We start from the raw sequence: 144,179 nt of genomic DNA, 5'->3' as shown, positions 1-144,179 counted from the left end.
TACATCGTAATACACACTAGACGAATGTGTAAGGCATGAGCATAACTACAGTAGCAAAGACTGGATACATCGAGCCATCTATGCCACGAGTTTTAGGCTGCTATATTATCGGGGGTTAATGTCCGAGACAGAAAGATTGTCCAAACAACGAACAGTTAACCAAGTGGTAAAGCAATTATGAAACACGCGCGCATTACTGTGGAAAAGACAGTCATAGTCATGGCATGATTGCTGACAAATAAAGGCAGCTGTACTGTGACTCGATCAGAATACTTAAGAACTAAACCTACGGCGTTCTTTCTTTGTTTTTAGTTGTCAAAAAAAGAAAGAAAGAAAGAAAGAAAGAAAGAAAGAAAGAAAGAAAGAAAGAAAGAAAGAAAGAAAGAAAGAAAGAAAGAAAGAAAGAAAGAAAGAAAGAAAGAAAGAAAGAGCGACGCATATAAAATCGGACGACTGTATGATCCGATTTTATATCAATAACAGCGGCGGAAATTACACTGAGCTTATCATCATTCACAGTAGGTGTGCCGATTGAAAAGCACGAACGCCCAAAAGACAACTTGAGCGCTGACAATTACTTTGTCAGACCATCTTACTTTTAAGATAAAGACGTACTTCAGCCCTAACAATGATACTGCGACGTTTTCCCTGTTGTGCCTTGACTTCTTCCAAGTTGTTTAATTTCTTTATCAAGAAGGTAATTCTACTTGAGAAACTTTACCGTACTACGCGCATGAAATCAGTCTCCCCAGTTTATCGATGTAGAGCTCGTCCGTTGACGGTTCAAGTTGCTGAACAGGGTTCAATACACGCCACTCAATATTGAAGTTCAGGCCCTGACAGAGCAAGACTGTGATTTCTACTCATAATGCAATTACTGTACATTTTGTACACGTTGACAATTCCATCGGCAAAATGTGAGCATTCTTTCAACAGACTGAACCGACTTAAAGGCGACCTTGCTCAAAGACATTCATTACAAGAAACAAATTAGCTTCAGTTCGGCCATCGCCTCAATCTAATATATTTTTGGCAGAGTCTTTGCAGACTCAGTGAATTACGCATTCGAGCGTACGCATTACGTATAAATGATATAAGTACCAATCAACTCAACAACAACTTTATTGTCGCATTTTCTTGATTTTCAAAGTTTTCAAATTGTTATATATTAGATACTTTACATGAGTATTCAGCCAATATCTCCTCCAGTCTTCGAACAGGCCCTCTATTCGCTTAGAGATTAAACTATCCTCACAAAGAGATTTTCTCTCAATCGTAGGCCAGGAGTTTATCAGTCAATTGACGAGTAAAAAGCGGCTGGCACAGGAACCTATTATCCTGTACTGCTGCATTCTGGTCTGTGAACAAAAAAATTAAAATATTTTCAAACTCTTTAGACATTTTATCTCGTATCATATTTTTGATCGCAGGTTTTTGTTTTTGTTTTTACCTAGGTACAAATTGCTTGTCGCTGTTAAGATCAGGCCATACTCAGAACGGAGTGTACTCTGTGAACCCAGACGGTAAAGGATCCTTCAATGTTTATTGTGACATGCGTACTGACGGTGGAGGATGGACTGTGTTTCAAAGAAGACAAGATGGCTCGGTTGACTTCTATCGTGGCTGGAACGATTACAAAACAGGCTTTGGTCAGCTGACGGCTGAGTTCTGGTTAGGAAACGACAAGATCCACAGGCTGACGGCCTCTAGACCCAGCTCTCTACGAGTGGAGCTGGAGGACTGGAGAGGTGTTAGAGCATATGCTAAATACGGCAGGTTCAGCATTGGTGATGAGCAGGGGAAGTATCGAATTGATGTGGGTTCATATTCAGGGACGGCGGGAGATTCGTTAACATATCACAATAACATGGCGTTTAGCACAAAAGACAGAAACAGTAGAAACTGTGCGACGCGATGGACTGCCGCCTGGTGGTACAACAGTTGCCACTACTCCCATCTAAATGGAAAATACTTGAGGCAACAAAGTACTTGGCAAGGCGTCATCTGGCATGGCTTTAGGTCAACACTTTCACTCAAATTCAGTGAGATGAAAATGAGACCGTCTCCGTAGAAAGACAGACCAGAATACCAGCTATTTTGGAAAATTGTTGCTTTTAACTAACATTATTCGGCCAACCCATATCATATCCTTCGAATTCACAGTCTTCTTTTAAAGGATAATTTACAAGTAACGATTTATCACCCAATTTCCTTGTTTGTTTATATAGTGTGGAGAGAAAATCGGACAGATAAAAAAACAAGTAGCACACTCATCCTCTATGAAAAAAAAAAGGGCCAAATTGACCCGATTAATCGCTATGTATAAATTAGTCTTAAGATTTTTTTGTCTCTCTCTTCATAATACGGCCACTGGAAACATATTGAACTGAAAATTGTTTCCTGGCAATATTGCTGATGATTGACAAGAAAGTTTTGGTGTAAAAAATCAACAGTTCTTTTTGGAGTTACAAAAGTTCGAAATCTTCGCTGGCACTTTGTGGTCATATCTTCAGCTGACTAGGATTAAGCCGGTATGGCGAACAGAAAATCACGTTTTTGTTATTTTGTATTCAACTGAATTTTGTATCGAAGTGAGGTTTTTTTTTTTTTTTAGGCAAAACTAAGTATCTACGCCTACCGTCTACCGCCTACAATAAAACCACAGCTATCTTCTGCCGGAAATCGTGGATAAGTGTTAATCAGCTTTCTAATAGTAAGGCCCTACATAACAGCTTGAATATGGCCCTAGATCCAGTATTTTCTTCCCAGGGACACTTTCTTAGGTCCCCACTATGACGGTGCTCATGATCGGTGTCCTTATCATTAACTGTCTTTCACAGCGCGTTCGTTCGTAAGTAAATCAAAGACGATGTTAAACTTTGCCTACTTTTTTTTAAGTTTTCTGTAAACTTCGAATGTTGAACGATAAATGTTGAACGATAGTATCGGATAAAATATAATTTCCCGTATAGTTACTTTGGGTTAGATGTTGTTCCTATCTTTCTCGTTAATCTCTGATTCATTAGGACTGTGTCAGTTTTACAAATGAAAATTCCAAGTATATGAAATTGTCCTTTTTGTACGCCAGTTACCACTGTCAATTTTTTACTATGATTTTACGTATAGTCAGCTCCCTTTTTGTAGACACCCTCGGGACTTCGAGTTAGTGTCCTTAATAGCGAGAGTCCGTATCAACAGGAATTTATTTCAATCAAACGTCTGGGCCCAGTTGTTCAAAGCCCGATTAAGCTAATCCTTGGTTGACGCAAACTTTGACTCCAGTTTAATTGCTAATCAACAAAGATTCTTCTAAAAGAATTTCGGCCCCCAGTTTTGACTTAGACTTTTTTTTTTTACCTTTAGCTTGAAATTAGCCTTTAAACCCATTTTAATGACGACGCTAAAACCTCGATTATAACTTTTAATCGTGGATTAGACTTAATCAGCTATCGAACAACCCGGCCCTGGAATTTATTTTTGTCGGAGATTTAGTAGCCAGACGGTCCAGGTCGTTCGCAGCGATTGATTGAGAGTGCGTGACAATCGCCGCGAACGACTTGGACCGTCTGAGAATCAGGCTAGAGATTTAGCTGCTGTCCGTATTATCGGGGTGCCCGTGATAGCGAGGTGTCCGCAAGGCGAGAATGTATTTCAGTTTATCGTGAAAAAAATGTATTAAAATATTAAGTGGTATCATTGTTGTAGTGCATGCATAACCACATGTATTGGATAGGTTTTTCAGTTGACAGTCAAAAGTAATATCGCGGTTGCTTTGGTCAGTTAGGACACTTTTAGATTAGGAGTTTAGTTTCTAAAGAAACTGTGGTGCTGCTTTGGTGAGGAGTAGAAACGAATGTTTGGTTTTATCAACAGAGTTGATAAGGTAATCTGGCCACCGTAAAGAGATTTGAGTAACGTTTCGAGCGTTAGTCCTTCGTCTGAGTGATTCAAGGAATTATGGGTTGTGTGTAGTTTATACACTCGATTGCAAAAACGTTGACCCCCAAAAAGCATAAACCATGAACGATGAGACCCAACGGATTTGTAGGTAGTGTTTAAAAATTGGCCCTTGTTGGCCAACTTGACAGTTTAAGGAAAGCTTAAACAGTTTCCATCATTCACCACATGCAACTAATTTTGGTTATCAACCGTCGCACGAGAATAGAATATTATGCAAATAAATTTAGTACACTTATACCCATAAAGCCATTGGGTCTCACCGTTCACGGTTTACGTTTTTTAGGTGTCAACGTTTTTGCAATAGCGTGTACGATACGATACGTATAGGGATATGTATAGGGAGCAGTGGAGCTAGGCTAATGGTGGTAAGCTGGTAACAATAGAAAAACAATTAACAGTAAATTAGAGTGATGTGTCATCCAGTTGGTGACACATAAACATACTCAGAAAAAATTGAATCCGGTAAATTAGTCGAATGGTTTTACTTAACGGCGCTCTGCGATCGGTTTGGCAAGTTCGCGCCATTATCTCGAATAGCGGGAAATTAAATCCCCGCCGGTCACATGTATTTGCTTTGAATTCTGATTGGTTCATTGCACAGTTTGCAAATGTCGTAATTGGCCAAAGTAGTTACATTGGTTTTGGTCTTTGGTTTCGAAACTCAATTGGAAACCGTCTATAACCCAAACATGATAAAAGCTAAAGGGCCGTTTAAGTCTTAAACCTTTGGCCCACGTATCTGTTTATAAGAAGTAGTAGTTTGCGTCAGGCCCTGAAATTGTTTAAAGAAATATGTTTCTAGTAAGTAGTGATTAGTACTGATCGCTTCTTGACGTTGTTCACATGTGAGAAAACATTTAGCTTCTCGGGTTTGCCAGATTGAAATCGGTGTAGACAATGATTTCGTTAAATAACCGAAATCCTGTAGTTTTGTTAAGTATCTGTGTTAAGTAAAACGGTTGCTGTTTTTGTCGTTGTTGTTTTGTGTCTTATATCAACAATTATATCGCCTAGTAATTCTAGTTTTCACTGTAGAAACTGGGAGAATCAAAATATGTTGTTAACGATTGCAAAACTGCCATTCATTTACCACTAAACGCCGTTAAAATACTAGCCTGCGAAACGAGCGTTCGGTCGTGGAGTTTTCTGCACTAAAAAGCCAATTTTCGTATTTTGGATGCTCATGAAATGAGGCGAGAGCAAACAGCGACCTCGACATTATAAAATGTCTGTTCTGGCTAACCATAATTAAACAAACACTTGCAAAGTCTTCAGTAATCTTACTCCATGTAGTTTGCCTCAAAGTGAGGACTCCCAAGGGAAGGCGGAGGCGAATACTGACTGTCTTTGATTCCAGTTTAAATACTAAACAACAAAGATTTTACAAAATGATTTTTGTCCCTCAGTTTTGGCGTTGACTTTTGTTTACAATGAGCTTAAAATAAGATTTAAAAACATTTCTGACATGCGAGCTGAAAACCTCGGTTAACGTTTTTAAACTCGTGCATTAATTAGCATTAATTAGCATTAGTTAGCCTTAATCGGCTTTCGGACAACCGGCGCGGGTCCTGGTTCCTATGCATGGGGGACTGGTGAATATCAGCCGAGTTGTAGTTTGAAGAGCAGAGATTCGCGGAAATGGCGTTACGTTCCCTCATGACAGAAATATCACGAACCCCTTGAAATGCGTCACGCCAGATTTTATACGAAACTGCAAGCAGTAGGTACAACGGTCTCATTGCTTTAGAACCATCTGAACCCCTTGCCTTCAATTTGATTTGACGTCGGCATTTATGATACATTTCGATAAATGACGCAGGTGATCTCCTGTTTTACCAAATTTACACCTTGCATCTATCCTGATGTCCAAACGTTTTGTAAAACCGCATGCTCAGTGATCCAACAAACATATTCCAAAAGCCCGTTGTCTGATTAAAATTAGCGTTGGGTTTTACTGTTAACATTCGAGAGATAAAATGACGACGTTGAGTTTTACCAGAAAGCTGATCCCAGAGAAGAACGAAGGTATAATGCGTTTGGTAATCTTCTCTTCTTATTACTCCTCGCTAGATTTTCTCCTCGATGGCAAAATTGTCTTTACTTTGTTTGATCTGGGCACGTCTGTATCCGGTTATGTTATGGTCCCGAAGGAAATGGTTAGCTTTGTGTACAAGGCGTCTCAATTATATGTTTCCCGAGACGAAGTTGAGGAAAAGTCGAGACAGTGCGAGGAAAACAAAACTATTTCCCTAGAGAACAGACATTTTTCCATTTTTTCGAAGGGTAGCCTGCCGTAGCAAGTGTTTCCGATAGGATATTGTGCATTTCTCGCTCTTTGACCGCGCGGATATTGGGACGAGAACGAAATAAATGGAGGAGGGGAGGGGAGGGGAGAGGAGAGAGAGAGAGAGGAAACGCTTTCGTGCGATTTCGAAACGATTTCGTGCGCGTCCGTGCTGATCGGACGTGTAAATCGTTCGTCCGCTCGAAAAAGTTACTAAAGTTGAATTTAACTTGTATAATGACTGCCAAACAGTTAAAGAAAGAGAATGATTCTCTTAAAGCACAGCTGGAAGTATTGACCAAAGAAATTTCAATGCTAAAAGCGACAATTAGTAATGCTGAATCAGCAAATGACACTCGTGCAAATGACCGAAGCCGCCATGATGGAGAGAATCGATGCAGTAGTTCCGCTAAAGCCGACGCAGAGAAAGAAGAGCGCGAGCATGGCCTTCAATTCCTGAGCAATGAGTACGACGATCTCTCAAGTTTTCGCCGTGAAGCCATCAACAAAATAAATCTTATAGAGGACAAATTGAAAAAGCTTGGAGATCGAGTCGAAGAGCTAGCAAACGCCGTTGACTCGGCTGAGCTTTACAGTTACCAATACAACTTGAAAATTGTTGGATTGCCTCACGCAGCGGAGTACGAATCTTCGGAAGCGACCGCAGCTTTATGTCTAAAGCTATTTGAAACCATGGGAGCTGATGGAATCAACATTAACGACATAGACATTGCTCATCGTGTTCCATCACGAAGAAGATCGAACGAAGGGGCATCGAATGGTAACAGGCCAGACCCAGTTATCTGCAAATTTACCCGCCGCCTTGCAAGAGATAAGGTCTTAAGCAAAAGACAAGAAGTTAGAAAGGTGGAGTATTCAGACCTTGGTCTTACTTCCGTCTAATTACTTACGTCTAATTTATTTCCGCAATAACAGAGAGCATGCCATCCCGTTATTCGTATGTTCTAATATCCTTCCAGTTGACATGCTTTATTTCAAATCTATAGCCAGTCTTATGCATGATATCAATAACCAAAGTGCTCCCCTGAACCTAATAAATCTTTTTGATCGAGTAGATTCTGTGCACTCGTATAGAACCAGGTCTGCATCCACGGGCAAATTTCATATAAAATGCTCAAAGCTGACACAACTGAGCCACTCATTTTCGAGATTAGGTTGTAAAATCTGGAATGAATTACCGGAATCTTTCCGTGCAAAAACTAAAGCCTCCTTTAAGAAATGCCTTCAGACCAGATTACTAAAACTTCTTGATCAAGAGGATATTTATGTTGACGTCAACACTCTGATTAAAAACTTCAAATATCAGTGGTATGATTAGCTAATATAAAACTTTCTTAATTTTAATTTAGACAGTCATTATTTTTTACTTAACTTATTACACATTAATTATTGGTATATCTTTAAATTATATTCTGTAAATATATACTAATCAACTGCACTACCCGCCTAGATTAGCCTATGCTATTTGCGGGCTAGTGCATTCTTGCCTTACCTTCGTGAAAAATGTGCTTTAATAAATTGAATTGAATTGAATTAAAAAAAAAAAAAAAAAACGCTTGCCGCCATTTACACGATTTTGAATAGCCCCGTTCGCTCACGAACAAGGTTTCTACAATCGTGGACAATTCTCGTTAAGAAATCTGAACGCGGCCTACCAAAAACAATTATTTCCTATTCCTCCCCTCGAATTTCTACAAGTTCCTTCTCCCTCCCCCCCTCCCCCTATACAATGTTGATTTGGGAAATGCTGATTGCCGTGAAACTGTTCGTGACCCACCAAACAACATTGAGTTGGGGGGAGGGGGGCGGGGAAAATATGGTCGTTCGATTGTTTACTTGTCAAAACGCTTGGAAGGGTACGTTTTCTTAACCGTTTTGTCCACGATTGTGTCAGCCAATTTTTTTCCATTTCCTCAGAACTCAAAAAGTTTGAACTTCCCGGGTGCCGTGGATAGACACACCGGTCGGTGTTCTCTAAGTTACGCGTACGTTAACGTCAGTGTTTTATTTAGCAGAGATGTAACAAGCCAAAAATTGATCGTGCCGGTCGTGATATAAACAACTCGCGTGTCGTTCTGGCCACTTGTTTTGCCATTGTTCAGTGAAATTAGTAACCACCAACACTATGGATCTTTTGAAAAGCTATGAAAGTGATGAATCTAGTTCAGAGGAGCCGGGTAAATCGTTATCCGAAGATTCTCTCCTTAGAAGTGACCTACGCAGTGTTTATTTGGTGACATATAGCCAGGCAGATATTACTAAATTTCCAACCCGGGAAAATTTCGCCTCAGCAGTTGTGTACGCATTTTCTCAATTGCAAGGCAAAGGGAGAGTTGTTCAGTGGTGTTGCTGTCGGCAGAAACATAAGAACGGTGGTGAACATTATCATCTCGCGCTGAAACTGGATCGTAATGAACGCTGGTTATCGGCGAAGGAATTTTTATTGAAGGAATTTGGGATTTCAGTTCACTTTTCCAACAAGCATCACAACTATTTCAGCGCGCACCAAAAACTCATTTTGCAAAGGATATTTCCCTGACTGCTGATACTCCAATCTTCTGCACAGGAAAGCGTCCGCTCATGTATATTAAAAATGGCTTAGTAGATGAACGTGAAACGGAAATGATGAATGTGCGTTGGAGAATTTTTTATTTCAATTTTCAAATCCCGCGGGAGCAGCAAAGAGAAATCCCGCCATGTGCACGATGTTTTGTAAGCCGGCTTATTTGTGGCGAGCCAGACCTAGAATTCGGCATGTAACGATTAACTTGACAGTTTCAAGGCAATGGTGAAATAAAACAACGATTAACACAGGTTTTCAACGGTTAACACCGAATGCTCTTGAAAAGAATAGATAGTCATTTCTTTTAATACAAAACTGCTGTTAATCGTTGTTAATCGTTGAAAGTGCTAAATATCTTCTTGTTAATCGTATGCAATTAAAGTATCTTGCGTTATTAAGAGTTATATGTAAACAAACGGAAGAAAGGTAGATGTTACGGCAAGAAATGGACACATTTTCTCTTGTAGAATGTATTTGTTGACGTTTGTGACATGCCTGTCACGCACGCTGTACTATGTAACACAATAAAATACTAGCGTGACGTAATCTTCTGATTATTACTTGGTCAGAAAAGACTGCTTTCGTGTCCTGAGTTGCAAGAATAATAAATGTATATTGAATACAAGTATTAATACTTAGTGCGTTGTCCTTTTCCAGTAATAATGGCATCCATACGGCCACCCATAGTGTCTATAATCTTGTCGATTACCTCTGATGGAAAGTTGTACATTGTTCTAATTACACGTGATGAAAATTCATCGAATGTCTCACGCGTAATGTTTAATTCTACAGCCTGTTTTCTCAGCTTTTTTTAAACAAGATTAAAGAAATTCTCGATAGCATCTATGTCACGGCTGCGAGGCGGAATACATAATTGTTTTGCCCTTTTTATTTTAAGTACTCTTCTAACAAGAGCAGAATTCTGGTTCGGTGCGTTGAGTTGTACAAACATGCGAGAACCATTCTTGTCTGCTCTTGCAAACATAGAATCAAATTTTCCATTAACAAAAGAGGCAAATGAACGGCTGTCCAGATTATCATGTGCATGACACTCAATTACTCCTTTACCGTAACTAATGGCCACCATTAATCTTAAAACGCGACCTCCACTCCCCTCTTTGCATCCTTTAGCTGTGCATCCCTGAATAAGCCCTTCGCACGCTCTCCTCCATACTCTCCCTTGTGGCGTTCTAGCTTGATCCGCCAGATTTCTTTTATAATAGAAACTGACACCATCCAAGTAGAAAGCAACCGTATTGCACCAAATATCCCGAGAGTGGTTATTTTTTATGTTCTTTGCAAAGTGAACACGTTGACGCATGTCATCCTCGGACATCAAGCCTTTTTTACGCGCCTGCAGGTAGTGGTAGCCTTCCTTGTGCAGAAAACGCCAAACCGTCCTGCTGCTTACTTCATTAGGCTTTAGACCAGCCCGCTCCTTAATCCTACTGGAAGAAAAATGTCCTTCCTCTTTTCGTAGCGCTCGCAAACAGCGAATAATTTTTCTCTGGTCACGCGCGCACAACTTGCTCGGAGGTCCTCCTGCGCGTATAAACGGGACCGGTCTGTTTCACGGATATGAACTCGTCTCGAATTCTGTATACCGATGCAAGTGAAATGTTGCATTGTTTCAGTATCTCTACGGCTGGTAATATCTTCTGCCGCGCCAAATATGCAATATACGCCTTTCTTTGCGAGTCAATGGCGCCCGTAAAAACCATTGTATAACTGGCGAGGTGATGAGATAATGCATCTCTTTGCGTTACAAATTAATTACAACCATTATCTCCGCGAATTAGAACCAATTAATGGCAATATTCCTGGACGTTAATTAGTACCCAATGTCCAATTACATATCACCCGACTGGGTTTCTGTGCAGGGTTAGATCTCTGTTTTTAAACAATTTGTCTGTTTTACAATCGTACACCTTTGATTGACATTCACAAATCAAAGTGTCTGGTGTCGCTTATTGCGAAAATTCGGGAGAGATTAATACATTTGTGCGCCATAGTTGCATCGTTTAAAATAAGTTTCTCTCTAATATGGGAAGCCATTCAGTGATCGCAGCCCATCCGAAATATGGTCATATTTTCTTAGTCCCAGAATAATTCGTCCAGCGAAATTTTGGACTTTTTGTGACTTGCTAATATTGCTGTTGCTGTTAGTACTCCAAACAGCTAAACAATACAGAAGTTTACTAAACACGGAGGAATTTATCACTAACTAAAGCGTTTTCCTTTCCAGGAGATGCTTAATTCTGTTAATTTGTTTCAATTTAAGAAAACAATTCGAAGCAGTCTTAGTGATATGTTCGTTGTAACCGAGGCATGTGTCGAGAAGAACACCTAAGTCTTTAACAATTGCAACAGGCACAGGTGTTAATTCTTTGTCAAACAGTGTTATACTGAATGATGGCAATTTCTGCAAAAGTTGTGGTACTCCAACAGTTAGAATCTTAGTTTTGTCCGGATTGATCAAGAGGGAGTTTTTACAGCACCATTGAGATATTCTTATAAGATCTTCTTTCAAGGCAGGAATAGACGTAGTTAATTCGGCAGGTGAGAAGGACAAATACAGTTTCAAGTCATTGACATAGGAGGCAGATAGACAACGTTTAGGAACAGAAATTTAAATTTTTAAAATTTATTGAAAGTAAACACTCTGATGTTATCTTTTACTTGTGTACTAGTATTGACCAACTCTCAGAAATATATACGCCTGTTCTGAAAATCGTATAAAAGTACGTTTCTTACCTTGTTGTACACTGATGTTTCAGTTTCCTTCGGCTTTTTAGCGTTATCCAAGGAAAATTGAATTGTTTCCTCCGCCCATTAACCTTCCCACTTCCTCGTTTATAGCGAGCTCGCGAGCGCGCCGTAGGCGCGCGCGGCGGAGCCCCATAGCTAAGAGATTTTGGTAATTATTGGGTTTACTACCAGTTACAAACACAAAACAAAATACTGAGTTGTAGTAAGGGTAAATTCCAGCTACGACACAAAGTGTGGGGTTTGTTTGTTGTTCATACAAAACAAACTTCCACAAAAAAATTAGATTTTGAAAACATTAAAAAGGCCATTTTGGGGCATTCTGGAAGACTATTTTCTGTCATTAAAACACTAAAAGGTATTTTCTATAATAATTCCTTAATTTCCTTCTGCAAGAATTTTTTTTCTTCTGTCTCGGCTTGCAAGAATTTTTTTTTCGGGCATTTTGGTTTGCACGAATTTTTTTTTTGTATTTTCCCTACCCCCCCCCCCCCCCATCACTTTTCTAATGGTCCGTCCCTAAATTAAACTTCTGCCCGATTTTGTCCCAACAGTTGGCCTTTTTGTTCTTGTCTTTAACTGAATCTTTGCTGCTGCGATTGTAAACACATTTATAACGAGCAACTTCCTCCATAAATTCCTCGAAATGACAAGGAAATGATTGTTGCTACGTAGACCGTTCCTACAATCGAACACACGAGCGTTGAATCGTGGGAGAGAACCCGCCGAAATATTATGGGATGCGTTTTGATTGCGGATCGCAAAACTTTGGTTTTCATATGATCGCACAATCGCAATTAATCGCAGGGGATCGCAGACGATCACAGGAGATAGAACATGGTTCTATCTTCTGCGATCGTCTGCGATCACGATCGCAGGATCGCAGACGATCGCAGAAGTATGTTTCCATATGATCGCAGACGATCGCAGACCTTATTGCAATCTGCGATCTGCGATCCGCGATCATATGGAAACCAGCCTTTATGTTCTATATTCTGCGATCGTCTGCGATCGTGATCGCAGACGATCGCATATGGAAACCAGCCTTAACTCGAAGTCCGACTCGAAGTCTAACTCGAACTCTAACTCGAACCCGAACTCGAATCCAAATTCGATGAATCCTTATTCCCGTGGCCTAGTAGCCTTATTTATTGTAGGCCTCGCCGATTTTTTAACCTATCCTCCCTTCGCGATTAACTTAATCGTTTTAGTCAGAAAGAATGCGTGATATTGCGTTGCGCAACTTGAAATTTTGCCGCCAAAAAATATTTCCCGCCAGAAAATGTCTTCAGCTGAAAGAAGCACTCTTATTAACTGAAAAGCTCACTGCCAATCATAACTTTTTGCATACATGAAAACAGTATTACATCAAGTAGATTAATTTGCTAAAAAAAACTAGTTTTGCTGTTTGTTTTCACGCGAAAGCGGAACGTGTCAAGTCACGCATCAGTGACGCCGTAAACAAAATTATGCAAATTCCTGGTGAAAAGAACACTTTTAGATCTTGTCAGCTTTCATAGAGGTTTCAAATGCCAATCCTGCTGTCACTTTTTTTTTTTTACAAGGAATGTATTTTTGGTATGAAGCAAGACTAGTTTCTTCCGATGGATATGAAATAGTAAATATCTATTTGAGAAACACTTAAATAAGGTAGGATGTTGCCCGCCTTCATTCCAAATTCCAATCAAAAGCTGTTTTTAAACTGTTTCAAAATACAATAGCTAACAATTATCAACAACAGACTAACTCCAATACTTAATATAGTATCAGGGAAGAGCTTATTGTTACCAAGTTTAAAATGCAAACGTGAAAAGAAGCGAGAAATGTGTTCTGTTTATGATCACGTTTGGCAATTGTCAATTACCGTCAAATCGAGTGTGAGCTAACACCAATTTGATGTTATTCCTGCCCAAAGCGTCACTCATTTAAATCCTCCAGGAAAGCTCTACCTTGGAGAGTTAGGATAGTTTCATCGAGCTTATCCAAAAACAAAAAATAAAAAGAAAAAAAAAAGAAAACAAAAAGAAGAAGAAGATGAAATAAAGATAAACCCGTTTTGGAACTTTATTAGCAAAAATACCGAGTCATCTTTGCCTTCGAGCGTGGCTCAGGCAAATGCATTTAAATAGCTCAAGTTAGAGTAGAGAACAGATCTTTGGCTCAAAAAATATCTTGAAATTTTCGGAAAGGAACGCCGCACCTCTGAGAAAAACAGTTTCGAAATTGCCTCACATTTGGCCCAAGACATTTTCGCGATCGCAAGGAAATTGCAAAAGTCTCTAAAAAAAAATTAAGTTTTATGTTAAGTCGGGATGTTTTCCTTTAACAACGTTTTCTAGACGGTAAACAACACAAGCAATCGATACGAGGCCCTCAGAAATGACGCGAAATATATTTTATTGAGCTTCAAATTCTGCATATATTTTGCGTAACATCAGGGTCACTGAGAATCAAAACCGGGGGGGGGGGGGGTGGTCAAACTACGAAACGCTAAATAGCATTATTCATTATCATTTCGGACAGACATTAAATGGTGAAAGTTTGAAGGAAATCGGCTGACTCCCATCTTTCACCTCTGCCTGGTTTTCTCAGACAATGACTCTTAAATGCATATTGAGTGGACTTATCAGTATCAGTATCAAAGGAATTGCTCTCGAGATAAATAGTATTCTAACACGCACAACCATTAATTTAATTTCCACAAAGAGAAGCTTTATCTTAAGGTTGATGCAAGATGTCTGACGAGTACCGTCCCCCGTTGCAATAGAACAAGTTGGTAAAAATACAATTTGAAGCAGAAATAAAGTCAATAAGGTATCAGTTTCCATCAAATGGTCCAACACCAAGTATTAAATGCATATTGAGTGGACTTATCAGTATCAGTATCAAAGAAAATGCTCTCGAGATAAATTTCATTTCAACACGCACTACCATTGATGTAATATCCACAAAGAGAAACTTTATCTTAAGGTTGAGCAAGATGTCTGACGAGTACCATCTCCCGTTGCAGTTTTGCCTCATTCTATTCACCCTGGTGCTGTTTGTGCAAAGCACTGAAGGAACTTGTAATCAATTTGCGTCTCATTTTGTTTTATGATATTGATAATTGTTTTTTCGAATCGTTGCAACTTGGCCTACTACAAAATTTTTCGGGGTGAGGAGCACATGTCCAAGAAACGGTAACTAAATATATCAAATAATTAAATCCATTTCAGCCTAGGTCTAAAAAAAAATTATGATTTACAATACTATTTACAAGGCTAAAAAGTTAAAACGATATTAAAAACCAAACGTTTTCGACTAATCAAATCATCTTCATGGTAAAACGGACCGTCCGCTACATGCATATTTTATATGCTTTAGGTGATTCCTGATGGGAACGGTTTCGCTACGTAAGAATGGATGTGTTTGTTCAGACTGGAGCTCCATTGTTGGACCATTAAGCCTTCAATGATTCTGCTCTTGTGAAAAGATTGGGCCGTTTTCGCCAACTAAAAGAATGGGTCAGATTCTCGTGCAGGTGACGGGCAGGTTCAAAATCATGAGAGGGATCGAATGTTCATCGAATCGCACCTCCACATTTTCCCTGTTTTTTCGCGATGTAATCAAAACCGCAAGAACAGCCGTCTTTGTAGACCATATGTGATCTGTGAGTGTTTTTGACCTTAAAGTTGAAAACAACCTCGTTCCCAGGGTCTCTCTTCTTCCCGCCTTAGCGAGAGAGAGACCCTGGGTGAAGCTGGTCACGTGGCACCCAAAATCTGGGTGCTTGACACAATTTGTCGTTAGGGAGGGGTAGTAAGGTATGCAGTTGTCGCTTTCTCAGAAGGACGGAGAAGCCAGCTACGAACTTTACGACAACAAGGGGTTTTACAACCAAGCATTTCTACATCACACACTCACTTGAGACCTGGAAGAGGTTCACGTTTCTTCCACTCAGGTAGAGTGTTGTTAATCCAAAACAATTATTTTAAAAACAGTCGTTTCGGGACGCCAGAGGGAAACCGACAGACGATGGGGGACGCTTGAGTCAAAACCTAAACAGGCATGGTGATTAGAGCAGAAGTATCGCTGGCTTTACGCCTTTTAACAGAGCTCCAAATGGGGTGAAATGCAAAAGAAGATCAATTTTAGTATTGCCAAATGGAATACCAAGAATTTTTGGCAATAGAATGTAAGCAGGCGAAGTGTTCAGAAATGCCAACGGACTGAAACAAGCCGCGTATGAATATAATTCAAAGGTACTTTTCATCTTAGTTTGTTCCCTATGTCCTTGACTTTAAGACGTAGTTAAACGAAAAAAAAAATGAGCCCAGAGCGCTGATTGTGATCGAAAACAATGTATTTATTCACAGGAAATCGGTGACCAAATAGATATTCAATATTGTGCTTCGCGAATTACATCGGTAAATAAACAGATTACTATTAACAAGAAGAATGTATTTGTATTCTCTTGTGAGTGATGAATTATAATGCCGTTACTGAAAGAATTTTTTATGAACTACATTTCATTTTATAGAGCAAAAGATGTACTTATTACCGCAGTTTAAGCTTGAATAAATGCTTTTTCTGGTAGAATTCATGGAATCAGTTCCAACTCAGTAGTGTAGATAAATTACTCCGATTCAAGTTGTAGAATTTATGATCAACCTCTGCTTCATTGACCGTTTGAAATTCCCTAGATTGTACTTAATATACGATTTTTGCAGAAGACACGAAACTGCGCCAAATCTCTCGCATTTCGCTTGCTTATAAAATCGCACCCGCTTGAAAATTTTTGATCGGCTCTTGCGAATAAACTAATTGAGTGAGTGTACCCGTACTGGGGAGAAGTTTGTCGTGTGCTGTCACGTGACCAGCTTCAGCCAGGGTCTCTCTCTCTCTCGCTAAGGCGGGAAGAAAAGAGACCCTGGGAACGAGGTTGAGTTGAAAAGACCTTTGATTTGTCTTCTTTGCCAGAGGACGATGAAAATGTGTTTGAAACTCGTGAAATTGTTTAGCTTAGAGATAAAAGTTTTAATAAGTTTTTCATTCCTTTGGCATTAAGGGAGCTCGATGAAAATCTTTTTACGCTCTTCAAAAACAAAACTTGCCTTTTTATAATAAATGGTCCCTGGCTACAGTGAATTTGGCTTTTAATTTTCAGCTGGTCAGTTAGACACTGATTTGGGCTTGGGATCATTCAGATTAATAGCGGAAACTAGACTTGAATAATTGAGCAAAAATATTACTGATGGGAATTTCAGCGAGAGACAAAAGTTTCACGAATTTGCTTGTCAACCTTGCGCGGGGGCCATGCTAATCTTCTCTAAAATACGAGCAATGTGCATAATGTCCGCGCGTATTATTTGTAAAACCATCGAATGATGAATTGCAAAAAGAGTTTGTTATTTTTGGCTTCTCTTTTCTGTTAAGAGTGTCGAAATACACCCAGCATTGTCTGTTCATCACTAGCTCGTGCAAATGACGTAAACAATACAGAAAGCTAGTGAAACGTCTTTGTACGTTTTCGCTCTATTGTAAACTGGTTAAAGAGGGACACTACAGTTTATTACGGTCTTATATTTTGCGCGTTTTGTTTTACCTTATTTTGGTGGTATGACATAAAATAATAATAATAATAATAATAATAATAATAATAATAATAATAATAATAATAATAATAATAATAATAATAATAATCCCTATTCCGCCAGAAACAGGCGCGATGTGAAATATCTGAGATCAAAATGTTTGTTGTGCCATGATCTCAATCGTTTCCTCCACGACAAAGATTTCAAGACTTCTCTGTCTCCGCATCTAGCTTGCAAAAAAATGGCTCCCATCGCCCTACCTACGGCACAGTATTTTCACCATACAATTGTCTAATACCCAGCATCCCGCCTCTGTTCATTTCACTCTATCCCGAATTCCACCCTCGCCAAACTAGGGGTTAATCATTGTTGTGAGTAAGCAGACTTCCTTTGTTTTCACGACCTTGAGCAATGAGACAACAGAACAAGTAGGTAAAAAATACAATTTGAAACAGAAATAAAGTCAACAAGGCATCAGTTTCCATCAAATGGTCCAACATCAAGTATTAAATACATATTGAGTGGACTGATCAGTATCAGTATCGGAGAAAATGCTCTGGAGATAGATATCATTCCAACACGCACTACCATTAATTTAATATTCACAAAGAGAAGCTTTATCTTCAGTTGATGCAAGATGTCTGACGAGTACCATCTCCCGTTGCAGCTGTGCCTCATTCTATTCACCCTTGTGCTGTTTCTGCAAAGCACGGAAGGTACCTGCAATCAATTTGCGTCTTATTTTGTTCTGTGATATTGATAATTGGTTTTTCAATTTGTTGTCAACTTGCCCTTTAACAAAATTTTGGGTGTGAGGCGCACATGTCCAACAAACAGCAAATAACAATATAAAATAATTCCATCCATTTCGACTTAGGTCTAAAAAACTGTGTGATTTAACATATTATTTACAAGGCTAAAAAGTTTAAAAAAAAGATATAAACCAAAGTTTTCGACTAATCAAGTCATCCTCAGGGTAAAAAGAACCATCCACTACATGCATATTTTTTTGCTTTAGGTGATTCACGATGGACTAACGGCTAACGGAAATTCAGGCTGCCGTCCGCCGCCCGAAAATGCCCGCATTGCAGGGCATTGTTAAAGTATCAAGCCTTGAATTCACCGAAGCCTCAAATATCAATTAGGCGCTTTTCAAACCGCGGGATTTGAGGGCAAGGGTTTCCTTCCCGTCCCCTTCCCCCTTCTTTTTTCTTTGTTTGTTTGTTTTGCTTTTTTTTTTTTGTTTTTTCCTCCGCTCTCGTCCCAGTTTACGCGCGTTCAAATAGCAAAAAAAAAAAAAAAAAAAAAAAAAAAGGGAAAAAAAAAACGCAAACCCCGACCACGGAAAGGCTTGCTCAGCTGGCTATCCGAACGGTAGTTGTTCTCACCTTAGTAAAGAACAATGGAAATAACTGAGATGCAAATAAGCAACATTATAAAAAATCAGCAAGATCGGCATTTTACGAAATTTATACATAATTGGAAGCCGTTACCTAGAGAAGAGAGGGAGAGATGGCAGGAGAAGGAAAGAGAAGGCTGGCTCGTTCAGTATGCATCTCATGTTCTGTCGGCGTCGACTACGGTGGCTGGGACACGTGCACCGTATGGTGGACGGTCGCCTCTTGTACGGTCAGCTAGCCTCGCGATGCCGCACTATAGGCCGCCCAGCTCTCAGCTATAAGGACGTCTGCAAGCGGGACCAGAAACTGACGAACATGAACCCAGACAGCTTGGAAAAGATGGCAGACGACAGAGACGGCTAGCATCTTGCCGTGATGGTGTCAGGAGTGGAGAGGAGAAGAGGAACCTCCAGCTGGAGAACAAACCGACACAACGTAGAGAGAGACAGCAAACCGCGGACACAAACCAGCCATCTAACTTTGCGTGTAAAAATGGTGGCAGAGACTGACATGCTAGGATTGGACTGCTGAGCCACATCCGGCCCTTTTCTCATATAAGAAACACTCACCCAACAGGGCGCACACCATTGTCTCCCAAGATTGAAGGATGCCTACTACAAGCCAATTCCGTGTAACTTAAGCTGGTTATCTTGTTTCGTCCTTCACCGAGTTATTTGTTGCTCTAAAGCTTCCGCCAGATAATCTGTTCCAGTTGAATATAATGAGCTTAGATTCTGTCTTCACTGATTAAAAACGCACGTGCCTCGATACGCGATACAAGCGCCCTTTTTATTTCCATGCATGCGATGGCATTTTTTTTATTTTCTCTCGGCTTTCTTTCTCTCGCTTTTTTAATCGGATGTTTTAGATTATTTGAATCATACAGAGTATTTAATCGAACAATTGCGCTACTCCTGGTTGCTGTATATCAAATATTTTTTTATCAACACATCACTCGACCTATATCAGAATACATCCACAATTTAGTGAAACTGGCGACTCGATTATTTCTGGTCTCACGCCATTATCATTACTTTTTTTGGATCAGTTACTGTACAATGCGAGTTTTTTTTTTTCTTTTTGTGGCAGCCACTGTCTATATTGCAAAGGCTTCTAAATTATACAGCCAATCCTACTGCTAATATCAACTAGTTTCCGATAAAACGAGTCTCGACTGTTAAATCCTTAAGTGTACACATTGATAAAAATCTAACTTGGGAGTGTCATATCAATAAGCTTTCTAAAAAGATTGCTTCTGGTATGGGCGCTTTTGAACGGTAGGTATTCGGTCCCATATTAGACTTTACTTTCCATTTAAAATTCATTAGTCCAACCTCATCTCGATTACTGCAGTTCGGTGTGGGGATCATGTTCTAAGAGTCTTTCTCAAAAGTTTCAAAAATTACAAAATCGCGTAGCACGCATCTTAACATTTTCAAATTACGATCGTAGTACTGATGAATTGCTGCGGATCGTAAACTGGGTTAAAAATAAGGGTATAATCTTAGAAGAACTCTCTTAAATGGATAAGCTTTTAGAAATTTGGGATAAAAAGGATGACTTTTTATTACTCATTCAGTTATTAATTACAGCTAAACAACACATCTATGATTGTCGTAGAAATACTATTCGACCATCCTTTGGAATGTTCTGTAACAAGCTAACTTACGTCTATCAATTAGAATTACAAGTTGTTAAATCGAACAGCAAAGACTCCAGTCATATTCTTAAATAGAGAAAATATATTGATAGCTTAAATCTCGCGTAAGAACACCCTAGCCTTTAAGTTCCCTTTGTGATTCTTGCAGAGTAAACAACACGTAAGCAATACAATATTTACAATATTTACGAGCTTTCGTCTTAAGTGTTTTAAGATTAAAAAATAACAGTCACGTTCCTACTGGCGAACACGCTAACCGTGACAGCTAAAAAGGCACGTAACTCGTATGACCTCCCCCCCCCCACCCCCTTATATTATTCCCTATTCCGCCAGAAACAGGTGCGATGTGAAATATCTGAGATCAAAATATTTGTTGCGCCATGATCTCAATCCTTTTCTCGACGATATAAGATTGCAAGACTTCTCCGTCTCTGCATCCAGCTTGCAAAACAATGGCTCCCATCGCCCTTCCAAAGGCACAGTATTTCCTCCATACAAATGCCTAATACCCTGCACCCCGCCTCTGTCCATTTTACCCTATCCACACCTCGCCAAACTAAAGGTTAACCATTGTTGTGAGTAAGAAGACCACCTGTGTTTTCACGGCCTTGAGCAATGAGACAATAGAACAGCTTGGTACAAAATACAATTTGAAACAGAAATAAAGTCAACAAGGCATCAGTTTCCATCAAATGGTCCAACATCAAGAATTAAATGCAAATTGAGTGGACTTATCAGTATCAGTATCAGAGAAAAAATGCTCTCAAGATAGATATCATTCCAACACGTACTACCAGTGATGTAATATTCACAAAGAGAAGCTTTATCTTCAGTTAATGCAAGATTTCTGACGAGTACCATCTCCCGTTGCGGTTTTGTCTCATTCTATTCACCCTTGTGCTATTTGTGCAAAGCACTGAAGGTGCCTGCAATCAATTGGGGTCTTATTTTGTTCTATATATGATAGGACATTTTGTTTTATTGAGGCCTGCAGCTGGTTTTCAATTCGTCGTCAACTTGCCCTTTAACAAAATTTTGGGGGTGACGCGCACATGTCCAACAAACAGTAAATAATTATATAAAATAATTACGTCCAATTCAACCAATTTAAATATAATTTATGATTTACAATTATATTTACAAGGCTAAAAAAACCAAACGTTTTTCACTAATACCAGTCGTTCTCAGGGTAAAAAGGACCGTCCGCTACGTGCATACTTTATATGCTTTAGGTGATTAACGTTGGGAACAGTTTCGCTACGTAAGAATGGACTTGTTTATTCAGACTGGGGCTCCATTGCTGGATCATTAAGCCTTCAATGATTCTGCGTTTGTGAAAAGATTGGGCCGTACAAAGTATTCGCCAACTAAAAGAATGGGTCGGATTCTTGCGTTTAACTGACGGGCAGACTCACAGTCATAAGAGGGATTCGAATGTTCCCATGATTCGCATCTCCACATTTCTCCTGGTTTCGCTGATGTAATCAACACCGCAAAAACAGTCGCCTTTGTAGACCACACGCGATCTGTGAGTGGTTTTGTCCTTAAAGTTGAAAAAGACCTTTGATTTGCCTTGTTTGCCAGAGGACGATGAAAATGTGTTTGAAACCCGTGACATTTTTCAGCTTTGAAACAAAAGTTTTGCTAAGTTTTTCATTTCTTTGGCAGTAAGGGAGCTTGATGAAAATCTTCTTACGCTCTTCAAAAAGAAAACTTGCCTTTTTACAATAATTGATCGCTGGCTACAGCGTATTTGGCCTTTAATTTTCAGCTGGTCAGTTAAATAAAGATTTAGGCTTGAGATGCAGATTAATGGCGGTAACTAGACTTGAAGATGGTGAGAAACAAAATACCAAACAGAAAGAGACATTAGCGAACTCGTTTCCTTTCCTTTCTTTATTCACAGCGGCTAAATTCAAGATAGGAAAAATCAACGTGACAACAGCCAATCCAGGACTATTTGCTTGCCAGAAGGTCTCTTTCGCGCAGCCTTTTGGCGGAAGGGAAGTTAAGGTGTTCGCTTCATTTGAACATTCAGTCAAAAACCCATCCCGTGGTTATGGTGCTGCAATTTGGGTGGAATCAGAGGATACAAGTCAATTCACAACCTGTATTTCCGAATACGGTGACGGTTCCAATGGAGCTGCGGAAGTGAACTGGATCGCGGTTCAATCTGTTCCTTCTGGCGCTCAAGTAGGAACTGCCGCCTTGAACTCTTGGACCACTGGAACGGAGTGCAAAAAGATTGACTTCCCACAGGTCAGTCTAAGTTTCTGATGAATTTTCAGTTTCCAGAGATAAGCGCGTGTAAAGTAACAGTGTTTTCTTGTCACCTGTTCAACACAGGAGGGGGGGGGGGGGGGGGGGGGGGCTACAAATCGAAATTTTTGGTGGGGTGGGTGGCTCGGGTGTCCAAACCCTGAAACTATCTCAGACCGAAATATGTAATTTTTTGGTACCCTTTTTCAAATTTAGACCTATTTTCAGATCTGTTCTTTCGAATCCATACCCATTTTTCACTTTTAGACCAAATGGTTTGAAAACCATACCCCTTTGGCACCGCAGGTAACTATATGACTTATATAGGGGAGCACCTTTTTCCACGGGGGAGGGAGGGTTGAGCAATCGCCAAACATTTTCTACCAGTCTTAGAGAAAACTTAAAAGGCTTTTTTTAAAAAAAGCAGTGCATCAATTTCCAACTTTATTCACCAAAGTTAATTATCCGTTACAGGATGTCAACCAAGCTCTTGAAACACTCATCGTCAACATTTGGTTTTCGCTGGCAATCTGCAACAGGATCTTTTCCTAACTGGTCTGAAAAGCTGCATTTTTGAGCTCATGTCTTAAACACCCGCAAGGCAGGGTAGGATAGAAAGGGAGGATAGAAAGGCTATGACCAACAGGTCTGCCCCCTACCAGTTGGGACTTTTAGCCGCAAATGTTATTTCAGTTTGTATATTTATTTCACTGATTTATAGTGTCGCCAATTAGTCTGCAGTACTTAATACTTCAATGCTTAAAGGTGTATTAGCGACGGGCACGTGTAGATGAGGCCAAGTTGATAGGATAAAATTAAACTTGACCCATACGCTAATGTTTCAAAGTCAAAAAGGTCTTCGCATCTCTCCCCTATCCCTCTCCCCCTTATCAGCATATAATGGGTGCCAAAAGTTGTTTTGTGGTGGAAGAGAAACCGGGGAGGGGGATTTCTTCCCTATATTTACCTATATTTACGTTTACCTTTACCTTTACCTTTACCTAAAAAAGGGTATTTTGGTCTGGAGCAGGGTCATGGTTTGAAGAACCAGGTCACACACCCCCACCAAAAATTCCGAGGAGTAACCCCCCCCCCCCCCCCCACTCCTCGGGAAAAGAGAAAATAATGTATGAAACATGACCTATCATCCCAAATGCCAATAGGTAAAGCATCAATTTTCTCAAAATCTTACTCAAAACCTGGTCTCAGTGACAGTCATAGTGTCCGAAACAGCTCAACACAAGCCACGTACGATTTCTGTAGCTAGGAATTTAGAATCAAATTCATATGGCGTTTTGTCAAAATTGTAATAATTATTAAAATTTTGACAAAACGCAAGTGAAATTATTTCCTATCTTCATTTTTATATCATGGGAAACAAGTGACGCTATGTGTGCCCCTCCCCCCTCCCCCCTCCCCCCACCCCTCCCCCAAATAAAATATCCTCAATCGCATATAATCATACACTCATGTGCCATTTATGCAACTGGTGGTTCTTTATTTATATTATCCTTAGCTGCTTATACCTCACCCTACATTTGTGTAGTTTCAAGCCAGTTAATTTCATTAATGTTTGATTTCCCAGCGATTTTTGTCTGCGCCAACTATTCTTGCAACCACAAGTCACCTGTCTCCGGGGAAACCTCAAGATGCTATGGCTGTGTGGATTAACAATCAGAGTGAGGAAAGTTTTACGCTATGTCTCAGAGAAACCAGGATTTTTGATGGCCTACACCAAAACATCAAAATTGTGAGTAACTTATTTACTGTTGTTTCCTGCGTAAGATATTGCTAACTCGTCTCAACTCCAGGCGAGATAATCTATAAGCGAGCGGAATTTCACATAGATCTACCGACTATCATTGCGTTTACACCACCTCCCCCCCTGCTAGCAGAGCGGATGAAACTACACGAGCGTTGCGATTCGAACGCACTCACAAAGCCAAAATGTAGAACTAATCGGACGTTTTACGATAAGTTTTTTCCGACCATGTATTTATAAATTATAATTACAACCTTTAAGTTTAATATTTACATTTTTTATTCCCAGTTGTAAACACACTATTGTAACCCAGTACCAAATTTAAGAGAAAATATTTTTGGACTTTTGAGCATTTGTAAATTTACCGCAATTCACTTTTTTTTTTCAGTTCAATGGTATTTTTCGTTAATAAATTATTACTATTGTTGTTCTAAGATATAATTAAAATCTAATTTTGCTTTTGAACACACATGCTTAATCCAAAAATATTAATTTCACTGACTCAATCTACTGAGTCAAATCTTTCACTTATAAAGAAATGACCCCGTTCTGGTTTTAGGTCAAGGGAAGAAACACAAGTCAAAATGACAACGACAATAAACGTAAACAAAAATATATACAACTAAGCGCTTGCCTGTCTCATTTGATGTTAGATAGGCAAATTAAACTTGACAAAAGGGCCTTAAAACAAATGGAAGTAGGAAAAAAGGTCATAGTCCGGAAAACAATAGTTGACTTTCCTATTTGGTCATCTTTATGGTTGCCTTGCAGAACTGGTTAGCATTTACCAACCTGAGTCTCGAGAACTTTACCTTGACTGGCAGCTTACTGTTTGCGAAAAATAACTCTCTTCTTCAACAAGAAAGCTTCGCCTTCTGTAAGGTAAGAAGTGGTCAGTAGAAAAAGTATCATTATTTATTCATTCATTTCTGATTTGTTTGTTTGTTTCGTTGATTAAGACGAGATCAGAGTACTGAAGTTCTCAGTAACCTAATCCAATCTACTGCATGACCTCAGCCCAATTGGCAGACTTGTTCCTTTTAAATATGATCTGAACCATTATAAAAGTAAATACTTGTTCTTGTGTCTGAAAAAAGCTATATTTTTTTGTTACAGAAAATCAACTTCACAGAACCATTCTTTGCTCCTCCTGTGGCAGTAGTGACGCCAAAACGCATTTACAACAACAAGAGTTCGGGGCTGTCTACAGGGTCAGGATGTGACGCAATTACCGCCTGGGTTGAGGTAAGGTGTTTTTGTTGTTGTGGTTTTTTTTAGTTTAACCATTTCATCAAGGGTAAAAAAAAAGTAATGTTTGGAGCAACTGGGTCAGCTTTGCTTATATCTCTATGATTTGCACAAGCAAGTCACCAATCTATCGTTTCATGCACTACTTTATTTACTTACGTGAATTTAATAAGAAGCATGTTATCCTTACATAAATGGAAGACGTCCACGCTCAGGAAAAAAACTGTTAACTCTGAGCGCTTTAGAAGTCTAAGCACTTTTGACGAGGGAAAGGTTGATTGTGCGTCCCTTAGCTGAGCACCCTCTCATTAATTCAATGACACCTGGAGGGTTGTTCTTTCCCTCTTCAAATTGACATGAAATCAAAACCAACAATTAGTCACTCACTCACTCATGCCCATATGCCGGCTTGGCATGTAGGGCAGCAACAAAATTAAGCCACTCCTGTCTGTCCCTGGCCAGCCTCTGAATGGTTCCCCAGGTATGATGTAAGGTCTTCAGTTCTGCTTCCACAGTCCGACGCTAGGTGATCTTGGGTCGTCCTCGCCTGCATCCCCCCTCCGGTGTCCAGTGAAGGGCTGTGCGAGTGATGTTGTCTTGCTCCCGTCGCATGAGATGTCCGATCCATTTCCATCGTCTTCGCATAATGATGGTTCCCATGCTGTCCTGGTTGCAGCGAGCAAGAAGTTCTTGGTTGGAGATGGTTTCAGGCCAGAATATACGTAGGATTCTTCTGAGGTTTTTCGTGTGGAAGGTGGACAGCTTGTTGAGGTCGCTCTCTGTCATCTTCCAACATTCCGAGCCGTACAGTAGGGTGGAGTTTACACAGCTCTGGTACAGTCTTAGTTTGGTCTTGGTGCTGTACTGGGATGACTTCCAAACGTTGTTCATCATTCTAAACGCATTTCTGGCCTTACTGAGGCGGTTCTTGATGACGCTGCCTGCCCCACCGTCATGTCTGACAGTGCTCCCAAGGTATGTAAATTCTTCGGTCGTTGGTAGATCTTCTCCATTTACTGTGACAGGTGATGGGTTTGATACGTTCAGCATCATTCCTCCGTCTTCTTCTGGCTGATCTTCAAGCCTACTTGCTGTGCAAAGGTATTTAGACGGGACGTCTTCTCCTGCATGTGCTGGTGGGTATGCGACATAAGTGCTAGATCGTCAGCAAAGTCCAAATCTTCAAGTTGTGTCAAGAGGGTCCATCTGATACCTCGCGCTTGGCCTGCTGTTGTCTGCCTCATCAACCATTCGATTGTCAAGTTGAAGAGCATCGCAGACATACAACAGCCTTGTCTAACACCTGTCTTCACGCTGAAGCTGGTCTCGCTGCTTCCTACCCTGAATGTGAAGTTGTTGTAGAAACTCTTGATGACAAGAACAATCTCCTGCGGTATTCCATATGCCCTGACAATGCGCTATAATCTCTCTCGATGGATGCTATCAAAGGCCTTTTCAAAGTCTACGAAGTTGATGTACAACTGTCTCTGCCATTCTGTGCACTGTTCGATGATGTTTCGCAGAGTAAATATTTGGTCTGTGCACCCTCTTCCTGGTCGAAAACCGGCCTGCTCCTTTCGGAGTTGCTGGTCCACTGCCTCTTCAATTCGCTTGATGATGATTTTTGCGAGGATCTTGCCTGGAACAGACAGGAGGGTGATTCCTCTCCAGTTGTTACAATTGCTCAAGGCTCCCTTTTTCGGGATCTTTACTATGACGCCTTCTGTCCAATCCTCTGGTAGTTGTTTCTCGTCCCAGATGGCTGTAAAGAGTGGCTGAAGAACTTGCGCTGCAAGCTTGAAGAGTTCTGCATTGAGGCTGTCTTGACCAGGGGCCTTTCCGTTTTTGAGGGATCTGATGGCTGCCACAATTTCTTGTTTCTCAGGTGGCGTTGTGTTTACATCCGGGTCTTTAGCCGGGTCCTGTACATCCGCTGGAGCGGTTGGTGGTGGTCTGTTTAGAACTTCGCTGAAATGTTCTGCCCATCTCGCCTCTTGTTCCGCTTCTGTTGTTAGTGTCCGTCCCTGTTTATCTGCGATGGGTGTGTCTGTGGATCCCCGGTACTTGCCGCTGAGGAGCTTAGTGATTTTGTACACTCGTACTTGTTCTCCTCTGGCCGCGGCCTCTTCTGCTTCCCTTGCAAGGCCTTCCATGTAGGCCCGCTTGTTGGCCCTAGCCATTCTTTTCACTGTTTGATCAGTTTCCCTGTACTGTTGTTTGTACCTCTCTTCCAGCCTTTCTGACTTGGTCTCCAACACTCTCTTCTTAAGGGTTCGCCTGTTCTCAATGGCTTTCCAGGTATCCGTTGTTATCCACTCTTTCCTCCTCTTTCGTCCTCTTCCTAAGCAAGCTTCACTGGTTTGTGTGTAGGCTGATCTTACTTGCTTCCACGCGGTGTCGATTCCTTCTGACTCTGTCTGGGTGTAGTTTTCAGCATCTGCCAAAGCTTGGAACTTGTTCTTCAGCTTAAGGATGAAGGCATTCTTTGCTTTGGGGTCGCGCAGCTTCTCCACATCAAACTGTTGTTGTCTTGGTTTCACAGGTCCATTCTTTCTCAGTTTCACTTTCAGAGTTGCAGTTGCAAGGTGGTGATCACTGCCAACATCTGCTCTTCTCCTCACTCTAACGTCTTGTAGCGATCTCCTCCACATCCCGTTGATCATCAGGTGGTCGATCTGATTCTTGTCTCTGCCGTTGGGGGGGACACCAGGTAAGTTTGTGGATGTCTGGGTGTGGAAAGAGAGTCCCGCCAATGACAAGGTCGTATGTCCCGCAGCATTCCAGCAGTCTCTCTCCATTGTTGTTCATGCTTCCACATCCTTCCTTACCCATGGCTCTCTCGTAGTTAGTGTTATCACTTCCAGCTTTGGCATTCAAGTCGCCCATCAGTATCTTCATTTCATGTCCTGGTGTGTTCTCCGGTTCAGCCTGCAACTGTTCATAGAAAGCCTCCTTGCACTCTTCCTCACTGTCGTTGGTTGGTGCGTAGCACTGGATGATGGTGGTATTGATGTGCTTCCCTCTCAATCTGATCTTCATCAGCCTGCTGTTCATAGGCTTCCACTCCATCAAGCACTTTTCCATTCCCTTTTTAAGGATGATTGCGACTCCTTCGTGGTGCTGATCGTCATCTCTATCACTGTAGAGCACTTTCTCTCCCGTGTTGGTTCCGTATCTACCGGATCTTGTCCATCGGCTCTCGCTGACTCCAAGAATGTGTAGATTGTAGCGCCTCATCTCTGCTGTAACTTGGGCTAGCTTCCCGGTCTCATACATGGTTTTTACATTCCAGAAACCAATTCTGGTTCTGGTTTTGGCGCTTAAGACTTCCATCCTCCTGTCAGTGGCTTCCATTGTCACACCTAGAAGTGTTCTTTTCCTTTGTTGCTGTTTCCGTAACAAGACTTTTTTTACAGAACAGGGTTGTTAGCCCTGTGTCTAACCCCCGGCCTGGAGGGAGGGGTGATTTCACTTGGAGTTTCCTTCTCTTAGATGATAGCCGACCATAGCTCACGAGTTCCATCTACCCGGGTTTGAGATCAGAGTTTTCTTCTCCTAGACGATTGCCTGCCAAGGCTAACGAACCCCATCTGTCCGGGTTTGTAATCAGAGTATTCTGTCTCCTAGATGAACTGCCTGCGAAGGCTAACGAGCTCAACCTGCCCGGTTTTGGAATCAGAGTTTTGCTTCTCCTAGGCTATGTTGGTCCGCGGCACCCTATTCCGTATTATTCAGATGCAACCCCCCAAAGGGAGGGCTCCCCCATTCACCAACCGGGGGACGCGCCCCAGTACGCCGTATAGCCCCAGCGCAATAACATCGTCAGTGAAGAACTGGAAAAATAAAAACGATGTTTACAGTGGCATGTATGATTATTATGTACAAAACAGTCACTGAAGTTTGTAGCGTCTGTTTGCAGATTAGGAAAATTAAAAAAAAAATTATTGAAATGATACAAAAGGAACAGATGTTTTAAATAAGCGCGGGCACTTTCCTTCAATCACCCGCCCTAGCTTTTACTTGTCACATTGTGTTGGAAGCTATATCAAGCAAAATTTAACAGATATGTTCAATTTTAGCACACATCTACGAAAGAGATGGAGATTTGTGTGAAAACCTATGACAGAGACTTTAGTAAAGACACCATTGAAGTTGATTACCTGGTTATTGGAGGTACGTAAAAAGTGGCAAGTGAAGAACAAATACGAGTTAACTTCTTCTGTTCTATACACTAAATATTTGTCTTTTAAATTCGTTCTCCAGCTTGCCAGTCACACATGACACATATGATACTATTACACTTCTTAAAAATGACGTAGGAAGCGAAAAGAAAAACAGCCTTTACAGTTAATTTTGTCGGCGTCTGACATCTGCAAAAGTTCTACACTAGCTACAGGGCCTTTTAATTAGGTTCTTTGTGGTTGCCAATCATGAATCACGAGTCTGTTTTTCCTCAAATCACGAATCACAAGTATAGCGATGTTTACTGTTGAAAAACATTTTGTTTTTGTCAATCAAATGCGCCCATTCAGATTCAACTGTTTCTTTCAATGGCCAATAGGCCTCTCATTGCTAGTAGAACAATATTGAGCAGGAAATCTAAGAAACCTTTCTAGGCTTATCTAGAAGAGCCTTCCTAACTTGCTTACAAAAGACAGTACTCATTCGATGATTGAAATTACAGCATTCTACAGATTTATGATTGGGCTACCAAGACAGTTTTCATCTAGCCAGGATAACTAACTATACACGAAAGAATAAGTAAATCGTATGGAAAGAAAACATTTAATCGATCTATGTTGAATTTTTACCTGAGCTTAAACGTTGGTTTACAGTGAAGTTGTTTGAGATCACTAGAGTAACTATTAAATACATCTACCCCATTATATTTTTGACCATTTCATGAATTGTATATTTTAATCTATTTTGTGTTGGAACCTGGAGGTCGCCGATTAGTTGATTTTCATTTAATTTCAGTTCAATACATTGTATGTCCAAGATGTCGATTTTTTCCTAGACGTATGCACCAGGGTTGACAAGACCTTTCACGGTACAAAAGGTGCCGTTTAAAATTACGCAGTCCCTTAAGATATTCATCTGGGTGGGTTAAGTTTCCATTTCCGGTAAATTTGTTGGCTGTAATTTTGGCCGGGCTGTGTTTCTAGGTACGTTAAAACATAGAACCTATTTCCATAATTCTCACTGCTCGATGCCAATGTTAGTGTACTTCGGGTTTTCTGAGCTAGCTTAATTTTGCTCCAATCAGACGTCGCGTGTAACCGCTTTGTCGCCCTGTTACTGCAGCCTCAAGTCTTGCCCCCATTCCCCCTCCCCTCCGATCAAAAGGTACTTTTTTCTACTTGACGAATAACTACAGTAACTTTTTTCTTTCTCTTGAACACTTTTTCTAGATTTGGATCCGTGTTTAGATGTCAGTTGCGACTACCACTGTTTGTGTAAGGCTTTTGGACCTCATGATGCTCGTTGTGTAAGCGTTGACAGTTGTCCATCCTTCCAAGAACCAATCTGCTCTTCAAACGGAACTACATATGACAACAACTGCCTATTTGAACAACAAATGTGTCTGCTGCAATTGAATTTTACAGTGCAACATCCTGGTAGTTGTGAAGGTACGTTGATTTACAAGTACGTTTAAGGACGATGCCTCCTGATACAGAAGTATTTTTGCACAGTTTATGACTATGCGGGAAAAGCAGATCTTGGCATGGGATACTGGAATCCAGAAAGAAAATTGGGGACAGCGGGGCAGCATTAAAATACAAAGCAATGTATGGCGGGGTTTTTTTTTCCTTTTTGTTTTTTTCTTTTTCTTTTTCTTTTCAAATTGAAGCTTAAATATCTCTGAGAAAAGCATGGTTACACCCAATTTTCTTCTTGAGTGCAAAGAGCACTTGCTAAGATCTGCTTTCTTCTTATAGTTTTGAACCGCCCAAAAATATCTCTGTATTAGTAAGCACCACCCATAGGAAACCCGAGTATCTCGAGATGCGCAGAACGTAACCGGTATGCGCAGCAACAAAAGTAGCCACCATCCTTAATTCCACTTATGTCTTCAAAACACATTGGGCACAGAAAGATGTTTCAAACGAAACAAACAAACATTGATCCAAATAACAACAGGCAAAACGGGCCAAGAGAGTATCGTTGCTGTGATATAACATTCGTAGTTTTAGACGCAGCATCATGTCATGAGGATGTGCTGTACTTTCAGCTATCAGGCTAAGCCATTTCTCACCTATGTTACACATGACAGCTCAGTTAACTTTTCGCTCAAACGTGTTTTCTGCGGTTATGTATCGTATTGACGGTATGTCCCTCTCGTTTACCGAACTGCGCCGACTATCATCCGAAGCGTTCCGAAGAAAGTTCGAGTGATTCCGATTTCTTTCGAGACACTACAAACACTGCTTTACCATACAAGAAAAAACTTGTGAGGAGCTCCAGGACATCTTCGTTAGCATAGCAGCTTATTCTCTTCACATTTATTGGCAAGTGATTACAAGTAATATTCACACTACATACGCAGGCAAAGATTAGCCATCTCAGCAGACTCAGATAAGACTTTTCGTAATGTTTCTCAGCTATCAGTTAAAAAAATTGACATTTTTCAGCTATCAATTGTATTAACCCCATGGAGACTTTTTGTGTGGTACATTGTTTGGTAAGATAAAACAACTTCACTCAGGAGCTCGTATGTTAATACAACGGGCTGCATGCCGTTGAAAAAACTTCAAAAATTTTGCAAAGGTGTATTCTCACACACTTCAAACTACAAGTAACTTTCGTTTTTTCTTTTCCAAAACGTACTTTCTACCGATAAGAGTACATGAGTTTGTAACTTTTACAGTTACTCGATCGAAAGCGAAGAGATAAGTAAAATACACATGGCTTGATAACTTAATACAATTAAATTGAAGAGTCGAACTTATCTCGTAGTTGTTGTTAGCTTTATTTAATTAATTGTTTCTTTGTGTGTATCACATATTTTATGTCCACTCGTAAAAGCCGGTCTATGCCTTTTTTACAGGATTTCCATTTCAACGCGGTCGCCGACACATGCCTCACATTCCATCTCTGGGGTACTCCCACTGCGAAGTAATTCGTTTCCAACCTTACGTTTTCTATCCTGACAAACCCATTGAAGTGCAGATTACTGTCAATCACATTGGTACCTCTGACAAGTCCTATGTCCATGATGCCAGCGTTTCTTGGGTTGAACATGTAAATTATCATCAATTCACTGCGTGTGTGATGGCGGCTGGATTTAACGAACGTCAATCCAAAGCTAACGTGACAGTAGATTGGATGGGCTACCAGGGTGCTCCAGTGGGTGGTATTAGTGGAGAGACGCGCGTATCACAGTGGTGGACTGGGACGACTTGTGAGACCGTGAACTTTCCTTCGGTAAGTTATTTGTTTTAATGGTTGTTGAGCGGGATTTTACAATAACTACATTAATGAACAGTGGTAACGGACAAAATGGCACTCCTCGATATTAATGGATTTCTGTTGAGTTGCAACTATTGAGGAGTTATAGAAACCAGCTTGAACAGCATAAATGCTGGACAGTATTGATTTAATCTTTTTCATTGACTTAAAATACCACGTTCCACTTAATCAAAGCTTGGAAGGTATTTCATTAGGACTTTTTTCTCAGTTTCAAAAGTTACAATAATGTTAAAATTTTCACTCCTGACCACTTTTTAATGTAACCCCTATTAGACACGTATCACCTTGAGTGCAAGTCTCCTAATCTAACCTAAGTATTAAGGCAGCAGTGAAAACACTAACCATTTCAAAACTGATGCAAAGAGTTTCCTAAACTGCGATTCCAAATAAGTCATCTTTAGTTAAGTGCATTAGACGCCGTCATGACACCTTTATCAAGTGATGTGGAAGCGTGTCCTACAATAAACGACGTCGCGTGACAAAATGTCTCGGAAAAAGAGCTTGACCTTCGAAACCTCTCGGTTGAACGTCAGTGCGTGACACTGAATTTCATTTATATTCCCTCATTCTTCTTTTAAGAAATTTGTGCCCCCCCCCCCCCCCCCTCTACTGCAAAATAATTAAATTACTGTAAAGGTAGCATTTTTAACAACTTGACCTTACACTTATTGTTCTACCATCTTATTTTTTTTCCCACAGGGGACGTTTTCAAAGAAACCTTCGGTGTTTATTACTGCAGCTCACCACCACGCCGGACTGAAGAGAGACGCTGCAAGTGTTTGGTTGGAAGACATCACGCGATCTTCTCTAAAAATATGTTTGAGGGAACTGCAAAATTATGCAGGCTCTCACGAAGACATTTACGTTGTAAGTATTCCAGATCTTTTTTATGGTCTTTGTTTAAATGTTTTGAATTCACCTAAAAGGATTTTTTTGTTATGGTGTCATTGCACTACTTCCAGGATCCTGCAGCTTTTTGTTTTTTTGTGCTTATTAGAGCTTTTGTTATTTACTCCCCAATCGGGTTCCACAATTTGAATTTCCAGGTAAACGAATTGAATTCGCTTCACTTTCTAAGTGTCCGTCGTTGGACGTAGGCCTTCCCCATTGACCTCCACTGGACCACGTTTTGCGCGACACGGTGCCAGTCCTTTAGGAAACTATCTAAGTCGTCCCTCCATCTCGTCCTTGGTCTTTCTCGGTTCCTTGTGTGTTCCCGGGGCGTCCAGAGCGTAATGCGGGTTGTTCAACGGTTATCTATTCTTCTCGCCACACGACCAGCCCAGTTCCATTTGAGTTTGCTTATCGTTTCCATTGTATCTCGTACTTTGGTTTTATCACGTATCCTTTGAGCTGCGATCTCGCCATGTGATGTTTAATGAATTCTCTTATTTGCAGTAAAATGCCACAATCATGGCAAATCGACTAGAAGATTCATCATCCAATTCAATATCTATCTTTTTTTATTCAGCTTCAAACCGCGTGTTTCTTCACTCTAAATTCACTTGGTTTTGTCCCTCTTTCCTCTTTTGTAGAAATGGTTGGCATTTTCGTCGTTACACAAGCCTGTCTTCTCAGAACTCAATTCAGTTTATTTTGCAAACTCTCAGCGCCCTCCTGCTGATTTCAATGACGCATTCTGCAAGGTCAGTGTGTTTAATTTATCATCAGTATATCATTTACAATACATGTAGCCCATTTTACAGCTGTGTGTTTTGTGACCTGGCCTTTGGTTGGAAGCGAGGCTGGAGTAAAACCTGCCCCTTAGTGGTTTTCAAATGAAAATGAAACTAGTGAGCATAAGAAAAACGTGATGGCAGTGAAGGCTGTAACAAAACAGAGTCAGTTCCAGCTTCGCTTCTATCCAAACCCCAGGTCACTGGGCGCAGAACTATAAAATGGGCTATAATAATATCTCAAATGGGCGTAATTTTCTCCTGAAATTTCACTATCACTAAAACAATTTCATTGAGTTTCCTTTCGTTCCATTGTTAAGGGGCTAATCCGTTATAATCCTCCTGCTTTCTCTTAGGATATCCACTTTGTTAAGCTGTATAGAAATGCCCCGAGCGTTTTTGTATCAGCAAATCATTCCTCTACTGGTGGAAATCAAGATCCTATGCACAATTCCATGACACCTTGGGTAGAGGTAAGTCAACGACGCTAATTTATTCTACTCTATATTCATTAATTGTTGTTATCAAGAAACAGTTTTAAAAAAAGAAAGTTCCCTAACAGGCAATTAGAAATGATAAACACATCTTTAATTTTAACTGATTACGTCTGAAGTCCTTCGTTCTGCCCAGACAATGGTGGTAATCGTTAGTACCTAAAACTTTTCCAGTGGCCTTTTCTTGACAACACCGCATCATACTACGAATCATGTTGAAGGGCCAATGCTTTTTCTCCTGCATATATCCTCAAATTAAAATGTTGAAGCTAAATGAGGATGAGAATTTGAAGCTATGAAAAGACAAATCCCATCCTGTGATGAAAATAGTCTGCGGATAGCAGTGTATGAGTTCTGTTATCAACATCATCCAATAGACTCGTATCTCTCTCAGAAGCCGTGGAACGAACTATCTGTAGCTCACTTACCCACTCAGTCATAAAGGAACCTATATTTACCTTAAGTGGCACAGTCATTAAGTTGCTTATTTAGTGGTGGTCACAAATACTAAATCAACGTACAAAGTAAATGAGGCATAATTTAGATATTTTTGTTCTGTTTCGCAGTATATCAACACGACAGGAGCACGAATTTGTTTAAAGGAATTGTACGTGTCAAAGTATGATCCACTTTCTGTATCATACACTGTCTTGTCAGGTAGGAGTATAGAAATAGTTAATTGTCTAACTAGAAAAACCATTATTTTTAACCAAATAGGCAATTGGCAAGCAGTTCTGGAAAACGTAGAAGGAAACCAATGGACTCTATGTTAATCCAGATTTACCACCAGATTCAACTTGTCTTTCAACAATTTTAAGCATAAACTGTATTATGAGTGGAAGCAATTTAAATAGAAAGATATCAATGAAGAGACACTCTCAAGTCGAATAATTCAGAAAACATTGTATTGATTCCTTCCAACGGGCGTCAAACCAATGCCTCACTGGTGCTGGTTGGTTAACATAGCATTTGCTTTTACGGTTTAATACTATAACGCTTAATGCTTCCCTAGTTTTTAGCCTTCTCAACAAACCACACAGGTTTCGTTTACGCACTGATTGAGTTCCAGAAGAGGATTACAGCTAAATCGGAGGGAGTGAGAGAAGTTTCTAATGAATTTTACTTGATCTTCTTATTGCAGACATATGCAAACCAGGCTGGAGTTACTTCGGTGGTTTCTGCTACTTTACAAGCTCTGCATGCGCCTCTTGGCTGACTGCTGAATCAAACTGTTCTGCAATGAGCTCAAATCTGGTGACGATTCACAATCAAGAAGAAAATGTGTACATTCAGCATCGCAATAATGGTGAACGAAGCTGGATAGGTCTAAATGATAAGAGTGTAGAAGGATCATTTGTTTGGACAAACAAGGAAGTAAGCAGTTTTAGGTTCTGGGCGCCAAGACAACCAAACAACTGGAGAGAGGAAGACTGTGTGCATACTCTTGGTGTCAAGCATGGTTATACTTGGAATGATGTGTCGTGTGATAACTGCTACAACTTCACTTGTTTCACAGGTGAATTTCTATATAGATTTATGTCCAGCATAACCTTTTAAATAGTACATTTCAGCCAGTCTATGATAGGTTTGTGACTGTAAAATAAGGGTTTTTCTAGTACCATTTATGATTTCGAAAATTACTTAAGGTAAAGAGTTATATAACTTCCCGACTGGTTCCCATGGCAAACTTGAAAAAAAAATAAGCTAACTCAAATAACTTCTCAAATTCATTTAGCGGTGCGGCAGGGTGCTCAGCGCCTGTTTATGCTCCTTTAAATGTCAAGCTCGGAGGGATTTAAGGTTTACTCCCAGACGGACAATTATGTGCAATTGTAGCCAGATCTTACAGTTAGGGAGAAAAATTGCAAAAACAAATTATTCAACAAGGGAAGCAACTTGCTATAAAAATGTACATAAATTATTTACTGAAAAATCCAAAAACTTTAACTGCGACCACCAACTACAGTGCGTATCATAACTGCGAGTTTGACAGTGAGTCTTGTCAAATGTACCGAGGGTACGTTCACTTCTTGGTGTAACTTTGGGGATAGAGAAACCTTCAATGGTTTAATCTTAAAACCAATTATACCAATAACTCTAACCTAAATTTTTCAGTACATCACACACCAGTCAGTAATCATGCGCACGTTTATGGGACACTCCCCAATTCCAGTTCAGTTTTACTTGCTTGTGGTGATGATAGTGATGGTGATTAGAAGTATAATATCTCACTGGGAACTAGGATGATGATGATGATGATGATGATGATGATGTGGTGATGATGATGATGATGATGATGATGATGATGACGATGATGATGATGACAATAATAGTTTATTAGAAATAAGGATTACGGCAATTTTCAATTTCATGACTAATATGCTATCGTTTACTATTCCGAAAATTTTGCAGATATAGACGAGTGTTCTACCAACTCACACAGTTGCGATGTCAATGCTGCATGTAGTAATGTGCATGGATCATACACTTGTACATGCGAAGCTGGATATTCAGGCGATGGGAAAACATGTACTGGTAAGCGAATTCCTTTGTCAGTTTACTTCGTTAAGAATAATATATTGTTTATAATTTCTTGCACTGAGTACATAAGCTGTTTTTGTGTGCGTCAATACAGTTTAAGGGCTAAATCTTATTCCCCGATTTTCCGAATAAACGTTGATGCTTCGAGAATTTTTGCTATTTGGATTTATTCCGGGAATCTTCCCTTTAAGTAAGACATTTCTCATTCGGAAACAAAAGGAATTTGCTTTTCTTTGTTACAAAATTTTAGGTTACATTTCGCCAAAAAAAAAAGAAACGAACCGTTGGGTACTTCCTGAGTCCAGTACAATCATACGACCGGCGTTAAATTAATGATGATGATGATGATGATGATGATGATGATGATGATGATGATGATGATGATGATGATGATGACAATTTCAAATAAAGTTAATGGCAATGATATTAAATACCAATGTGCTAACGTTTACTTTCCCGAGAATTTTGCAGATATAGACGAGTGTTCTACCAACTCACACAGTTGCGATGTCAATGCTGCATGTAGTAATGTGCAAGGATCATACACTTGTTCTTGCCAAGTTGGATATTCGGGCGATGGGAAAACGTGTACTGGTAAGGGACTGCAAAAACCTTTTTTTTTTTTTTAATTCTTTTACCTTACTATAAAAACTGTAGACGAACCACTTGTTATTCGGAAAATGTAATGTCAACGACCCAAAGCACTACAGTATTTTTTATTCCATCAATTAATCTTTATACGAAGGAGGGGGTCAATTTACATTCGTAAAGTCCGTCATGCCTTTTGCTCGTTGGTTCTACATATGAGACTGAATTACAACTCGTAATGTATCTCACGAGGACTCGACGCCAAAAAGAGGACAGAACTAACACCTACAATTAATAGCTTTTGCATGTTACGATTTCTTTCGGATACGTTTTACGGCCTTCTCAAAAGTGTATTTGTGCAAGTCAACAAAGTCTGATCTGCAGAAAGTTTCAGAGGCTAAAATCCGATTTCCCGAATTTCCGAGCCACTGTTGGTGCTTAGAAAATACTTGCTGGACTTATTCCTGGTATCTTTACTTGAAGTGACTCACTTGCCGGGTCGAAAACAAAAGGAATTTGTGTTATAGTATGACGAAAGTTTATATAAGTGACATTTCGCCAAAGAAACGAACTGTTGGGTAATTCCTGATTCGAGTACATAAGGTAGTAACAGAAAAAAGAACTTCAGAGTAAACTTTCCCTATAATAATTTTATAAACAAAAAATTCATGTCTTTAAAGATAACCGCGGTTGTAAATTTTAAACAATCCACATCGACATACCGGGTGCCTCCTACTTTTTTATCCATAAGGCTAATTGACAAGCTAGTCTCCTTTTTTTACAGTGACAGTAAATTCCTTCTCTAGACCATTTTACTGTAAATCACTGAAGGAGTTTAACTCTTTCACTGTCTTCAAAACTTCTTCCATTTTGCGAAATAGACAATCACCTTGAAGCGAGTCGCATAGCTAAACCTTGTCGAAACGAAAATGCAAGAATATGAAGAACGATGTTAAATTAAGTTTATTCTAAAAACAGTAAGACTACCTTTTTGCATTTCGACTCTTCAAACAGCCATCGTCGGTTAGAGAATAAGTTAATTAGGTCTCTACACAGCGAAGGCCAGTGTTTTTATCCAAAAAAAAAAAAAAACTTTGATCTATACGGTCAAATGTGGTACAAAAAACCCTACTTAACCATCGTTAGCTCACGGTTATATAACAGTCATATGCAGCTAAATGTATTGCATTCTTTTTTCACAGATATCGACGAGTGTGTCAGCGGTGTCCACGACTGTCACAGCTTTGCTTCATGTACAAACACTCTAGGATCCTTCAATTGCTCATGTAACCAGCCCCACGTAGGAAATGGAACACACTGCTGGCAACCGTCAGGTAAATACGTCGCATTGATCTCGCCCCATTTCAATTAAACACTTTGAAAAGCATTTAACTTAAGGAAGAGCATTTTCATGTTGGGTTAGTCTTTCAAATCGCCAGAGTGTTTATACGGACGTGTAGCAAAATATATAAAACTTAACTTCTACGCAAATGAAATTAATGGTCTAAGCATAGTATCAACCTCATTTGTCGTTTGAAGCCCTATATCCTCAAAGTAGCATCAGAAATAGCCCCAAAGGATTGCCTTCGAACTCTGTTCCGTTCCATAGCACAGAAAGTTTCTCCTCGTTTCCGTAATCTTCGTTTTTTTCACATCCACTTTGTTGCGATTGAGTTGCAGAGTTATTTCAATATCCGTGAACCGGCCAAATTCAAAGGATCTCATCTCGAAAGTGCAAAAATACAAGCAAGATACTATTTCAAGATGGCTGCCTTCTCTCGCTCTTTGTCAGATTGTGTTACGTCACATTTACGCGTGACCTCACTGATGTTTCTTGAAATGTAAGACGCTTTATTCCTAACAAGAGTAAAATATACCATTACATTTATGCCATTGCACATATGCCATTGATCGACACACTACTAGCATTATGCGGGATAGCTCCCACGACTCGGTCTCCCGTAGCTCAGAAGTAAAGCATCCGAATTACTTATCAGAAGGCCTTAGTTCAACTTCTGTTAGGAGCACTCGAATTTGTTTTTTCTTTTCCTAGTATGCCTGTGTCACTGACCGAATAATACATCTTTCTCAAGAGTTAAATATAAATGGGTGTGCGAAGAATGCGAGTTGTGGAGTTGCGAGTTGCGAGTTTCAGTTGCGAGTTGCAGTTGCGAGTTGCGAGTTGCGAGTTACGAGTTGCGAGTTGCGAGTTGCGAGTTGCGAGTTGCGAGTTGCGAGTTGCGAGTTGCGAGTTGCGAGTTGCGAGTTGCGAGTTGCGAGTTGCGAGTTGCGAGTTGCGAGTTGCGAGTTGCGAGTTGCGAGTTGCGAGTTGCGAGTTGCGAGTTGCGAGTTGCGAGTTGCGAGTTGCGAGTTGCGAGTTGCGAGTTGCGAGTTGCGAGTTGCGAGTTGCGAGTTGCAGTTGCGAGTTGCGAGTTGCGAGTTGCGAGTTGCGAGTTGCGAGTTGCGAGTTGCGAGTTGCGAGTTGCGAGTTGCGAGTTGCGAGTTGCGAGTTGCGAGTTACGAGTTGCGAGTTGCAGTTGCGAGTTGCGAGTTTCGAGTTGCCAAGACAAGAAAATGAAAATTTCTAGAAAAGATAACGTTATATAAAAGTTAGGGATCGCAAGGACGTAAAAACGCACTGTTCAGAGAAAAGGGTATACTTAAATCTTTTGTTGAGTTCAGTTTTAATATAAAGCAAAGATAACTTATAACATTGGACGAATCCTCCATGGTGAACAAATATTAACTGCACGACGGTCTTTACCATCGCAACTTTCCAGATCGCTACATTCCGTCAGAGTTTCTAAGATTTTCCCACGCTTTTATTAAACCGCAAACAGCGGATTCATGTGCACGTGCATGTGCAAGCAAAGAAAACACGTAAAAGGTGTAAAGGGAAAAAACTCAAGAGGAAAAATTCACCGGAAAAAAAGCAAAATCGACGGAAACTTTTCTAAGAGTGCCAATTTTTAAAAACGATACTAATAATCAATCTAATAATCGAAAGTTCAGAAAATGAATCGTAGCCAACAAAATTTCACGTTAGTTCTGTTTTTCAAATAATAACTGACATCGACAGGTTACATTACTGGGTCTCCGAGCTGGCTGGCCGTTCCATATGATCGGCAACGATCATTCCATTGTTGAAAACAGTATTTTAGGTATCGATCCTTCGTTCTTGAAAAGACCAATAAACAGACATCTAAGCTTATCCTGTTTAAGCCTTTAGTTCATGTAGCGATACCCTGTTTAATAATAATAATCAATTTATATAGCGCTTTTTGTATGATATTCAAAAGCAAGCGCTTACAATATAAAAACGAAAAATTTAGTCAAAATCAATAAAATATAAAATTTATAAATTTTAAATTTTATTGATTTTGACTAAATTTTAAGAATAATCAATCAAACAAAAAAGTAAGAAATAAAATAAACAAAGTAGGGAATAATCAGATGTCGTATGCTTTTTTTTTTTTTTCTTTAAAAAAATGTCTTCAAGTGTTTCTTGAAAGTATTTAAGTTCTTGGCAGTCCTAATTGCCAGAGGAAGCTTATTCCACTTGGATGGACCAGCAAAAGCGAATGCTCGATCACCAAAAGTCTTACATTTGGTTCGAGGCACCTCTGACAAAGTGATGTCACTAGATCTCAAAGAGCTTGTGATTGATGCCTTTTCCCTGATGAGATCACAGATATAACGTGGAGCGATACCATTTAACGCTTTGAAAACAAGTAGTAATATTTTGAATTCGATCCAAAACTCTGCGGGTAACCAGTGAAGATCTTGCTTGCACATGCACGTGCACATGAATCCGCTGTTTGCGGTTTAATAAACGCGTGGGAAAATCTTAGAAACTCTGACGGAATGTAGCGATCTGGAAAGTTGCGATGGTAAAGACCACGTAGTCGTGCAGTTAATTTTTGTTCGCCATAGAGGATTCGTCCAATGTTATAAGTTATCTGAGATTTATAAACCAGTGGCATCGATCCCTTACACTTCCTTTGCTCAAAAAGGTTATTCTCTTGTTGTGACTTTGGTTTATATTAAAACTGAACTCAACAAAAGATTTAAGTATACCCTTTTCTCTGAAAAGTGCGTTTTTACGTCCTTGCGATCCCTAACTTTTATATAACGTTATCTTTTCTAGAAATTTTCATTTTCTTGTTTTGGCAACTCGCAACTCGCAACTCGCAACTCGCAACTCGCAACTCGCAACTCGCAACTCGCAACTCGCAACTCGCAACTCGCAACTCGCAACTCGCAACTCGCAACTCGCAACTCGCAACTCGCAACTCGCAACTCGCAACTCGCAACTCGCAACTCGCAACTGCAACTCGCAACTGCAACTCGCAACTCCACAACTCGCAAATTACCCAGTCCCAATATAAATTAGATCCTTAGATTTTCCGAGTAATAAAGACCGAAAAAGTCTTACAGAGGAAAAACAAATTTAGAAAAAACAGCAAAACAAACAAGGAATGAAGACTAAGAACACAAGTTTAAACTCCTTACATTTACATTGATGCTTGTTCAGTATGCCAAACCAGTGGATCATGGATACTTAGACTCCGCACGAATCGATAATCAATTATGCAACAGTCATCAGTTGATATGGACGGATCGATTGATCTCCTATCATCTATTTTTTTCATCGACTTTTTACCACGAAATCCAACTTTTAGCCGCGTCTAAGTCCGTGCCGTTGACCTCAGTTATGATTAGACCTGTGGGTTTGCGTGAACTTTGCTTGCAATTTAAAATCCCTTTAATATCTTTGATTGATGGGAGCTAGCCCGATAGGCTAGCCCACACACCTTTAATCTTTAAATAAGCGAGGCGTTTAATCTAAATTTAACAAAAGGCAGGATGCGCTTATTCGAGGAGGGGATGAAACAAGAGCAGCAAATGGCGTCTGCTCTCGCGCGCTACCGAAATCGTTGCGAGATGGACTTTTTTTATCACCATTGCCGGATAACATTTGGCCAAAAAACAACAACACACGTTAACCCTTGCATTGATAATAAACAGAGGTGTTCATTAATAGTTTTAATAGCAGGACACTTCGTACTTGTAATACAAATAAGCAGGCATGGAAATTGTAAGACATGACTTGGAATAAAAGAAACTTGTTTCTTGCGTTGTACTGATGGAGCCGAGAGCAATACAACTTTGATTCTGAATTTACCGTAGACTGCATAAAATGGTGCGTGATAAACGCAACAAACGCTATACTCCATCTTTATTGTATCAGCACTAAGTATTAGTACAGTGTTATGAAAACAATTGCAGCCAAAGGCTGGATCGCGGTTATCTTTACAAGAATATAAAACTGTAAAGGAGGCTAGCTAAATTAATTATTAAAGTAAAGTACATCGCACTAAACTGTAAAATACTAGAAACCCACTGATATTCACCAAGATAGAACGCTTAATGAAATTAGAATCCAGGCAGCCACCAGAAAGAGGCAGTGTCCCCTAAAAGCTGCAGCTACGAACTAAAATTGATAACAGACAAGAGATTGTCTTTCGATAGCGTCCTCACTACTTTCAGATTAGTATAGTATTTCAATTCCTCTTGTTTTTATTATTATTATTATTATTATTATTATTATTATTATTATTATTATTATTTTCGACAAATTTTTCTAATCGCAGGCTTTTGTTTTTCCCTAGATCGAGATTGCTCATCGCTGTTGAAATCAGGCCATACTCAGAACGGAGTGTACTCTGTGAACCCAGACGGTAAAGGATACTTCAATGTCTATTGTGATATGCGCACTGACGGTGGAGGATGGACTGTGTTTCAAAGAAGACAAGACGGATCGGTGGATTTCTATCGGGGATGGAACGACTACAAAACAGGCTTTGGTCAGCTGACGGCTGAGTTCTGGTTAGGAAATGACAAGATCCACAGGCTGACGGCCTCTAGACCCAGCTCTTTGCGAGTGGAGCTGGAGGACTGGAACGGAGTTAGAGTGTATGCCAAATATGGCAGGTTCAGCATTGGTGATGAGCAGGCGCTCTATCGACTTGATGTGGGTCCGTATTCAGGGACCGCAGGAGATGCTTTAACATATCACAATAAAATGGCGTTTACAACAAAAGATAAAGATAACGACAGAAACGGTGGAAACTGTGCTGTGTCATACACTGGTGCCTGGTGGTACAAAAGTTGCCACCAATCTAATTTGAACGGAAAATACAAGCCAAGAACAACTGACTATAAGGGCCCCGCATGGAATATGTTCAGAAACGCTCTTTCTCTTAAATTCACCGAGATGAAACTGAGGCCGTTATCGTAAAAACAAAGCAAGTTTTTATGTAATATACCAGAAACGAAGAAGAGTAATTCATTGATTTATTGTAGCAGATAGTATACTGTAAACGAAACTAAGTTTCCTGTGCAAACCCAGCCCTAAGGCATCTCAGGCAGTGCTGTAAATGGGGAACCGGCCTGAAACGTGTTTCGTGTTTCCTTTGTGATATCTCTGCTTGCATAGGGGGCCTGTCTGGTGTTCAAACTGGCAGTACAGATGCTTCGGCCCAAACGGCGAGAAGTGGGTTAAGAAAACGAGAACAAAACAAACGTTCACCAAATTTCCTTCATGGTAATCATTTTCAGTGTTTTCTTTTCATGAATAATTATTGAATCAAATCCTAATCTTGCATGTCATCGAAGTTTAATATCATTTTTAGATATATGTGTAGCATGTCCTCCTAGCATCCTGTCATTGGCTCCCAACAACTTGGCACACTTATCGTAAGTAGCCTGCTTGCCAGGCTAAAGGTGGGTCATTGTTTTGCCTCTTATTCTTCACCCGTATCAAAGACCAGTAAGTTGCTGAGCTTCATTCAGTGCTGTTTATAGCGTTTAATATGCACATTGACGTAGAGTCTCAAAACATCTTTTGGCAAAGTGTTCATCATTAACTTCAGGCTATGTCTACACTATACCGGATAGCTCTTGTGTCGGCACCAAAAACATAGCGGATAGGGCTTTCGTTCACACACAAAACGCCGATTTCGGTTCAATTTTTGTGACGAGGTGATGCTGCGCTGCTTCAGTCTTGAAAACGAATCGTCACATATCGGATAGGTTTCTTGAGTAGTGTGAACTGAGAATCGAACCGAAACATAAGTCAACAACGAGGAACGAGGATCGTCTAGTGAAAAGATGGCGGCGGTTTTGGGCCACTTCTGTTCACAACAGGCCGGAGTATTTTACACAACGGCATAAAATGTTATCCAGCATAGTGTAGACATACTGTAGCCTAAGTCTGTTTACTAGTTAACTTCAGTCTTTTAACGGATCTGTATGTACAACAATCGGCCGGAAAATTTTTGAGGCAGAATTGCAAAACTGGAAGGCATTTCACCGGGCCTCTGTTGCGATAAGCGATATCACCGATTACCGTGGGTTCAATCTCGTTTATCGTAGAATTAACAGTTCTATTCAAACAATTCTCGCTTAGCAATTCACTAAGACTAAGTTAATCGAGAGACTTAAAAATATGTCTACGGCAGACGGCAGAAATTACCAGGTAACCATGTTAAGCCTTCATTTGCCACTCGCTGCTTTCAGTTTCTCAGTAAAATTGAGTAGTTTGGCGTTAGCATGACAGGCCAGAATTGTTTTGCACTATTTTCATCTACTGACTAAATTATTTCAAGAAAATATAGTCGCGAATCTTACGTTTGCCGTAAACTGGATTTTAAATCTATCTTATCAAACCAACTGAAAACCCCTAAATAACGTTTTGTCTAGGGATTTAAATGGATTTTCTGAACGGTAGTTTTTATGTGGCAGTGCATATACAAAAGAGTACAAATACTGAAAAAGATATTAACGGATGAACCACAATCGATCACAAATGCGGCAAACCATAGAATTTAAGAATATCAGCACGTCCAATACATGTAATTGCACCACCCCCACCCCCTTCCATCCAAAATCTCCTCTCTCAGAATACGCACTCCTGAATGTTAGTCTAGTTCGGCTTGGCTCTTTTAATTATAAGCTGGTAGGTTAGTGTGTTAATAAGTCCAAGCTGTACTTTATGAAAATTAAAGCCGCTGAAACATTTCTTTGAAAAAATAGTCTAGGGCCTCTATTCGAATTTTTTTCTTCAGACAATCAATTTTAAATACATTTTTTGTATTTTATAACCAGTTGTAGAAGCTCGCAAATGTTATAAACTAAGTATAAACTGCATTTTTTGTCTTGATCATAAAATAAAGGATTTGTTGCTATTGTTACTGTTGTTGATTCTCGTTTCCCAGTTCGTTAACTCGTTATTAAATTCTAGTTTTTCACCAGAGATGCAAGCACCAGAGAAAGTATATGATATTTGACAGCTAGGCAAAGGCAGAGGAATCCGGGAAAACATAATGCTCGTGACTGCAAAACTTCAACAAAATAATTAATATGGATGCTCTTCACTAACAAGGAGTACAAGATCTAGAGTACAATTTAAAAATAGTTTAAAGTGTATATGAAACAAAAACTTTTTCTCCTCTTTTTTCTAGTTTTGTATATACAAAAGCCGATTCTAAACTTAAAACTTGCATGAACTTTTCCAATAGCCGTCATTTCCCGTTCGAAAACAGTGCTATATTGACTCTAAAAGTGTTGCTGCCGCGCGCAGCCAAAACATCACGTCATAAGCGTATGTGACGTCACTTTACTTGTAACAAAAGAAAAATGATGGCGGAGTGAAGCCACTTCACAGAGCAAGCAGTCGTTCTTTTGGAGGTGGAGCACCTATAATAACAACTGATTTCTTACAATAATACGAAGGAAGAATGCCCAAATATCTTCTGAACCAGCAGTTTGGGACAAAAGCGTCAAAGTAATTGTAGTTAAAGCGATTCAAGGTCTGCTAATCTGCTACACGAAGTTTCGGTGTTTTTCGACTTGAAGCTTTTGCTATAGCTTCAAACAGCACTCGTGGTTTTTAGGGATCCGTCTCAGTGTGAGATATAACTCAAGTGGAAGGCCAACAGATTATATCATTTGAAAAACAGGACAGGTAATTCCGTGGTCCTTGTTAAATTCGGCGTGATGCTGCAACGCGCGACAAGCGCGTGGTCTTCATAGTAAATAAGACACGATATTATAAATTTCGTCGGACAGTTGAGCAATTATTTTGATAGTACCTTTCGACATCTGACTGCAGTTGTAGTCAATTTCCTCTGTTGCGGTCTGTTTGGTCAGCAAATTCCCGAAATTAATTTAGGAGTTGAAGTTTAGAAAACAGATCCTGATTAGTTGCCGAGAAGAGACAATAAATCAACTTCAAATCAATGTTGATTCTTGGATGGAAATTATTCCTGTTATTACCAACAAATGGCAAGAACCAAAGATCTCTGAGAACATGTATTTACAAAATTAACATTTAATAGCTTTTTTTGCAAGTTCACAAACAATGAGACGCCGTCCCTCTTGATCAAACGACGCCAATGTGCCCTCGCAAAAGGAAATATAGATACCTTTCGAATGCTCAGAAATTGCGTGAATCGTGAGCGTAAGATCTGCCGGCCAAAGTATTACGAAGCAAAGGTTAGCCATTTGAGGGAGTGTAAGCCATCTGTGTGGTGGAAAGATGTGAAAAAGCTCAGCGGCATGTCACCTGCCTCAGAAACGCGGGAGAACACTAGCAAATTACTGCGACACCTAGATTTTTCACCTGGTGTCCTGGCAAATCACATCAATTCAGCGTTCCTGACCCCAATGCAGGATTTTGAGCCTCTAACCCACAATCCTTTTGACCCACCACAAGCCAACAACGAAAGTCATGCCGTAAATATGATATCGGAGTTTTCAACTTTTATGAAACTATCTGCACTCAACCCCTCCAAAGCACATGGGCAAGACGGTATCCCGGCATTGTTATTAAAAGAAAACGCTGATCTCCTGGCGGGTCCAGTCTCTGCGATCCTCAACTCCTCGTTCCACGAATCCCGCCTTCCGCCTTCTTGGAAAGAGGCTGACGTAGTCCCGGTCCCAAAAGAAAGGCCTATTAATGACATTAACAAGCACCTCCGTCCGATTTCCCTTACGTCCATCCTGTCTAAACTCGCTGAAGATCACATTATTGAGAAATACGTTACAGTCGAACCAGGTCAAGCGTACCCCCCTAGATTCTATTAATGAATCTATTATTTGAAAATTGAACCCGTTAGTCGTTTCAAGTATTCAACTCAAAATTAGATTTCTGATTGGATTATACGAACCATGCATGAAACCAGAAAACCAGAAAGCCCGCGGGAAAAACCCCTCTCAATATATTCAGAGCGGCAATTCTTGATTTATATAACAGTGGATTTCCCAAAAAACAGATGTACTGTCAGAAAGAAAATTCGCCATTTTAAACCGGGCACGGTGGGTCCTGTCGCGTAAATTTAAACTCACTAATGATCACTAAATGAACATTTTACGTTTGTACACTTACGTTTTTTCCGTTAGTTATTCAAAAACAAAAATGAAAAAGGACTGGAAGCGTTTTATTATAACAAACGGTTCTCTTTTTGAGGTATATGCAAATTAATTTAGCGAAAAGTATGCGAACTCACAGTGAAAGATGTTCATTTCATGCAGTTGACCTTCGACAATGGCAGCACATGTGTTGCGCTATTCGTCGACGTATGATGGACAGTCTGGTGAAATAATAATATATACCAAACTTTTTCATGCTACAAGGTAGGTAATGCTACACATGAAAGATAAATTGGAATTTTTCAGCCCGACTCATTTGCAAGCGCTTGACTTTGTGCTCTTGCCATGACCAAATTTGCATAACGAATTAATATATGAATGTGTCAACAACATGCAGGAACAGTTTGAACGAACGAGCTGTTTCAAATGTACTGTAGTTTGAATTTTACAGGCTATTGCTTTTACTGTTAGCGCGGATCTATGTTGTGCGAATTTTAATTTAATCATTGATCCGCGTTAACAATGAATAAATGAATGCATTCTTTGAAACGACTAATGGGTTCAATTTTCAAATAATCGATCCATTAATAGAGTCTAGGGGGGTACGCTTGACCTGGTTCGACTGTAAACCTGCTGTGTTACAAAGAATTGACCCTCGACAATTTGGAACTATTCCCAAATCGTCTACTACACATGCCTTGGTCAGTATGACGCATAATTGGCTTGTTAACACCGACGGAAATGGTGCCACGGCAAGAGTAGTCCTTCTTGATTTCCGTAAGGCCTTGGACCTTATCGATCACAGTGTTCTTGTTCAAAAACTAACAACATATGATATTCCGAGTCAAGTCAAAGGTTGGATCGTTGACTTCTTGATGGACCGGAAACAAAGAGTTAAACTTGCTCAGGATTGTCACTCTGAATGGCGCTCTGTGCCATCCGGTGTCCCCGAGGGAACGAAATTAGGCCCCTGGTTATTTCTTGTCATGATTAATGAATTGGACACACCAGTTGACATGTGGAAATACGTGGATGATACATCTTGTTCCGAAATAGTTACAAAGGGTTGTGAGAGCAAACTCCAAGAAGCTGTGGATGACCTTTCGAGACAAGCGAGCCTCGATGGGTTCCAACTGAATGAGCCCAAGCACAAAGAACTTCGAATTTGATTCTTCAATAGCAACCACGATTTTGAACCCCTAGTCCTAAATGGCAAACCCCTTGAATTAGTCACCAGTGCCAAATTGCTAGGCGTGACCATTAGCCACGATTTAAAGTGGAACATGCACAGCTCTGAACTAATTAGAAAATGTTCCTCTCGTCTCTACTTTTTATGTCAACTCAAGAGATCCGGAGTGGCACCAAGTGAACTGGTGCAATTCTATGTGACATGTATTAGGCCCGTCCTGGAATACGCAAGTCCTGTATTCCATCGTTCTCTACCAAACTACATAAGTGAAGATTTGGAACGGATCCAAAGAAGGGCATTCAGAATCATCTATCATGACCTGTCATATAGTGTAGCACTAGAAACATTTGGCCTACCGAAACTTCATGAGAGGAGAGAAAAGATTTCAATCGATCTGTTTGATGAGATCGTCTGTAACCCGACCCACAGTCTCCATAGCCTCCTCCCTCAAAGGAAGAGTTGTAAATATGCACTGAGACGCAAAAGTGATTTCACTCTCCCCCTATGTAAGACCGAGCGTTTGAAGAACAGTTTTATTTTTAGCCATGTCTATAAGATGTAGATGATTTTCTTATTTTCTCTTTGTTATTATTAGAATTTGTAAATATCCCGTAATTCAGCTTATGGCTGCAATGGTGTTTATAATAAAGTATCTATCTTAAAGTATCTATCTATCTATATCTATCTTTACCCCGAGTTATGTCTCTGCTCGTCCTCTATCTAAACACCCGTGAGAAAATTGGTATTCGAATACAAAGTAAGAGCATTCAGCTTCCTGTATGAATTAATCGTTAGGATTGGTTGCTGTTTTTCCGCTCTTATAGCTAATGGTTAAAAAGGAGACTAACGTTTTCAATAATTAACACTGCAACAGTGCAATACAAATAGAAACCCAGCCGTACGATTGTAAAGCCTTGAAACGTGGATTACCCAGTGTACCCTGCAGGGAGGGCGGAGGGAAAAACGTATGGGAAGGAATCCCATAAGCCACAGGAACTATTTCAGATGCCATTTGTTGTGCACTTGAAATTGGCTGGTTTCTATGCACGGGAGACTGGTGAAGATCAGCCAAATTGTAGCTTGAAGTTCCGAGATTTGCGGAAATGGCGTTACCTTCCATCGTGACAGCAATGTCACGCACACCTTGGATCGCGTTACGCCAGATTTTGTAAGGAACTGCAAACAGCAGGTAACAAGGCCAACAGGCGCACCATGCAGGGCGACAATCAAAGAAATGATTAACAGCGGAAAAGTTAGTGACCACGAAGTTCGCTCCAACAGCTGCCGTCATTTCAAGACATTCCAGCGAGTCGTAGCGTTTGATGCCTTGAGTTTTCCACCAGCGGAGAATCATGGGATTGAAATTAAACTGTTGAAATGCAAAGTGTGTTGGAGTAAGGCCTGACGGTTTGTGATCGTCGTTTTGACCGTGAGTTTATAAAGGGATTAATGTCGAATTAACCCAGGAAACGGCAACTGAGAAACGTCCTCGAAATTCATGAGTACCTGGGAGCCTTAGTGTTCAAAGTTAGAAAAAGTTAAAAGTTAGGTAAAAGTTAGATTCGATCGAGGACACGCTGTCAAAAAACCAAAGTGGCTCATCAGATCACCTTGGATTGAAGTACGGATCAGTCTGCTATATAATTATAGAGTTTCTTCCAGACAGTCTGGTATCAAATCTGATCCCAGGGCCAGATTAATTGCGTTCTGATGTTTTATATCAAAATGATGTGTTGATTTTTTTTCTTTATAGGAGCGACCAACGTTAAGGAATATGCCTCTTAATACAGAATTACTTTTGCGGGAAAAGCAGATCTTAGCAAGGACTATTGAAATCCATGAAAAAGAAAATTGGTGGCGGCCACACAGTTTTCACAGATAATGAACCAAAAGTAATTGAACAAAACAATTTATGGCCTTTTTTCCCATACTTCCCTCTGGAATTATTTAAATATTTCTGGAAAATGTGTGGTTACCCGGCTTGGATTTCAACAATACTCGCCAGACTTACTTTTCCCAAATTGCCATAAAACGCGCAAAAATACCTTTGTATATGTAGGTAACGTCTTTAAATAAACCCGTATTTCTAGACCCATCCCGAGATGCGCTGTTCTTATGCGCTATACCAGAATAAAGCACCATCCTTAACTATTATTCAACTGGTCCGGATGTTCGGTCGAGTGGGCCGCGAAGAAATAATATACGTGGTCTTCCTTCATCTTTTTATCCCTCGCATTTTTTCCGCAAACGCAGTATTTTCTTCTTTTCCAATATAATCTGAACACGTCTAAAACTTCTTTCACAAATACCACTGATCGCCATTCAAATCCTAGCAGTATGCAGGATGTTTGTCCATGAACTTAGTTTATGGGCCTAAGCTCCCACAAGTCTCCTATAGCTGCTGAGTGGTAAAGCGTCCGAACTAGTACAGCTAACTCTCGTCTTACGGACACCTTGCTATCACGGACACCCTGATAACACGAACAGCAGCTAACTCCCCAGCGAAAATAAATTACAGAGTGTAGAACAGTACAACTTGAAAAAGTTATATTGTGTACCCGGCAACTTTACGAAATGTCTGTTCTGGTTAACCATAAACAGACACTTGCGATGTCTTCAGTAATCTTATTCCATCTAGTTTGCCTTAAAGAGAGGACTGCCAAGCGAGGGAGGAGAATATTGACTTGTCTTGGCCCAGTTGTTCAGAGCCCGATTAAGCTAATCCTGGATAACTGAGAACTTTGATTCCAGTTTAAATACTAAACAATAAAGATTTTTAAAAAAGATTTTGGTCCGTCAGTTTTGACGTTTTCTTTTCTTTACTGTTAGCTTAAAATTAGATTTATAACATTTTTAACGAGCGAAATGAAAATCTCGGTTAACGTTTTATCGTGGATTAGCGTTAATCGGCTTTCGGACAAACGGGTCCTGGTTCCTATGCATGGGGGACTGGTGAATATCAGCCGAGCTGTAGTTTTAAGAGCTGAGATTCGCCGAAACGGCGTTACCTTCCCTCGTGACAGAAATATTACGAACCCCTTGAAATGCGTTGCGGTACATTTTAAATGGAACTGCAAACGGTAGGTACAACGGTCTCGTTGCTGTAGAAACATCTGAACCCTTTGATATATTTCGATAAATGACGCAGGTGATTCCTGTTTCACCAGAAATACACTTTGCATCTCTCCAGATGTCCAATCGTTCTGTGAAACCGCATGCGCAGTGATCCAACAAACATGTTGCCAAAGCCCGTTGTCTGATTAATATTAGCGTTGAGTTTTACTGTTAACATTCGAGAGATTAAAATGACGACGTTGAGTTTTACCAGAAAGCTGATCCCAGAGAGAAACAAAGGTCTAATGAGTTTCTCTTCTTATTGCTCCTCTCTAGATTTTCTCCTCGACTGCAAAATTGTCTTTACTTTGTATAATCTAGGTGCAACTGTGTCCGGTTATGGTATGGTGTCGAAGGAAATGGCTAGCTAAGATTTTCTTGCTGAAAGAATATTTGATACGCAGCTGCTATAAAAAGGTGAATCTTTCAAGTACTGGCAATGGCAAAAGAACGTGCTCGAGCTTTAGTGATTAGCGCGCTCCAAAGTATCGTTGAAGACAAGATTCTACTGGGCGTCCTCGATTCAAGCAATAACCGATAAGAGCTCGGCGTGTATAATAATCTGGAGACCAACAAGAAGCTCACGTAGAATAGACGATGAGAAGTCTAAAGACTACTGCAAGGTTGAAACAACGTAATATATTTAAAAACAATATTTCGGCTGGCCAAACCAGCCTTCTTCAGTTTTAGATGTTACTTAATTATATACATGAAATTACAATATTATATTATGGAGGATGTTGCAATACATAGGAGAGGCGGAGATGACGTTCACAAGGTGTTGCCAAACGAAACATTACGTTGTGTCAGCCTTGCAGTAGTCTTTGGACTTCTCATCGTCTATTTTTCAAGTTTGGCTGATTAGATCTCCCGTGAGATCCAACGTACAAGCAAGCAGGATCTTCGTTCACGGCTTTTGCAGTTTTTAAAGTTTTCACGTAGAATGTTTTGATTTTCACTGGATCTACGAGAGTGAAATTTCACATCCCTGAGGACATGAGGATAACGCTTTCTGCTATTGACAAACTCATTATTATAGTAGCCTGCAATGTAGGCGCATTATTTTGGTTCAGCGCATTAGCCGCCATCTTGGATGTTAAAAGCATAAGAAGATTGGGGAGAGTACATACACATAACATAACATAACATTTTATTCAGGAGGCTTTAACACAAATACAAAAACATCCTGAAAAGGGAAATCGTGAGGTTAATGCTGTACAAAAACAATTTTCCTAACTAAAACCTTGCAAAAATAGAGTAGAAAGTAGAAAGTGTGAACACTGACGAGGTAGATATCAGAGCAAAAGAAAAAACAGGGAGAGGGAGGGGAGGCGTTTTCTCTCCGTCCGCATCTCCGCCCCCTTTCCCCAACTCCCTAAAATTTTCAAAATCCAACATAGTGGCTACGACTAAACGACTAACAGAGATTCTGGCTCTCGCGCACTGCCCGTAAACGCCTGCATTGCAGGCCATTGTTAAAGTCAGTCAAACGATGAATTCACTGAAGCGTCAAATTTCAAACCGCGGGATTTGAGGGCAAGTGTTTCCTTCCTGTACCGTTCCTCCCCTTTCTTTTCCTTTGTTTGTTTTTCTGTTTGTTGTTGTTCTTGTTGTTTTTCTTTTGTTTTTTTCTTCTCCGCTCTCGTCCCAATTTTCGCGTGTTCAAACAGCGAAAAAAAAAAAAGCGCAAAAGCAGGCCACGGAAAGGCTTGCTAAGCAGGCTATCCGAACGGTAGTTTTTATTTACCTTAGTAGAGAACAATAGAAATTACAAAGATAAAAAAAAATGCAAATAAGCAACATTTAAAAAAATCAGCACGATCATCATTTTCACGAAATTTATGCACAATTAGAAGCCGTTACATTTGGAAGTGCGTCTATAAGCGACGATAGGTGGGTGTTTAAAAACGTCCCTGCAACGGTCGGAGGAAAGTAATATGTTAAAATGTTTGCGTAACTGATATATTAGAGAGGTGAGGAAGTGCTGGATTATATGTAACGACAAAAGGTATGCGGTTAATAGAGTCGTTACGGTTAGTTTGCAGAGCGTCAGTGCGAAAAATATTAGCAGCTCGTAGGAATTGTGAGTCAAGGAAGGTGTTATGATATCCTCGTGCGAGGAGATAAGCTTTTAATTCATTAACGCGGAGTTGAAATGTAGCGTTAGTAGAACATATACGGTGGATACGAAGAGCTAAGCTAAATACCACTTGAAGTTATCCACTCCTCACGTGATTCAATCAGAAAAGCCTAGAGTCCTTTCTTATAGATTTAGCGGGGACCTTGGAACCCCACGGTTTGAATAGACGAGACGAATTGTATTTTTTTATTATTTTTATTTTACTTATTTTCTTATCGTTTGGTACCTTTAAACGTCATTTTCGCCGCTCCTATGTATTGCAACATCCTCCATAATGTGATATTGTAATTTCATTTATATAATTTAGTAACATCTAAACCTGAAAAAGGCTGGTTTGGCCAGCCGAAATATTGTTTTTAAATATATTACGTTGTGTCAGCTTTGCAGTAGTCTTTGGACTTCTCATCGTCTATTTTTCAAGTTTGGCTGATTAGATGTCCTGTGAGATCCAACGTACAAGCAAGCAGGATCTTCGTACACGGCTTTTGCAGTTTTTAAAGTTTTCACGTAGAATGTTTTGATTTTCACTGGATCTCCGAAAGTGAAATTTCACATCCCTGAGGACAACGCTTTCTGCTATTGGCAAACTCATTATTATAGTAGCCTGCAATGTAGACGCATTATTTTGGATCAGCCAATTAGCCGCCATCTTGGATGTTAAAAGCATAGGAAGATTGGGGATAGTAGAAAGTGTGAACAACGAGGTGGACATCGGAGCAAAAGCAAACATAGGGAGAGGGAGAGGGAGAGGGAGAGGGAGAGGGAGGGGGAGAGGGAGGGGAGGCGTTTTCTCTCCGTCCGCATCTCCGCCTCCTTTCCACAACTCCCTACGATTTTCAAAATCCAACATAGCGGCTACGACCAAACGACTAACAGAGATTCTGGCTCTCGCGCACCGCCCGTAAACCCATGCATTGCAGGCCAATGTTAAAATCAGTCAAGCGTTGAATTCACTGAAGCGTCAAATTTCAAAGAGGAGTTTTTCAAACCGCGGGATTTGAGGGCAAGTGTTTCCTTCCTGTCCCGTTCCTCCCCTTTCTTTTTCTTTGTTTGTTTTTTTCTGTTTGTTGTTGTTGTTGTTGTTGTTGTTGTTTTGTTTTGTTTTCTCCGCTCTCGTCCCAGTTTTCGCGCGTTCAAACAGCAAAAAACACACAAAACCCGGCCACGGAAAGGCTTGCTAAGCAGGCTATCCGAACGGTAGTTTTTATTTACCTTAAAGGGGAAGTATCATGAAAATCTTATGTCATTTCAAAACCCAAAAATGTTTGTCTGACAACAGAAACAAAAAATAATTGTCTAGTTTTGTTATAAATTATCACCCCAGTGTAATAAAACTGTCGATTAGTGCCCCTGGCCAGAGAAAGTGTAGGTCAGAATGGATTAAAACTTGAAAAATATTAGGCTAATGTTTTTCAAGTTTTCGCATTTTTGTTTCAAAACTGCACTAAAACAGAGTACGAGTTGTTTCTGTCAAGAATTGGGTTGATTTCTCTACTCTCGTTGTTCTAGAATTACTTTGTAGCAAAGTGAAGGTCCTATTTCACCATTTTTAACAAAAGAGGTCAAAAACCTCATGATACTTCCCCTTTAATGGAGAACAATAGAAATTACAAAGATGCAAATAAGCAACATTTAAAAAAATCAGCAAGATCATCATTTTTACGAAATTTATACACAATTGGAAGCCGTTACCTATGAAGACTCTATGAAAAATTTTCTTTTACCTGCATGTTGAATAGCTAAGGGAAGCATTACTGTTCTCGCCGTTGTTTTATTAATCTGTCTGACCCAAAAAACATTCTGCGTTGAGTACTCTAAGAAGACAATTGCAACTCCGTGTAACTTAAGCTGGTTCTCTTGTTTCGTCCTTCACCGAGTTATTTGTTGCCTTAAAGCTTCCGCCAGATAATCTGTTCCAGTTGAACATAATGAGCTTAGATTCTGTCTTCGCTGATTAAAAATGCACGTGCCTCGATACGCAATACAAGCGCCCTTTTTATTTCCATGCATGCAATGGCACTTTGTTTATTTTCTCTCGGCTTTGTTTCTCTCGATTTTTAATCGGATGTTTTAGGTTATTTCAATCATACAGGATTTTTAATCGAACAATTGCACTACTCTTGGTTGCTGTATATCAAATGATTTTTATCAACATATCACTCGACCTATATCAAAATACATCCACAATTTAGTCAAACTGTACAACTCCATTACTTCCGGTCTCTCCCCTCCCCTGATATTTCCAAGAGACAAGACGATGTTTTGTATTCTTTTTTTTTTCTTTTTCAGTTACTGTTTATTGCAAGTTTTTCTTTTTGTGGCAGCCACTCTCTATATTGCTGCTTGATCTTTCTCACCACCCCCCCCCCCCTCCCCCACCATCCTTGAAAAAGGTCTGAGAAAAACTAATCCTTGTAAAAGAACCACGATAGAACTACTACATCAAGCCTTAGCGGGTATGTCACGACCTTGGGAGTCATAAAAAAATGCATGATAAACCTTTACAAAATAAGCTAAATATTATAACTATCGACTTGTGGCATAAAACAGCACCCCATAAAACAATTTTAATTACTGGTCAAGAAACTAGACTGGAAATAGACCCAGCAAATTTCTACTCTTAATTCTGTTGACGAGAGCTAAGAGAAGAGAAAAATATATTAATGTGTCACGTAAAGGGAACGTGTCCTCGGAACATGACTTGACTGGTAGAATTCGTTGCTGTCTGTTTAAAAATCGCGAAGTGATTATACGCAAAAACATCCCGTCTCTGGCGATTAACTTTTGTCTGTTTGTTTTGTTGTTCTTGTTGTTGTTATTTTTTTTTGTAGGTTTTTTAAAGCAATTAGCTTTTACAAATGAGCAGAAGCACGTTGAAGTAAGCACGTCCATTAACGACCTTTCAGAGCACGCGTCTCTCCCTAAAAAGACCTATTTAATCCTAATGCAGTCGCATCATATCTCTTGACACTGCATATGTCAAAATATTTTTACGATACAGCAAACATATTTGAAATCAAATTAAACAAGATTTACGAGCTTTCATCTTTAAAAGTGTTTTAAGATTATAAAATAAAAGTCACGTTCCTAGATATTTAGCTTTCAATCTGTGAATCAGCTACTGGCGAACACGCTGAGCGCGACAGCGAAACAGGCACTCGTATGCCCCCTATATTAAATTTAACCCCTATTCCGCCAGAACTGGCACGATGTGAAATATCTGTGCCGTGATCTCAATTGTTTCCTCCACGACAAAGATTTCAAGACTTCTCCGTCTCCGCATCTAGCTTGCAAAAAAATGGCTCCCATCGCCCTACCTACGGCACAGTATTTCCGCCATAGAAATGTCTAATATAATACCCCGTATCCCGCCACTGTCCATTTCACCTTATCCCGAATCGAATTTCACACCTCGCCTAACTAAAGGTTAACCATTGTTGTGAGTAAGCAGACTACCTTGGCTTCACGACCTTGAGCAACGAGACAATACAACAAGTTGGTAAAAATATAATTTGAATAGTCCAACATCAAGTATTAAATCCATATTGAGTGGACATATCCGTATATTTCAGATCTATGAGGAAATGCTTTCGAAATAAATATCATTCCAAAAGTACTTAATTAATCATGTATTTAATTTTTTTCCTGCAGTGCCCTGTATGGTTTCAGGAGTCAAAAAAATCTCCTGATCGACAACAGCTAAATGTTTTGCTGAACGAAAGTAAAGGAGATTAAAAGAAAAACTAGAAACTTCGATAAAGACAAGGAGGAAATGGCGAGATAGATTTTCTAAATTTTTGACTAGTAGAGTATTTTTTTTTTTTTTTTTTTTAGCAATCGAATTGGTTTGCGTTTTAAAGGTCAAACCGACTAATAAATAAAGCTTTGCTAATCCATTGACAATCTAAAATAATGCTGTTATCACGATACGGGAACGTCGTTCAAAGTGATTGTTAGGTAAAAATTCTTACAGCACTTAACTGCTAGAAATACCATTAACACGAATATAAATCTCTTGAACTGCTTCAAATGACACAGAGAGTATACAATAAACAATGATTCTAACTGTCCTCTTCCGTCCTATTGATATTGAGACAACTGCGGATATTGCGTCAAATCTGGGCACTAGTTTTATAAGCTTTATTACTAGCTTTATTAGCTTATTAGCTTTGCTAATCCATAAACAATCTAAAATAATGCTGTTATCACGATACGGAAACGTTGTTCAATGCGATTGTTAGGTAAAACTTCTTACAGCACTTAACTGCTAGAAATACCATTAACACGAATATAAGTCTCTTGAACTGATTACAATGACACAGAGAGAATACAATTAACAATGATTCTAACTGTCCTCTTCCGGCCTATTGATATTGAGACAACTGCGGATATTGCGTCAAATCTGGGCACTAGCTTTATAAGCTTTATTACTAGCTTTATTAGCTTATTAGCTTTGCTAATCCATAAACAATCTAAAATAATGCTGTTATCACGACACGGAAACGTCGTTCAATGCGATTGTTAGGTAAAACTTCTTACAGCACTTAACTGCTAGAAATACCATTAACACGAATATAAGTCTCTTGAACTGATTACAATGACACAGAGAGTATACAATTAACACTGATTCTTAATGTCCTCTTCCGGCCTATTGATATTGAGACAACTGCGGATATTGCGTCAAATCTGGGCACTAGCTTTATAAGCTTTATTACTAGCTTTATTAGCTTATTAGCTTTGCTAATCCATAAACAATCTAAAATAATGCTGTTATCACGACACGGAAACGTCGTTCAATGCGATTGTTAGGTAAAACTTCTTACAGCACTTAACTGCTAGAAATACCATTAACACGAATATAAGTCTCTTGAACTGATTACAATGACACAGAGAGTATACAATTAATACTGATTCTTAATGTCCTCTTCCGGCCTATTGATATTGAGACAACTGCGGATATTGCGTCAAATCCGGGCACAAGCTTTGTTAGCTTTATTACTAGCTTTATTAGCTTATTAGCTTTGCTAATCCATAAACAATCTAAAATAATGCTGTTATCACGACACGGAAACGTCGTTCAATGCGATTGTTAGGTAAAACTTCTTACAACACTTAACTGCTAGAAATAGGGGCACCAATCACACGAATATAAATTTCTTGACATTAAAATGACACACAGAGTATACAATTTACACTGATTCTTAATGTCCTGTTTCGGCCTATTGATATTGAGACAACTGCGGATATTGCGTCAAATCTGGGAACTACCTTTATTAGCTTTATTACTAGCTTAATTAGCTTATTAGCTTTTCTAATCCATTGACAATCCAAAATAATGCTGTTATCACGACACGGAAACGTCGTTCAATGTGATTGTTAGGTAAAACTTCTTACAGCACCTAACTGCTAGAAATGCCATTAACACGAATATAAATATCTTGAAATTAAAATGGCTCAGAGAGTATACGATTAACAATGATTCTAACTGTTCTCTTCTGGTCTATTGATATTGAGACAGCTGCGGATATTGCGTCAAGTCTGGGCACTAAGTAAGAGGTGAATGTCTCAGAACGCAGTTTTGACCTATAAGAGGGAGAAGGGGGAGGCGCATAATGAGAATACCGTTTTGATTATGACATGGGTGGGTACTTTCTTTTCGAACACGAAGGCTTATGTTTACCCTCAAACTTCGACTACTTCTTCTCCCCCTCCACACAACACTCCTACGTTTTTTATTACCCCTTTAGTAACCGTTGACATTTTAAATACATCACTGCATGCACAGACAGGTAAAAATGTTCAACACGTACTGTCATTGATATAATATCCACAAAGGGAAGCTTTATTTTCAGTTGATGCAAGATGTCTGAAGAGTACCATCTCCCGTTGCAGTTTTGCCTCATTCTATTCACCCTTGTGCTGTTTATGCAAAGCACTGAAGGTACCTACAATCAATTTGCGTTTTATTTTGTTCTATGATATTAATGACAGGTTTTTTAATTCGTTCTCGACTTGGCCTTCAACAAAATTTTGGGGGTGGGGTGCACATGTCCAACATACAGGAAATAACTGTATAAATAAATTTAATCCATTTCAACTTAGGTCTTAGGTTAACACAATTTATGATTGTATTTTGCTTTTTTATAATAAATTATCCCTGGCTACAGCGTATTTGGCCTTTAATTTCCAGCTGGTCAGTTTGACAAAGATTTAGGTTTTGGACGCACATGAATGGCGGAAACTACACTTAAAAATTGTGCAAAAATGTTACTGACAGACATTTTAGCGCCAAACACGAACAGTCATTAGCGAACTCGTTTCCTTTTCTTTCTTTATTCACAGCGGCTAAATTCAAGACAGGAAAAATCAACGTGACAACAGCCAATCCAGGACTTTTTGCTTGCCAGAAGGTCTCTTTCACGCAGCCTTTTGGCGGAAAGGAAGTTAAGGTGTTCGCTTCATTTGGGCATTCAGTCAAAAACCCATCTCGTGGTAATGGTGGCGCAATTTGGGTGGGATCAGAGGAAACGAGTCAATTTACAACCTGTATTTCCGAATACGGTGACGGTTCCAATGGAACTGCGGAAGTGAACTGGATCGCGGTCCAATCTGTTCCTTCTGGCGCTCAAGTAGGAACTACTGCCTTGAACTCTTGGACCACTGGAACGGAGTGCAAAAAGATTGACTTCCCACAGGTCAGTCTAAGTTTCTGATGAATTTTCAGTTTCCAGAGATAAGCGCGTGTAAAGTAACGGTGTTTTCTTGTCACCTGTTCAACACAGGAGGGGGGCTACAAATTGAAATTTTTGGTGGGGTGGGTGGCTCGGGTGTCCAAACCCTGAAACTATCGCAGACCAAACTATGTAATTTTTTGGTACTCTTTTTCAAATTTAGACCTATTTTCAGACTTGTTCTTTCGAATCCATACCCATTTTTCACTTTTCGAACAAATGGTTTGAAAACCATACCCCTTTGGTACCGCACGTAACTATATGACTTATATAGGGGAGCACCTTTTTCCACGGGGGAGGGAAGGTTGAGCAATCGCCAAACATTTTCTACCAGTCTTAGAGAAAACTTAAAAAGCTTTTTTAAAAAAAGCAGTGCATCAATTTCCAACTCTATTCACCAAAGTTAGTTATCCGTTACAGAATGTCAACCAAGCTCTTGAAACACTCATCGTCAACATTTAGTTTTCGCTGGCAATATGCAACAGCATCTTTTCCTAACTGGTCTGAAAAGCTGCATTTTTGAGCTCATGTCTTAAACGCCCGCAAGGCAGGGTAGGATAGAAAGGGAGGATGGAAAGGCTATGGCCAATAGGTCTGCCCCCTACCAGTTGGGACTTTAAGCCGCAAATGTTATTTCAGTTTGTATATTTATCTCACTAATTTATAGTGTACCCAATTAGGCTGCAGTACTAAATACTTCAATACTTAAAGGTGTATTAGCGACGGGCACGTGCAGATGAGGCCAAGTTGATAGGATAAAATTAAACTTGACCCATCCGCTAATGTTTCAAAGTCAAAAAGGTCTTCGCATCTCTCCCCTATCCCTCTCCCCCTTATCAGCATATAATGGGTGCCAAAAGTTGTTTTGTGGTGGAAGAGAAACCGGGGAGGGGGATTTCTTCCCTATATTTACCTATATTTACGTTTACGTTTACCTTTACCTCTACCTAAAAAAGGGTATTTTGGACTGGAGCAGGGTCATGGTTTGAAGAACCAGGTCACACACCCCCACCAAAAATTCCGAGGAGTAACCCCCCCCCCCCCCCCCCCTCCATTCCTCGGGGAAAAGAGAAAATAATGTATGACGGACCTATCATCCCACATGCCAATAAGCAAAGCATCAATTTTCTCAAAATCTTACTCAAAACCTGGTCTCAGTCACAGTCATAGTGTCCGAAACTGCTCAACACAAGCCACGTACGATTTCTGTAGCTAGGAATTTAGAATCAAATTCGAATGGCGTTTTGTCAAAATTGTAATAATTGTTAAAATTTTGACAAAACGCAAGCATGGCAAGTGAAATTATTTCCTATCTTCACTTTTATATCATGGGTAACAAATGACGCTATGTGTGCCCCTCCCCCCTCCCCCCACCCCTCCCCCAAATAAAATATCCTCAATCGCATATAATCATACACTTGTGCCATTTATGCAACTGGTAGTTCTTTATTTATATTATCCTTAGCTGGTTAATTTAATTAATGTTTGATTTCCCAGCGATTTTTGTCTGCGCCAACTATTCTTGCAACCACAAGTCACCAGTCTCCGGGGAAACCTCAAGATGCTATGGCTGTGTGGATTAACAATCAGAGTGAGGAAAGTTTTACGCTATGTCTCAGAGAAACCAGGATTTTTGATGGCCTACACCAAAACATCAAAATTGTGAGTAATTTATTAACTGTTGTTTCCAGCGTAAGATATCGCTAACTCGTCTCAACTCCAGCCGAGATAATCTATAAGCGAGCGGACTTTCACATAGATCTACCGACTATCATCGCGTTTACACCACCTCCTCCCTGCTAGCAGAGTGGATGAAACTACACGAGCGTTGTAATTCGAACGCACTCACAGTGTCAAAATGTAGAACTAATTGGACGTTTTAAGATCAGTTTTTTTCCGACCATGTATTTATAAATTATAATTACAACCACTAGATTTAATATTTACGTTTTTTATGCCCAGTTGTAAAAACACTATTGTAACCCAGTACCAAATTTAAGAGAAAATTTTTTTGGACTTTTGAGCATTGGTAGATTTACCGCAATTCACTTTTTTTTTTTTCAGTTCAATGGTATTTTTCGTTAATAAATTATTACTATTGTTGTTCTAAGATATAATTAAAATCTAATTTTGCTTTTGAACACACATGCTTAATCCAAAAATATTGCACTGACTCAATCTACTGTAGTCTTTCACTTATAAAGAAATTACCCCGCTCTGGTTTTAGGTCAAGGGAAGAAACACAAGTCAAAATGACAACGACAACAAACGTAAACAAAAATATACACAACTAAGCACTTGCTTGGCTCATTTGATGTCAGACAGACAAATTAGACTTGATAAAAGGGCCTTAAATCAAATGGAAGTAGGAAAAAAGGTCATAGTCGAGAAAACAATAGTTGACTTTCCTATTTGGTCATCTTTATGATTGCCTTGCAGAACTGGTTAGCATTTACCAACCTAAATCTCGAGAACTTTACCTTGACTGGCAGCTTACTGTTTGCGAAAAATAACTCTCTTCCTCAACAAGAAAACTTCGCCTTCTGTAAGGTAAGAAGTGATCAGTAGAAAAAGTATCATTGTTTATTCATTCATTTCTGATTTGTTTGTTTGTTTCGCTGATTAAGACGAGATCAGAGTCCTGACGTTCTCAGTAACCTAATCCAATCTGTTGTACGCCCTCAGCCCAGTTGGCAGACAAGTTCCTTTTGAATATGATCTGAACCATTATAAAAGCAAATGCTTGTTCTTGTGTCTGATAAAAGCTATATTTTTTTGTTACAGAAAATCAACTTCACAGAGCCATTCTTTGCTCCTCCTGTGGCAGTAGTGACGCCAAAACGCATTTACAACAACAAGAGTTCGGGGCTGTCTACAGGGTCAGGATGTGACGCAATTACCGCCTGGATTGAGGTAAGGTGTTTTTGTTGTTGTTGTTGTTGTATTTTCTTTAGTTTAAGTGTTTTTGTTGTTGTTGTTGTTGTTGTTGTATTTTCTTTAGTTTAACCATTTAATCAAGGGTAAAAAATAGTAATGTTTGGAGCAACTGGGTCAGCTTTTCTTATATTTTTATGATTTGCACAAGCAAGTCACCAATCTATCGTTTCATGCAATACTTCATTGACTTAAGTGAATTTAATAAGAAGCATGTTACCCTTACATCAATGGAAGACGTCCACGCTCGGGAAAAAAACCTTTTAACTCTGAGCACTTTAGAAGTCTGAACACTTTTGACGAGGGAAGGTTGATTGAATGTGCGTCCCTTAGCTGAGCACCCTCTCATTAATTCCGTGAAACCTGGAGGGATGTTCTTTCCCTCATGAAATTGACATCAAATCAAAACCAACAATTAGGCAAGGACTTTATGACTTTACATGTAAATGACGTCAACGAAGCGGCAATAACATCTTCAGTGAAGAACTGGAAAAATAAATACGATGTTTACAGTGGCATGTATGATTATTATGTACAAAACAGTCACTGAAGTTTGTAGCTTCCGTTTGCAGATTAGGAAAATAAAAAAATAAAAAGATTATTGAAATGATACAAAAGATACAGATGTTTTAAATAAGCGCGGGCACTTTCCTTTAATCACCCGCCCTAGGTTTTACTTGTCACATTGTGTTGGAAGCTATATTAAGCAAAATTTAATAGATATATTTCATTTTAGCACACGTCTACAAAAGAGATGGAGATTTGTGTGAAAACCTATGACAGAGACTTTAGTAAAGACACCATTGAAGTTGATTACCTGGTTATTGGAGGTTCGTAAAAACAGTGGCAAGTGAAGAACAAATACGAGTTAACCTCTTCTGTTCTATTCACTAAATATTTGTCTTTTAAATTCGTTCTCCAGCTTGCCGGTCACACATGACACATATGACACTATTACACTTCTTAAAACTGACGTAGGAAGCGAAAAAAAAAAACAGCCTTTACAGTCAATTTTGTCGGCGTCTGACATCTGCAAAAGTTCTACACTAGCTACAGGGCCTTTTAATTAGGTTCCTTGTGGTTGCCAATCAAGAATCACGAGTCTGTTTTTTCTCAAATCACGAATCACAAGTAAAGCGATGTATACTGTTGGCAAACATTTTGTTTTTGTCAATCAAATGCGCCCATCAAGATTCAACTGTTTCTTTCAATGGCCAATATAGGCCTCTCATTGCTAGTAAAACAATATTGAGCAGGAAGTCTAAGAAACCTTTCTAGGCTTATCTATAAGAGCCTTCCTAACTTGCTTACAAAAGACAGTACTCATTCGATGATTGAAATTACAGCATTCTACAGATTTATGATTGGACTACCAAGACAGTTTTCATCTATCCTGGATAACTAACTATACACAGAAAGAATAAGTAAATCGTATGGAAAGAAAACATTTAATCGATCTATGTTTAATTTGAAAGAACAAAACTTTTTACCTGAGCTTAAACGTTGATTTACAGTGAAGTTGTTTGAGATCACTTGAGTAACTATTAAATACATCTACTCCATTATATTTTTGGACATTTCATGAATTGTATATTTTAATCTATTTTGTGTTGGAACCTGGAGGTCGCCGATTAGTTGATTTGCATTTAATTTCAGTTCAATACATTGTATGTCCAAGATGTTGATTTTTTTCCTAGACATATGCACCAGGGTTGACAAGACCTTTCACGGTACAAAAGGTGCCGTTTAAAATTACGCACTTAAGATATTCATCTGGGAGGGTTAAGTTTCCATTTCCGGTAAATTTGTTGGCTGTAATTTTGGCCAGGCTGTGTTTCTAGGTACGTAAAAACAAAACTACTTCCATTATTCTCACTGCTCGATGCCAATGTTAGTGTACTTCTAGTTTGCTGAGCTAGCTTATTTTTGCTCCAATCAGATGTCGCGTGTAACCGCTTTACCATCCTGTTACTGCAGCCTCAAGTCTTGCCCCCATTCCCCCTTCCCTCCCATCAAAAGGTACTTTTTTTCTACTTGACGAATAACTACAGTAACTTTTTTCTTTCTCTTGAACACTTTTTCTAGATTTGGATCCCTGTTTAGACGTCACTTGCGACTACCACTGTTTGTGTAAGGCTTTTGGACCTCATGATGCTCGTTGTGTAAGCGTTGACAATTGTCCATCCTTTCAAGAACCAATCTGCTCTTCCAACGGCACTACATATGACAACAACTGCCTGTTTGAACAACAAATGTGTCTGCTGCAATTGAAGTTTACAGTGCAACATCCTGGTAGTTGTGAAGGTATGTTCATTTACAAGTACGTTTAAAGACGATGCCTACTAATACAGAAGTATTTTTGCACAGTTTATGACTATGCGGGAAAAGCAGATCTTGGAATGGGATACTGGAATCCAGACAGAAAATTGGGGACAGCGGAGCATTTTATTTTTAGAGATAATTAAGCAACAATTATTTAAAAAAGAGGGGAAAAAGCAGTAATATACAAAGCAATGTATGGCGGGGTTTTTTTTTTTTCCCTTTTGTTTTTTTCTTCTTCTTTTTTTTTTAAATTGAAGCTTTAATCTCTCTGAGAAAAGCTTGGTTACCCTCAAATTTTCTTCTTGGGTGCAAAGAGCACTTGCTAAGTTCTGCTTTCTTCTTATAGTTTTAAACCGTCCAAAAATATTCCTGTATTAGTAAGCACCACCCATAGGAAACCCAAGTATCTTGAGATGCGCAGAACGTATGCGCAGCAACAAAAGTAGCCACCAAATTAATTCCACTTATGTCTTCAGAACACATTGGGCACAGAAAGATGTTTTAAACGAAACAAACAAACATTGATCCAAATAACAACAGGCAAAACGGGCCAAGAGAGTGTCGCTGCTGTGATATAACATTCCTAGTTTAAGACGCAGCATCATTTCATGAGGATGTGCTGTATTTTCAGCTATCAGGTTAAGCCATTTCTCACTTATGTTTATTATGACAGCTCAGTTAACTTTTCGCTCCAACGTGTTTTTTGCGGTTTTGTATCGTATCGACGATATGTCCCTCTCGTTTACCGAACAGTGCCGTCTATCATCCGAAGATTTCCGAAGAAAGTTCGAGTGATTCCAATTTCTTTCGAGACATAACAAACACTGCTTTACCATCCAAGAAAAAACTTGTGAGGAGCTCCAGAACATCTTCGTTAGCATAGCAGCGAATTCTCTTCACGGTTATTGGCAAGTGATTACAAGTAATATTCACACTACATACGTAGGCAAAGATTAGCCATCTTAACAGACTCAGATAAGACTTTTCTTAGCGTTTCTCAGCTGTCAGTTAAAAAAATTGACATTTTTCAGCTATCAATTGTATTAACCCCATGGAGACTCTTTGTGGGGTACAACTTCACTCAGGAGCTTGTATCTTAATACAGCGAGCTGCATTCCGTTGAAAAAACTTCAAAAATTTTGCAAAGGTGTATTCTCACGCACTTCAAACTACAAGTAACTTTCGTTTTTTTCCAAAACGTACTTTCTACCGATAAGAGTAGAAAGAAAAGTCGAACTTAACTCGTAGTTGTTATTAGCTAATATTTGATTAATTGTTTCTTTGTGTATATCACATATTTTATGTCCACGCGTAAAAGCTGGTCTATGCCCTTTTTTTAAAGGATTTCCATTTCAACGCGGTCGCCGACACATGCCTCACATTCCATCCCTGGGGTACTCCCACTGCGAAGTAATTCGTTTCCAACCTTACGTTTTCTATCCTGACAAGCCCATTGAAGTGCAGATTACTGTCAATCACATTGGTACCTCTGACAAGTCCTATGTCCATGATGCCACCGTTTCTTGGGTTGAACAAGTAAATTACCATCAATTCACTGCCTGTGTGATGGCGGCTGGATTTAACGAACGTCAATCCAAAGCTAACGTGACAGTAGATTGGATGGGCTACCAAGGTGCTCCGGTGGGTGGTATTAGTGGAGAGACGCGCGTATCACAATGGTGGACTGGGACGACTTGTGAGACCGTGAACTTTCCTTGGGCAAGTTATTTGTTGTAATGGTTGTTGAGCGGGATTTTACAATAGCTACATTAATGAACAGCGGTAACGAACAAAACGGCACCGCTCGGTATTAACGGATTTCTGTTGAGTTGCAACTATTGAGGAGTTATACATACCAGTTTGAACAGCATAAATGCTGGAGAGTCTTGATTTATTTAATTATTTTCGTTGACTTAAAATACCGTTCCACGTAATCAAAGCTTGGACGGTATTTCATTAGGGCTTTTTTTTCAGTTTCAAAAGTTACAATAAGATTAAAATTTTCACTCGTGACCACTTTTTGATGTAACCCCAATCAGACACGTATCACCTTGGGTGCTGATCTCCTAATCTAACCTAAGTATTAAGGCAGCAGTGAAAACACTAAACATTTCAAAACTGATACAACGAGTTGTCTAAACTGCGATTCCAAATAACTTACGAGCATAAGGCGCCATTATGGCACCTTTATCTAGTGATGTCGAAACGTGCCCTACAATAAACCACGTCGTGTGACAAAATGTCTCGGAAAAAAGCTTGGCGTGTGAAACTTCGGTCTCGGTTGAACGTCAGTGCGTTACGCTGAATGTCATATAAACTCCCTATTCTTCTTCTAAGAAGTTTGTGCCCCCCACCACCACTGAAAACAATTAAATTACTGTAAAGGTAGCGTTTTTACCAACTTGGCCGTACACTAATTGTTCTGCCATCTTAATTTTTCCCTCAGGGGACGTTTTCAAAGAAACCTTCGGTTTTTATTACCGCCGCTCACCACCACGCCGGACTGAGGAGAGACGCTGCAAGTGTTTGGTTGGAAGACATCACGCGATCTTCTCTGAAAATATGTTTGAGGGAACTGCAAAATTATGCAGGCTCCCACGAAGACATTTACGTTGTAAGTATTCCAGATCTTTTTTTTATGGTCTTTCTTTAAATTTTTTGAATTCACCTAAAAGGATTTTTTGTTATGGTGTCATTGCACTACTTCCAGGATTCTGCAGCTTTTTGTTTTCTTGTGCTTATTAAAGCTTTTGTTATTTACTCCCCAATGGGATTTCACAATTTGAATTTCCAGGTAAACGGAATGAATTCTCCTCAGTTTCAGGCGCTACATGTCCGTCGTTGGACGTAGGCCTTCCCAATTGACCTCCACTGGACCACGTTTTGCGCGACACGGTGCCAGTGCTTTAGGAAACTATCTAAGTCGTCCCTTCATCTCGTCCTTGGTCTTTCTCGGTTCCTTGTGTGTTCCCGGGGCGTCCAGAACGTAATTCGGGTTGTTCAACGGTTATCTGTTCTTCTCGTCACAAGACCAGCCCAATTCCATTTGAGTTTGCTTATCGTTTTCATTATACCTCGTACTTTGTTTTTTTCACGTATCCTTTGAGCTGCGATCTCGCCATGTGATGATTAATGAATTCTCTTATTTGCAGTAAAATGCCACAATCACGGCAAATCGACTAGCAGATTTATCATCCAATTTAATATCTATCTTTTTTATTGAACTTTAAACCGTGTGTTTCTTCACCCTAAATTCACTCTCTTGGTTTTGTCCCTCTTTCCTCTTTTGTAGAAATGGTTGGCATTTTCGTCGCTACACAAGCCTGTCTTCTCAGAACTCAATTCAGTTTATTTTGCAAACTCTCACCGCCCTCCTGCTGATTTCAATGACGCATTCTGCAAGGTCAGTGAGTTTGATTTATCATCAGTATAGCATTTACAATACATGTAGCCCATTTTACAGCTGTGTGTTTTGTGACCTGGCCTTTGGTTGGAAGCGAGGCTGGAGTAAAACCTGCCCCTTAGTGGTTTTCAAATGAAAATGAAACTAGTGAGCATAAGAAAAACGTGATGGCAGTGAAGGTTGTAACAAAACAAAGTCAGTTCCAGCTTCGCTTCTACCCAAAGCCCGGGTCATTGGGCGCAGAACTATAAAAATGGGCTATAACAATATCTCAAATGGGCGTAATTTTCTCCTGAAATTTCATTATCACTAAAGCAATTTTATTGAGTTTCCTATCGTTCCAGTGTTAAAGGGCTAATCCGCTATAAATCTCTTGCTTTCTCTTAGGATATCCACTTTGTTAAGGTGTATAAAAATGCCCCGAGCGTTTTTGTATCAGCAAATCATTCCTCTACTGGTGGAAATCAAGATCCTATGCACAATTCCATAACACCTTGGGTAGAGGTAAGTCAACGACACCAATTTATTCCACTGTATATTCATTACTTAGCTTGTTGTTGTCAAGCTTGTTGTTTAAAAAGAAGAAAATTCCCCAATAAGCAATTAGAAATGATAAACGCATTTTTAATTTTAACTGATTACGTCTGAAGTCCTTCATTCTGTCCAGACAATGGCCGTTTTTATGTTAGAGACGTCAAAGCCGTCTGGTATAAAAACGGGACGCATAAAGGTAGACGAACTAACATAAATTTCTTTCTGAATTTTTTCTTTTTTTTCAGGAATAAATGCTAACTCTTGGCAGTCGTCTGTGGACGAGTCAGGGCTAAATGCGTCCCAGTAAGGGCGTCCCGTTTTTATACTAGACGCATTTAACGTCTGTCAAGTGCGTCTAAACGACGCACTTAACTAACGACGTTAAAGTCGTCAGACGTTAAATGCGTCTGTCTTATTTACCGTTTTTATACGACTCGAGACGACTTTAACGTCTCAGACGACTATAACGTCTCTAGCATAAAAGCGGCCAATGGTAGTAATCGTTAGTACCTAAAACTTTTCCAGTAGCCTTTTCTTCACAGCACCGCATCATACTACGAATCATGTTGAAGGGCCGATGCTTTTTCTCCTGCATATATATCCTCAAAAAAAAAATGTTGAAGCTAAATGAGGATAAGAATCTGCAGCTATTAAAAGACAAATCCCATCCTGTGATGAAAAGAGTCGGCGGATAGCAGTGTATGAGTTCTGTTATCAACGTCATCCAATAGACTGTATCTCTCTCAGAAGCCGTGGAACGAACTATCTGTAGCCCACTTACTCACTCACTCATAAAGGACCCTATATTTACCTTAAGTGGCACAGTCATCAAGTTGCTTATTTAGTCGTGGCCACAAATACTAAATCAACGTACAAAGTAAAGGAGGCATAATTTAAATATTTTTGTTCTATTTCGCAGTACATCAACACGACAGGAGCACGAATTTGTTTAAAGGAGTTGTACGTGTCAAAGTATGATCCACTTTCTATATCATACACTGTCTTGTCAGGTAGGAGTATAGAAATAGTTTATTGTCTAACAAGAGAAACCATTATTCTCCACCAAATAGGCAAATGGCAAGCAGTACTGAAAAACGTAGAAGGAAACCAATGGACTCTATACTAATCCAAATTTACCACCAGATTCAACTTGGCCTTCAACAATTTTAAGCATAAACTGTATTATGAGTGGATATCAATGAACAGACGCTCTCAAGTCGAATTATTCAGAAAACACTGTATTGATTCCTGCCAACGGGCGTCAAACCAATGCCTCAAAGTTGCTGGTTTGTTGATGTAGCATTTTCTCTTACGGTACTTACTGTTACCCTATTTTTTAGCCTTGTCAACTTGCCCGCTTTTAAAAAGACAAGGGTAGCAGGAGTAACATAACACACAGGTTTCGTTTAATTACTGATTGAGTACCAGAAGAGGATCACAGCTAAATCGGAGGAAGTAAGAGAAGTTCCTAATGAATTTTACTTGATCTTCTTATTACAGACATATGCAAACCAGGCTGGAGTTACTTCGGTGGTTTCTGCTACTTTACAAGCTCCGCTTGCGCCTCATGGCTGACTGCTGAATCAAGCTGTTCTGCAATGAGCTCAAATCTGGTAACGATTCACAACCAAGAAGAAAATGTGTACATTCAGCATCGCAATAATGGTGAACGAAGCTGGATAGGTCTAAATGATAGAAGTGTAGAAGGATCATTTGTTTGGACAAACAAGGAAGTAAGCAGTTTTAGGTTCTGGGCGCCTAGACAACCAAACAACTGGAGAGAGGAAGACTGCGTGCATACGCTTGGTGTCAAGCATGGTTATACTTGGAATGATGTGTCGTGTGATAACTGTTACAACTTCACTTGTTTCACAGGTAAATTTCTATACGTATTTATGTCCAGCATAACCGTTAAAATAGCACATTTCAGCCAGTCTATGATAGGTTTATGACTGTAAAATAAGGGTTTTTCCAGTAACATTTATGATTTCGAAAATTACTTAAGATGAAGAGTTATATAACTTCCCGACTGGTCGCCGTGACAAACTTGCAAAAAAATATAAGCTAAACTTTTCGAATTCATTAGCGCGGCTTCAGGGTGCTCAGCGCCTGTTTATGCTCCTTTAAATGTAAAGCCCGCAGGGATTAAAAGTTTACTCCCAGACGACACTAATGTACAATTTTAGCCAGATCTTACAGTTAGGGAGAATTATTGCGAAAACAAATTATTCAACAAGGGAAGCAACTTGCTATAAAAGTGTGCATAAATTATTTACCTGCAAAATAGATAAACTTTCACTGCGACCACCAACTGCAGTGTGTACAGATGTATCATAAATGTGAGTTTGACAGTGAGGCTTGTAAAAAGTACGGAGGGCACGCCAATTTCTTGGCGTAACTTTGGGTTTACGTGGGATGGCAACCTCCCGTGGTAAAATATTATAACCAATTATGCCAATAATTCTAATTTAAAGCGTTCATTACATCATAGACCAGTCAGTAATCATGCGCACCTTTATGGGACACTCCCCAATTCCAGTTCAGTTTTACTTGCTTGTGGTGATGATCTGATAGTGATGGTAATTAGAAGTATAATATATCACTGGGAACTAGGAAAATAAGGATGATGGTGATGATGATGATGATGATGATGATGATGATGATGATGATGATAATGATGACGATGATGACAACAACAATAGTTTATTAGAAAAAAGGATTACGCCGATTTTCAATTTTATGACTAATATACTATCGTTTACTTTCCCGAAAATGTCTCAGATATAGACGAGTGTTCTACCAACTCATACGGTTGCGATGTTAATGCATCGTGCAGTAATGTGCAAGGATCATACACTTGTACATGCCAAGCTGGATATTCAGGCGATGGGAAAACGTGTACTGGTAAGCTACTTCAGTTTTCTGTCTGTATGTTTCATTACCAAGAGATATTACATGCAGTTTTTGGCATTTAGTGCAATAGCGAAAAACTCGGTGATATTAAAATTCAGTTTATGCCATGAGTTAAGCATGCCCGCAAGGCTTAATGATCTTAAACTTTGAATGGTAAAGGCATCTGGAGAATGGTTACCATTAAATACTGGTTCTATTTCTTGACTGATTAATTTTACTCCTACTTTTCTCTTTTAGACACAGATGAGTGCTTTACTAACACCCACAGCTGCGACTATAATGCTTTGTGTAACAACACGCAAGGGTCGTATAACTTTGCGTGCAGACCTGGGTATTCAGGAGACGGAAAATCATGCGCAGGTAAAATAATAAACATGAGGGTTAGATTGCAACATTGTCCTTCAGAAAAAAAAAAACAAATCAAAATCAAGTGTCGGGTTGACTAGAAAAATGAATGTATAATGCAAAGATTTTTTCAAGAAGAAAGGGCATAATGTTTTCAAATTATTGCAGGTAGAAATTTCAAAATTATTATTTTTAAATGGTAGGTCTTGCATATCCTTGTAACCAAGATGATCGTCCTAAATTAACGTGTTACTGTACTCTGAAAAATGTAAATTTAAGTGCCCGAAATACAGTATTTATATTTAGTATTTTTTTTTTCGCCATCTATTACTCTACATACGTAGGAGGGGATCAACATAACTTGATGAAGCCCGTTGTACCCATCGCTAGATCGCTTGTACATACTTTAGATCTAGACTAACTATAAACTCGTCACGTACCTCTGCTCTGCGTATTTCTGCTACTTTCGGCTACGTTTTACGGACTTTTAAAAGTATATTTGTGTACGTCAACACAGTTTGATCTGTTCAGATTCTTCAGCTGAACATTTATTTTGTAGAAAGTTCAAGGCCTAAAATATCATTTCCCGAATTTCCGAATCACCGTTGTTGCTTCGAGAATTCTTGCTGCATGGACTTATTTCGGGAATCTTCCCTTTAAGTAACACATTTCCCATTCGAAAACAAAAGGAATTTGCTTTTCACTGTTACGAAAGTCGGTGACATTTCGCATAAAAAAGAAACGAACCGTTGGGTACTTTTTGAGTCCAGTACAATCATACGACCGGCCTTAAATTAATGATGATGATGATGATGATGATGATGATGATGATATTAATGATGATCGTGATTATGATGGTGATAATGATGATGATGATGACGATATTAATGATGATGATTATAATGATGATGATGATGATGATGATGATGACGATGATGATGATGATGATGATGATGATGATGATGATGATGATGATGATTCCAAATAAGGTTTATGGCAGTGATATTAAAGACCAATGTGCTAACGTTTGCTTTCCCCGAATATTTTGCAGATATTGACGAGTGTTCTACCAACTCACACAGCTGCGATGTCAATGCTGCATGTAGTAATGTGCAAGGATCATACACTTGTACATGCCAAGTTGGATATTCGGGCGATGGGAAAACGTGTACTGGTAAGGGACTGCAAAAACATTTTTTTTTTATTACTATAAAAACTTACTATAAAAACTGTAGACGAACCACTTGTCATTCAGAAAATGTAATGTCAACGGTCCAAAGCACTGCAGTATTTTTTATGCCATCAATTAATCTTCATACGTAGGAGGGGGTCAATTTACCTTCGTAAAGTCCGTCATGCCTTTTGCTGTTTGTTTCTACATATGAGACTGAATTACAACTCGTAATGTACCTCGCGAGGACTCGTCGCAAAAAAGAAGACAGCACTAACACCTAGATATTTCGGCTACGTGTTACGACCTTCTTAAAAGCGTATTTGTGCACGTCAACAAAGTCTGATCTGCAGAAAATTTCAGAGGCTAAAATCCGATTTCCCAAATTTTCGAGCCACCGTTGGCGCTTAGAAAATACTTGCTGGCCTTGTTTCTGGTATCTATGCTTGGAGTGACACACGAGATAAACTAACAACCGGAGTTAGGAACCGAGTTGGGAACTGAGTAAGGAGTTGGCATGCGAGTTAAACAAACTTTGGGCGATTTGGTTATTTGGTTATGGCTGTTTTTTGTTGTTGTTGTTGTTGTTGTTGTTGTTGTTGTTTTTCAAAGTAAATCGTCTTTGCATTAGCCTAGCCTCAGTTCCGATCAGCACTTTACCTCTAGACTAGGGGTTTCGCCTGGTTAGAAATAGAATGCCCTATTTGAAGTTGAACCAAGAATTTTGAAATCAGTCAGGTTATAGTTGGGATGACCACTCATTGCTCAACAACTTTCTTGTAATAACTTCGTTTTAATCGATCTAACAATGAATCAATGAAGCAGTTTACAACGAAACTTAAACCATGTTTTTCTAAGACTAAAGTTCAAATGTGAACGAGAGGGGCACGAGAAAGAGCGGAAAAGATATTGCGAGCCCCGAAAAGAAAAGGATCGCTACGCAGTGTATGTGTAGCCTCTGTTGGCGTTTTCATCCACTCCCGCTCCTCTCTCCTCTCCTTTGCTTCTTTTCGCACCCCATTAGGTTTCGCGCGCGTCCCACGCTGTCGCGGAAAGAAAGGTTTGCTGAATTCAAAGGAAATAAGCAAGTCATTAAGCGATCTGAGGCTATTAATATGTACTTGAAATCTGGATCGTGGCAAATCTCAGACATCGAAATTAATTTTAAGTCATGCAAAGGTCTCAACCTCAGGTTTTCACAGGCTAATGATGTCGGGAAAGCTCAAGTGGTCAAATACATAGTTGTTTATCGCCACTTTTAAAAGGGCCGCTGATCAAAAGAAGTATTGCCAAAACGAGCAATTCAAACGCGATTTGGATGATTTTTGGCCGAGATATTGTAGAGCGAAGGTCTTTGATTTTAGCCGTGAATAATGTATTGTATTTATACCGTGTTTTGGACCCTAAGAAAACGCAACAGCTACAAACTCTTGAGAGAGATCCTGTGGTGCGCCTTTAAAAGTTTGACTTCGATAGATTGAAAATCGCAGTGAACAAATATGAAGGCGAGATACGAGCCCGAGGCGTTCCTGCTGTTTTCAGCCTTCGGCCATACTGTCCTGTTGGCGATGAATCTTTTAATTGGTTTCGATCTACCTGAAAATTGCTGTGTTTCTGAACCACAATGGTGACTTTCAGGGATGAACCTGGCAAAATCAAACAATCGCATGGAAGTGTGGCCAGCTGAGGTGAAAGACGCCGACTTAAGGAATTTACCACATAAAGTAGGTTTAGTGAGCTACAGGAGAGCTAAAATCACAGTCTAAAAATGTACAGTGTTTACGTTCTGGCGTAGATATAATATTCATACAGTGGGATTATGGACACTTTCTACTGATGGATTCCGACCTGGCAACTGTTACAGGTACGCAAGACGTTTTTCTCTCCCCAGATGAAAGAAAAAGCCAATCAGTACATATATACCTAATCGATATATGGGTTCCTAACTCGGTTTCCAACTCGGTTCCTAACTCGGTTCCTAACTCGAAAGATAGGTAATATTCATACAGTGAGATTGTGGACACTTTCTCTCCCCAGATGAAAGAAAAAGCCAATCGGTAAATATATAGCTTATCGATATATGGGTTCCTAACTCGGTTTCCGACTCGGTTCCTAACTCGGTTCCTAACTCGAAAGATAGGTAATATTCATACAGTGAGATTGTGGACACTTTCTCTCCCCAGATGAAAGAAAAAGCCAATCGGTACATATATAGCTTATCGATATATGGGTTCCCTAACTCGGTTCCTAACTCGAAAGATAGGTAATATTCATACAGTGAGATTGTGGACACTTTCAGTTCTGATGGATTCCGACCTGGCAACTGTTACAGGAACGCAAGAAGTTTTTCTCTCCCAAGATGAAAGAAAAAGCCAATCGGTACATATATATCTAATCGATATATGGGTTCCTAACTCGGTTCCCAACTCGGTTCCTAACTCGAAAGATAGGTATCCTCGTGACACACTCGCCGATTCGAAAACAAAAGGAATTTGTCTTATAGTGTGACGAAAGTTTATATAGGTGACATTTCGATAAAGAAACGAACTGTTGGGTGCTCTCTGATTGGAGTACATAAACTGAAATAGAAACAGAAAACGAACTTTAAAATAAACATTCCTCATAGTAATTTTATAAACGAAAAATTGCTTTTCGTGTCTTCGAAGATAACCGCGGTTGTAAATTTCAAACAATCGACATCGACAAACCGGGTGCTTCCTACATTTCTATCGATAGCTAAATTGACAAGCTTGTCTCCTTTTTACAGTGACAAGCAAATTCCTATTCCTTCTCTAGGCCATTATACTGTAAATCAATGAACGAGTTTGACTCATCACTGCTTCGAAAATTATTCCACTTTGCGAAATAGACAGTCACATTGATGCAAGTCGCATAGCTAAACTCTGTCGAAACGGAAACGCAAGGAGATACAGAAGGATGTTAATTTAAGTTTAGTCTAAAAATAATAAGACTACCTTTTTGCATTTTGACCCTTAAAACAGCCATCGTCAGTTAGAGAATAAGTTAATTAGGTGTCTTGACAGCGAAAGTCAGAAATAGTCAGTCAAAAAACCATTTATCTATCCGGTCAAATGAAGTACAAAAAAATCTACTTACAAGTTTTAAAACCATCGTTAGCTCATGGTTATATAACAGTCATATGCAGCTAAGGGTATTGCATTCTTCTTTTTACAGATATCGACGAGTGTGTCAGCGGTGTCCACGACTGCCACAGGTTTGCTTCATGTACAAACACTCTAGGATCCTTCAATTGCTCATGTAACCAGTCCTACGTAGGAAATGGAACACACTGCTGGCCGTCAGGTAAATACGTCAAATTGATCTCGCTGCATTTCAATTAGACACTTTGAAGGCATTCAACTTATAGAAGAGCATTTTCATGTTGGGTTAGTCTTTCAAATCGCCGGAATGTTTATACGGACGTGTAACAAAAGATATAAAATTTAACTTCTATACGCAAAAGAAATTAATAGTCTAAACGTAGTATCAACCTCATTTGTCGTTTGAAGCCCGATATCATCACAGCAGCATCCGAAATAGTCCCGAAAGATTGCATTTGAATCCCTCGCCAAACTCTGTTCCGTCCCATAGCACAGAAAGCTAGTCTCTCCTCCTTTCCGTCATCTTTATTTTTTCACATCCACTTATTTGCGATTGAGTTGCAGAGTTATTTCAATGTCCGTAAACCGGCCAAATTCAAAGGATCTCATCATTCTCGAAAGTGCAAAAATATAACCAAGATACTTCTTTTACACGTGACCTCACTGATGTTTCTTGAAATTTTAAGACGTTTTATTCCTAACAAGAGTAAAATATACCATCACATTTATGCCATTGCACATATGCCATTGATCGACACTCAACTCCTAGCATTATGCGGGATAGCTCCCGCGAGTCTCCTGTAGTTCAGTAGTGAAGCATCCGAATTAGTTATCGGAACACTTGGATTTGTTTTCTCTTTGTATGCCTGTGTCACTGAGTGAATAATACATCATTTTTAAGAGTAAAATATATATTAGGTTATCCGTATCCTTAGATTTTCCGAGTAATAAAGAGCGAAAAAGTCTTAAAAAGTAAAAAAAAAAAAATTTAAAAAAATACAACAACAAAACAAACAGTGAATGAAGACTACGAACACAAGCTTAACCCCTTACATTTACATTGATGTAAACTTGTTCAGTGTGCCAAACCAGTGGATCATGGATACGTAGACTCCGTACGAATCGATAATCAATTAACTAACAGTCATCAATTGATATGGACGGATCAATTGACCTCCTATATCATCTATTTTTTATCGACTTTTTACCCCGGCATCCAACTTTTAGCCGCGTCTAAGTCCGTGCCGTTGACCTTAGTCGAGATTAGGTCTGTGTGCTTGCTTGAACTTTGCTTGCAATTAAAAATCTCTTTAATATCCTTGATTAATGGGAGCTACCGTTAATCCTTAAGTAAGGACTCAGAGTGTTTATTCCAAATTTGACAAAAGGCAGGAGCCGCTTATTCGAGGAGGGGATGAAACAAAAGCGGCAAAAGACTTCTGCTCTCGCGCGCTACCGAAATCGTTGCCAGATGGACTTTTTCTTCAATATTGATAACATTTAGGGTAAACAACAACATACGGCAACCCGTGTATATATACAGAGGTGATCATTAATAGTTTTAATAGCAGAACACTTCGTACATGTAATATAAAAAGGTGGGCGTGGAAATTGTAAGACACATGACTTGGAATAAAAGAAACTTGTTTCTTGCGTTGTATTGATGAAGTCGAGAGCAATACAGCTTTGATCCTGAATTTACCGTAGACTGCATAAAATGATGCGTGATAAAGGTGATAAACGCTGTACTCCATCTTTGTATCAGCACTCAGCCGATCAGTAGAGTATTAAGAGTTTAACCACTTGCAGCCAAAGGCTGGATTACGGTCATCTTTACAAGAATATAAAACTGTAAAAAAGGCTAAATTAATTTTTAAAGTAAAGTATATCGCACTAAACTGTAAAATACTGGAAACCTACTGATATTCACCAAGATAGAACGCTTAATGAAATAAGAACACAGGCAACCACCAGAAAGAAGCAGTTTCCCCTAAGAGCTGCAACTACGTGATGAATTGCAATCATAAACTTTAATTCCTCGCGAAGCGAGGAATAAATATATTTTTCGCTGGAATTCGCGCGGCTTAGCTCCGCTCAGACCGGCTCGGCCCGACAAATTTGAACCTCGCTTCGCGAGGAATAAACTTTGTTCCTTCAGATTTATTACACTAATTAAAGTTTATGATTGCAATTCATCATATTATTACGATTAAGGGTCATCGTTTATAACTAGCGAAGGTAGAGGTTTTGAACGATCCGTAGTCTTCAGAACTAACAGCTGCAAGTCTTGCAAAATTCACGATCTCGCCATTGATTTTTGAGAATAGGTCGGGGTGCGAAAAGTTGGAATCAGAAAAATTAAAGAAAGTTAAATTTCTCCGATCTTATTTCATATTTGTTACCTACCTACCAAAAGAAGTCGATGAAAGAATTATCAGCGAAATCTATTTCTGGATGAAAATTGAATATGAGGTTCTTACGGATAGTCGCCCTTGAATTACACATTGTTCTGATGGCAGGTTTTTGATTTTCCCTAGGTCGAGATTGCTTGTCGCTTTTGAAATCAGGCCATACTCAGAACGGAGTGTATTCTGTGAACCCAGAGGGTAAAGGATATTTCAATGTCTATTGTGACATGCGCACTGACGGCGGAGGATGGACTGTGTTTCAAAGAAGACAAGATGGCTCGGTTGACTTCTATCGGGGCTGGAACGATTACAAAACAGGCTTTGGTCAGCTGACGGGTGAGTTCTGGTTAGGAAATGACAAGATCCACAGGCTGACGGCCTCTAGACCCAGCTCTCTGCGAGTGGACCTGGAGGACTGGAACGGAGTTAGAGTGTATGCCAAATATGGCAGGTTCAGCATTGGTGATGAGCAGGCGCTGTATCGACTTGATGTGGGTTCATATTCAGGGACAGCGGGAGATTCGTTAGCATGTCATAATAACATGGTGTTTTCAACAAAAAATAGAGATAACGACAGAACCAGTGCTAACTGTGCTGTGCGATACACTGGTGCCTGGTGGTACGAAAGTTGCTACTATTCCAATCTGAACGGAAAATACGGCCAAGCAAAAGGCGCTAAAGGCCCCAGATGGACCAGATTTCGATCTGCTACTCTCAAATTCACCGATATGAAACTAAAGCCATCTTAGAAAGAAAACAGGTATCGTCTTAGGGTGGGTTCATATTCTGAGACATCGAGAGATACATTAATTAACCTATCGTACCCAAATTCGCAATTAGCCAATCAGAAGCCTTAAGCCTAGTCTAATTTCCTGATATCCTACGACATCAAGTCACTGACCTGATATCGCACGATATTATGATCACTTTCAAGTAAAGTTATGTTACCGTACGATAAACTTAAAAGAGGTTCAACAAACAAAACAGAAACCTCCTAATTTAAGATTTTTTCCAGTCGAAAAAAGAGCAAAAACTTTCCCGCCAAAATTAAATTGGAAGGCACTTACTGAAAAGTTAGTTCATTACTGAAAAGTTAAGACTGAAACAATGGAATTGAAGTTCCCAAATTTTTTCTCAAAATTTGAATTTTGAAAATTTCGAAAATGAAATTCCAAGTAAATTTATTTTTTATTTACCCCTTTTTGCGCTGTTTGTTAACTCGTATTATTCTCCTCACAGGCCACACGATAGGACGCCTGATAGATTTTTGTTACCGTAACTACTAAAAATATCACTGGATTTTGGACTGAATTTGGGTACGGTAAATACGTAATTGTACCTTTTTGGTACGCTTCGGCGACATATCAGGGTCATTTGGTCTCGCAATGGGTATTTAGGCTCGTCTGTCTCTCACCAAAATACAAAACATGGCTCGACCAAACTTACCTGATATGCCGCCGAAGCGTATCAAAAACGTACGAAGGGGGATAAGTATCAATTTTGACAATATAACAAGGCGTTAGCACAAAAGATAAAGATCATGGAACTTATCCCAAAATGGCTATCATTGTAACATTCTTTAGTTCCCAATCAAATTAACCCTTCTCGCCTCGTTCTTAAGCTCAAAAATCAAAGCAATATTTTACCTTAGACGAGGCAAGAAGGGCTAATTTGAAAGCAAAGAATAGAATGTAAAAATAGAAGCCATTTTGGCATAAGGTTCATAACATAACTGTTATAGACAGTGTACACAACACTGGCACCTGATGATTTGGTAGATACCACACCTCTAATCTAAATGGAAAGTACCGACCAATTATAGGGAACTCACATGGAATTCCTTCAGAGAAGTTCTTTCTCTTAAATTCATCAAAATGTCGAGGCCGCTCTCGTATAAAGAAAGCAAGTTTTAATGTATAAAATTTTCAGAAAAGATGCAGATTATTTTCACTGGGGTATGGTTGTAATTGCAAATGGTTTGTCTGTGCTACCCCAGCTGTAATTAAGGTATTGAGAGTAGTGTAATGAAGGCTGAAATCCCGTGTGAGAATCTGCTTGCAACGAGGACGTATCTGGTGTCCAGACAGAACAGATATCCAATCAACGACAGGTGGACTCAAAAGAATCAGCTGCACGTCATTTATTCTTTGTTTTCTTTTTCTCTTTTACCGAGTATAGAATCAGCTTGGAAAAGCAAAACAAAATTCAATAATTGAATAGCCAGGATCTCGTTATCACAATTGCAAGAGTCCTTTGCATGTAAGGGGATTAACATTTTGTCCTCACTGTGTTTGCGTTAGGAAGTCAAAGACATGAAATTAATTTGACGGCACCGAAGGGCTAAAATTCAAACTGGGACTTGCCGGCCTTATTACACTGGAATGGGATTTGGTCATTAAATTTGGGCACTAGGAATGGGATTAGAGCAAAATTTAGGCTGGAAAATGAGACATGATCAAAAGCGATGCTCAGGGCCAATAATGCTGGGAAGGGTAGGCAGTTGCGTAGTGTATGGCGTTCTACCAATTGACTAATTTTAAGTTTTAATTTAGACTATTTGTTTTACAAATTGACTTCCGTTGGTTATCAAAATGATCCCCCAAAACTAAAAGCACATATTATCATACCCTGAAAAACCTAGCACGACGAATTTCGATAAGCGTGTCAAATAAGTGGTTTGCATAGCCGCCATGTTGGCGGGACAAAAGAAAACATAAGTTGTTCACAAAGCTTGCATTAAAATGGCAGTGAACTCTCAGAGGAGAAAAATCTTATTGTTCCTGTCCACCAACATGGCCGCCATGACATCACATGCAAACCATCAATAGAAGAGCCTGAACGGGTGTGGTGTATAGTTGAGGTAAAGACATAGTTAGCTCCTAACTACTGTCTTTGATCGTTCGCTAGATTTAGCTAAATACATAACTACTATAAAACCAGGCATAGCAACTAGCAATAGAATATCACTTTCACTGGTCAATTGCACTTTTGGTAAACACTCTTTCATTTTAAGTGGCGCCAAATTGTATAATGCACTTCTCTTATACAGTAGGCAACGTTGATAATGTTCAAACCTTCTCTCGGCTTGCGAAAAACTTATTTTGCACGTTACAGTAAGTATTAAGTTAGTCGTGAAATTTAGTTTTAATAAATCAAATGTAATTTCTTAGTTTTATTTTGAGGCTTAATAGCGCACCTCTGAATTCTGAATACCAACCATTGAGCTGAATGGGCTACCCTGCCGAAATGTGAGGGAAGTAAATTATAATTATTTGTTTATTCGCTTTGCTGTTAAAACAGAAAAACAAACGAAGAATTTTAAATACCAGCCATTGAGCTGAATGGAGTACCCTGCCGAAATGTGAGGGCAGTAAATTATGATTATTTGTTTATTCGCTTTGCTGTTAAAACAGAAAAACCAACGAAGAAGCCATGTCTCTAACTTGTATAAGACCTGTCACGCAACAAATTGTTGAGATTAGACTATATATAACTGTAATTAGCGTCGAATTTAACTGCAAACTGTGAGAGCCTTTTTGTTGTTTTAACAATTTAAAAACTGTTATCTACCTGTTTAGTTTTGAGACTAATTAATTTTGTAAAGCTTGAATATAGTTTCCAATAGAGCTTTTAAAATGTTTGTCTATGTTCTGTAATTAGGCCGCTTATATAAAGGGTATTAGTATTTGGCTACAAATTAAAGTCTACGTTGAACCCAAGTGCTGTGTGTTCTATTTGTCTCAGCTCCTCTTCGCAGCCAACGAGTGCTTTTCCCCCAGAGTTTGAAATTGGTTGCATCACGGGTGAAACATTTTTTATTAGCACAGAAATAAAGCTTACTTGTGGTGAAGGTACCTTACCAGACTAATTAGTTTTCAAACAAAAGGAAAATAAAAAAATGAAGGATCGGGATACTCGTCTTTAGCCCATATAAAACCCACATAGTTTAGGAAAAGGGCTAATATTTTTTTCTCTTTTTTCGATCACGAGGGAAATTAATGAGGGATAATCGTCACTGGGGGGGGGGGGGGGGGTTATCAAGGGAAAGCACAATACGGTTCAAATCGCTTAAGAATAGGTTAGGTTGATTTGTGCTTGAACGCTTTTTTTTTCAATCCACCTGTTCTGCTTCTTGACCTTATAGACTTAAGCAGTCACGAAATACATTACATTAGAACTTTCAAAATCTTTTTAAGTTTTTGATTCCGCACGTTCCCATCGTTTGTAATTAATAGAGTAGAGAATACTCCATAAGTAGAATCAAAGGACTACGATCAATTTCCATCTCACACACAATCACATAATAGCGACTTGTCATTAACGGGGCAGTGTCACCTATTTTTAGTGTCACTTTGAATAACGAAAAACCATATTTGTACTGATTAGAACATTAAATTAATGGTTCAAATTGTTAACAATAACACTGCTAGGGCACACAAACTGGTATCAATCATTTTTGTCTGCAGATGGCTTGGATGGAAATGGATTGTAACTTGAAAAAATTGGCCAGTTTTTTTCAATTTTCTACTGTGAATTTTGGAGAAACTGCTGAAATCTGATTATAGTTTACTCTTCCGCGGATAAATCATTTTATATTTTCCTCCCAGTGCTCTAAGAGCGATTTCACGTTAAAGAAGCGTTTTTTTTTCTTTGCTTGTTTGTTTTTGTTTTGTTTTGTTTTTTGTTTTTTGTTTTTTTTTTGGCAAATATTTGAGCTGTTTTGGCCAACATACAGCAAAATCTCCCCTGGCAGTACCCCTTTAAGGACACTTTCGTTGGTCCTACAATGTCAATGCTCGTTATCAGTGCCCACTGTTAATTATCAGTGCCAATGTTAAACGGAACGTATCTTCGGTTCTATTAAGTATCCTTATCAATTGAGTTTGACTGTCTTGGCTATACGAAGAAATGTTTAAGGACAGCGTTTCCTAAATTTAAGTCAGTTCGTCCCATGAAGACAAATAGAATAAGACAATGCAAATTTTGGAAGGAGATATCGACGATTATTGTAGGAAAATACGGTTAATCGTCCTTAGCCGTTACATTCCATCCCTTCTCGCTTAGCAATTCCTTAAGACCAAGGTTAGCACACCAACTGAAAATCACTACATGGCGTTTCGACCAGGATTTTTTAGCTTAAAGTGTTCAAATGTTAGCTTAAAATATTTGAAGCTGTATGTCAAGCTGTCTTTATTGCTAAGTCAAACCTGTACTCGAACTTTCCTCCACTAACTCGCCCCATCGCCAAAACCAAGCCCTCCCGAAAATACAAACATTTCTTTGAACAAATAGTCTGGGGTTTCTATTCGGGATTTCACTTAGTTTTTCAGACGATCAATTTTCAACACCTTTGTTGTATTATATGAGCAGTTGTAGAAACCCGCAAATGCTATAAACTAAGACCCTTTGTGTTTTTCACCTTGATAATTAAATCAGTAAAATATGTTTTTGTTGCTGTTGTCTGGTTGTTGTTGTTGTTGTTGTTGTTGATGATGATGATGATGATGATGATGATGATGATGATGATGATGATAATAATAATCTCCTTTCGCAATTCGTAGTTAAATTCTTGTTTTCACTAGAGATGCCACTTGAAAGCCAAGCAAAACATATGCTCGTGATTAAACAACGGTAACAAATTAATGAATACCTGTGTTCTTCGCTACCAAACGAGATACTTTATTTCTTAACCTGTGGAAGATATCACTAGATAGATATCTACTTTAAACTTTTTGAATTTCGCTTTTAACATACTGTATTTATACGCGTTCTTAGTATATAATCATGTATCTATGATTTTAACTAATTTAATTAAATCTCTATTTGTTCGTAACTTTTATATACACGGCCTCTCTGAAAACCACCATGTTGTGAGAGAGCACCCTATACAAACACTGTTATAAATAAATTAATATTAGTGAATCTGCAAGGAAATAGCAAACCATTGTTGGTCTCGAACATTCTCCCAAGGAGTACAAAAGTACAATTCAAAAAAGGTTAAGACATTCTGCAGACTAACGTTTTCAAATGGTATCCATACGGCCAACAAATCAAATAACACTAGAAACCCAGCTGTACGATTGAAAAGCCACCTAGGTTGCCTTGAAACGTGGATTACCCAGTGTCCCCTGCAGGGAGGGCGGAGGGAAAAACAAATGGGAAGGAATCCCATAAGCCACCGGCACCGCGTTAGATGCTGTTTCTTGCGCACTTGAAATTGGCTGGTTTCTATGCACGGGAGACTGGTGAAGATCAGCCAAGCTGTAGCTTGAAGTTCCGAGATTTGCTGAAATGGCGTTACCTTCCATCGTGACAGCAATGTCACGCACACCTTGAACCGCGTTGCGCCAGATTTTATAGGGAACTGCAAACAGCAGGTAACAAGGCCAACAGGCGCACCATGCTGGGTGACAATCAAAGAAATGATTAACAGCGGAACAGTTAGTGACCACAAAGTTCGCTCCAACAGCTGCCGTCATTTCAAGACATTCCAGCGAGTCGTAGCGTTTGATGCCTTGAGTTTTCCACCAGCGGAGAATCATGGGATTGAAATTAAACTGTTGAAATGCAAAGTGTGTCGGAGTTAGGCCTGATGGTTTGACCGTGAGTTTATAGAGGGATTATTTTCGAATTATTAAACCCTGGAAGCGACAATTAGGAAACGTCCTCGAAATTCATGAGTACCTGGAAGCCTTTGTATTAGGGAGGCAGCGTGGTCAGGTGGTTAGGGCGCCGGACTTGAAATCCGCAAAAATACCTATAGTACATGTAGCCAACGTTTTTAAAGAAACCCGTATTTCTTGACCCATCCCGAGATGCGCTGTTCTTATGTGCAACAGCAAAAAAAGTACCGTCCTTAACTATTATTCAACTGGTCCCGGATGTTTGGTCGAGTTGACTGCGAAGAAACAATGGCTCGCAAGGAGAAAATATACAAGGTTTTACTCTTTCCTTTGTCTCTCACATTTGTTTTTCGTCAAGCATGGCATTTCCTGAAACAAGCTACGATCAAAGACTGATGCATGCGCACTAACCTCAACAGCGAAGCTAGCTTTCTCATCTAACATGTCCTCTGCCTTGTTGAGTCCCTCTTCCAGTGTGCGCCTGACCTCAGGGTGTGATGTGTCAACACTGACGACAAACTCCGGTCTGATGTACCCCTCCTCGTACAGCGACGTGTAATGTTCAGTTCCCCACCAGGCATAAGGGTTCCGCCAGGGGGAGTTATCCCACTGGATCCACCATTCAGGGTCACGCATGCTCAGATATTCACCCCTGTTGTTCAGTCTGGTAAATAGAAATGAAGGGATGAAATGAGTTTCCGACCGGCGCTGACTTCAACAATCTAGGGAAGGTTTTACATGTAAGTTCACAAGATGTTTAGAATCGAAAACGTCAGCATAAAGCCACCGCGAAAAAAAAAAATGAAATGACTTTCTACATTAAAACAGTATAACTATATTGTTATAAGTTATTATAAAATAATCTGCTATAAGGATAGTTTGCTAATTTTTCCGACTGAAAAATACATCTATCATTTATTCACATTTCTTTCACAAATACCACTCATCACCATTCCAATCCTAGCAGTATGCAGGATGTTTGTCCCACGAACCTAGTTTAATGGCCTTAGCTCCCCCGAGTCTCCTGTAGCTCAGTGGGAGAGCATCCGAACTAGTAATCGGAAGGTCTCAGGTTCCACTCCTGTTGGGAAACTCGGATGTTCTTTTTTCGAGTATGTCATTGTCACTGATTGCAAAATACATCTATCAAGAATAGTGTACTACTATAAAATGAAAACCAAAAAGCTATTAAATAACAGAATTTACCTTTGCCCATGTGGTACATGCCTGCCGCAGGTTACAAACAGAAGAAGAGGACGGTTGAAGATCAGATTCCGGAAGGCATCCTGCTCGCTGTCTTCACGAATTTAATCTTTGGTGTGTTGGAAAGCTCTTGTTTGTCGCTGATTATCGTGACCTGTGTGCTGTCTGGAAGACGGAGGTTATCGGTCCGGGTTTTGTTCTGTCTAAATTCGTTTGGAGGATTAGATTTGAAAGCGGAGTATGAAACCAACGCGATTTCAGGAGAGCCCTGCATTTCCAGGACAAGCGATGTTGATATTGACGGCAGAGAGATTAGAAATACGTAAAGTTGTAGTTTCCAAAGTGAACAAAAAAATGCAAATTAAATCGGAAAACTGCTTTCGTCAAAAGAAATGTTTATTTCTTCTTCTGCTGAATAAATATTTGATGGAATTACATCGTTTATTTATTGTGAATGGATACTCTTTCCCCAGTACAAAATATTTATGACTTTAAAAGTTAATAACGAGTGATGTCAACGCCCTTTTACTAATTTTAGCCAATAAAACAAATTTCAACCCCTCTTAGAAAGAATAATAAACGTTAGAAAGTCATACATTTTTCTTTCTTTAACTCAAGATAGAAAAAATGCTGACCAAATTTAAATATCAAGAAAATAAACACCGTTTCTATTTACACACCTGTTGACTGAATTATTAAAAAATTCATCCTTAAAACTTCCAGCTGTGATTTCGACGTTTTTCACAGGGTGCCCACAGCGAGGTTTGTTATTCCGTTGCTTATCAGTTCCTTAACCCTTTAATCCCTAATATCAAAGAACCAATTCTCCTATCTTGCCCCATATTTTTTCGTATAAAAGTACTAGGAAGAAGTTATTAAAACATCAAGAAAATTCACCTTAGGTGATCATATCCTTAATTTTCATGACCTCAGAGGTTGAATAAGCATTGATATTACAAGGAGAAAATTGATGCTGATCACTGTTGGGGCTTTTAAAAAGGGTTAAACAGGGGAGAAGACATTTTCCAAACCAGTTTGATTTTACAGTGGAATTTCGATTATTCGAGCCCTCGATTTTTTTCCAACTTCCGATTAAGGAGGCTCCAGAAACAGAAAAATCTGCCGGAGTATTTTAAAGATATCTCGATTTATGCAAAGTAGGAACTTTTTCATTCGTCTGCGCTTTATTTCAACTGTTTTCAAACATAAATATCTTAAAATCGGAGACACCCATAAAGCTCAATATACATTTAGAATGTTTTGCTATGAGCAATGACCTTTTTAAGAGAAAAGACGAAGTGTCAAGTTTCATTTTGCCAGAGATATTGGTAAAAAATGCTGGAATAAACAAAATCACCCCGTAAAAATTGATTCATTATTTACTTGAAAACGCTCTTACAGATTTTTTTCTAATTTTGCCTACAAGTTGTCTAGATTGAGTAGTTTAAATCTCTAAAGTTTCGTCATAAAGTGTCTGACTAGATTTCGAGATAATCGACAATGTTTAAAATGAGAGGCTATGCGCTTCCGTTGCTATGGTAATAGCTGTTGCTTGGAAACCGATGAGAACATTAACTTTGATCATATGTTGAAATGATGATGTAGTATGAAGGAGATCGAAGTTTATCCTGTATGCGAGATTGTAATTTCAAAACTTCCACCCTAAGTCCAAAAAAACTGCCTTGAGCCTCCGAAATTGAACCAAAAGTTGTTTCCCTTGGATTTCCTTTGGTCAGATTTTTACCCCCGATTTTTGAAACTCCCAATTTCTAGAACCAAATTCAGTTTCCCTAGGAGGTTCGAAAAAAATCAGTATTCCATTGTATTTCCTTTGGTCCAGATTATCTTAATGAATGACAGAATCTAAGACTGAGTAAAATATAAGGAAACAGTTAACTGGTTTCAAATTTTCAACCCCAAAATAAATTTTAACCTCAGCATATACACTCGGCAACTCCATTTTCACTGCCTTGTCAAAATTGTACGAACATTTCATTGTGTTGCTTTTGTGCACCTCTCAAATTTGAGTAAACTCTATTCATTATATATGGGGCAAAATGAAAAGTAATTTTAATTTAATTTAATTCAATTTAATTCAGTATTTATCCATGGGCATCCAATTTAGCAGAGCTAGTTTAAATGGAGCCCTGGGACAAAACTTAATTGTTATTATTCACGAAATCATTCATTAATTTATTCCAAATTCACACCTCATTCATTCACCCTTTATTCATTCTTAGCTTATTCTTCACTTACTCATGAATTCACTAATCCGTTCTTTAGTCATTCATTCATTCACTCATTCATTCGTTCGTTCAGTGATCCATTAATGCGTTCTAGATTCATTCTTCATTCATTCAATAATTCATTCATTCACTCACGTTCATTCGTTCGTTCACTCATTCATCCACTCATTTTAAATTCATTCTTTATTCATTCATTCGTCCATTTCTGATGCATTTTGTTCATCAGTTATCCTCAATGTGAAGTAATGTTCTTCTTGCCCTTCTTTACTTGTAAATGCAAACTTAATACCTGCAAATAATACTCAAAACAGACTGCAAGAACACTACAGCCATGCCTTTACATGTACACATGTTACAGAGCAGCAGAGCTCACAAAAATAGTATCACAAGCAAAAGAATGGAGAACACAACAGTGACATTATACTAATTCATCTACAGAGAATGAAAACTCAAATGCACAACATTTTTTTTCTTAGTTGTTTACGTATTTTAAAAGCCTCTCTGCTTCTCTAACGCCTATCAAATAAGCTCCATGAACAGTCCCATAAAATTGACGGTGTGTTGCCTCGCCTGCAAACATTAACTGAAGAGCAGGGATACCCTTCTCACCATCAGACCCATAGGGGAGGGGCAAGGCAAGGCAGTCAAAGTCACTTCCCCTGGCCTCTCTAGACAAAAATGAATATGACCCCCTTGTCCATGGGCTTGTTACCCACTGTGTTATATGAACATTCATAAGGCGTGGCAAAGAATTCAGAGCAGTGCACTTCTTGATAACTGCAAGACAGCGCTGTCCCACTTTTTCAGGGATAATGCTTTCAATGTGAGATGATTCATTGCCTTGAAACCAAGCCATCAGAACATTCGACCCAGGACGAGCAGTGTAAAATGAATAAAGTCGCGGACCCAAGGACAATTTAATGTTTCTGCATCCACATCAACCTCTATACGGTTCAATTCATGTTCAACATCATCTACATGTACTTCATTTTTGCCACTGTCTTCCCAAACTACATGAATGTTATACTCTTCCGAAGCCTAAAAGCGTTCCTCAAATTCAAGAAAAATCTTGCCTACGTAGCCAAAACCAAGATGATGGATAGCATTGATTTTGTTAATGGGCAATGGGGGACAAAACAAGGACAAATACTTTTCTTTGAGGACACCAAGAGAGACTGTCAGTATGACATGATCTGCTTCAAATGATTTTCCATTACTACAGACAACGTTCACTGGATGGTGGCCGTTTGGAGTCTCTGACTCATCACAAGCTGTCCACTTTATTTGTGTCACCTCGTGGTTAACATGAACACAGCTGATGATCAGCTTTGCTTGCAATGCTTTCACAATGTTGTCATAACCACTAGGAACAGGGCAGAAATCCGAGCCATCTAAGTAAATATACTCGCCAAATTCTTCAAGGTTTAAATCACTTAAGGAATTAGTACCAGTGGAATTGCATTCTCTTTCTTGGAAAAATGAAAACAAGTTTTGTTTTAGTGCTTTAATTTCTGGCGTATCTGAGGTAAAATTGCATGATTCAAGATAAGATTGAAAACCTTGGCTCAAATAATCACCAACTGTCATACTAGAACCACCCTTCACATCTTTAGCAAAACTTTCCATCTTTGACAGATCTTCAGTCTCTGAGATAAGGTTATAAAAGACTTTCCAAACCTCTGTTATAAGCTGATCATCAATATTCCATTGCAGCTGTTTGCCAATATTTGGTTTTACTCTGCTGTTTTCATTCACCCATTCCTTGCTAACATCTGCTTTGCTTAGGAGTTTCAAGTCACAGGCCAGGTCAAATATAGGATTTGCAATTGTGCCGTGTATCCAAGCAGCACCAAACTCCACCTGATTGTCTCCAATTTTGCCAGTGTGAATTCTACCACCAACTCGCTGACTTGCCTCTAAGACGCACACCTCGGCTTTCCCAGACTGGTACAGTTTACTTGCAGCCGACAGTCCTGCTATCCCTGCACCAATAATGACAACTTTGGGCTTCAATGACATTACTATGTACTAACTAAAAAACAATGAAGAACAAGTATCATCAGTAAACAGCTTTTTTAAATACATTTTTACTGTTTTAAGAACCGCAATAGAATCTTAATAAATATCCAAAAGAGATGCATTAAACAGTTGGTAACAGGGCCATGAACCAGCTTAATCTCCGCTGAGGGTACCAATTTGTGTGAGCGAATGTCCCTGTATATGTATTTTTTCCTAGTTGGGGTTTTTCAGTGCATGGGTGCAGCAAAATTGCATGACATCTTTATGCCACATTGTTGTATTTTACTTTTGTTGCCAATCAGTTGTACAATTCTTGAACTGCCACTGTGATGTTAAAGGGGCATTGTTACAGGCATTCTGCTGTTTTGGTGGAAGCTGTACAAGATTTTGACAAAGTTCATGTACCCACAATGTGCAATTGCTTTAACCGGAAAATAATATTCCTCTTTCTGCTCCAAGAAACAAATATCAAGTGATTAACTCTTGAGGGAAGAACAGCCTTGATATGTTTTCGCAATTGTGAAGTCTTTTGATTGCCTTTTTAATGTAATAAATTATATAAAGCAGTTACATTGAAACTTACCGGTATTTCAAATGCTGGCGTAGGAATTGACAGTGTGTGGTTCACAAAAAGTGATTCACTCAATAACATAATATTTGTGGTACCTAGTTTAAGGTTTACTCCAATGAGATCTGCACAAGCAACAACATTTGATTTTTGGCCAGTTCCATAATTCCAACGACCACATTACTAGACTATGGTTTCTCCCTCATGGAAAAGTTTCCAGGGACACAATTTCAAGATGGGCTCGCATTACAGTGGATATTGCAGGTACAAACATCACCAACTTTAAACCACACAACACTCTAATAACTAGCTATTTAAAAGTTAGTCTAAAGTTAGTCTATAGTTATTTGGGTGAAAGAGACTATTTAAAAGCCATATCCAGCAAAATCGAGCAGAGTTTCAGAGGTGAATAGTCGGCCAAAATCTCATACTCATACTACCCTCCCACCACTCCCAAACAATTCAAGAGTGAAAGGCTCGATCTGCATACACACACGTATGGAAAGAACTGAGGGAATTTAAAAAGGGACCATTTATAAAAAGCCATCATTATCCAGCAAAATCACTGCAGCAAATCAAGCAGAATTCAGAGGTGAATAGTCGGCCAAAATCTCATACTCACCGTAGTTTTGGCTTGTTAGCCCTAGCCGCCAACCTCCCCCCCCCCCCCCACCCACCCACTTAAACCCCCTCCCCTCCCACCACTCCCAAACAATACGAGAGTGAAAAGCTCGATCTGCATACACGCATGAAAAGAATTGGGACGTGAGGGACTTAACTTAAAAGCCATATCCAGCAAATTCAAGCAGAGTTTCAGAGGTGAATTATCGGCCAAAGCCTCACACTTACTGTAGTTTTGGCGTGTTTGCGAGTATAGAGTTATTGCTTAAGTCTCATAAATACATGTATATATCAGTATCGGTTTGCCATGTTCTGCCCTGTTCACTATTGCTTGTTGTGTCAAAACGCGAAGCTAACAAATCTTTTAGAATAGAAGGCGTTTGGAAAAGTTTGTTCATTCATCCACCTTTGCACTCGAGATCAGGCCTGCCATGATCGCCATCTACTAATAAACTTATAAACTTGAGCGAGGAAATTCAGTTGGAAATCAAGATCTTACCAGCAAAAGTAAGGCAGATGTTTCAACCCTTGCTTAAACGTCTTCTTTCGCTGGGCTATATGGTGTGGACTCTGAATACTGTACAATCCTGCGCAATCCTAGACTGTTCACAGTCCTCTATTTTTCCGTGAGATTTTCGAAACTATGCACTTCTTCGATCGAACTCCCCTTTGTAAAGGCGAGAACAACCTGGGGAGAGTGCCTATACTACCGAGGGGGACCGAGGGGGGATCCGAGGGGTCCCTAGTCAGGCGTTGAGTGAGGAGACTCTCCCCCTGGCCTTTTCAAACCAAGATGGCGGGAGTACGATAGTTAAGAAAATCCTACGGGAAAATAGGGGACTGTAAACCGGCTGTGGGTCAACCTCTGAAGGTCAACGGTTTCACGTGACGGATTCCGTGACACATCCTCAACGTCACGTGACACGTTTAAAAAGGAAATTTCGGAAACTGAAACTGAGGTTTGGAAAGGATGAGGAAAAGCCTTTCCATTTGACTCGGAAAGTTTCCGAAACTTACAACTGAATATTTTGTGAAAGGGTATGAAAGAGGAACCGATAGCTGCTGATTGCAGACTGCTGAGGAAAAAGCGGAGGAACAGTTCACGGTTGAAGCATGTGCAGAATAGTGAAAACGTCCCTCCAGACCGGATTGTAGTATAAGAATGGTATGGAAAATATATTTAGCACGGGGACAGGAATGTGCATGTTGCAACTAAGGCTTTTACACACGACCGGTACATACAACCTAGGTAGTATAGGCCAGTTGTCTGATGTTTGGATAAGGGATTGGTTTAGCGAGTAAAACACGCGATCACGCGCGAAGTAGGTTCCCGCGAGGAGAAGGGACGCGATGGTAAAGAGTGCCGCTCCGCAACAGGGTAGATTGTTGAAGAAACTGAGGCAACTTAACAAAACGTATGGCAACCCCATCGACTTGATTTTGGCAAACCAAAGTAAAGCGTCCGTCACCTAAAAACTTATGAGAAAATCACGTGTTAGCAAAAACGTGTCGTTGAGAAAGACGCGAAGAGATCTTATGAATACAATACTGCTGTCTGTGTCTTTGACGAGACTAAGACGCAAATCCCTTAAGGACGGTGCCTTCTATTACAAAGGTATTTTTGCGCAGTTTATGACTATGCGGGGAAAGCAGACCTTAGCAAGGGCTAGTGGAATAGAAAAAAAATGGGAGTAACCATTTTTGTTTTTTTTTTACGAGATAATTAAGCAACATTTATCTTAAAAGGTGCTAAAATACAAGGTAATGTACGGCATTCTTTCCATAATTGAAGCTTCATCATCACTGAAAAATGCATGGTTACTCGAGATTTCAGATTTTTTTATTTACGCCAATATTTTCAAAAGTTTGCTACAAAAAGAAATTACAATACATCACAAAAGTAACATAAAGACAACATCAAATTACAATTTTACCCCCAATTTTGTTTTTGGGTATCAAGAGCACTTTCTACTTGAATTTCTGCCTTCTCTGCATAGTTTTAAACCACGCAAAAATATCCCTGTATTAGCTATAGTAGGCACCACCCATAGGAGACCCGAGTAATGAGTTTGTGTAAAATTTGATCCCAATGCAAGCAGCTATGGAGAGACGTACAAATTGGAGAGTTTTGTTGTGATTTTGATGTTGACTTTTATGGCGATCGCGATTTCAAGAGCCGCACTTTCTCTGCAGTTTGATAGCGTAAGTGCTGCCTCTGGGAATCCCCTAAGAAGTTACACATTCTAGCTCACATCGCGTATGCGCAAGTCGCCATAAAATCGACGATAAAAAAGGGACGATGGCCAGTAGTTGGCTCTAGGGCCGAGACTGACCAAAGCACAAACAAGGTAAAGCACGTTACAATACTGAGATGAGAATCGAAAGAAGTCAATTATAATACCAACCAGGAATGCTCCATACAAAACTGTTACAATGGAACTTTATTTTAATAAATTCCACTAAAATTTACCTCGCAGTGTCTTCGTAACAGACCACTTCTTAGGACACAGATGCAAAATGCATAAACTAGCAAAGGAGCGGAAAGATATTACTTTTTGAACAGAGCCTCCGTTGCCTTTAACTGGAGAAGCTCTGTGTAAAAGGACAAACCTGAGTTGGCATGTCTCGTTTGAGGAGAGCAGTTATTTCATCCCCAGACTTGGAAATGTTGACCCTCTTTTTAAACTTAATTATCGTGAAAATTATTGTGATTCTAAATTGTCTGCGTAGTTTGAGAAACTGTTAGCGGGAAGGGAAAGTTTCAGCGGCAGGGACGCCAAAACTTTGCCTTCGCACCAGGAGCCATAACCGGGGATTATGGCTCCTGTTTCGCGCCAATAAAGGCCGGCACACACGTTGCAATATTGCGAGTAACTAAGTATGAAATATGCGCGCAACCCCGTGTGGCCATTCCAGACAATGTTGCAGGCAGCATTGGCGCTACATTGGCGCAATGATGAAGGCAATGTTGCACCGTGTGACCGCCAGCTACGATGGCCAAGAAGCTGTCGAACAGTTATTCCACATGTCCGAGAAATTTGAAATTTTAATCTCCAGCTAAGATACTATTTGGATGTGAAAGGGTTAAGACTTGTCTTCCTTCGTTTGTTATACCACGTACAAGAAAGTGTTAATGTCTTCCTCATCCCGCCTGAGATACTTGTGGTCTGTAAGCCACTCGATTTGCTCTTTGATCATCTTCTTCTGAGGAATGAACATGTTTTTAAGAATTTCAACCAGTTCTGTTTGAAGAGCGGCATTCGTGATTCTCTTTCTCATCTTCATGATCTTGACAATCGCTTCCTGAAACAAGAAAGATCAACATGGAGTAAGAGAAAGGCGATAAAAATCTACTAGGATTTGAATGTCAGTGTGTGGCACATTTATTCCATTGGACATATGCCACACATTGACATTTAAATCCTAGCAGTATGCAGGAAGTTTGTCCAATGAACCTAGTTCAAAGGCCTTAGCTCCCACGAGTCTCCTGGGGTGAGTTGAATAAAACTTAACGTCGGGCGTAACTGCTAACGCCAGACCTTCATCCCAGCATTTACGCCCGCCGTTACGTTTTATGCAACTCGTCCCTGTAGCTCAGTGGTAGAGCATCCGAACTAGTAATCGAAGGTTCGACTCCTGATAGGAGCACTCGGAATTTTCTTTTTCCGAGGTTGCCTATGTCATCACTGAATAATACATCATTCTCATGTACCTTTGGTATATACCCTCAATGAAGTTTCCGTTATAGTCTAACAGGGATGTCAGAATCAGATAAAAACTCGGAAGATGACATTGCTAAATAGCAGTAAACGTGGGGAATATATCACCACTGAAAAATCACAGATCCAAATAACACCTGATTGGTTTGATTTGGCGAAGAAAAATGCAAGGAGAGGTAACACACCAATTTCGATAATATCAAATTTCTAGCTTGGCTACGAGGCTGGTGGGAGTGAATCAAAAGAAATTAAAGGGGAAGTATTATGGGGTTTTTGGTATCTTTTGTTAAAAATGGTGAAATAAGACCTTCAATCAGCTGCCAAATTTTTCTAGAATGACGAGAGGAAAGAAATCAACTCAATTCTTGAAAGGGGCAACTCGTGATCTGTTCTAGCGCATTTTGGAAACAAAAATGCTATAACTTCTCAGGCATATTAAGGCATGGCCAAAAGCCTCATTTGCATAAAATCAGAAAACAATCATAACATTTCGTAGATTAAACAAAGAAACGTCAAACTTGGCAGTCTTATAAAACTTGATGACGGTAACTGATTCTTGCTTTAAAGTGTGGAACATTTTGGTCACGTGACCATTAAATGACGATTAATGTCTAAAATCTTTAAAGTAAAACGGGGTATATAAAACAAACTATAATCAAATCCTTTCGGGTGTCATGCTATTACACAATGAAAGTTCATTATTAATTAGCCTTGTATGGTGGTACCTGTCATTCCTATTAGAAGTTATTAAGCCATTTCTAATGTCACGTGACCTATTTCCCTTAATTGCAGGACTGCTATTTAATGTGGACACGCAAACAAGGCTAATTCATTTCTAGCCCTTGACATGTAAACGTATGACACCAAAGGAGATTTAATTCTATTTCATTTTATATACCCCATTTGGCTTAGAAGATCTTTAACAATCAATGATCATTTACAGGTCACGTGACCAAACTGCTTATCACTTTGAAGCAAAAATCAGTTAAGGTCTTCAAGTTTTATATAACTACCAAGTTTGATAGTTTTTTGTTTGATGTACGAAATGTTTTGATTGTTTTCTATTTTTTATGCAAATTAGGCTTTTGGCCATGCCTTAATATGCCTGAGTTGAAAAACATTAGCCTATCATTTTTTTGTCAACTTTCAATCCATGCCGATCTACTCTGTCTCTGGCCAGAGGCACTAATCGACAGTTTTATTGCACTGGGGTGATAATTTATAACAAACTTGACAATTATTTCTTCGTTTCTACCTGAAAGACAAACATTTTGTTTTTTTGAAATGACAGCAAATTTGCGTGATACTTCCCCTTTAATTTATTCATCTCTGAATCTCAATGTAATTTCTATTGTTTTATTCTCTAAGCCTCGCAGCCAAGAATGAATTTTAAGAAAACCTCACTTCTTTTCATATGTAGATCATGTTGTTCTTATGCTAACTAGTTAGCATTCACATATGAAAAGCAGTGAGGTTTGTATCAAAACAAGGTCACTCCCAGCCTCGCTTCCAATCCAAGACCAGGTCACTTAACACACAACTGTAAAAAGGCCTATTGGCCCATGCGACTGAACTTACTAATCAGACCAAGAAGTCGGTACGTGTAAAGTAGCCTTAAATATCCGCTTTCTACAAATATTTGTATGGTTGAACGCGAAAAACACAACAATCGTGAGGAAAATTCAACAAATACAATTAACAGTGACGTACCTGATATGATATTTCATATAGGTGGATTGCATTGCCGCCATATTGGTAGTAAAAACAAAAGAAACTTTGCTCACATAGTTTGAATAACAATGGAAGTTAACTCCCAGAGAATAAAAATCTTATTGTTCCATACCACCAACATGTTGTATAGTAACTAGTAATGAAATAAATAAATAAAATACCACCAACATGGCCGCCATGACGTAACGTGCAATCAACCTATGTTTCAGATTCAATACCTGTATTCTTAGAATCCTAAGTGCCACGATACCATCATTCTCTTCTTGTTTTGCTTTTTTCTCTTGAAAGCTGCAATCGACCGATGAGGTTCACTTTGCCGCATTTCTGCACTTTGCTGTTTTTGCTAAATAAAACAGACAACATACAGTTCAACAAACAATGCTGTGAAAATACATGCTTGGAAAGCTTGAAGGGAGACTGTGTAGGAGATGGCGTGACTTTAAAAAGAAATGCGTGACCACAGGTTTTTAACACCTTGAAAAGAGAAACCGTGACCCAGCCACTTTGAAGGAGAAAGCATGACCTAAGGGAACTGGTCGTAACAAGTTTCTTCGAAGAGGACCCACCTTGTCTGGGGTAGGGCGGTTATTGAAGACACCATCTCTCTCGCTAACGTAATAACCGGCAAAATGTCATTGGCACTGGAAAGAAACGATAAAAACGAACAACGTTTCGGAGTCTTCATGACGCCATTATCAAGTTCGAAGTAATAGAAATAAAGTCAATGTCATGACGATTCCGAAACGTTGTTCGTTTTTATCGTTTCTTTTCACTTGCCAATGTATATCTAAACCTTACTTATAAAAATTTCATTGGCTTTAAACTTTGAGTTGACAAAAAACTATTATCTTAAACTATTATCTTTAGTGATACTACTACGATTTATTGTTAAGCATTAACTTTTCCTCAACTTACATAACGGCGAATTCTTGATTGACCCAGAACAAAGAGCTGTCGCTGAAGTCCTTTGGAGACTTAGCTTCGGTTTGACATAAAAGAATCTGTCGTTTGAGCTTGGCGAAGGTAATTAGTGACTGGAAAAGACAAGTAGTTTTTCAGACGCAAAAGGATAACCTTCGTCTAAACATGCGTCAAATCAAGAGGAAAAAAATCCCAGCCTAATCGTTCAGTGAAAATCGATCCAGCTTAGGAATTCGATCTTAGTTTAATTGACATCTACTAATATAGCCCAATCGATGACAAATCGATAATCAAAAGATATTACTCTTAACTGCAATCAAGTATGAATGAATGAATGAATGTTTATTTCCCATAATTATAAGTAACATAAGAAGTACATAGTGCAATTTACATTGAAGTCGGGAGGAAGACTAAAGAAACCCTTACGGGCTTTTACAAAGTAGTCCCCCTTTGATTCAAATTACATTTTTAAGCTAAATTAATCAGGATATCAGGTTTGGTGTACAAATAACAGTAATAATAAAAGGTGCAAGTAAAATTATGTAAGTTAACGCCTATATCATAATCATTGAAAGAGAAGGAATTGCTTCATTTTCTTTTTGAAAACATGTATAGAAAGAGATCGTTTTATTTCTAGAGGAGTTTTGTTCCATGTATCAACTATCTTACTTCTTAAAGAGTATTTTCCATAGTTAGTTCGGTTAAAACACTTATGTAGATGTTTTGAACTCCTGGTATTATAATCATGGACTTGCGTGTTTTCAATGCAGAGGTCACTGAAATAGGTGGGTAACGATTTACTGATAAGACTAAAACTGAAAGATCCGATTAGTAGGTCATTAATTTGGTAAATATTTAAGAGACCCATCTTTATAAAAAGAGGAAGAGATGGTGCGGTATATGGAGAGAATGTTATGATACGTAGTGCTTTTTTTTGTAATTTGAACAATTTCATTAGCCTTGTGGGGTAATTATTTGCCCAAACGGTATTTCCGTAATGCAGGTAAGGGTAAATCAAACTATTGTATAATATTTTCAAGAGTACTTGACTGACATAGAAGCGAATCCTACATAGCATACCGGTGGCTTTTATTATCTTCTTAGTGATATAATCAATATGATTCTTCCATGTTAAGTGCTGGTCAATTATAATTCCTAAGAATTTATTTTTATCTACTCTCTGGATCTCCTTATTATCAAGCTTAAGAGTCAGTGATTTTTTAACGGTTTCTTTGCTGTTCTAAATATTATGTAATTGGATTTTTTTATGTTGAGTGTAAGTTGATTTAGTGTTAACCATTCTTGAACATTAACTAATTCCGCATTTATATTACACTCGAGTTCATTTATGTCTTTACCTGAGCAAAACAGATTAGTATCATCTGCAAATAATATAGTAGATAAATTTTTGGTAGAATTGTTTAGGTCATTAATATAAATTAGGAAAAGTAATGGTCCAAGAATAGATCCTTGTGGGACCCCACACGTAATTGCCATTTCTGTTGATCTGATTTGATTATATTTAACAATTTGTTTTCTGTTGGTAAGGTAATCTTTTATCCACGCAAGACAATTTCCGCGTATACCATAGAAAGAGAGCTTCTTTAGAAGAATATCGTGATTTACTGTGTCAAACGCCTTTGATAAATCAAGAAATATACCAACAGTGAACTGGTTATTTTCTATCCCTTGTGTTATTTTATCAACAAGTTCAATTATTGCGTAATCAGTAGTGCTTTTACTTCGAAATCCATATTGATGGTCAAATAAAATTTTATTTCTATCTACATAGTTTATTAATCTTTTGTACATCAGTTTTTCTAGTATGTTCGAAAAACAGGGGAGAACAGAGATTGGTCTGTAATTTGAAAATACATTTTTATCAGATGATTTATACACCGGTGTTACCAAAGCTACTTTCAATTCATCTGGGACTTTACCAGTTGAAAAAGTAAGATTAAAAATGTGAGACAGGGGTAGAGATATGTAAGGGGCGACATGTTTAACTACTTTGCTGTTTATGTCATCAATACCACAACTTGATTTGTTTGCCATTTTATCAATTTCTTTGTTTACTTCAGCACATGTAGTGTCATGTAAAAACATGGAGTCACAATAATTTCCCTTTAGAAATTTGTAAAATTCATCCGAACCGTCATCAAATTTCATAGCTAGATTAGGCCCAACATTTACAAAGAATTCATTAAATTTATTTGCAATCAAATTAGGATCACTGATTTCATCATTTTCATTGTTCAGAAAAGAACTGGGAAGAGAGTTATATGATTTTCTATTACCAAGTAATTCATTAATAGTATTCCACGTCGATTTTATATTATTTTGTCCTTGACTGAATTTTTTACAATAATAATTCTTTTTAGCAATTCTGATTAGATGATTCAATTTATTTCGATATAATTTATAATCATGTTCATTTTTTAATGTCGGAATCTTTAAAAATTTATTATAGAGTAATTCCTTGGTTTTTGAAGATTTTCTTAAACCTTTTGTTATCCATAAATTGTTATACCTTCGTGTACCTATACGTTTAGTTATTTTAACTGGAAAATGTTTATTATAATGGTCAGAGAATTCAGCGAGAAATCCTTTAAAAGACTCCGCCGGGTCATTCTTAGATAACGTGGTTAGCCAATCACAGGTTTTAAGACAACTAGAGAATGAATCTAGAGATTTCTTATCTATTATTCTAGTTACATAACTACCTGATTCAGAGCTCACAGTATTAATGTGCATCTCATGCTTCGTAATGGTGAAAATAGGTAGATGATCAGATATATCATTAACCATGATACCACTTAGGTGTTCAGTGTGACTTAAATTGTTAGTGAAAATGTTATCTATTAGTGTTGCAGTAGATTTAGTTATCCGTGTTGGTCTTGTAATTAGTGGTATATAACCCGATGATGAAAATTGATTAAAAAATAAATTTGAGAAATTACATTGATCATATTTTAGAATATCAATATTGAAATCACCCATGATGTAGCATGGCTTGTTTCGTTTATCCAATCTTGACAATACGATTTTGAAGTCACTTTCAAAATCATTAAATATGTTATCAGGAGGCCTATATATGACGCCAACAATTATGTTTTTAGATTTCTCATTTAAAATTTCAATAAAGAGAGACTCAATGTTACTGGCGCTGTTTTCAATAGTTAAGTCATTTCTTATTTTAATATTTAAATCATTTCTTGAGAAAATACAAATCCCTCCCCCAATTTTATTTTGCCTATTAAACTTAGTCACCGGGTGACGTCCGATCCCACCCCACAGAAGAATTGTAAACCGCCATGAGACTATGTGATAAGTGCGGTATAAAAATACATTACCACCATCTCTCTCTTGGACAACCGACAATTGAAACAGCCCATCAGGGGCGCGTTGACTGAAATTCCCAGGAAATGTCACGCCCGTCAACTAATAGGGGCTGACGCCGCTATAATCAGCGTTCTGTTTTGGTACCAAAATGGTATTTCCAGGAGAACCGATTTACTTCGCGATATTAACGGGCCCCATTTTGTGGTTCAGCAAGGAAGCACCTAGTCTGGAAATAAAGCGAGATTAAAAAAACAACTCACCACTCCATTGGACATGAGGTGATACCACTGCAACTTGCGGCCGCTGTGGTTTTTCCTGTGAAATTCCTCCACTTCAGGGATATAGTCCTCAAGCTCAAGAAAAAAACAAATACTTGCATTTCAAGCTCTGTCAACGCTGTCTGGCCACAACCTGTGTTTCAAGGGGTTACTAAATAAAACAATTGCTTGTATGGCAAGTCTTTTGAGATCGTGCTTAAGAGTTACACATCCCCCTCTCCCCACCCCCCACCCCAAAAAAGGATTCCGTCTTGTTTTAGCCACTCAACCCAACCAACCCACTTTCCGTTGTTCAGTCTTTCAAATTTTCATTATTCTAACATCTTGCAATTTCTTTCTTTAGACTCCCAACGATTTCCTAACCTTCTCACGATGTTGAAGGAAAATCCATTGGTAGTCACGTATTTTCCTATTTGATTGGAGATAGCAGAAGGTGTAGTTTTTATTTCATCAAACGTTTGAGATATTGGGAGAATAACTAGAGTAAAGTCGCAAAATTCAGCACTGTGTTTCTTATTCAGCCGCCACAAATAATTTATGTAATTAGTAATAAGGAAAGAAGATTTGTCATGTATGAAGAGCGCATAACCCTAATGAAAAAACAAACAAACGAACGATCGAACTATCGTAAGCCAAGACATTTAAATTTATCTCCTACGCAAGCGCCGGCCGGGAGGCCTGTTCGCTGGGTAAAACTTCCGGTGTTTTCAGTGAATATTTCTAACGGTATAAGGGATCTTCGTTCTATAATTAGTCAATTAAAATATATACGTTTTCCACATATCTCTCCTTTTTTTCCTCTCTTATTTTCTTCCTAATAGAAAGTAAAGTCACAAAATTCAGCACTGTGTTCCTTATTCAGCCGCCACAAATAATTTATGTACATGACAAATCTTCATTCCTTTTTACCAATTACGAAGAGTGCAAAACTCTAATGAAAAAACAAACAAACGAACAATCGAACTATCGTAAGCCAAGACATTAAAATTTATCCCCGGCCGGGAGGTCTGTTCGCTGGGTAAAAACTTCCGGTGTTTTGAATATTTCGAACGCAAAATTTAAAAAGGAAAACTTCACTTCATTACGATTGTATAAGGGATCTTCGTTTTATAATTAGTCAGTCAAAATATATACGTCTTCCACATATCTCCCTTTTTCTCTCTCTTATTTTCTTCCTGATAGAAAGTAAAGTCACAAAATTCAGCACTGTGTTTCTTATTCAGCCGCCACAAATAATTTATGTACATGACAAATCTTCTTCCCTTTTTACTAATTACGAAGAGGGCATAACTTTGATGAAAAAACAAACAAACGGACAGTCGAACTATCGTCAGCTAAGACAATGAAATTTATCCCCAGCCGGGAGGCCTGTTCGCTGGGTAAAACGTCCGGTGTTTTAGTCAATCATAATATATACGTCTTCCACATATCTCCCTTTCCCTGTCTTATTTTCTTTCTGATAGAAATTATCAAGGGAGGAAAAAAAATGGTATACGTGCTTACGTTAGTGTCTTCCCTTAAAAGTCATCCGACAATCAATAATAGATGAGAAAGCGGTTTGGTGCCATTATCTAATTCTGTCATTCCTTGATGGATGAGAATTTTCTCCATCCCATTGTGATCAATACTCACCTGCCACTTCCAATCCATATCTTTCTAGTCAGTCTCGTATTCACCAATTAGACACACAGCGAATCATTGTTTTGGGGTAAAGATCTTCTTTGTTCGAGCTTGTTGATTTGCTCTTTCTTGAGAAGAGTGGCTACAGTACTACTCAGATGCCCAGAAAGGTAAAAAAGAAATAACAATAATAAAACATGTAGTAAAAATAATTCTGATAGCCATGTAAACAAGTTCGACCGACGTTAGTAAACTTTATTAGTTTATTCGTCTTTAACAGAGGAAAGTCAAAGGAAGTTTCAAAAGAAAATTTAAATATTACCACAGAAAGAAGTTCCAGCATTAAACGATTTTCTCAGTTCGTGAACTCATTGCTTTTTATTTCTGGCCAACGATACGAGACTCATTAACGGAAACAAAATGAAAATATTTTATGCCGTATTATGGAAGTTTCGGCAACCACAACGAATGACAGGATTGCTCTCTTATGAGAAAATTACATGGTGCATCGTGTCCTTCAATAAAAGCAAGTAGAGACGAGAGTCAAACTCGTATCAAACTCGTCAAGCACAATTTTGGCCCATGCCAGTGCACATTCGTCTTCGATTTTGACCGTACTTCGCATGTTTAGAAGAGAAACGTGCCCTGTGCGACCAACACGAATCTCGTTTCTGCTTACAAAGTGTAAGTTTGTGTGTAGGCAATTTCCTCCGTTTAGCGTAAAACCCAGAGCACCCAACCAAAAATAGTTAAAATGTTCTTTCCTTAAAAAATCTCGCATCCTTTTTGCGACCTCCAAGGCGTACATTTTCACAAGTTGACGCAGCTTGCTCCGTTCGTATGCGTTAGCTGAAAATTTTAGGATATAGAATACTATTCCCCGAATTTACGAGCTGTTGTTGGCTTTTCGAAATGCTAGCGGGTCTTTTTCCGAACTTTTACCGACGTATTTGTCCTCCGAACACAAATGGGATTAGTTTTTCAGTGTTGCTAAAGTTTCAGATGACCCTTCGTTAAAGATAACGCTTGTTTTTCTTCACAATTTAATCCGAATTTCTGACTGAGACGGGCGATGTCTTTCGAACGGACATTCCACCAAAATCAACCCTTGGACGCACCCGTATAACCGACAAAGCTACATTGTTTGAGAAATCTGAAATTATGGGAGATCTAAACAGTCTGCATACACTAGCTCGGCAAAATCTACAACCTGGCGCAATTTATTGAAAATATTCTAGTTCCTTCAACTAATAACATTATAGGTTGGGCTGCCTTTCGATCGTTATTTCGGTGTGAATTAACCGTGTTTAAAAATGATTTCCGCGGTGAGCGTGCTCCATAAAAACTAAAATCTTAAACTAAGAATTGTTCTTACGTTTTTCGTCTTATGAAACACCATCACCACATTAAGTTGAGAGGGAAATCATCTTATATTAACGCAGTAGATGTTAAATGAAGGCTATTAGAGTGTAAGTTATATATAAGATAAGAGGTCTTCTTAAATATTGTCTTTAAATCATCTTCATTTGAGGCGCTTATCTTAATTAACATTGAGGCATCTTAGTTTAAGAAAGAGCAATTTTAATTACATTAATCTGAGTCGGTGGGGCCCTCATTTTAAGAAGTTTTTTTGGTCTTTGGTCTTCGTTTGGAAAAAACAAATGATCCCAAAATGAATACAGCTCCCTCAAAAATTCTCTACTCTCACAAGGCCGATTCTGACAATTCTATAAAACCATTTTAGTTCTCGGTAAAAAAAAAATATATTGCTAACTTGCTTGATGAATTGCCTTGGAAGAAATCGAAAACTTCCAACACAAAAGAGATCCAAATTTATTTCAGGAGGTCTTTCCTGATCTTCCCTGATTGATTCACTTCAAAAAATGCAGAGCTTTGATCCATCGCAAACTTCAAGTAGCGGAGAGTGGGAAATTAATCAGAATTTCGAGACAACAACTTCAATATTCAAATGAGAAGACATCTGGACATCAAATACGGTCTAAAGCCCCTGCTAAACGTTGTAACTTACACGAATTTAACAGCATGAACTAGACAGAAGAATGAAAATGGACATGAAGAAATTACTGTCGCTGTCTAAACCGAGTGTTTTTTTGGAAAAAAAAGATGAATCCAGAAATATTGCTGCGTCACTGATCAGAGGAATGAGTGTAGTGACAATTCAGACAATCTGCAATGCAAGGTTCATAATTTACGGTACTTTTAAGACCAACAAAACACTATTTAAACTGATGCCGCGGCCCAGCCATTGTTTTCCTGTGAATTTACGGTAAGCTGATTTGTACTAGTTCTCTCATTTTAGATTTGGTGTAATGAAGTACTATGGATCTACAATCTCAATACTACAATCTACAATCTCTCCAATCTCTACAATCTCTACAATACTACAATCTCTCCTTAAAAGAGCAGTCTCTTCCGAAGATCTGGAAATTCGCGGACGTATCTCCTCTACCTAAGGTGAAGCCGGTTGAAGACCTGAAGAAACATCTCAGACCTATCTCCCTTACTCCATGTCTGTCGAAGGTCGCAGAAGAGTGCGTGGTTCACGATTACGTAAAACCTGCAGTTCTAGATGTGCTCGACCCAAGCCAATATGGAGCTGTTCCCAATTCCTCAACTACTCAGGCACTGATACACATGCTTCACAACTGGTCCAAGGAAACTGATGGTAACGGCGCTACAGTTAGAACTATTCTCTTTGATTGTAAAAAAGCGTTTGACTTTATAGATCATAGAATACTTGTAGAGAAATTGTGTAGGTTAAATCTTCCCACAAGAATTATCAATTGGATCATAGATTTCCTTTCTAATCGTTTCCAAAGGATCAAACTATCCGAGGGCTGTTACTCCGAGTGGGGTTCAGTGCCCTCTGGGGTTCCTCAGGGAACAAAACTAGGCCCGTGGCTATTCCTTGTACTCATAAATGATTTAGATGTTGATAATTTAGCTAATGTATGGAAATATGTCGACGATACGACCGCATCAGAAGTCGTTGCCAAGGGCAACCGAAGTCATGCCCAGGAGATTGCGGACAAGGTTGCCGAGTGGTCTACGCAGAACAGAGTCAAACTCAATAGCGACAAGTGTAAGGAGCTCAGGATATCTTTTGCAAAAGATGAGCCCCAGTTTGCGTCTATCGTAGTAGATGGTAAAGAACTAGAGAGGGTGACTAGTGCTAAACTACTGGGTTTGACCATATCGAGCAACCTTACGTGGAACGAACATATTAGTGACGTCATAAAGAAAGCGTCAAAGCGTCTGTATTTCTTAGTGCAGTTAAAGAGATCAAGAGTTCCTCGGCAGGACATGTCCACCTTTTACACTGCTTGTATACGCTCTGTTCTTACGTACGCAGCGCCTGTCTTTTTTTACGCCCTGCCAAAGTACCTAAAAGACGAGTTGGTGCGTGTCGAAAAGCGGGCCATGTCTATAATATGCTCAGGACTACCCTACCAGGAGGCCATCGAACTAGTGAACATTGTCCCCATTGCAGATTTCATCACGGGGCTATGCACTAATGCTTTTGACACCATTATTAAGGACCCAGAACACCGTCTGAACTGGTTAATACCATTTAGTGGACCGTCACGTTACACTCTAAGGTGCAACAGGCGTTTTACCGTACCCAAATGCAAGACAGATCGTTTTAGAAATAGTTTTATTATTAGATCCTGTATTGATAATGTATATATATAGATTCTTAGTTTCCCTTTTTATCATATTTTTTATATCTTTATTTATTGTACCTAGTTTTATACGTACTTTTTATCGATTTTATTAATTGTAAATACGCAATTCAGCCTTCGGGCTGCCATGTATTGATTATTAAACTATCTATCTATCTATCTATCTGGATTGAAATTTGTTGTGCTTTCATTGCTCAATATATCAGGTTCAATAAGATTGTTCAAATCTTGAGTTAAGATAAAAATATAACTAACCACGGCACATTGGATCTAAGAAAAAACCATCTCACTCTAAGACGACATCGTCGTATAAATAAGATGAAAGTTATCTTATCATAATATGACTCGTCCTCAAATGAGATTTACACGCTGTCTTACCGCAGCACCAGAATTAAGTTGAAAATCGACTTAAAATAAGCCTTTAGTTTTTACGGAGTGTTCCTTGTTTTCTAGTTTATTAACAAATTTAGTGCAAATTGATTGCTTTCATGACGTTTTTTTTTTTTCCCTCACTCAGACTAATAATAAGAGGCTACGAAATGATGGGCTCGCTGTTAGTCTGTGCCGTTAGTTTATAGACTAGCCTCTTACTGCTTTAGGGACGGTAAACAATAAACCATGCCAGTGACATAGATCGTCGCATTTAACTACATCTTTCCTTTTTTTTTTTTTTTTTTTTGGTTTTTGTTTTGGCAATTCTTTAATATTATCAATAAGCCTAGTGGTGAAGTGATAAATTTCGTCGACAACATATTTATCTTCAGTAATCTTCGAGTTGAAAAAGTGCTAGCATACCTAAGTTTTAGTTCATTTCTCTTCCATATGAAAACCAAACTTGACGGGACGTTTACATGGCAAATAAACTAAAAAATAATAATAATAAATTCTGTAGGGACGGAAAAGATACTTCCGACCATTCTTTCTGTAGGAACTCAAAGAGTTTTCCATAGCTGAAATGATGAATATAGCATTTATCTTTATCGGTTTCTTGTTGGTGCTTTTAAATTTTAATCCATTTCATTTATATATTTCTTATTTATTATTTTTTTTTATTTCAGTATGGCAGGTTGTTACTTCTCCATTTATTATTTCCTATTCCTCTGTTCTCTTTGGAGAGCTTGGCAACGCTACAACACTAATGCCCAGCAAGGTGAGAAAACGAGTTTTAATTTATTGATTATTCCAAACCAAAAGGCGTCATTGGCTGTTTTTATGTTAGAGGCGTTGACATGGTCTAAGACGTCAGACCTACAGACACTCGTTTCTCGAACGTTCCGTTAACTTACATGGCCGTTAAACTATCAGTGCATACACAATGTTCTTAGAATCTTTACTGATTATAGAAGCTAAGTATTATTTTCTACATATTATCTTATTAATTGTAAACACATTGTATTTCATTTTATATGCTATTATGTGTAATTTAAATAAACCATATTTATTATTATTATTATTATTATTATTATTATTATTATTATTATTATTATTATCTTTTGATGCAATTTAATGGGAAAAGTTCCGCTAAGCTATCAGTCTTTGGACATGCAAAAAGTCAAATGGATTTTCAAGCGAGATTTTTTTGTTTAGGTAGAGTGGAAAATTCGAGTAAATTCGAGATTTCGACTGTGACCAAGTCTGAATGTTTTATTCTGGCACTTAAACTTTCGATCCCCAATATCACCCTTTTATTTAGATAAAATCTTAAATCATAAGGATTTTCTTTTGTCTTACATACTGCTCTTCACCAAATGATGAGGGTAAAAGCGAATGAGTTTGCGGAATGGCATGTGGCATAAAGTGTGGCATGGCATAATTATGTGAAGTTCGAGATATGCGGAATGACCTAAATAACTAAATTAATTAAGGAGCGCGTTCTGTTTCGCGCCAATTCCATAACAGCTGCGGTTTTTTCAATGTTGCGTACTCTAGACGAATATTAAACAACTAAACAACAGATCGAGGATTAGAAAATAAAGGCCTAGGGTAGAAAATGTCTCATCTCTGATTAGCAAAAAAGTGAGAGTGAAGAAATCAATGAATACTTTTCAAAGTTTCAGCATTCAAGGAACTATGAGTAAATCCGTAGAAATAAAATTTCATGCTCGCTTTCTCCCTGCGACTTCGATTGACAAAAATATTACTATGACTATGAATGTATGAAACACATGTCTGAACTGAGGGTGAAAGATTAAATAGAAGAAAGACCCTCGCAGTTATTTACGCAACTTTTAACTGAGCACGGCTGCGAAGAGAAAGCCTGAAAAACCTCAACGATACCTGCTGTAGGAAGTGTAATGGCTTTTAATAGCTACGTGCATTGTAATAAATATGAATTCGAGCTGTCGTAAAATATAACGACAGATTTTCGTGTTTCGTAATTAAAGTTGTGCTCATCATTTGTTTGGACCCTGACCCTAATCACTGACGCGAACATCACACCACATAACGAGAAAGGCCAATCACAAAGCCCATAAGTTAGAAATTCCTTCCATCTTTCTCTTTTTCTCTCTTTGTCAGAATGTTTTATTCATCCTTGATTTTTTTTGACGATGTTTATGACTAAGAAGTTTATTTTATTTTTTTTTCCGTAGGGAGCTGTCGAACTATCAAACTTCTGCCACCAAAGCATGGCTGTTTCCTGGAAGGTCACGTAATTTTTAATCTTACCATTGAAACCAATCTCATCAGATCATGTGAACATCGTTGCATTATGGAGAACGAATGCGTTTCAGTCAACATTGGACCACCAATTGACAACAAAATGATTTGTGAGTTGAGTAATTCGGATCACTTTCAGCATCCGGAAGACGTAATAGAAAGGCCTGGCTGGACATATGTAGCCACTGAGGTATGAATTGTAGATCTGAAAAAATAAATAAGCGTTTGAAAATAACGTGCTTTTTTAACATCAAAACGTGAACTTAAGAAAAGTGTGATGGTTGAAACTGAACTATGGATTATATTTTTGTCATTTTGATTGGATAATTGCAGCAACTCATAATCCCACTCCAAGGAAAAAAAACCTTCCCGGGACCAAACATGGTTAACAAACGGGTTAGATAAGAAGTGAACTTTGCTCCAAAGCAAGGCGAATCAACTTGCAGGAAAAATCACTGATTTAGCGGACTTAAGTAGGAAATAAGTGTCGATACTAAAGGCGTTTTCCATTTGTCAGAACTGTCTTACCAGTTCATTTGTTTTGTAAACGGAACGCTCCAATTTGAACGACAGTTTATGTGCCACACCAATTGGCTCAAAATGACACACTACTCTCAGAATTTGCCATTTTGAATAATTCAAGAAATCATCCCTTCAAACAATGATAGACTCCATTTATGGATCGTATGAACCAGTCTGGTTGGCCAGTTCTGACAAATGGAATGGACCGTAGTACTGACATTCAAATCAGAATGAATACTTAATTGTTGAGCGGTGAATTGTTTAAAAACGGCCAAGGGCCTGCTACAGCGCCGTGTTGAGAAATAGGGCATTAGCTTATACTCCTCACCTCCAGTTAAGGATTTTTTTAAGTTGTCTTATTAAAGAGCTTTTTCTTTACTGAAATACTAAAAGATCCAAAATACTACACAAAACAAGCAACATAAAATTGCAGGGACATCGTACTGCTTTTGTTGTATCGAAATTATATATTGAAATTATTCAGCTTTGCCTCGAGCAGCTGAAGCATATCGCAAATTTTGGGGCCTTTCTTGGTTAGTCATGTAATTGACAGTTGTTTGCTTTCACGTTTTATTTTTTTCCTGTATTTATATTTCTGTAGGTTTTAACAAAATAATTATTTTAGGCGGACTTGCTTTAATCAAGTATTTATAACCAGCTGAGTACTATGTGCCTCGTTCGTCGGTTTAAATTTTATATCGTGACCTAGCTTAAGAGGATAGAGAAGGTGTATTACAATTTTTTTTTCTTTTTTTTTTCCCATCAGAATTTTTGCTCGATCGTCAAACCTTGCATCAACAACGCCAAATGCCTGTCTGGTTACACTAACAAAAAGTACCTCTGTGTATGTGCATCCGGATTTACAGGAGAAAATTGTGAAAAAGGTAAATACTATAAGTTTATTCAGCTCATTTACTCAGCTATAATTTACCTTTCAATTTATACTTAGCCTGTTTAATTTCATCCTTGCCTTATCAGTGTACTTATCCAATATAATTCTCCCATTCTCTAGATATCGATGAATGCAACAGCGGCATCCACGACTGCAACGGAAATGCAACCTGTATAAACACTGCTGGACACTTTAACTGTACTTGTAACGCGGGTTACAGTGGGGATGGTCACATATGTTCAGGTATAATTTTTTGTCTTGTTTTCCAAGATGTACGTTTGTGTTTAGGTCATTTTCCTGTTCACCTCATAAGCCATTTCAGTTTCATTCTTGACTGATCATGTTACGTCTCCTTCATTATCGAATCCATCCTAGTAAAAGAGAAACCAAACGGGAAACTTCGTATATGCATTGATCCAATTCAAACCATTAACAAGTACACATTGCCGACGATTGAAGAAAAGCTTCCACAACTGACGAAAGCCAAAGTATTCACCATTCTTGACGTATCTGAAGCTTTTCAAACCATCGTCATGGATGAAGAGTAATCTCTATTTACTACGTGCACGCATGTACCCAGATAATGTGCATTTATTGCTTGCTTTATCAACATGGTACCGAACAATAAACACATGTTTGTTCTTTATCGAAGACGAATCGCTTTAAAACAACATTCTGGATTTCGGACAAATAAGACTTCTATAAAAGAATTAAACTGATTACTAAACCAGAATTCAAGATCCAAGACAGACTCCTATCCACACATTGTACGCTAAAACGCGACTGTATGTTCCCATATATACATGAAATGAAAACGCGTCCCCAGAAAAAAATGATGATGATGATCCGGGGGTATAACATCTCACTGGGAAATAAGGTTCATGGGAATTTCCACATTAATGACAAATATACTAACGTTTGCTTTCCGAAAATTTCTTAGACATAGACGAGTGTTCTACCAACTCACACGGTTGCGATGTCAATGCATCGTGTAGTAATGTGCATGGATCATACACTTGTACATGCGAAGCTGGATATTCGGGTGATGGGAAAACTTGTACTGGTAAGCTACTTGAGTTGTCAATTTGTTTCGTTAAAAGAGATACTGTATGCAATTTCCCAGGGGAAATTTTTCAATGAGACCCACTGATTGCGTTAGCTGGAAACCCGGTGATATTAAAAAAGAAATCACTTAATTGATGCCATGAGTTTGGCATGCCCACGTGAGGCAGTGAAAAGCTCAGTTTTTCATGTATTTTACTTTAAATGGTAAGGGCAACTGGAGAATGGCTAGCAAGAAGGAAGGGCATAATGTTTTCAAATTTCGACATGCAGAAACGTCAAAAACTTACAACCAAAAATACTACAGTAATTTTTGCCATCAATTACTCTTCATTCGTATGAGGCGGTCAAGGTACCTTTATAAAGTCCGTCACGACTCTCGATTGTGTCTACTTATGAGGCTGAACTACAACTCGTAAAAAGTTTTAGACGCTAAAATCTCATTTCCCGAATTTCTGAGCCTCCGTTGGTGCTTAGAAAATACTTGTTGGCCTTCTTCCTGGTATCCTTTCTTCAAGTGACACACTTGCCGATTCGAAAACAAAAGGAAATTGTCTTTTAGTAATACGGAAGTTTGTAAAGGTGACATTTCGCCAAAAGAGACGAACTGTTGGGTGCTCCCTGACCCTGATTGGAGTACATGAAGTACAAACAGAAAAAAAACTTCAAAGTAAACATTCCCTATCAATAGTTTTATAAACGAAAAATTGCTTTTCGTGTCTTCAAAGATAACCGCGGTTGTAAATTTCAAACAATCGACATCAACATCCTGGGTGCTTTCCACATTTCTATCGATAGCAAAGTGGACTTGTCTCGTTTTTTACAGTGACAAGCAAATTTCGATTCCTTCGCTGGGCCATTTTACTGTAAATTATTGAACGAGTTTGACTATTTCACTGCTTCGAAAATTCTTCCACTTTGCTAAATTAAAAGTCACTTTGATGCAAGTCGCATAGCTAAACCCTGTGAGCACAAAAATGCAAGGAGATTCAAAAGGATGTTAATGTAAGTTTATTCTGAAACAATAAGACTACCTTTTTTTATGTTTCGGCCCTTAAAACAGCCATCGACAGTTAGAGAATAAGTTAATTAGGTCTCTTGACAGCGAAGGTCAGTGTTTTTACCAAAAAAGCATTTATCTATCCATTCAAATGTGGTACAAAGAAAACCTATTTACAGTTTAACCATCGTTAGCTTGTGGTTATATAACAGTCATATGCAGCTAAATGTATTGCGGTATTGTTTTTTCAAAGATATCGACGAGTGTGTCAGCGGTGTCCACGACTGCCACAGGTTTGCTTCATGTACAAACACTCTGGGATCCTTCAATTGCTTATGTAACCAGTCCCACGTAGGAAATGGAACACACTGCTGGCAACCGTCAGGTAAATACGTCACATTGATCTCGCTACATTTCAATTAGACACTTTGAAGGCGTTTAACTTATGGAAGAGCATTTTCATGTTGGGTTAGTCTTTCAAATCACCGGAGTGTTTATACGGACGTGTAACAAAAGACATAAAAATTAACTTCTATGCAAATGAAATTAATGGTCTAAGCATAGTCCCTACTTCATTTGTCTCTTGAAGCGCGATATCCTCATAGTAGCATCAGAAATAGCCCCGAAAGATTGCCTTCGAATCCCTCGCCAAACTCTGTTCCATTCCATAGCACAGAAAGTTTCTCCTCTTTTCCGTCATCTTCGTTTTTTCACATCCACTTATTGCGATCGAGTTGCAGAGTTATTTCAATGTCCGTAAACCGGCCAAATTCAAAGGATCTCATCTCGGAAGTGCAAAAATACAAGCAAGATACTCCTCTCAAGATGGCTGCCTTCTCTCGCTCTTTGTCAGATTTTGTTACATCACATTTACACGTGACCTCACTGATGTTTCTTAAAATTTTAAGACGCTTTATTCCTAACAAGAGTAAATATACCATCACATTTATGTCATTGCACGTATGCCATTGATCGACACTCAACCCCGAGCATTATGCAGGATAGCTCCTACGAGTCTCCTGTAGCTCAGTGGTAAAGCATCCGAATTAGTTATCGGAAGGTCTTAGGTTCGACTTCTGTTAGGAGCACTCGGATTTGTTTTTTCCTAGTATGCCTGTGTCACTGACTGCGGAATAATACATGATTTTCAAGAGTAACATATAAATTAGATTATCTATATCCTTAGATTTTTCCGAGTAATAAAGAGCGAAAAAGTCTTAAAAAGGAAAAACAAATTTAGAAAAAAAAAACTATGAATGAAGACTACGAACACAAGTTTAACTCCTTACATTTACATTGGCGTAATCTTGATCAGTATGCCAAACCAGTGGATCATAGATACTTAGACTCCGTACGAATCGATAATCAATTATCTAACAGTCATTAATTGATATGGACGGATCGATTGATCTCCTATCATCTATTTTTTTTATCGACTTTTTACCCCGGAATCCAACTTTTAGCCGCGTCTAAGTCCGTGCCGTTGACCTCAGTTAAGATTAGGTCTGTTGGCTTGCTTGAACTTTGCTTGCATTTAAAAATGCCTTTAATATATTTGATTTATGGGAGCTACCGTTAATCCTTAAATAAGGACCCAGAGTGTTTATCCCAAATTTAACAAAAGGCAGGAGGCGCTTATTCGAGGAGGGGATGAAACAAAAGCCGCAAAAGGTGTCTGCTCTAGTGGGCTACCCAAATATCATTGCTAGATGGACTTTTTCTTCAATATTGATAACATTTAGCGTAAACTACAACACACAGTAACCCGTGTATTAATAACATACAGAGGTGTTCATTAATAGTTTTAATAGCAGAACACTTCGTACATGTAATACAAATAAGTGGGCATGGAAATTGTAAGACACATGACTTAGAATAGAAGAAACTTGTTTCTTGCGTTGTATTGATGTAGTCGAGAGCAATAGAACTTTGATTCTGAATTTACCGTGGATTGCATAAAATGATGCGTGATAAACGCGACAAACGCTATATTCCATCTTTGTTGTATCAGCACTCAGTATTAGTACAGTATTATGAAAACGCTTGCAGCCAAAACCTGGATTACGGATATCTTTACAAAAATATAAAAATAGGCTAAATTAATTATTAAAGTAAAGTATATCGCACTAAACTGCAAAATACTAGAAACCTACTGATATTCACCAAGAAAGAACGCTTAATGAAATTAGAACCCAGGCAACCACAAGAAAGAAGAAGTGTCCCCTAAAAGCTGCAGCTACGACTAAATTTGATAACACACGTAACACACAAGAGATTGCCTTTCGATAGCGTCCTCACTACTTCCAGATTAGTATAGTATTTCAATTCCTCTTGTTTTTATTTATTTTAAATTACGCATTGGTTTTCATTTTTCCCTAGATCGAGATTGCTCATCGCTGTTGAAATCAGGCCACACTCAGAACGGAGTGTACTCTGTGAACCCAGACGGTAAAGGATACTTCAATGTCTATTGTGACATGCGCACTGACGGTGGAGGATGGACTGTGTTTTAAAGAAGACAAGACGGCTTGGTGGATTTCTATCGGGGATGGAACGACTACAAAACAGGCTTTGGTCAGCTGACGGCTGAGTTCTGGTTAGGAAACGACAAGATCCACAGGCTGACGGTCTCTAGACCCAGCTCTTTGCGAGTGGAGCTGGAGGACTGGAACGGAGTTAGAGTGTATGCCAAATTTGGCAGGTTCAGCATTGGTGATGAGCAGGCGCTGTATCGACTTGATGTGGGTCCGTATTTAGGGACCGCAGGAGATGCTTTAACATATCACAATAACATGGCGTTTACAACAAAAGATAGAGATAACGACAGAGAAACTGGTAGCCATGGCCATGGCCATGATAACTGTGCTGTGGCATATACTGGCGCTTGGTGGTACAAATATTGCCACGAATCCAATTTGAACGGAGAGTACAAGCCAAGAGCAACTGATTCTAAGGGCCCCGCATGGAATAAGTTCAGACATGGTTTTTCTCTTAAATTCACCGAGATGAAACTGAGGCCGTCATCGTAAAAAGAAAGCAAGTTTTTTATATAATATACCAGAAACGAAGAAGAGTAATTCATATATGTTATTGAACTAGCGTGAGGTCCGTATTGGAAAAATATTGGTCGAGTTCCTTTTTTTGCAAGTTTATGGACCGAGCCGAAGGAGGTTGTTGTTTTCACGGCTTGTTTTCGTTCCTTCGTCAGTGCTCTCGAAGTAAAACTCCGACATCAAGATTTAAACCTACAGTTCCTACCTTATAAAGTTAATTGGAAACAGTTTTACTTTGCGTTGTCAAAATTGAAACAGTAACCACTGAACTATTGACGCCAGCGGTCCGTATAGGAAAATTCGGACCGCTCAGGGAGCCAATAAAAATGCTCTTTTTCATCGCAGACCAGTGCAGCTATATAATAAATTGATTTATTGTAGCAGATAGTAGTAATTGAAACTAGGTCTCCTGTGCAAACACATCCCTAAGGCATTTTGGCCAGTGCTAAAGGAGGATCGCGGCCTGAAGCGTGTTTTGTGTTTCCTTTGTGATAATCTGCTTACATAGAGGACCTGTCTGGTGTTCAGACCGACAGTAGAGATACTTCGACCCAAACGGCGAGAAGTGGGTTAAGAAAACGAGAACAAAACAAAAGTTCACCAAATTTCCTTCTGGTAGTCATTTTCAGTGTTTTCTTTTCATTAATTATTAATGAAAATTAAATCCTGAACTTGCCTTGCGTGTCATCGAAGTGCAATATCATTTTTAGATATATGTATAGGATGTCCTCCTAATGATCCTGTCATTGGCTCCCAACAACTTTTCACACTTATCGTAAGTAGCCTGCTTGCCAGGCTAAAGGTGGGCCATTTTTTTGCCTCTTATTCTTTACCTGAATCAAAGGCGAGTAAGATGCTAAGCTTGTTTCAGTGCTGTTTATAGCGTTTAATATGCCCATTGACAAAGAGTTTCAAAACATCTTTCGGCAGTGTTCATTCTTTGACTTCAGGCTATGTCTACACTATACCGGATAGCTCTTGTGCCGGAACCAAAAACATAGCGGATAGGGCTTTCGTTCACACACAAAACGCCGATTTCGTTTCGATTTTTGTGCCAAGGTGATGCTGCGCTGCTTCGGTCTTGAAAACGATTCTTCACATATCGGATAGGTTTTCGTGACACTTTCTTGAGTAATGTGAACAAAGAATCGTACCGAAACGGAAGTCAACGACGAGGAACGAGGAACGTCTAGTGGAAAGATGGCGGCGGTTTTAGGCCACTTCTGTTCACAACAGCCTGGATTATTTTTCACAACGGCATAAAATGCTATTCAGCATAGTGTAGACATAGCCCAAGTCTGTTTACTAGTTGACTTTAGTCTATTAATGGATTTGTATGTACAGCAATCGGAAAATTTTTGAGGCAGAATTGCTAAACTGGAAGGCATTTCACCGGGCCTCTGTTGCGATAAGCGATATCAGCGATTACCGTGGGTTCAATCTCGTTTATCGTGGAATTAACAGTTCTATTCCAACAATTCTCGCTTAGCAATTCACTAAAACTAAGTTAATTGAGGGACTTAAAAATATGTCTACGGCAGACGGCAGAAATTACCACGTGACCATGTTAAGCCTTCATTTGCCGCTCGCTGCTTTCAGTTACTCAGTAAAATTGAGATGTTTGGCGTTAGCATGAAAGGCCAGAATTGTTTAGCACTATTTTCATCTCTGTACTAAATTATTTCAATAAAATATTAACGCGAATCTTACGTTTACCGTAAACGCGATTCTTAATCTATCTAATCATACCAACTGAGAACCCCTAAATAACGTTTCGTCTGGAGTTTTTAATGGACTTTCTTAATGGTGGTTTTTATGTGCATATACCAAAGAGCACAAATATTAATGGGTGAACCACAATCTATCACAAATGCATACCATAGAATTTACGAATATCAGCACGTCCAATACATGTGATTGGACCACCCCCACCCTCACCCATCCAAATCTCCTCTCTCAGAATACGCACTCCTGAATGTTAGTCGAGTTAGGCTTGGCTGTTTTAATTACAAGCTGGTAGGTTAGTGTTTTAAGTGTCTTAGTTGCTAAGACAAGTGTACTCAAAATTTCCTCCAATAACTAAACCCTCTTTATGAACATTAAAGCCGCTGAAACATTTCTTTGAAAAAAATAGTCTGAGCCTCTATTCGAATTTTTTTTTTTTTCAGATAACAAATTTCAAATACATTTTTTGTATTTTATAAGCAGTTGTAGAAGCTCGCAAATGTTGTAAGCTGATTATAACCTGTAGTTTTTTGGTCTTGATCATCAAATAAAGGATTTGTTGCTGTTGTTATTGCGGTTGATTCTCCTTTCGCAGTTGTTGAATCGCTGTTAAATACTAGTTTTCACCAGAGATGCAAGCACCAGCGAACAGATATAATCTTTGACAGCCAGCCAGACAGCCAAAGAATCCGGAAAACATAATGCCCGTGATTGCAAAACTGTTAGAAAATTAAAACGTATGTATGAATATGTACGTTCTTCACTAACAAGGAGTACAGGAGTATAATTTGAAAAAAGTTAAAAAATTGTCTAGACTAGCGTTTTCATTTGGAATCCTTACAGGCAACACGTACAATAATACTAGAAACCCAGCCGTAAGATTATTGAGCCATCTAGGTTGCCTTGAAACGTGGATTACCCAGTGTGTCCTGCAGGGAGGGCGGAGGGAAAAACGAATGGGAAGGAGTCCCATAAGCCACCGGCACTACATCAGATGCCATTTGTTGCGCACTTGAAATTGGCTGGCTTCTATGCGCGGGAGACTGGTGAACATCAACCAAATTGTAGCTTGAAGTTCCGGGATTTGCAGAAATGGCGTTACCTTCCATCATCACGGCAATGTCACGCACACATTGAATCGCATTGCGCCAGATTTTATAGGGAACTGCAAACAGCAGGTAACAAGGCCAACAGGCGCACCATGCAGGGTGACAAGCAAATAAATGATTGACAGCGGAACAGTTAGTGACCACGAAGTTCGCTCCAACAGCTGCCGTCATTTCGAGACATTCCAGCGAGTCGTACCGTTTGATGCCTCGAGTTTTCCACCAACGGAGAATCATGGGATTGAAATTAAACTGTTGAAATGCAAAGTGTGTTGGAGTTAGGCCTGATGGTTTGTGATCGTCGTTTAGACCGTGAGTTTATAAGGGATTAATGTCGAATTAACACAGGAAGCGGCAATTGGGACACGTCCTCGAAATTCATGAGCACCTGAGGGCCCTAGTCTTAAAATGCAAAGTTAGATTCGATCTAGGACAAGCAGTCACACAATCAAAGTAGTTCCTTAAATCACCTCTGATTGAAGTCCGGATCAGTCTGCTATATATAGTTTCTCCCTGACCGTCTGGTATCAAATCTGATCCCAGGGCCAGATTAATTGCGTTCTGGTGTAATACATTAAAATGATGTGGTGATTTTGCCTAGAAGAAGCGTCGTCTAACATTACCAGTTTGTCCCGCGCTAAGGACGGTACCTCCAAAGACAGAGTTACTGCTGCGCAGTCTATGACTAAGCGGGGAAAGCAGATCTTAGAAGAGGTTATTGAAATTAAAAAAAAAAATAAGGGTAACCACGCAGTTTTCAGAAACAATTAAGCGATGGTAATTCTAAAATGCTTTAAAATATACAACAATGTATGGAATTTTTTCCATTATGGAATTTGGAAATATTTAAAAATATTCCTGGAAAATGTGTTGTTACCCGGCTTGGATTTCAATAACACTTGCAAGATCTACTTTTCCCACATAGTCATAAAACGCGCAGAAGTATCTGTGTATTAGTTGCCACAGTCCTCGAACCATCCCGAGATGCGCTCTTCTTATGTGCAATAGCAAAAAAAAGTACCGTTCTTTTTTTCCTTAACTATTATTCAACTGGTCACGGATTTTCGGCCGAGCGGGCCGCGAAGAAACAATTTTTTCGCAAGGAGAAAGTATACGAGGTATTCCTCATTCCTTTTGCCCTTCACATTTTTTTCCTCAAGCGCGACATTTTCTTCTTTGCCATAATCTGAACGCGTCTGAAACAGGCTAAAATCAAATAGTAGGCACCGTCCTTAAAGAAACCCGTATTCCTCGGACCATCCCGAAATACGCAGTTGGCATGCGCAAGAGCAAAAGGAAGCGCAATCTTTAACTTTCATTCAACTGATGTACATGCGTACTAACCTCAACAGCAAAGCTAGCTTTCTCATCTAACATGTCCTCTGCCTTGTTGAGTCCCTCTTCCAGTGTGCGTCTGACCTCGGGTGTGATGTATCAACACTGACGACAAACTCCGGTCTGATGTACCACTCCTCGTACAGCGACGTGCAATGTTCAGTTCCCCACCGGGCATAAGGGTTCCGCCAGGGGGAGTTATCCCACTGGATCCACCATTCAGGGTCACGCATGCTCAGATATTCACCCCTGTTGTTAAGTCTGGTAAATAGAAATGAAGGGATGAAATGAGTTTCCGACCGGTGCTGAATTCAACGATCTAGGGAAGGTTTAACATGTAAGTTCTCAAGATGTTTAGAATCGGAAACGTCAGCATAAAGCCACCGCGAAAAAAAAAAAACAATAAAATGACTTTCTACACTAAAACAGTATAACAATATTGTTATAAGTTATTATAAAATAATCTGCTATAAGGACAGTTTGCCAATTTTTCCGACATTTATTCACATTTCTTTCACAAATACCACTTATCGCCATTCAAATCATAGCAGTATGAAGGGTGTTTGTCACATGAACCTAGTTTAATGGCCTTAGCTACCACAAGTCTCCTGTAGCTCAGTGGTAGAGCATCCGAACTAGTAATCGTAGGCTCTCAGGTTCCACTCCTGTTGGGAAACTCGGATGTTCTTTTTTCGAGTATGTCATTGTCACTGATTGCAAAATGCATCTATTAAGAATAGTATACTACTAAAAAATGAAAAACAATAAGCTGTTAAATAACAGAATTTACCTTTGCCCATGTGGTACATGCCTGCTGCAGGTTACGAACAGCAGAAGAGGACGGTTGAAGATCTGATTGCGGAAGGCATCCAGCTCGCTGACTGTCTTCACGAAGTTAATCTTTGGTGTGTTGGAAAGCTCTTGTTTATCGCTGATTATCGTGACCTGTGTGCTGTCTGGAAGACGCAGGTTATCGGTCCCGGTTTTGTTCTGTCTGAATTCGTTTGGAGGATTAGATTTGAAAGCGGAGTATGAAACCAACGCGATTTCAGGAGAACCCTGCATTTCCAAGACATGCGACGTTGATACTGACGACAGAGAGATCAGAACCACGTATAGCTGTAGTTTCCAAAGTGAACAAAAAAATGCAAATGTAGTCGGAAAACTGCTTTCGTCAAAAATAAAGTTTATTTTTTTTCTTCTGCTGAATAAATATTTAACAGAATTACATTATTTATTTATTGTAAATGGATACTTTTTCCCCAGTACCAAATATTAATGTCTTTAAAACTTAACAAGTGATGTCAAACCCATTTTACTAATTTTAACCAATAAAACAATTTTCAGTCCCTGTTAGAAAAAATAATAAACGTTTGAAACTCGTAAAGTTTTCTTTCTTTAACTCAAGATAAAAAAAAAAATGCTGACCAAATTTAAATATCAAGAAAATAAACACCGTTTCTATTTACACACCCGTTGACTGAATTATTAAAAAAATTCATCCTTAAAACGTCCAGCTGTGATTTTCGACGTTTTTAGCAGGGTGCCCACAGCGAGGTTTGTTATTACGTTGCTTATCAGTTCCTTAACCATTTAACCCCTAATATCAAAGAACCAATTCTCCTATCTTGCCCCATATTTTTTTTTGATGAAAGTACTGTGGAGAAGTTATTAAAATATCAAGAAAGTTCACCTTGGGTGATCATATCCTTAATTCTCATGACCTTAGGGGTTGAATAAGCATTGATATCACAAGGAGAAAACTGATGCTGATCACTGTTAGGGCTTAAAGGGTTAAACAGGAGAAAAAATAACCATTTTCCTAACCAGTTTGAATTTACAGTCGAATCTCCATATTTCGAAACTCCCGATTCACTGAACCAATAGTTGTGTCCCTTGGATTTGCTTCGGTCAGATTTTTACCCCCAATTTTTGAAACTCCCAATATGGGGCAAAATGAAAAGCAATTTGGGACAAAAATTAATTGTTATTATTCACGAAATCATGCATTAATTTATTCCAAATTCACACCTCATTTATTCACCCTTTATTCATTCTTAGCTTATTCTTCATTTACTCATTCACTAATTCATTCTTCAGCCATTCATTCATTCACTCATTCATTCACGTTCGTTCAGTTATCCATTAATGCATTCTAGATTCATTCTTCATTCATTCAATAATTCATTCATTCACTCACGTTGATTCGTTCGTTCACACATTCATCCACTCATTTTAAATTCATTCTTCATTCAGTCATTGTGTGCTCTACTTGTCTCAGCTCCTCTTGGCAGCCATCGAGTGCTTTTCCCCCAGAGTTTGAAATTGGTTGCATCACGGGTCAAAAAAATTGTTAGCACAGAAGGAAAGCGTACTTACAGTGAAGGTACCTTACAAGACTAATTAGTTTTCAATCAAATGGAAAATAAAAAAAAAATAAAGGATCGGAATACTCGTCATTAGCCCATATAAAAACCAACATAGTTTAGGAAAGGGCTAATATTTTTTCTCTTTTTTCAATGACAAGGAAATTAATGAGGGATAGTCGTCACGGGGGGGGGGGGGGGGGGGGAATGGGTTATCAAGGAAAAGCACAACATGGTTCAAATCGCTTAGGAATACGTTAGGTTGATTTGTGCTTGAACGCTCTTTTTCAATCCACCTGTTCTGCTTCTTGACCTTATAGACTTAAGCAGTGACGAAATACATTAAATTAGAACTTACAAAATATTTTTAGGGTTGTTGATTCCGCGTGTTTCCCCTCGTTTGTAATAAATAGAGTAGAGATTACTCAATAAGTAGAATCAACGGGCTACGATCAATTCCCATCTCACACACAATCACATAATCACATAATAGCGACTTGTTATTAAAGGGGCAGTGTCACCTATTTTTAGTGTCACTTCGAATAGCGAAAAACCATATTTGTATTGATTGGTCCAAGTTTGTTAACAATAACCCTACTAGGGCACACAAACGGGTATTAATCATTTTTGTCTATAGATGGCTTGGACGGAAATGGATTGCAACTTGAAAAAAATTGGCCAGATTTCCAATTTCCTACTGTTAAAACTGCTAAAAACAGATTATAGTTTACTCTTCCTCAGATAAATCATTTTATATTGTCCTCCCAGTGCAAAAAGTGTTAAAGAAGCGGTTTTTTTTTTTTTTTTTTTTTTTTTTTTTGTCAAATATTTGAGCTGTTTTGGCTAACATACAGCAAAATCTCCCTGGCAGTACCCGTTTAGGGACACTTTCGTTGGTCCCTACAATGTCAATGATCGTTATCAGTGCCCACTGTTAATTCGTTTATTTTTATATATTTTATTGTAAATCAGACGTAATTCAGCCTGTGGCTGCAAGGTTTTTGATTAATAAACTATATATCTATCTTATCACTGCCAATGTTAAACAGAACATATCTTCGGTTTTATAATAAAACTGTATCCTTATCAATTGGATTTGACTGTCTTGGCTATACGAAGAAACGTTTTATCGCAGGGATTTAAATCGGTTTTAGACCCGATAAAACACATGCTGCGAGTTTTTTGAACGGCTTCAAAAACATTCCTGGAAAAGCGAGCGTCAAGAGAGTTCATAACAATAATGCTTTTGTGAACTTTGGAAATTCGCATACGAGAAAAACATTAAACACCACATACTAATAAGGAGGACGTTTTATCGGGTTTTAAAACCACTGCACGTGATGTTTTGAAAGGTTAACGGCCTTATGAATTATAAATGAGTTTTTGAAGATCATATATGAAAGACGCCAAATACCAAAAACGATATTAGCGGGTCAACCACAATCTACAACAAATGCAAACCCTAAAACTGCGCATATTAGCCCCTCCTATAACAATTACACCACCCAATACCTTTCCATGTAATCTCAGACGCACACATTGATCCCTCCGAGAATGAGCACTCCTCGATATAAGGACGTGAACTGTTAGGCTTAGCTGTATTAAGCTGTTAGCTTAAAGTATTTGAAGCTGTATGTCAAGCTGTCTTTATTGCCAAGTCAAACCTGTACTCGAACGTTCCTCCACTAACTAGCCTTATCGCCAAAACCAAGCCCTCCCGAATAGCAGCTGATTTCAAGCATCTCTTTGTATTTTTCACCTTGATAATTAAATCAGTAAAATATGTTTTTGTTGCTGTTGTCTGGTTGTTGTTGTTGTTGGTGATGATAATGATAATGATGATGATGATGGTGATCTCCTTTCGCAATTCTTAGTTAAATTCTTGTTTTCACTAGAGATGCCACTTGAAAGCCAACAACGGTAGACAATGGTAACAAATTAATGAATACGTGTGTTCTTCACTACCAAACGAAATATTCCTTAACCCGTGGAAGATAACACTGGATAGATATCTATTTTATCTTTTATGAATTTCGTTTTTTGTATTTATACGCGTTCTTATTATGTATGTATCTACGATTTTAACTATTGTAGTTAAATCTCTATTTGTTCGTAACTTTTATATACAGAGCCTTTCTGAAAACCACCATGTTGTGAGAGAGCACCCTATAGAAACGCTGTTATAAATAAATAAATATTAGTGAAGTCAATACAATACAATACAATACAATACAATATTTATTTCGCCATATACACAACATTTACAGATGGGAAGAAAAAATGAAGAAAAAAATTGAAGAAAGAAAATAAATGGCGAGGAAACCTGAAAGAAACCACGAGGCTTATAACAAGTCAGGCTTCCTCACTTAACTAATCTTATATTAGAAGTCGCGAAGAAATAGCAAACCATTGATGGTCAACATTCTCCCAAGGAGCACAAAAGTACAATTCAAAAAAGGTCAAGACATAATTGTGCAGACTAACGTTTTCAATCAGAATCCATACAGGCAACAAGTACAATAATACTAGAAACCCAGCCGTACGATTGAAAAGCCATCTAGGTTGCCTTGAGACGTGGATTACCCAGTGTCCCCTGCAGGGAGGGAGGAGGAAAAAACGAATGGGAAGGAATCCCATAAGCCACTGGCACCGCTTTAGATGCTGTTTCTTGCGCACTTGAAATTGGCTGGTGTCTATGCACGGGAGACTGGTGAAGATCGGCCAAGCTGTAGCTTGAAGTTCCGAGATTTGCGGAAATGGGGTTACCTTCCATCGTGACAGCAATGTCACGCACACCTTGAATCGCGTTGCGCCAGATTTTATAGGGAACTGCAAACAGCAGGTAACAAGGCCAACAGGCGCACCATGCAGGGTGACAAGCAAAGAAATGATTGACAGCGGAACAGTTAGTGACCACGAAGTTCGCTCCAACAGCTGCCGTCATTTCAAGACATTCCAGCGAGTCGTAGCGTTTGATGCCTTGAGGTTTCCGCCAGCCGAGAATCATGGGATTGAGATTAGACTGTTGAAATGCAAAGTGTGTTGGAGTTAGGCTTGATGGTTTGTGATCGTCGTTTTGACCGTAAGTTTATAAAGGGATTAATGTCGAATTAATCCAGGAGGCGGCAATTGGGAAACGTCCTCGAAATTCATGAGCACCTGAGGGCCCTAGTTTCAAAACGCAAAAGTTAGATTGGATCGAAGACAGGCAGTCACACAATCAAAGTTGTTGGTCAGATTAGCTCTGATTGAACTACGGGTCAATCTTATTTCATTTATTTTATTTTATGTTATTTAATTTTTCCTCCATTTCTCCCTCGGGGGGTGGGGGGCACTTCACCCATTTTTGGGTATAGGGGTGCCGCTGGGGGTTTGAAACCCTGACCCTGTTTAGGACGAAGATAACCTTAAATACCTACCCTGTGTAGGACAGCGCCCTCTATTTTAAGCCCCTTTTTTAGGACAAAGGACAACATCTAGCTCTTGTGTTACACAAGTGTTTATTGACAATAGCAATAACATTTAAAGGCCCACTGTCACTTACCGGACGTGATGTTCCACGCATTGAAACGCGAATACCAATCACAACAGATGAAATGGTACACTTCCTAGAAGTGATGGCGAAAAATCCCAAAATTTCGCATTAACAGCGGTGAACCTTAAGTGGAAACTCAATTGACGTGAAGCATTGTTCACTAAAATAAATGCAGAGTAACGCCTCTGATTTCGGATTGCCAAATACTCGACGACAGTCTTGCAATCATACCCTGTGTAGGACGGGTCCAGGAAAGACTCGCTTGAAATTATATACCCTGTTCAGGGCAGACAGGCCAAAAACCATACCCTATCCAGCGGCACGTCCCCGTATAGCCCATATAGAGGAGTACCCCCCCCCCCCCCCCCGCGGGATTTCTCCATAATGATATATATATTTAGCCAAGCCTACGGAGCTCCACAATTCCTTTTTAATAGCATTTATATACATGCTACTCTGCTTGTTGTTTGAACGTAATAACGTTACAAATTCTTCATCCTGCCTTGAGTTATACATGTATATATCTTAAGTGCATATAAAGAAAACTTTTTACGCGTCAGCGGAAAATGTTTTGAGCCGTAAGCTGTTCTTGTTGATCGTGCGAGATCACATTGCTGAATTCCGATGACGTTCGAGGGCATAAAACACTTGAGGATGAAAAAAGTACGCTTTCTCTCAAATATTTCCCCTGTGGAAACTATTAATGCACTTGTGTAAAGTTTTAAATGCGTACAATAAAGAAAATTTGGCTACAACGTAATGTTTTCCACACGTGCAATTTGGACACTCGGATAAAAATAAAATTTTTATTTCAAAAATTATTACTCTGTAAATATTCCTCGTACAGAAATATTTATAGTCTCTTATTTCATGAATCACACATTTTCTTTTTTTATTCAACATCCTTTATTTAACTTACATCCTTCATGAATATTAAACTAACTGAAACGAGGGATTTATACAGATAAATCCCTCATTTACATTAGCAGTACTGCGAGAAACGCACACATCAGGTTGCTTCTTTTGTTCTCCGTTTCTCACATAAGTGTGACGGTACTAATTAGCCGGCGTTTGTCCCCTTGAACAAAGGAATAATTTCATGAAATAAGTCAGATAAATACCTCGAACGTCGGTATTAATCCATATACATATACATATACATGGATTAATACCTCCGTTCTCGGTATTTATCTCTTACATAATAAATGTTACAAGAGAAGAAATAACTGAAAGGAAAAATAATGTTTGGTTATGGCTCGATATATTTGAACGTTTACTTTAAAATTAGGGCGTACTGTTTACAAATATGCGCTACGAATGAATTACACAAGTCGAGAACAAAAAACTCTAGTCCCTAACTAAAATTTAAGAAAAGAACACAGGAAAAATTATGTTTGGTTAAGGTTGTGGCCCGAAATATTTCAGCGAGCGCTTAAAATTAGAGCGTGTTTACAAAACTTATGCGCTGTGAATTGCGAATGAATTAGAGAAGCCCAGCACAAAATGTTCAAAACAATTCAAAACTCGGTAAATATTTCTCCTACAGAAATAATTCTACTCTCTGAGTAAACGTTAACAAACGGAGAATACAGGAAAAATAATGTTTGGTTGTGATCCGAAATATTTCAGTGAGCGTTTAAAGTTAGAGCGAGTTTACAAAACTAATATGCGCTGCGAATTGCGAATGAATTACACAAGTCCAACACAAAATGCTCAAAACAATCCATAGCTCTGTGAATATTTCTCTTACAGAAATAATTCTAGTCTCTAAGTTAACGTTAACAAACGGAGAATACAGGAAAAATAATGTTTGGTTATGGTCTGAAATATTTCAATGAGCGCCTAAAATTAGAGCGTGTTTACAAAACTTATGCGCTGAGAATGGCGAATGAATTACTCAAGTCCAACACAAAATGTTCAAAACAATTCATAACTCTGTGAATATTTCTCTTACAGAAATAATTCTAGTCCTCGAGTAAACGTTAACAAACGGAGAATACAGGAAAAAAAATGTTTGGTTGTGGTCCGAAATATTTCAATGAGCGCTTAAAATTAGAGCGTGTATACAACACTTAAGCGCGGGAATTGCGGATGAATTACACAGGTCCAGCACAAAATGTTCAAAACAATTCATAACTCTGTGAATATTTCTCCTACAGAAATGATTCTACTCTCTAAGTAAATGTTAACAAACGGAGAATACAGGAAAAATAATGTTTAGTCGTGGCCCGAAATATTTCAGTAAGCGCTTTAATTTAAAATTAGAGCGTGTTTACAAAACTTATGAGCTGCGAATGGCGAATGAATTAGAGAAGCCCAACACAAAATGTTTAAAACAATTTATAACTCTGTGAATATTTCTCTTACAGAAATAATTCTAGTCTCTTAAAAAACGCTAACAAACGGAGAATACAGGAAAAATGTTTGTTTGTGGTCCGAAATATTTCAGCGAGCGCTTAAAATTAGAGCGTGTTTACAAAACGTATGCGCCGAGAATGGCGAATGAATAAGAGATGTCCAAATACAACACATAACTCTGTAAATGTTTCTCCTACAGAAATAATTCTAGTCTATAAGTAAACGTTAACAAAAGGAGAGTACAGGGAAAATAATGTTTGGTTGTGGCCCGAAATATTTAAACGTTTACTGCGTTTTTACAAATGAGCGCTGCGAACGAATTACACAAGTCCAACAAAAAACATAACTCTGTGAATAGCTCTGTGGATGTTCAAAATTAGTTTATCCACGAATATTTTTCGTATGGCAACGATTTAAGTATTTGTGCTTAATTTGAAGTACGTTAAATATGGAAAATTACCGACAGTTGCCTGCAAAATTTAATTTAATTTCCATGCGACCTGGAGTTGCTTACTCACCCAGCTCACCACATGTTTGTTTTCAACTGACATTTCGCCTGTTCGTTCGTCGCTCTCGGGTTTTAAATTTGCTTATTAGTCGCCTGCTTTCTCGACATATGTAGTTTGACAACATATTCAACGCATACAAGAAATAACTGTTCTTCGAAATCGTTTGTTTTCCTAAAAGAAGTAAGCCATCCCACTTCCCGCCGAAAAAAACGCGGGTTGCTGCACAGGTTGAGTGTGACATTTTACGGTGGCTTACATAGATGGGCGGACGTTTGTACAGAGGGTCGGACAGTGAAGTCATATCCAAAATTTTTCGCGTACATGGGTTTACCAAAATCTCTTATCAATGGGGCTCCGCGTACCCGCCTCCGGCGTTCAGAGCTCCGCTATAATCAATTTACAACGATTACAAGACCTTTAGACTAAGAACTACATGGGGGGGGGGGGGGGGGGGGAAGAGAAGAGCAAAAATATAGGTAAACTAATTATGTGCCCTTTGGGTTAATTACAGTTTTTAAAATAAAAGCGAAAAACTAACATAAGAGAGGAAACGAGAAAACCAAAAGATAAGAAAGTATTATTAGTGTGTAAGGCAGTTCTTAATATTGAGCAAGATAATACTTAAGACGCAGTCTCCTTTAGATCCTCATATTGATTTACGCTCCTAAAATAGATTCCGGTTATAATTTTTCTGTTAACTTCTATTGGCAAGTAAGTCACAAATATGAAATTAGATCGGAGAAATTCTGCTTTATAAAAATATTCAACCGCAAACTTTCTGCTCCTCCTACTGTCTTCGAAACTCAGTGACGAGATCGTGAATTTTGCCAAAATTACAGCTTAGACTAGCTATTCGCTCTGGACAAAACCGCTCACTTGAAACCTTCAAATTCGCCAGTTATAAACTATGACCGTTTATCTTAATAATCAGATGAATTGTTATCATAATAGCTCATTAGTAAAATAAAACCGAGGATACAAAGTTTATCCATTTTGTGCACTTATCGAAACATGCGATTTGACCCAAATTCAGAGGAAAAAAATCACAAAAGTGGTTCGTACTCACAGGCTTTCCTGTATATCAGTGGAAAGTTCCATTCATAGGCTACTAAAATCTGTGAAAACATTTGGCTGTCATCCAGTAGTTGGTCTGTGAGTGAGGGCTGAGCTTGTGCTACTCAGTTAACACGGCCATAAATATATCGGACACTTGGTAAACGAATGCCAGTAATAAAACTCGAAATACGTTTTTCATCACCATATAGTTTCTCCAGGCACGAAGATCAAAGTTTCCCAACCAATTTCATCTGAATAGAATCGCCGGAGGAGTTTCATTAAAGCAGTCATACAGCAAGATATATCTGTTATCGGCAAAGGGAATTCGCAGTCCGCCATGTTTTCCTAAACCGCTGGCCAGTTTTTTTGTCGGCTCACAGACGGCATGTTTAAGTTTTGCCGCAAGAACAGTGGGCGATCATGTTTTCCAGTTTTTCGATCAGTATGTATTTTCTGTCTTTTGACTTGAAGGAAATTTCAAAATGATTGCATTTTGATTTCAACATTTCCATATTAAAGGAACCAAGCTTATTTTTGTGACGCGAGTCACGAAGATTATAAGCATCGTAGTAGATTGGATGCTGGACAGACAGTTTTTCCTAAACCTCGTCCACCTGCTGCAACCAATCTTCTTCGTGCACCACGTCTTCCAAGTCATCTATAGTTGCTTGACGGGAAGATAAAGTGTTGGTTTGCTTTCTCTTTAGCACAGATAGTCTCGAAAAGTAGGACTGTACTTGTTTTCTTGACAGCCACTCATCTCTCGAGAACATTCGTTTGTTATCTTGCGTCCGGGTATTTCGCATGTCGATAGCAACTTGCTGAGGATCAGCTTTACATCCCGATTCTTCGCTAGCATCAAACCTTGCTTTCAAATAATCCTTCACTTGAGAAGAGTACCTTATTCCACCTCCTCTTGGCTTTTAGAGTGCCCAACCTATTGGAAGCGAAGAACTGGCCATTGAGAAAACGTCTGATTTCGGCCTAGGGCGGTTTTCGGGAACGAGAGTGGAAAAATTTGCCACCCAGTCACGTCGTAACTGATCATCGACGGATTCTTGGCTTGTTTTATTTTCATGTTGACCACAATCAAGATGACGTTGCAGGGAGTCAAAAGATTCAAAGCTGGAGTTGCAGCCTAGAAACAATGCTGAAATCTGCGACTGGGTTAATTGTTTGCCATTCAAATTTCTCTTTACAGAAATATCAAAAAATCGTCCTTGATTACCATCGACGTGGGACCCTGAGGTGTTCGTACTATGTCACTGTAATTTACAGTTTTACCCTGTCCCACGGAATAAGCTTTACGGACACGGATTCCCTGAGGCTCAAACTCAAAGTTGTGGTAGGCGCTGAAGTTGGGGATTTTTGTTACATCATTTGTCTTCTGCTTGTCGTTCACATCACACACAGAAGCAGTTACACTTTGAACAAGTCTCTTAAGAAGTGCTTTTCTCATGTCATGCGCTGACTGAATATCATTCCCCTCGTCACAGTATCGTCGCACTACTTGCTTCATGGGACAGATGATACGGTCACAAACGTCCTTTGCATGCTGTGGCTCTGAAAAGTCATACCTTTCTACAACGACTCCAGTTCTTTGGTTAATTTCGTTAATACTTGCCATCAGCGCGTTGTTGTAGTAACACCCCGCCTCGTCGGATCTTATGTAGGCTTTACTGAGGAAAGGATTTTCTGTCTTGAGCGTGAGAAGGAGATTTTCTGCGATAGAGCCAACAGCAAACCAGTCTTGAATACATGAATCAAACAAGTGCATTTCCATAAGCTTCTTGGCAGGATACCTGTTTGCATAAACACTTAGAATCAGAGTCTTCGTGTCCTTAGAAGGTGCATCCCTATATGCTTCTAGGAGAGGCTGGAGCTCATTCTCGATATCAGGGCTGTCAGTCTTACAAACAGCTTTGAACAACGTATCTCCATCTTCCGGGGCAATGGCTGAACAGACTATCTTGCAGGCTTCTGTTGCCTTTCTTACAAGAAAATGTTTGCTTCTCCTGACTCACTCTCTCCCACTTTGTTTGCATTTGACACGTTAAAGGGCTGGTTCTTCCTTCACCTGAACATGTTTCCAATACGTCTAAGCTATTGTTTATTCTAACTAAAGCTTGGTCAGTTTGCAGATGAGTTAACATGCTGACGTCCTCTTGAGAGCTGTGATATCCTGTTGTACTTGGAGTCCAGTCTGTTTCGACCTTTTGCTGATTGCTGTTGGTGGAAATGATCGATGTTAACTACAGTCCCACCTTAACTGCTTTATTCTCAATTATCAGTTCATGTATAGAAAAAATAAACGCGAAAATAAAAGCGATATTTGTGAAAAGCCTCTTAGCGCTTAGTTTTTTAAAGGGTAAATTGGAGCCACACAAATAACGGACAAAGAAACATGCCCTCGTTTTGGCGTTGGAAAGTATAGCATGATATGCAATTGAATGCGTGACAACTGGAGAACAACACACATGTCAAAAGCGTGAGCAAATTACTTACTCCATATATAGAAAGTCAAGGGCGGTAAGGACATGTTAAGCAATCCACTCTTTCAATGGAAAATTGTTGTAAATTGAATTCAATATTCATACTGTCACACAAAATCCTTTTACGAAAAAAAGGAAAACATCACCTTTGGATCTCGTGCCTGAATTTTCATACCCCTTAATTGAGTTAAATCGCCATAAATAAGATTAACCTAGTAAAATTATGCATCATTGTTAAGCTAGCAGCAGACTGAAAAACAAAAGTAGTGCAACGTAGGAATACAATTTGTAATATTTAAACCCTCAGTTTTAAAAGCACTTTTCAGTGCTCTCAAATCCGACTGTATTTCTCGTTTTCACAGAATAAATAAATAACCACATTATGCAAATTAGCTGCAGATGTACATGCGAAAAACTTGTTACGATATTCAACTTGCAAAGTGAAAAAGCTTATCCTTTCCCTTGTGTGGCTCCTCATGTACTACATTTTGTTCCCTCGGTTCCTTGTTGTTTTTTCCGAAATTTATAAACGCTTAACTGACAAAAGAATCTCTTTAATCCATTGCGTGACGTGACATTCTCAAATATTGTTGGAATAAACATGACCAATTTTGTGCCAATTTAATTCAAACATTTCTCCCTTTTTTCGCTTTAGGTAGTAAAAGCCACTTTTGGTTGAAGCTTTGTAAAAACTGAAAAACAGGAAACTTTGGAAAACTGAAAAAGAAAATACTTACGCGACCCAACTTGTGCAGGTGAAATAAACATCTTCTGTATCTCTTGTGCCATCTGCTAGTTCACGGGATGCTTACAGTGCAAGGAAAATTTCCGTCCTTCGTGATTAGCATACTGGCATGTCTCCAGAGGTCGCCAATATTGCCCTAGATTGTGACGGTACTTCGGACAGATTGTCAACTTCTCTATTTCGTCCAATGGAAGATTGAACTTTCCCGCCCTGGCTAGTATCAATCCGTATTCCGTCACTTTCGTGCACGACAGGTGGCAACTCTTTAAATGATTTGTTATATTGGCAATACACTGAATAAGGGGAACCGATTCCCTTCTTCCTCGTGATTCTCCACATGTTGTTTTCCCACTTCCAGAAAATGAACATACAATCGGTCTAGTCGGTGCGCTCGCCATGGTTATTGTTTGTTTATGGAAGGTATGCTCCGCTGGGATGTATGTGGTCAGCGGCTTAGCAAAAATATCCACCGATTTCTATAAAGAATGACAACTTGCCTATGTTGCGTCAAAATAAGGGACAAATTGTGCTGCTTTACCGTCAATTAAGCAAATTCTAGCCATATTGGTTGTTTCTTGACCTACTAATGGAATTCTAAGGTCATACAACAGAAGATATCTTGGCCTTGTTGCGGATTTTAGGACGCAACATCTGCGAACGAAAGATTGTCGTGCTAGCTGAGTAGCACAAGTTCAGCCCTCACTTGCGGACTAACAACTGGATGACAGCCAAATGTTTTCACAGATTTTAGTAGCCGATAGATGGAACTTTCCACTGATATGCAGGAAAGCCTGTGAGTACGAACCACTTTTGTAATTTTTTCCCCTGAATTCTGGTCAAATCGCATGTTGCGAAAAGTGCCCGGAATGGATAAACTTCGTATTCTCGGTTTTATTATACTAATACGCGATTATGATAACAATTCATTTGATTATTAAGATAAAGGGTCATACTTTATAACTGGCGAATTTGAAGGTTTCAAGTGAGCGGTTTTGTCCAGAGCGAATAGCTGTAATTTTGGCAAAATTCACGATCTCGTCACTAAGTTTCGAAGACAGTAGGGGATGCGGAGAGTTTGTAGCAGAAAAAAATTTATAAAGCAGAATTTCTCCGATCTAAATTTCATATTTGTGACTTACTTGCCAATAGAAGTTAACAGAAAAATTTTAAGCGAAATCTATTTCAGGAGCGAAAATCAATATGAGGATCTAAGGGAGACTGCGTCTTAAAGAGTGCTCTTTTGAATAAATTTTTAGTTGGAATTTTACGAATAGATAGAGGAATACCATTCCAATAATAACATCCAATAACTGTTAGGCAGAATTTCCTTATATTTATTCTGTAAGAACTAGGATTTAGGTGCTGCAAGGAAGTACTTCGAGTAGCGTAATTATGTTGCTCAGATACAAAGGATAAAGTGAAATTGGATGGCTTTTCCTGTTTCTCCCAGACGGTCTGGTATGAAATCTGAACCAAAGGACCAGACGCCGTTACGTTCTGAGACCTTCTGGTGTTATATTTTCATCTTATTCGATGGTTTAACATATAATACGCGCGGATATTTTGTAGGTTGCGGAGTATTTTTCCGAGCCCCGAAGGGGCGACTAAAAATACTAGCAATGAGCAAAATGTCTGCGCGTATTATATGTAAAACCATCGAATAAGAGACTTATTATTCCACTACGAAAAGATTTTATTATTTTGGTTTCTCTTTTCTGGTAAGAGTGATGAAATACAGCCGGCATTAACTCACTAAGGCCCAGTTCAGACGCCGAACTTTTCATGAGCCGAACTTAATTCAAATTAAGGTCGGCCCAAATCACGAAAATCCCGCCTTTTGATTCAGACGCCGAATTTAATTAGCCGAACTTAATTTACTTGAAGCAAAACCAATCGAAATGTCAGCGTTGTTTTTTTTTTTATTTTTTTAGTATTTGAAATACGTTAAAATAATTTATGCATTAGGTTCGGCTCATGAAAAGTTCGGCGTCTGAATCAAAGCCGTTCCAAAGCCGAAATTCCCGGCTGAGCCAGGCGGGAAGAACGGCTGAGCCGTTCCAAATTGACACAGCCGTTCTCAATTGATTCAGACGCCGAACTTTTCATGTACTTAATTCGAGGTATTAGGTTCGGCTCATGAAAAGTTCGGCGTCTGAACCGGGCCTAACTCTATCAGAAAATGGCACATGCGAATGACGTAACTGAACACAGAAAGCCAGAGAAATGTCGTTGCCCGTATTCGCTCTGTTGTAAACCGGTCAAACCGGGACACTGCTGCTGCCCAGTCTATGACTGTGCGGAAGAGCAGATCTTAGTAAAGGCTATTGAAATTAAAAAAATGGGGGAAACCACGCAGTTTTCAGAAACAATTAAGCAACGGTGATTGTGATGTATGAAGTATTTTTCCATAATTCAATTGGGAAATATTTAAAAATATTTCTGGAAATGTGTGGTTTCCCGGCTTGGATTTCAATAACACTTGCAAGACCTACTTTCCCAAATTCTCATAGAACGTGCCAAATACCTTTGTACATGTAGCTAGGTAACCTCTTTAAAGAAACCCGTATTTCTCGACCCATCCCGAGATGCGCTTTTCTTTATGCGCAACAGCAAAATGCACCGTCCTTGACTATTATTCAACTGGTCCCGGATGTTCGGTCGAGTGGGCCGCGAAGAAACAATGGCTCGCAAGGAGAAACTATACGAGGTTTTACTCTTTCCTTTGTCTCTCACATTTTTTTTCGTCAAGCACGGCATTTCCTGAAAGAAGCTACGATCAAAGACTGATGCATGCGCACTTACCTCAACAGCAAAGCTAGCTTTCTCATCTAACATGTCCTCTGCCTTGTTGAGTCCCTCTTCCAGTGTTTGAGCAAGCAAACAAACACCACCCGACAATTAAATTTACGGCTGAAATTTCAGAAACAGAAACGACATTTCTGGATACAAACATTTATAAAGGTGAAAGATTCAGAAGCAATTCAGTTCTTGATGTGCGTACGCACTTCAAACCTACTGAAACATTTTAATGTACGCACTTCTCTTCGTGCCACCCACCAGGGGTCGAAAAAGGCTTCATCAGTAAAGGCCAGGCTCTGAGACTTCTCAGAACAAACGACACGAATCTTGCCTTTCGTTGCACAATACCACCCAGCAGTGCCAAACTTAAAACAAATGCTCTTGAAAGACTGGCACTTAATAGAGCAACAACCACCGCGAAAAGAAATCAACAAAGACTCGCCCAATATCTTACAAAAGAGGGCGATCAATCAAAGATATACTCGTGAGAGCCAAATTATAAAAAAAGGCTAAAACACGCACAGGGAATCGTGCAGGCTTGTAACTCTTGTACACTGAAAACGTCTTAATATCGCCGCGGATCGCCTTCGCCTTACCTTTTGTTCTGTTTGTTTTGCGTCTTTGATTCCTATACCCCTAAGGCCATTTCATCTATTAAAGGTTTAGTTTGAATCGCTTAAATGGGTGATATTTCTTTCAGCCTTTCTTGTTGAGACCTATTTAATGATAGGCTTCTCAATCATTGTTTGGGCCGTGTACAAGTAAGCTTTATCTTGTAATTTCTGGGGTGTCAGTAAAACGCGGGGTCGGGGTCGGGGCCGGGGTCGGGGTCGGGGTCGGGGTCGGGGTCGGGGTCGGGGTCGGGGTCATTTTTTTCTTTTTTTTTTTTTCTTTTTCTTCTTACTTTTTTTTTCTTTTTTTTTTTTAACATCACAGGTCATTTGTGGGTCAAATAAGGATTAAAGCCAATATAAAAAAGTTAAGTCTCTAAAGCTTACTAGCTTAGGATAGGTCATCGGTGACAACACTCGATATAGTTCCGTATTCTGGCGGACATTGGTTCCGTGAATTGACTACCTTTTATTCTTCTAAGAAACAAAATGAGGCAAAAGATACAAGGTACGAGACAATATATTTCCTTGAACTGACAAATTCTTGAACTAGAATGTGCATGAACTTACTATGACCTTCCATGATCGTGCTCGTTTGTTACAGTCAATCCATGTCGCGCGTGACTATTATCTCCGAGAATGAAATAAACATGCGTTCGAATTCCTTTGTAAAGCTCAGCATTTGAATGGAATAGAGAACATTTCTCTGGACTGAAACCTTTCCGAAAAAGACGAATTAACTGACAAAAAAAAAAAAGATTCAAAATACTTGAGAGACAATTGTTATTCTTGAAATACTTGTGCTTTAATTTAAATTGCTTTAATGGAAATTCATAGTTCTATACCGTCAATAAACTAGGGAAATTCTGAAATCTCATTGCCGACATCAAAACTGACATCTAAATAGGCCTTGTCACGGTTTTCGACGCCATTTTGACGAGTAGGCAAACAGGCCAAACAGAAACAGAAAAAATTGGAGGGATCTACGTAGCTGTGCCAGAAAGCGTCCAGTCGTGTTTTGAACTTCCTGTATCTTTTTCCCGCGAACTATTTTTAGTAGCAGTTCACAGCTGGTTCGCTTTACAGACAAATGTATGGAGCACGATCATAGAAGGCGGCGGGGGTGTTCATAGTAAGTTCATGCACATTCTAGTTCAAAAATTTGTTAGTTCAAGGAAATATATCGTCTTGTACCTTGTATTTTTTGCCTCATTTCGTTTCTTAGAAGAATAAAATGTTGTAAATTCACGGAACCAATGTCCGCCAGAATACGGAACTGCATCGAGTGTTGTCACCGATGACCTATTCTAAGCTAGTAAGCTTTGGAGACTTAACTCTTTTATATTGGCTTTAATCCTTATTTGACCCACAAATGACCTGTGGTGTTGAAAAAAAAAAAAGAAAAAAAAAAAAGAAAAAAACAAGAAAAGAAAAAAGAAAAAAAAAACAAAAGAAAAAAAAATGACCCCGACCCCGACCCCGACCCCGACCCCGACCCCGACCCCGACCCCGACCCCGACCCCGACCCCGACCCCGACCCCGACCCCGACCCCGACCCCGACCCCGGCCCCGACCCCGACCCCGGCCCCGACCCCGACCCCGACCCCGACCCCGACCCCGCGTTTTACTGACACCCTAATTTCTGCAATGCCGTACCAGGACATTAGTTCTCGTTGTAATTTGTTGTGCTTCTATGTGTCTTTGATCTTTTCCGCCTTTCTTTACGTTTTCTTTAAATTCTTAGCCTGTTGTAGAGCTATACAACAAATAAAAGAAAACCGGTTGAAGTCTGTTTAGGTTACGGTTGTGTTTTGTCATGGCCTTGCGGCTCCACTTTGTTTGTCGGTTGTGGGAGATTAATCACGGTTTTCCGTAATTCTTTTTCTGTATGCCTGAGTCTGCCGACTGTGTTTTGAATATGTCATTATACGAAAAGGCAAGACCACAGTTAAACTCTAGATCTCTAGTTGTTTTCATCAGTTGCCGGGAATGGCAACGCCATATTTCTTGCGGGATAAGGAACATTAGTAATCGCAAAACAAACCGAACGGGAGGGCAAATTGAAAATGAAGAGAAAGCCGTAAAGCCACGGAATTCATAATTCACTTAAAGAAATGATGTTTGAACTCCTAATTTGAAACTAGCGACACGAGTTCACTACAGGGCTCTATTCAAATCCTCCGGTTCAAAGTAGTAGTAGTAGTTTCAGCCGCTAAATGTCCGTCGTTGGACGTAGGCCTTCTCCATTGACCTCCACTGGACCAGGTTTCGCGCGACACGGTACCAGTGCTTTAGGAATCTATCTAAGTCGTCCCTCCATCTCGTCCTTGGTCTTCCTCGGTTCCTTGTGTGTCCCCGGGGCGTCCAGCACGTAACGCGGGTTGTCCAACGGTTATGGCTACACGACCAGCCCAATTCCATTTGAGTTTGCCTATCGTTTCCATGATATCTCAGTTCAAAGTACACTCGCAATAAATGTACACAAGAAGCTGAATTGGTCCTGAATGACGGAAAGAAATAGAGGCAAACATTGGGGTACGAGTTATGCAGGCCTTCCACCATTTTTAATTAACCAGAACTTACGGGATATTGCTTCAGATGTATGACGACGGAAAGTTCGACTTTAACAGAGCGGAGACGGGTTGGATTTCTGCGAGTTTACCATTTAAACTTCTCTATAAAGTTCTCGAAATTCCAGCTACATTTAAAGAACCAGTTTTCATAAACTACACTCATATTTAGTATTAAACAAATTTCTCTCTCGAATGATTTGAATTTTCCCCTACATTCACTCACCTTTTGGGCTTTTAGCTGTCAGAACACAATCCGGCGCAAAAATCCTCTGATTTGGAAATTATGTTTGCTTCGTCTTTCCTCATGTTATTTACGGCCCTGTGAAAAACCGTAAAAATTCCGAATGAAGCGATTAGTTTTGTCTGATTTCAAATGTGTGTACATTGTTCCGATTTGAGACAGACGTAAAAGTCTATTACTAAAACCACGTGGAGTTACAATGCATAAACTGGGACGCATTGCTCATTGTAAATTATCCCCCTTGCATACGTCGATGTTCATCGAAGCCTGACAGAGAGGAATCCTTAACTTTGAATTAAACTTAAAATGACATGAAGTCTCTCCGCTCTTCTCGGCTTTCTTCGATCGGGTTCTGTTAGATTCTAGTTTAAAAAGTGTTTGCGTATTACGTTTTCAATGAATATAAACATAATTTATTTTGTTAATGACAGTCGTGTGGGTTCAGGGAGGAGTTACGAAGTGTTAGAAGTAGAGACGAGAATATTTGAGCATTAATCCTGAGTATGTGAGGAAGATTAAGCGTCGCCTGAACACGACTGTTGGACGGGATCGTGGAACACTGCGATCGGAAGCGAACGGCTGACGGTAATGTTTCTTTCGAAATAAGAGAACGTGATGTCTTAACGTGGACCGAGCCTGTTTAATTATTGGCGCGTCTGTTAAATTTTTCGGATTCGCGCTTTTTGGCAGAAACGATTGAACGACTTCTTTCATTTTTTGCATCCTAAACGAAGAGTGTTTGAATTTTAAAGTTAAAGTTTTTATTGTAGTAAAAGTGTTTTAGATATGAGGACATTTTCAACGACAAATTTAAACATAAAAATGGCCCAAATTTTGCTATGTACGAAATATTTTTTCTTGATCAAATAAGCCCCATAGTTTTCAAATTATCAGTTGTTCCCAGAATTGCCTCGTAAGAATCAAAATATGAACGGGATAATTACTAGGGACGACTGGGACGAGTTGCTGTATTGGAGACGATGTTAGTGTTATTTCGTTGTACGTTGCTGTAATTACAATGAAAACATGCTACCAAATGAGTTATAAGTAAACAGATATACAATCAAAGGCTCCTAAGAGCTAACTCATTCATCCATATAACCAAAATTGTGGTGAAAATGTGATCAGTTGTTGGAGATGTTGAAGCTACACTCCTTATCCCATGCAACCAAAATCGAGATTAACATTAAGGTCTCTAGCTGTAATTACAAAAAAGTTTGTTGTTGGGTTGATTAATTGATATTGGGGTTTTACGAGATAGAAAATATTTTGCTATTTTTGTCCCATGAATGGGAGTTTGAGGAAGGAGACACAAAACAGAGTATTCACTGCAAAACCTGTTCAAGCAAGTAGAATGCTATATCCTACCACAACATCTAACTTTATTTTCCTCAAATTGAACAACACTTAATGTTAACAAGCTTAATCTACAAAATGTTTGAAAGTTGCTCTTTAACTTTATTTATTAACAGAGTTAACACTCAGATGCAGTGATTAAATAGGAAAATATGCAATTATACATACTTTCAGATATACATGATCAAATCTTACATAGAACTGAAACTAAATGCTAGCAGTAATCTGCAACAGATAGTGGAAATCGACAAAAGGAAATGCAACCTCTATACAGTTCCTACAACTACAAGATTGAGGTTGTTATTTAATTGTAAGTAACAAGAACACAGCATTTCTTAACAACAATCAAGGAAGTGTTAACTTTTCTGTGGCAAATTTTATCTTCTTTATGTGTAGAAGTGTTGCACATATCTTGCTTGTATTTAGTTTTGTGACATGTGCTTTGATAGGGAAACTTTGCAAGTATAGTAACATTCTAAGGGCCTCTTGATATTAGCTCGGTAACCGGGACGAATTCTGGGGTGTGTTCATATGGGAATTTTCAGCCCGGTTTACCGGGATGAAT

The 144,179-nt window shown here is 39.0% G+C and overlaps 7 protein-coding genes and 4 pseudogenes across 11 annotated transcripts in view; 5 read left to right on the top strand and 6 right to left on the bottom strand.

Moving 5' to 3' along the window:
- The window catches only part of LOC146464142 (uncharacterized), an 11,930-nt gene extending 7,000 nt beyond the window's left edge, over window positions 1-4,930 (top strand). Inside the window, exon 4 of the mRNA XM_085130069.1 lies at window positions 1,455-4,930. Coding sequence (XP_084986195.1) covers window positions 1,455-2,071 — 617 coding nt within the window. The 3' untranslated portion in view covers window positions 2,072-4,930. The remainder of the gene's footprint in view (window positions 1-1,454) is intronic.
- Window positions 4,931-6,407: 1,477 nt separating this feature from the next.
- On the top strand, window positions 6,408-7,147 carry LOC146464141 (uncharacterized). Its single transcript, XM_085130141.1, has one exon. It carries the CDS (start codon window positions 6,482-6,484, stop codon window positions 7,145-7,147), a length of 666 nt encoding a protein of 221 aa, XP_084986267.1. The 5' UTR covers window positions 6,408-6,481.
- A 9,692-nt stretch (window positions 7,148-16,839) lies between these two features.
- LOC146464140 (U6 spliceosomal RNA) lies at window positions 16,840-16,935 on the bottom strand (annotated as a pseudogene).
- A 644-nt stretch (window positions 16,936-17,579) lies between these two features.
- On the top strand, window positions 17,580-46,516 carry LOC146464139 (uncharacterized). 4 transcript variants are annotated; one of them, XM_085130060.1, is made up of 17 exons: window positions 17,583-17,883; window positions 22,134-22,486; window positions 24,072-24,236; window positions 25,020-25,130; window positions 25,365-25,493; window positions 29,576-29,669; window positions 30,908-31,126; window positions 32,545-32,921; window positions 33,666-33,833; window positions 34,502-34,612; window positions 34,999-35,115; window positions 35,703-35,793; window positions 36,278-36,652; window positions 37,549-37,671; window positions 38,149-38,271; window positions 39,468-39,599; window positions 43,938-46,516. In XM_085130060.1, exons 1-17 carry the CDS (start codon window positions 17,805-17,807, stop codon window positions 44,564-44,566), a joined length of 3,396 nt encoding a protein of 1,131 aa, XP_084986186.1. In that variant the 5' UTR covers window positions 17,583-17,804; the 3' UTR covers window positions 44,567-46,516. The 4 variants fall into 4 exon arrangements, with proteins under 4 accessions (XP_084986188.1, XP_084986190.1, XP_084986187.1 ...); XM_085130062.1 differs by lacking the exon at window positions 38,149-38,271 and having other exon boundaries at window positions 17,580-17,883; XM_085130061.1 differs by lacking the exon at window positions 37,549-37,671 and having other exon boundaries at window positions 17,581-17,883.
- A 14,436-nt stretch (window positions 46,517-60,952) lies between these two features.
- On the top strand, window positions 60,953-118,874 carry LOC146464134 (uncharacterized; annotated as a pseudogene). The gene is made up of 19 exons (XR_014868577.1): window positions 60,953-61,083; window positions 61,485-61,837; window positions 63,371-63,535; window positions 64,313-64,423; window positions 64,658-64,786; window positions 65,544-65,637; window positions 66,893-67,111; window positions 68,472-68,846; window positions 69,580-69,743; window positions 70,422-70,532; window positions 70,920-71,036; window positions 71,986-72,076; window positions 72,567-72,941; window positions 73,848-73,970; window positions 74,217-74,339; window positions 75,376-75,498; window positions 114,633-114,755; window positions 116,008-116,139; window positions 118,134-118,874. The product of XR_014868577.1 is annotated as an uncharacterized LOC146464134 (transcript).
- LOC146464138 (uncharacterized) lies at window positions 86,727-91,448 on the bottom strand. The gene is made up of 3 exons (XM_085130135.1): window positions 91,387-91,448; window positions 88,060-88,312; window positions 86,727-87,582 (listed from the first exon to the last, which is right to left on the bottom strand). Exons 1-3 carry the CDS (start codon window positions 91,446-91,448, stop codon window positions 87,118-87,120), a joined length of 780 nt encoding a protein of 259 aa, XP_084986261.1. The 3' UTR covers window positions 86,727-87,117.
- Window positions 91,152-93,120, bottom strand: LOC146464137 (peroxisomal N(1)-acetyl-spermine/spermidine oxidase-like; annotated as a pseudogene).
- LOC146464136 (cullin-5-like) lies at window positions 96,719-106,040 on the bottom strand. Its single transcript, XM_085130074.1, has 5 exons — window positions 105,929-106,040; window positions 104,279-104,371; window positions 100,671-100,789; window positions 99,974-100,098; window positions 96,719-97,608 (listed from the first exon to the last, which is right to left on the bottom strand). Exons 1-4 carry the CDS (start codon window positions 105,944-105,946, stop codon window positions 100,008-100,010), a joined length of 321 nt encoding a protein of 106 aa, XP_084986200.1. The 5' UTR covers window positions 105,947-106,040; the 3' UTR covers window positions 96,719-97,608; window positions 99,974-100,007.
- Window positions 105,965-114,030, top strand: LOC146464135 (uncharacterized). The gene is made up of 5 exons (XM_085130071.1): window positions 105,965-106,086; window positions 110,679-110,770; window positions 112,212-112,468; window positions 113,567-113,684; window positions 113,813-114,030. Exons 2-5 carry the CDS (start codon window positions 110,680-110,682, stop codon window positions 114,028-114,030), a joined length of 684 nt encoding a protein of 227 aa, XP_084986197.1. The 5' UTR covers window positions 105,965-106,086; window position 110,679.
- On the bottom strand, window positions 116,197-128,324 carry LOC146464132 (uncharacterized). The gene is made up of 2 exons (XM_085130072.1): window positions 128,106-128,324; window positions 116,197-116,673 (listed from the first exon to the last, which is right to left on the bottom strand). Exons 1-2 carry the CDS (start codon window positions 128,281-128,283, stop codon window positions 116,465-116,467), a joined length of 387 nt encoding a protein of 128 aa, XP_084986198.1. The 5' UTR covers window positions 128,284-128,324; the 3' UTR covers window positions 116,197-116,464.
- LOC146464133 (uncharacterized) lies at window positions 121,105-124,038 on the bottom strand (annotated as a pseudogene).
- Window positions 128,325-144,179: the final 15,855 nt, after the last annotated feature.

The sequence above is a fragment of the Pavona decussata genome, unplaced genomic scaffold (genome assembly GCF_977016875.1).
Source record: "Pavona decussata unplaced genomic scaffold, jaPavDecu1.1 SCAFFOLD_168, whole genome shotgun sequence".
NCBI classification, from domain to species: domain Eukaryota; kingdom Metazoa; phylum Cnidaria; class Anthozoa; order Scleractinia; family Agariciidae; genus Pavona; species Pavona decussata.
Note: the sequence above shows the minus strand (reverse complement) of the source record. Positions and strands in the feature narration are given on the sequence as shown.

What these genes read in the sequence shown, in the direction of transcription:
- LOC146464141 (XM_085130141.1), top strand. Translation starts at nt 6,482, where the DNA reads ATGACTGCCAAACAGTTAAAGAAAGAGAATGATTCTCTTAAAGCACAG.
- LOC146464139 (XM_085130060.1), top strand. Translation starts at nt 17,805, where the DNA reads ATGTCTGACGAGTACCATCTCCCGTTGCAGCTGTGCCTCATTCTATTC. An exon ending in TGATTACCTGGTTATTGGAG is followed by an intron (nt 29,670 to 30,907) that starts GTACGTAAAAAG and finishes CACTTTTTCTAG; the next exon opens with ATTTGGATCCGTGTTTAGAT. An exon ending in ACACTGCTGGCAACCGTCAG is followed by an intron (nt 39,600 to 43,937) that starts GTAAATACGTCG and finishes GTTTTTCCCTAG; the next exon opens with ATCGAGATTGCTCATCGCTG.
- LOC146464138 (XM_085130135.1), bottom strand. Translation starts at nt 91,448, where the DNA reads ATGTGTACATGTAAAGGCATGGCTGTAGTGTTCTTGCAGTCTGTTTTG. An exon ending in GTTTTGAGTATTATTTGCAG is followed by an intron (nt 88,313 to 91,386) that starts GTATTAAGTTTG and finishes TCTATTTACCAG; the next exon opens with ACTGAACAACAGGGGTGAAT. An exon ending in AAGCTAGCTTCGCTGTTGAG is followed by an intron (nt 87,583 to 88,059) that starts GTTAGTGCGCAT and finishes GCATTTCAACAG; the next exon opens with TTTAATTTCAATCCCATGAT.
- LOC146464136 (XM_085130074.1), bottom strand. An exon ending in ACCTCATGTCCAATGGAGTG is followed by an intron (nt 100,790 to 104,278) that starts GTGAGTTGTTTT and finishes TGTCTTTTCCAG; the next exon opens with TCACTAATTACCTTCGCCAA. An exon ending in AATCAAGAATTCGCCGTTAT is followed by an intron (nt 100,099 to 100,670) that starts GTAAGTTGAGGA and finishes TGTTTTATTTAG; the next exon opens with CAAAAACAGCAAAGTGCAGA.
- LOC146464135 (XM_085130071.1), top strand. Translation starts at nt 110,680, where the DNA reads ATGGCAGGTTGTTACTTCTCCATTTATTATTTCCTATTCCTCTGTTCT. An exon ending in GGACATATGTAGCCACTGAG is followed by an intron (nt 112,469 to 113,566) that starts GTATGAATTGTA and finishes TTTTCCCATCAG; the next exon opens with AATTTTTGCTCGATCGTCAA. An exon ending in AGGAGAAAATTGTGAAAAAG is followed by an intron (nt 113,685 to 113,812) that starts GTAAATACTATA and finishes CCCATTCTCTAG; the next exon opens with ATATCGATGAATGCAACAGC.
- LOC146464132 (XM_085130072.1), bottom strand. Translation starts at nt 128,283, where the DNA reads ATGACGGCAGCTGTTGGAGCGAACTTCGTGGTCACTAACTGTTCCGCT. An exon ending in CATTGCTGTCACGATGGAAG is followed by an intron (nt 116,674 to 128,105) that starts GTAACCCCATTT and finishes TACTCTTGTTAG; the next exon opens with GAATAAAGCGTCTTAAAATT.